At 44.2% G+C, this 121,415-nt stretch overlaps 2 protein-coding genes across 2 annotated transcripts; both read right to left on the bottom strand.

The window, feature by feature from the left end:
• Window positions 1-15,473: 15,473 nt before the first annotated feature.
• SOX7 (SRY-box transcription factor 7) lies at window positions 15,474-22,197 on the bottom strand. The gene is made up of 2 exons (XM_084886450.1): window positions 21,896-22,197; window positions 15,474-18,274 (listed from the first exon to the last, which is right to left on the bottom strand). Exons 1-2 carry the CDS (start codon window positions 22,131-22,133, stop codon window positions 17,343-17,345), a joined length of 1,170 nt encoding a protein of 389 aa, XP_084742576.1. The 5' UTR covers window positions 22,134-22,197; the 3' UTR covers window positions 15,474-17,342.
• A 19,521-nt stretch (window positions 22,198-41,718) lies between these two features.
• Window positions 41,719-120,189, bottom strand: PINX1 (PIN2 (TERF1) interacting telomerase inhibitor 1). The gene is made up of 7 exons (XM_084886458.1): window positions 120,008-120,189; window positions 116,334-116,443; window positions 114,513-114,605; window positions 112,678-112,756; window positions 108,677-108,769; window positions 102,530-102,606; window positions 41,719-43,617 (listed from the first exon to the last, which is right to left on the bottom strand). The coding sequence occupies exons 1-7, from the start codon at window positions 120,024-120,026 to the stop codon at window positions 43,138-43,140; spliced, it is 951 nt and encodes a 316-aa protein (XP_084742584.1). The 5' UTR covers window positions 120,027-120,189; the 3' UTR covers window positions 41,719-43,137.
• Window positions 120,190-121,415: the final 1,226 nt, after the last annotated feature.

Genomic DNA, 121,415 nt, shown 5'->3' with positions numbered 1-121,415 from the left:
TGGGCCTCATTCAATCAGTTGAAAGCCTGAATTAAACAAAACACTGACCTCTGTTGTGTAAGAAAAATTCCTCCTTCCTGACAGCCTTTGAAATAGGACATCAGCTCTTTTTGTTTCTACAGCAGACTCAGCCTTTAGGCTACTTGAAACAACAGCTCTAACATATTGGAATTCTCTCTCTCTCTCTCTCTCTCTCTCTCTCTCTCTCTCTCTCTCTCTCTCTCTTCTGTTTTCTTTAACTAAGTCTCATCTGGCTTCCCAAAATGACTTCCAAAATTTATTTTTTGTCTCTTGACTCTTGATTAATTTACACACAGCACATTTTCCAGATTCCTGAACTCTTCAAGATGCTGCATCAAAACCCCCAGCAGGAAACCAGGAAGGAAACTATTAAAATAATTCAAATCAAATATAATATTAGCTGTCAGTATGCAATACACAAATATTTAGTAAGTGCCTACTGTGTGCTAGCGACTATCCTGGGCCCTGAGAATACTACACCAAAGAGTAAAAAAGTCCCTGCTCATAATCTAGTGGGAGAAGAATAAATGAATAAGTATTTAAATAGTTGATGTAACAGATGTGACAGTTATATAGTTAAACACATACTGTGTGCCAGGTACTCTTCTAAGCACTTGATATGTACTAACATATTTTTATTTTCGTGACAGTCCTATGACATAGATACTATTATTACCATTCCCATTTTATAGATGAGGAAACTGATGGGCAGGGCTTAAATAACACCAGAAGGTTTGGACAGAGCACATATTTCACGTCCACATTTTATTGTTTTTCATGGGCTGGTGGCCTGGCAGTAACAGCGGCTTCCTTTCGCCAGACTAGACATCTGCAGCCCCCGCCTTCCCGCTCTCTCCCCTCCCCCGGCAGCTCCTGAGCACTGGTTTACCAGCTGCTTTGCCTGCTAGCCTGCAACTCTTTAGGAGCCAGGAGCCATTGCACCTCTATTGTGTCTGCTTAGAGACACACTGGGCTGGGCACGTTGCATGCACGTAGACTCAAGAGCATTGCCAAAGACCACCTGTTCAGCCAAGAGTGGTTGTGTTGATAGAGGAGAAATAGAGAACCATTTTTAAGGGTACTCATCCTGTGTTCTTTGCTTTGAAAGGAAGACCTTTTTTTTTTTATTACCAGACACTGGAATTCTCAACGATGGGCAAGAACTCAAGTACCCATTATTTTAGCTAGGGTTCTCAGAATGGAGCTGGGTACCAGTCCCTGGCTCTCCTCACAGAACTCGGGTACAGGGCTAACAGAAATACGGCACCCACAGGCTTACAGAGTAGCCCTATACCTCAGTGGATATTTAGTTTTGACTTCCCAGATCAACAGCTACTCCTTTGAGGAACTGTTCTCTACTCCCTGCCGCCATCAGCTGGTTGTGATGGGGGCTCCCAGCTACCTGCCTCCCTCCCTGGCCAAAGGATGAGCACATTCCCCAAGTGGACCAATCATAGTACTCCATTGTCCTTGGCCACAGTGATTGGGCCAGGCAGGCCCGGGCACATGAGTCAAGCTAGACCAATCAAAATGCTCTGTCCTCACCCCACCTCCCACCATCACCAAGTCATGGTGATTAATTCAGGAGTTTTTCTACCTACTGTTGGCAAGGTTCTCTCACTTTTGGTTTTGAGGCTGTAAGGATTCTAGTAGGTCAGAGAAGCCAGTAGCTATTTCCAGCCTGAGAGAACAACAACATACAATGGGAAGTAGGAGAGAAAAAGGCGAGATTGATTGAAAGATTGCTCTGTAATCCAATCACCCTGGAGGCAGCTCCACCCTGGCAGTGGTTGCACACACCCAGGATCTGACTGAGGTCAGCGAGACAGGCAGGGCAAGGAATGCTTCCTACATGACAGATGAGGAAACTGAGGTTCGGACAGGTGAAACGATTGCTCAAGGTCACTTTACTAAGAGGGGTGAAGCAAGGACAGAAGCAACCGGAACTTCTACCTTTTCGTTGGGAGTTCTTGTCTCATCCACTGCCTCAAAGGGCATGGTCCCTGTAGCCACGACCACCACCCTGCCCACATGTGCAATGGCTCCTGGGTATAAGCCACCTTTTCGTGTTGGACTCTGAGCGAGACCACAGCATCTGCTCTTAGATGGAAAACTACTCAGGGCCCAGGGGCCAGAACCTCTTCTCTGGGAACTTGTATGCACAAAATCAAATGGAAGGCTTGATCAACAAGAGCCAGGATTTACTAATCACCATTGGTTCCTCTTCTGAAAACTGCCCCATCTTATTCTACTTGTTCCATGGGGTCGCCAGCATAAAATGCATTCAGCCCAAAATTCTGTCAATCATCCAGGTTATTATCATAGCTCCTCACCGTGGCACTTGTACAACGTCCTCCCAATAACCCAGTGGGCTTTCTGATATTGTCAAGTCCTTTCATACCTACACCAAAGGTTGAGAAGACAGAGAAGATTGCTGGGGCTCACCTGAGGAGCCAGGTAACCCTTGTATCCTTTCTGACACCCCTTCCTGTTCCAGCATGGCTGCCAGCCGCGGCTCCCAGGCTCCTGGGTTAGAGGGAGACAGGGAGAAACTTCTCTGACCTTGATACAGTAAGACTATGCCACAGGCCTATGGACTCAGAGGCTTTTCTCGGGAGGTTGCCCTTCACAGTACAGCTGAGGAAACCGAGGTCCTGGGGACACAATCCCAGACCTGGAGTTCCCAGCCCGAATCCTCCCACTGTGCTGAGATGCCGGCCAGAGGAGAGCAGGAAGGGCTGCCTTCTCCACCTAGACCTCTGCCTTCCAAATCCCTCCCAAGTCTCTATCCCTGGGAAATGCCACCCTCTCACCTGATGTAAGCAGCTACTGAAAACTCTTCAGAAACCGAGAGTAGGAGGGAGCCCGTGAAAGGGCTGGGGCTGTCAGCACAGGCAGCGGCTCAGACTGAACCCCGCAGGGCCTCTGTGTACAGCTTTGCCTGCTCTGCATCTCTGCCTGTCCCAGCTGCACAGCCCAAGCCAGCACACCCACCGCTGCCGCGTCCACAGTGCGCAGCTCCCAGTGTTGGGAACACTGGTGGAACCACTGGAACACGTGAGGCCCGGAGGAGAATGCAGAACTAGCCCAACAAACGTCATCTCAAACATTGCACTCAGTACCTAGCAAGTATCGGGCACTTTGTTTCATTATCCTCATTTCATGGATGAGGAAACTGAGGCTGGGGGGAGTAGGGGACTTACCTATATTGTTCCTGAGCTAATAAGTAACCTGCTGGGATTCAAACCCAGGCCCATCTGACCTAACCCCACCTGGGTTCACCTTCACCCCTCAATGGGTCTTCACATGAATGTGATCCCTCCCCTCGAGGAGGTCCATTGAACCAGAGGCCAAAATCCTCCCCTTGCATCCATAGGTATGTGACTGAGGCTGGCAAGCCCATAGGCACTCAGGGACAGGGCATCACAGGAGAGGCAGACTCCTGCCCTGGAGGCATGCAGGACCCCAGGAGAGCCCAGGCCTCCAAGATAGGAGGTTCTGGAGAGAGAGAGGGGAGGGCAGGGCACCGGAGCAGACATGGTGCCCACTGGAGCGAAGGCTGGTTGCTGAGGAGGAGGGTGGATGGTAGAGTTGGTGGCAGTGGCGGAGGTAAGGCTGGCTGGTGGGGCCCAGGCCCAGGGATGTCTGTGTAGGAGGATGGGGGCTCCTGAACGCCAAGTTCACAGAGCAGCACTGCAAGGCCTGTCTTGAAGCTGCCCTGTTGTTTTTTAAATTGTGTGCTCACGGAGGGGGCGCATCCCCTCCACAAACCCGGCCTCACCACACAGGCGGGAGAAGACCCTGGAAAAGGGCCTGCAGGTGAGGTGGAGGCTTCTGAGCAGTGTTCCCAGGGAAGGAGCCACGTGACTCCCAGCGGGGCAGCGATAGGATGAAGCAGCTGGAAAAATGCTCAGTAAGGAGGGCCTGCTTTGAATTATCTGAGGAAGATGTGGGATTTCTACCCACCCTGTGAGGGGGTCTCAGGGTCTCCATCCTTCCTGCTGGAGAACCTGGGGTTCAGGGAAATGGAGTGACTCACCCTGGTCTCATGGATCCCGGCCTCTGCCCGCTGTGTGCACGCTCTGCCCTGCAGCAAGCTGGGGAGGGAGGCCCAGGAGACAGGAAGCCCACGTCCTGCACAGTCACAGTCTGGCTGCACAGAGGAGACGCACACAGGAAATACCACCCAAAAGCCCCCTGTGTGGTTCCTAGCAGAGGGAGGCAGCGCCGGGCCCAGGGCCACCCCAGGGCCTTTGCCCCTCCTTCCCAGGAAGAGAGGTTTCTGCCTTGAGCAAGACAGCACACGTCAGAGGCCGAGGCCCGCAGCCCGCGATCTGGGGCCCATTCCCAGCACTCGCAGGGCAGCTGGGCCAAGCTGCTGACTCATGGAGCAACCTCCAGACAAGTCACTTCCCTGCCGGGCACCCGGCCTGGCATTGAAAGTGGGCATCCCTGCATCCCTCACCACCCACACCCTTGCCAGAGGGTCTCCTCCCATCAGAACTGCCGGCTGCCGGTTGGGTGGGAAGGGAGGTCAGATGACATAGGAGAGTGGGAAACATCTGACCTGAAAGCTGATATTCCACGGGAAAATATAACCTGCATTTAGAAAATGAAAACAGTGCCTACTTATTTTCACAACACACACTATTGAAGAAAGCCCTGAACCCTGCTTGAGCGATGGGAACAGGCACGGAAGGGAGTTCCTGCAAGGGAGGAGGAAGGAGGGAGGTTGTACTCCCAGAAAGAGAGGACAGCTGAAGGCTGAGAACCCCTAAGAGGTGGTGATTGCATACTTGACTCGTCAGATGTGACACGCAGGTGAACTCGCTAGCAGAAGAGGAAGGTCCTGGTTGGGGCCACCCCAGCTTCTTCGGCATCCACAGGCATCCACAGGCTCCATAACATGGGGAGCAGAAAGGAACTGCCAAACAGCTACAGCAGAGCCTTCCCCGCCCACTGAGAGGCTCAATGCTGTCTCTCTCTCTCTCTCTCTCTCGCTCTCGCTCTCGCTCTCGCTCTCGCTCTCGCTCTCGCTCTCTTTCTCTCTTCCTCTCTCTCTCTCTCTCTCTCTCTCTCTCGCTCTCTCTCTCTCTCGCTCTCTTTCTCTCTTCCTCTCTCTCTCTCTCTCTCTCTCTCTCTCTCTCTCTCTATCTATCTATCTCTCTCTCTTTCTCCCTCTCTCTCTCTCTTTTTTTGTTAATCCTTACCCGAGGATATTTTTTCCCATTGAGTTTTAGAGAGAATGGAAGGGAGGGAGGGCGGAGGAGAGAAAGAGTAGGAGAGAGGGAGAAAGATTGATGTGAGAGAAACACATGCCTGGTTGCCTCTGGCACCTGCCCAACTGGGGCCAGAGCCACAGATGGAACCTGCAACCCAGGCACATGCCCTTGACCAGGAAACATACCAGTTACCCTGCAGTGCGAGGGCCAACGTTCCAACCACTGAACAACACTGGCTGGGGCTGAATTTCACTTCTTTAAAAATAGAGTTTATGAAACAATGTCGTCCCAATATTCTAAAATTAAAGCTAAAAAATATTTGTATGAGCACACAAATGCATAGAAAAAAAGCCTAGAAAGAATACAGCAAAATATTAACAGAAGGTAACCTTGCAAGGTCAGGTGACAATCTCTCTCTCTCTCTCATTGTGTCTATGTTTTTGAAAGCTTTCCGGATGTACCTATATAACAATAAATGTATTAAGAATATGATTTTAAAAATTAATTAGACCTGGAAAAGGCAACTTGCTAAAGGGCTAATTTATTTTCAAAGGGAAGTTAGCAATTTTATTACTATGGAATTAGCAGCCAGCTCCTTACTGTGAGAAAGCCTAACACTACCTGTTCATGTCAGCCCTTGTACCTGAAGGCAGCCAGAAAGTAAGGTATTTCAGGCCTTTTATATCATGCTCCACACACATATGCGTGTGTGTGTGTGTGTGTGTGTGTGTGTGTGTAAACTCTACATGCAGAACAAATTTTCTTCCTAACTGCTCTGGTAGGGACAACACTACAAATCGTCTTCATTCCTAATTGATGGCCAAGATATGGACACGGGCTAGTAGGTGATGGAATTGCCAGTGAGAATTACATTTTTCCTGGGATCATGAAAAGGCAACAGTAGGACTTTATACCTCACTATTGGTCATCCCCAGAGCTATTCCCATAATCTGAAAGCTCTTATATAAACCAGTGCCAGGTGACAGAGAGAAAAGCTGAGTCGTAGAGAAATAAAGTGGTGGGCCTGAGATCAGACACTGAGAAGAATGTGGATTGAGATGAGTATCTGTACGTGTTTGAGTACGTGTTTGAGATAAGTATCTGTTCCATCATCGAACAGATATTGTGAATACCTACTATGTGCCTGGCACAAAGCAGGTCCTATGGAATCAAAGAGAAATGAGATGCCTTTCCCAGATAAATACGTTCCCAGACTAGTGGGAGGATAGAGGCTTAAAAACAGAGAGATTGCATCAGCACCTTAGAGGTGCTATATGAGAGGGTTGTGTGAATATGCAGAAAATGGGGCCACAAACTCACCTGGGGTGGGGACTAGGGGAGAGGTGGAGGGTGTGAGGAAAGGCTTTCTGAGAGGGGAAATGTTTGAGCTGGGTCCTGAGACATAAAGTAGGAATCCACAGAGTGAAGATGTGGGGAAGAGCATTCCAGCCTAAGGGAACAGCCTATGCAAAGACACTGAGATATGGAGAAACAACTCCTATTTGGAAATTTTCTGTGCTCAGAACCTAGGGTGGGGAGTGAGTCAAGGGGAAAAGAGGCGGGCCAGGTGATTTGGGACTTGAATGTCCCTCAGAAAAGTTTGAGTTTCTCCTTATTGGCAGTACTGGGGAGAAAGGAGCCTAAGCAAAAAAAAGGTGACGTTTTCAGACCTTATGGAACCCCTAGCTAGATGGGAGGGAGAGAACCCCCAGCCCCTGCGTGACTGTGCTAAGAGCCTGGAGTGGACAGGGGTGGGAGAATGAAGTCTGAGAGCCTCTGTGGAGGCCCCAGCCTCCCTCAAGAGACCAGCTGCAACCTTCGTACCACATCCTGCCTGGCAGGGAGTGCTCCTGGGTGTCAAGTTTACGTGAGGACCTGCCGGGCTGGGCTCAGACGACAGCGGTCTCTTGCCCCATCCTGTCCGGCCCAGCACCTCATGTGGGTAAGATGGGGCAGAGCTCCAAGGAGGTGGGGCCGGGGCCTGGCTGACACATGGGGGTGGGGCCAGGCCAGGTGTCTGGGGACCGCATGTCATGGCCTAGTGACAGAGGCTGAGGCAGGAGTGGGGGATGTGGCGGGAGGTGTTCAGGACCTGCATTCGGGGGCTTCAGCTCCAGCACTGACCTGTGCAGCTCTCACTCTGCTCAGGGGGACACCCCAGCACTGCCCCGCAACACCCCACCAGTGCCACCTCCCTGGAAACCACTCCTCATCGAGGCCAGAAGCAGAGAGGAGGGACTCCTCTGTTCCTTGCGTCCTTCCACAGTCTCAGAGAACCAGGGCTAAAGGGTAGTCTAGCCCCTGAAGGCTATGGATTCTGGCCTGCTGATTTAGAGAGGCGCAGAGAAGGAAAGTGACCTGCCCAAGTGGCTGGACTAGCGCTGCAGAGTGTAAGATGAAAAGGCCTAGACCCTGAACTTCCTTTCCCACCTCTCCTAAGTCCAGGTCTCCCATGATCAGGGACCCCAGGTGAGGGAGGGCTGGCCCGCAGAGGTGGCTGGGGTGGCCCTGTGCCATCCGCAGGGCTGCAGGCAGTCTGTGGCCCAGGGAATTCCCCTTCTCCCTCTCAGCCGCCCACCAGCGACTCAGGCTCAGCTGTGGTTGTGTGGATGCTCCCCCAGGAGCAGGCTGAGGACAGCCAGCCCCTCCTTCTGGGCAGGAACGAGGGAGGGCAGGTGTGTGAACTGATCCCTATCTCTGCTCACCGGCCGGGTGACCTTACTCGGCCTCTTCCCCCCACCTGAGCATCAGCTTCCCTACCTGGAAAGGACGTGATCGCACCTCCAAATCGTACCCACGTAGCTGCCTCCCGCGGGATTGCTGTGGGGTCACATACAATGCCAGCCGGGAACGCGCCTTGTCGGTGGCAGGTAGCCCACGTTTGAAGGGCAGAGGTGCCGCCTGCTCATGTATGTGTGTGCGGCTCCGTGTCTGTCGACACCTGTGCAATGTTTCCCCAAGGCAGGCACGTGTTCCTCTGTGCCGGGTGCTAAGTCCTTCCTCTGTGCCCTTTAAAGACCAAGAGCTGGCTCCCCAGTGAGGGTGGAGGGGGCGCCTTTTCCAGCGGCTCCGGAAGCAGGTCTAGGCCTTGGGGAAGGAGGCACCCACAGTTTGAGTGAGCGTGGGGGAGAGCCATGCTGTTGTGGAAGGGGCTCCCCTGGGTGTCATGGAATCACCGTCCTGGTCGTGTCTCTGAGCAGCCCCCCTAACCTCCCTGGGCCTTCGTCCTTATTTCAGGGGTGCCACACTCCCTGACACTCCCACAAGCGGTCAAGTCCAGCACCCTCGCCCTTGATCCTGGATGCTGGGAGGGAGGAAAGCCCTCGCTCTCACAACATCACCCCTTCCGGTTACAGATGAGAAGTGAAGCCGGGAGAGGGTGGGGGTCTCACCCCTGACACATGGCCCATCCAGGCAAAGCAGAGCAGGAGCTGGGTCGGGGGGACGGAAGCGCCTGCCCTTCCCTCTGTAACCCCCAGGCATCTTACCTTCCAAGCCCAGCACCGTCTGTGCTTAGTGCCCTGGGAGAAGTGGCCAGGTGGGCGGGGGCGGGTACTTAAACTCACCGCCAGGATTCTAGGCCCGAACTGCAGGCCTGAGACCTGACAGACACATAAAAGGCTGGCGGGTGGGCGCTGCCCTCCTTGGAGACAGTTCGCTTTGGAGCCAGAGGGCTTCCGCACTCAGGGAGCTTGGGTGGCGGGGCTCCCAGACAGGCTGGGTCCCTGAAGGTGGGGACCTCAGGGTGGCTGGCCCCAGCCCGTTTCCTGCGGCCGCTGCGGGGACAGGGGCGGGGGAGGAAGGCTGGGCCTGGGCGAGCTAATCTGGAGAAGTGATTTTCCTTCTCAGCCGGCCCCTCCCTAGGCCGGGCTGTGTGCCGGGAGGTAGGCCGGCCAGGGCTCCCAGGGAGGGGCCAGCTTATCAGGCAGGAAACACTGGGCTCCGGCCACATCCTCCTCCTCCTGGTCACAGCAGCTCCCAGGGGCAGGAAAACACTCAGCAGCCGCCGCTCCTCCGCCCTCGCAGCTCCTCCTGCGTGCCTTCGGCCTCCTCCTCCTCAGCCTCCAGCGACGGGGGAGGCAGAGCGTCCAGTGTGTGGTCTCCTGCCCTGGGAGCTCGGCCCGGTGCCGGCTTCCCAGCCCCTCTGCCCCCCTGGACTGCCTGCTGCCTTTCTCTGCAGCCCGGATACAGCGCGGCGCAGGCAGAGGTGGCAGAAACACGACAGAGGGCCACTGGCTCCCAGAGATGTCCAGGTGGGCTCCTCAGGTCTCTCTGTGTCGACCTCTGGCACTCAAAAGCCACCACTTGGTCCCTGGACTGCCTGGGACCCATGCTCTGCGCCACCCATTCCCAGCCTCACCCCCTGGGCCAGCACCCACCGAGACCACCTGGGCATCAGGAAACACAAAAAGAAGCCTTATGGGAGGTCTCCTGAAGGCATGCCAAAGCACAGGGCCCCTGCCTCCCCTCCATCTGCATTCCCACAGCCCCTTCCCACTACCTGACCTCCCTGTACCTGGGCCCCTAGCTCCTGTCCACTGCTGAGACCTGTGGCCCCGCAGAGAGCAGCAGGCCCTCTTCCACGGCCCTGCCCTGGCTGTCCCCGCTGACCACCACTGCCTGCCCCACCCTGTCCCTGAGGGGTCTCGTCAGCCTCCACTACTTGCTCTCCCCATAGTCTATCTCCCTCCCCACCCCCCGCCTCCCCAGCTCTCCACCGGCTTCTGCTCTCAGCCGCTGGCTCTCAGGCGAATCCCCTGACCTCCCTGGGCCTCTGTTTCCTCTTTCATCAAATCTGGGGGGTGACAGCGTGATAACAGTAAGTTTTTCCAGCTCTAACCGCCAGTGGTTTTTTTTTTCAAGGTCACAGAGCTGGGACGGGAATCTCCTAATTCCAAGGCCCGTGTTCTTTCCAGGACAAATGGAACCCCTCTCCCGGCATGAGGGTGCCCCTCCGACAGCTGGTGGTCTTCATCAGAGCACATCGCTGTCTCCCGTTACCCTGGTTCCGCGGAGTTTAAGGCCGCCAGCTTCCCTGACAGGCGCGGCACCTGAAATGTGGAGGTTTTCCTGGATCCTCTGACTCGGTGAGAACAAACCAGCATGAAGAGATGCAGGGAGAGCAACCCAGTGCCTTTGTCCCCCTGCCCTCTTTACAGACCTCTCACCCCTGGAAGCCGCAGCCTCGCCTCTCAGGGTTTCAGCCTCACACAGGAGAGCCATCTCCCTGGTGCCCCGGGAGGCTGCAGAGCCATTCCATCCATCCTAATCTAGTGCTTTCTCCGGAATCCAGTGAAATCTTTTCCTTGTGTGAAGGTCTCCTCCCCCTTGGCCCAGATCCGTGCCACTCCACCGCCCTTCGGCTGGATGGCAGATGAGTGACTATTTGACCCAGTGATGTGAAGTGACCACACCCTACGCCCACGCGCAGAACATTCCAAAAGTGCCCGAGGAGTCCGCTCTCCCACTCCCGGTGAGGTTGCCTGCCTTTCCCTCACAGTGGGGCTCGGAGGCCTTCCTTCTCCCACATCCATACAACATTCAGCGTCTGACAGAGGGGAATGCGGACCTGAGAGAGGAACTGGAGGGGGGCCACCACCCCTACCCAGCCTCAAACATGGGCCCAGAGCAAAAGGAAAAGGAGCCTGAGCACCAGCCTTCGGGGCCAGGCGGGATGAAGGGTGTGCATCCCCACAGGTGGCCTCAAGCGGACAGGGAAGCAGATGGAAGAGAAGGGAACCGGGGGAGGCAGAAGAAAGAACCTTTAGTGGTGGAACTTGTTAGATTGGCTTACAGAGAGGAAAATCCATTTTCCCAGAGGCCTGGCAAATCAAATAGAACCCCACTGCCCAGAATGGCTAAGAGGCAGACCTCAGTAGAAGCGGGAGAATGGACTACATGACCCAAAAGGTCTCTTTCCATCCCAGTTTAGGGCCCAGATAAGAAAGCTGAGTCCTGCCGAAACCGGTTTGGCTCAATGGATAGAGCGTCGGCCTGCGGACTGAAAGGTCCCAGGTTCGATTCCGGTCAAGGGCATGTACATTGGTTGCGGGCACATCCCCAGTGGAGGGTGTGCAAGAGGCAGCTGGTCGATGTATCTCTCTCATCGACGTTTCTAACTCTCTATCCCTCTCAATTCCTCTCTGTGTAAAAATCAATAAAATATATTAAAAAAAAAAAAGAAAGAAAGAAAAAGAAAAAAAAGAAAGCTGAGTCCCTCTGTTATAGCTCTAGCCACCGTGGGGTCCTGTTTCCTCATTTCTCCCAGGCAGTCAATCCCAGCATGACAATCACATGGCTCCAGGTTTTTCACACTAGTACCTGCCTCCAGGTCTGCAAGAAATCTAAACTGTCCCAAGAAATGGACAATAGCTATCTTGTATGTGCATATAAAGCTCTACAATTCCTCAAGTTCCCACATATTCACTAACTGCCCCCTTAGGTGAAAACAGGTCCAGGGATTTACCTAAGTCCCAATCAAAATCCAGTGAGGAGGTAAGGCAGACTCTGTCCACAGGTCTGGGCTATTTCCAGATGCTGTTCTGCTGCCGCGAGAGCTCTGAGCCCCATGAATGCAGCCAGCAGCCCCGACGGAGTGCTCCAGGGATGCTGGGGAACCAAAGGTCTTGTCTTGCTAACTGACAGACTAACCCTTTCCCCCACTGATAAGTTATGCTCAGGGAATGGCGTGCCACCCACCGTGGTGTTTAGGGAAAGGAACATTCTCAATTTGCCAGGGGAAGCCAGCAATAAGCACATAATAGGTCTTCAGAAAGACAAAGCCGCCATGAGTAAAGCCACTTGAACCTGGTCAGAGGTAAGTCAGTTATAAATAGTCTTCCGGGGGTTAATTCTCCCAGCTAAGAAAGGAGTCGGTTCATTCTGGGTATTGAATGAAGTCATTTTGTGCCTCAACTACCAATTGAGACTCTTGGGAAACTTGTTCCTATGCTCAGACCCAATGATACCCTGCTGGGAATCCAGCTAACAATGGAAGCAAGAAAATGTTCTCTGCAGTGTTACTTATAATGAAAAACAATTCAGTTATCTAACGGCAAGGGGGTGGTCAAGCAAACGAAGCTACGTTAATGTACCGAAGTAGGGTGCCATTGTCACAATGACCACTATCAAGACAAATGCCAATGGATCTATATCTGCACTGTGAGCACATCAGGTCCAATTCTGAACACATCAATGCAAGACTGGGAGGTTGGTATGTAAACATAAGTAGGTTAAAAATATGTATGTCAATGGAGTGGGAAATCTTTTTCCAATTTTTTTTTCATAGTGATTTTTCTACTGGAAAGAAAACACCTTTTGCAGAAATGGTGTTTTAATGGTGTTTAATGGCATAGGAAAATGTTTATTTAATGTTAATGAAAAAATGTTTATTATAAAAAAACATATGTATATGTAGAACTAGACAAAAAAAAGAAAAAAAGATTAGATAGATGCAAAAAAAAAAAATCACCAGTAATGTCTCTAAGATGTGGACAATAGATGACTTATTTTAACCTATAATGTTATTTTTTTAAACTTTCTACAAAGACATTCTCTTTTGAGAATTAAAATACCAAAAAAATGATAGATAAATAGATAGGTAGGATGGATGGAATAGCTGAAAGATAGATGGGTGGGTGAGATGGGTAAATGAATAGATGGATAGATGATGACAGAAAGATGCATGATAGGTAGATACATACATACATACATACATATATATACATACAGCTATCTCTTTTCCTTCTTTCCATCCAAATCCCCTTCACTGGGATGAAACCAAGAGCACAACCTTCTCAAAAAGAAAAACTCGACAATTACAAATGTTACAGGTCATCTGTCCTCAGCTCTATTCTGCTGCTGAAAGGATGGAAGAGAAGATTCCCTTCTGGTGCCCTCATGCCCACCCCCGCCCTCTCTGCTCCAGGCTACACTCTAGCAGGCGAGGGTGAATAGCATGGCTGCATCACATCCAGCCTCAGCGCCCAGGGACCACACACACAAAGGCTCCAGAGTCCTGGTTTCCAGAGAGATGGGCCAGAACATTAGGAACCCAAAGGTTTCAGGTTTTCCCCACCAGGCAGAATACCTACAGGCCATTTCAAATGATTACTTTATTCATTTGTTCATTTACTTGTTGAACAGCTACTATGTGATGGGTAAATGATTCTGACGCCAGTTGTTAAGTGCCGTAAACCAGATCCGCTCAAGCCCTCCTAGCCCCCCTCCCAGCAGGGTCAGGGGCATCTGAGCTGGACTGGGACAGAGAGTAGGATGTTATTAGATAGATCATGGAAGCGAGGGTCTCCCAGGTCAGGGAAAACACGAAAGTATGGAAAAAGACAGCATTCCCAGGGAACAATAGGCTTTCTGTGCAGTCGGTACACCGTGTGGGGGAGGGTGATGGGGACCACGAGAGGCTTCTGAAAAGAAGAGGCTCTACCATATGGGCACTCACATGCGACCAAGACAGGTGTTGGGGTCCTGAAGCTTGTACAACTGGGGTGGGAGGAGGGGGGTGGGGGTGGGGGACTTTTAAAGGAAAGAACACCAAGAAATCTTCCTTTTTGCAAAGTTTATAAAAACAAATGGCCATGTGACTACATTACCAGGTGCCTCCCAGGAACCTGCAGATGCGAGGGGACAGGGAGGTTTGACCCTGGTCGGCTTCCCATGAGCCCGCCGCCATGCTCATCCTGTGAGCCGCGGGTGGCCAGCAGGCACTGAAGGATCTTAAGGAAAAGAGTGAAAGGATAACATCTACCATTTAGAAACATAACTTATAACTCTTTACAGCCATCAATTCTTATCAGGCAAGGCAACAAGTGCTCTTGTCACGGGACACCACCGTCACAGGGGGAGCTGAGGCAAAAGTGAAAGAGCGGCCCTGTCGCCTGCTCGTTTCCTGCATTCCCAGGGGCAGGGACACCGCCCCCTCTCCCGCAGTGTGTCCTGGAATGAAATACGCCCCTTTGGCACCGGCGAGGGCCAATGTCTTAGGCAGATGCTGCTGGGCCAGTGCTCCAGCCAGCTGTGACCCTGCAACCGCCACTGTCCGCCGCGGTGGGCCTGGGCGGCTTCGAGTTCAAATCAGGTCTATTTCTGGCCCTGTGATTTCCTCTCTGTTCGCTCTCTCCCTGGGCTGTGATAGGTACACATTGGACTGCGTGTACAGTAACTCCATGCCATGGTGGAGGACAAGGGCCCTCGCTGTGAGGCTGGTAGGCTGATGCCATCCACAAATGTATGCGAAAACAAGGGGTGAAACCCCAGCCACCACTGGCCATGTAGGGAGAGGGAGCTGCACAGTATCACCTCCCCACCCCGGACCCCAGTGTTCCTGGCTACATATGCAGAGGGGTGGATGGATGACAAGTGCCCACCTGGGGCTGTAGATGAGAAATGGCCCATAAAACCTTCTGTAAAGCTCGCTACACCTATAACGTGCTATTAACATAATGACTATAGATTGTGATCAACATTGAAGGAGGAACATATTGGGCTCTCTCAAGACGCACTCCTTGGCTCCGAGGGCCCTGGGGAAACACAAGACTGGCCACGACTCGAACAAGTTCCAACCGCTTCGCCACACAGAGAAGCCAGACACGGGTGACCTGCACGGACTGAGCAATCCTCCGTTTTTTCCAGGCACTTTTTGGCTGGCGTTTTAATCCCAAACCTCCCAAGTTGTTACATCCTTTAATTGCTGATCCATGTGCTCCCCTGCCTTCTCACAGCATTCCATCCAATTTCGAGAGCCCGCATGCCTTGTTATTGCCACATCAGGTAAATACATAGCGGAGAGGGCAACCCAGGTATTTTTTCAAGACTATTTCAAAAAGAAAGAAATTGTGGTAGCCTTAAGTAAGCAATCACCTGGCAGAACTTACTTCTTATCTTGATATAACACGCAGTTCTATTTTACAAGCGGGGAAGATATCCTAAGGAGAAAACTGTTCTGCCAGTAGGCTATAAATCAGTCTTTTCTTTCATCATTATTAATAACAACGCTGTTTTCAATGTGTGATACCAGCCTTTAGCTCTTCCCCATAACTCAAAAATAAAATAAGCCTACAAATAACAACTTTGTGAAATTAAAAAAAAGAAAAAGTTAATGTGGAAAACATTTGGACCAAGACTCTAAGAAGCACTGGGCATTCTATCTCTGCCTCACTCAAAAATGTTTCTTTTTTGGCACAACTTGATTTCAAATGATAGCATGGTCACGGTACAAAAAGGTTTATTTAAATTAAATATTTTAGACAAATCAATATCTACATCCGTTCCAAAGCATGTGTAGTTTTTAGCCAAAAAAAGAAAAATAAAGAAAAGAAAAAAAGAAAAAAAAGGAACAGTTTAGCTTAACGTCTGTGATCATGTTTTACAAGATTATTGACACACGTTCTGGACTGCACCAGTCAATCATATTGTCAATGGTTTACTATTTATTACCAAACATTATATACAGGAATAGCATAAAGATTAATCATATCTTATAAGCGATTTCACAATCGGACTCCTTAGAAGGAAAAAGAAAAAGATCTTTCAACAATACAAAATATAAGGTGAAACTAAGAGGAGAATATATAAAAACACTTACATATTTCATACAGGCAATAATATGCAGACATCCAAAGACCAACCATGGCCTTTTCACTCCCTGTTAGGTGTGTTCCTTCAAAGGAGGTCTGAGAGGATAGAAATGTTCTGGGGGCGGGGTCAGGGCTCAGAAACACCTTCCGAATCACAGTGGGCTTCTGTTCTTTGGGAAGTAAGCACCTGAAGGGGTAGGGGAGAAGCTGTTCTGAAGTACTGTCTGAAGATGTTACCTAAAGGACCAGCAGGGCTGGTGAGCAGGAGGGATTCCCATCCCAGCCAAGGGAATCGAGCTTGGAATTTTCAAGTCAGGGGACCTTTGTATTAGTGGCCAATTCAGGGTGGAGGAAGAGTAACGGAAAAAGAAAGCTCAGGAAAGGGAGAGAGGGAGATGGAGACAGCGGGAAGAAAGCTCCCTTTGCATTTGCTGGGGGGTGGGGGGGGACCACACTGCTGAAATTTTGCTCAAGAAACCAACACATTCAGATCGGAGGAAATTCTTTTTAGGTTCCCTGCTCTTCGGGTCAATAGGAAGAGGGAGTTGACAAAGAATTGCCAATGTCAACAAGAGTATCTGATTTAGGCCACCCAGGCATGCGTGTAAGGGTGTGCACGAGGCGTGTGCATGTCGTGTATCTCTTACACCCTGACTGTATATATCCAGGCTGTGTATACTCTCTTAAAATGTGTAACAAAAGAAAAAAGAACTTGTCTAAAAAATATATTTTTAAAAATGCAGCTTGAATACAGTCTCATTTTTAGTGACTCAGTCTATCCTAGTGGTTAATTCCCCAAATCAAGATCAGTGTGTTTTTTTTTCCCCTCAAATTGGAAGGGTTCGTTTGGACAACTAGGATCACTTTGGAAGGCAGTGCAAGTGCAGAAAGCCCTGTGTCCATGGGCTGTGCACACGAAATTATCCCAGATTACACTCAATGAGCTTCCGGGGCCCACCTTTCCTTTCCTTTGAGCCTTTCGAGAATCCTAAATCAGAAAACCCTGGAGCAGAAGGGACCTTCGCTGTTAAATCTGTCCCCCACTTTGCAGAGGGGGGTGGAGGAACAGGCTGGCAGGCGGGAGAGGCCAGTCAGAGAGTATCACCAGCCCTCTGCGGTCCCGGGTCTCTGGATCCCAGCCCAGGGCTCCCAGGTGGGGACGCTGCTGGGCTTTTATTTCTGGGGATGGGAACCGGGAGGAGAGGTCCGTGAAAATTCTACCTGGAATCAGTAGTCTTTCAAAAAACGCCCCGGCCTTATTCCAGATGTAGCCCATGACAACTCATTTGAAGGAATCTACTCAAAATGCAGGCTGCGGGGACTGGGGCCGGGGAGGAAGGGGATGGAGAAGGTCCTCGGATCTGCAGAGCCGGTTCGCTGGGGGTCCCTCCGTGGTGCCTGTGAGGCGGCAGTACAGCGCTGGACGTATGCTCAGGGCCCAGGAGGGAGATCCGGGGCGTGCTCTGTGCCCAGGGCGGAGGCAGGGCTGGGCGGCGGGCCTCTGGCTCTAGGAGACGCTGTAGCTGTTGTAATACGTGGCCGTGGCATCCGCCAGCACGGAGATGAGGCTGGTCTCTGTGGGGCCCGTAGATGTCATCTGAGAGACGGGGGTGTGCCCACTGAGAGCCACGGCCCCCGCGGCGGAGTCTGGGTGGCCGGGAGTGTTCAAATACTGGTCGAACTCATTCCGATCCATGTCCCCCAGGAGTTCCACCTGGCTCAGCTGATCCAGCGCGTCAAAGCCCGGGTGCTCGGGAGGCGGGGAGAGCTGGCCCAGGTGGGCGTGCAGGTTGGAGTGGAGAGAGTGGTAGGTGGCGGGGGAGTAATAGGCAGGGGATGGGGGGCAGCCGGGGACCGCCGGCATCATAGAGACGCCCGGGGACTGGCCCAGGGCCAGGGAGCCCAGCGGGTGGCGGCAGTGCAGAGGGCTGGGGGCGTACTCCGGGGAGTAGGGGGGCCGGGGCAGGTGCGGGATGCGGTGGGAGTGCGCGTGCTCCTCCTGGCACGGGGAGGAGAAGAAGGTCTGCTCCGGCTCCAGCGCGTCCAAGGGAGACATCTCCGGGGGCGTGGGCAGCCCGTAGGGGTAGGTGTCCGTGCTGCCCGGGGCGCCGCCGCCGCCCGCAGGCCCCTCGTGGTAGCAGCCCCGGAGGCTGGGCAGGGCGGCGCCCGGGGAGTACTCACCCCGGTCCTCTTTGTCCCCCAGCGCCCCCCGGCCGCCGCCGCCGCCGCCCCGCTTGTCGGGCAGCGCGTTCTGGTCCCGGGACAGTGAGCTCAGGAGGAAGCCAGGGTCCACGCGCTTGCAGAGGCGCTTGGCCTGCTTCTTCCTGCGCGGGCGGTACTTGTAGTTGGGGTAGTCCTGCATGTGCTGCAGCCGCAGCCGCTCCGCCTCGTCCACGTAGGGCCTCTTCTGCGACAGGGTCAGCGCCTTCCAAGACTTTCCTGCTCACACAAGTCAGAAAAGGCCCCTGTCAGTATCTAGGCTGCTCCGGGTGGCGGGTGCACCTGTCTCAGACCCTTGCCTCCAAGCACCAGGCACAGGCGAGGGCACCCTCTTCCAGCCCAGGTCCTGCGCACACAGTGAGGCCAGACCAACCTCCTCCGCCTGCGCCGGGCAACACCACTTCATGCCAACGACACACACTTCCACATCACCTCCCCTATAAAAACCATCCCACAACATGAACATGGAAAGCAGGTGGGACTCACGGCAAAAGGCCAGTGTCAGCCACAGGAGAAAAATATATAAGGACTACAGCATTGACTTGGGTTCTTTTAACCCTTGGAGAGCCGATTCTAATTATCTATGCATCTCAGTGAAGATCCTCTGCCCTCGTGGATTATTGCTGTTTCTCAGGGTGATAGTATAATATTTACTTAGTGTATAAACCTCACAGGCCTCTCCATAAGGGAGCCCAGGTAGAGTAATAATTTCTCAGATAGAATGAAATGAGAGGATCCCACTTAAGGTAACATGATTACCCCTTACACCCGAAGGTCAAATAGGACCCTGTTGTCTGAGGACCCAGTGGCCAGAATGCACATATGCATGCATACACATGTAACACATACACACACACACACACGTTCCTCCCTTTGACCCTGGCAGGGGCACCTGCACAGCCACTGACTCTCCATACAGAAGCAAACTTCCCTGGGTCTCTATTTTGCTCATTAGAAAACACATTGTGACACTACTCCACTCAAAACTCCCTCTTTTAAAAGCTTCGCACACATGGACCCCAATGCTGGTTTCACTTGTGTTTCCTACCCACCCTCCCTCACTTGTGTATTGTTTTGTAAAAGGCTATATTCGGTCTTTCTAAGTGCATTGCACATCCCTCCAGCTGCAGGTTTTCTGAAGGTCACTGCTGGACCCCTAGGCTGCTACCTCCTAGGGCAGGGGTCGGCAAACTCATTAGCCAACAGAGCCAAATATCAACAGTACAACGATTGGAATTTCTTTTCAGAGTCAAATTTTTTAAACTTAAATTTCTTCTAATGCTACTTCTTCAAAATAGACTCACCCAGGCCGTGGTATTTGTGGAAGAGCCACACTCAAGGGGCCAAAGAGCCACATTGGCTCGAGAACCACAGTTTGCCGACCACGGTCCTAGGGTGAACCCTGACTCTGATGTGTGCTGACGTTTCCGTTACTAGCCTGGAGGACAGGCCCTGTAAGGAAAGGGCACATCTCCCACCCCGAGCCCTCTGCACAGGGGGAGGAGAGCTGTGTGTGTGGCCCTCCATTGCTGGTGCCTGTGCCCTTGTGGGCTGGCTCTGCACACCAGGCCCTCCAAGAGGGTGGGAGGAGGAGGATTATTAAAGGTGTTCTGCCACTGGGATAAAAGTCTATAACTGTGCTGGCCATCATCGGGTAATCTCCTTAGCTGTCGCTTAAAAGGGCAATGTGAAAAGTGTGAGGAACTCTGGATTTGGAGCTGGTCCGCAGCTCCCAGCCTGGGCTGGGGCCACAAAGTTGTTGCAAGAGGCCCAAGATCCAGACTCACTCTCTCTCTCTCTCTCTCTCTCTCTCTCTCTCTCTCACACACACACACACACACACACACACCCTATCTGTGGAACGAGTATATAAAATGTGACTCTAGGTTCTAAGTGTACCTGGGTTGCAGTATTAATAAAATGTCACTAAATGTACAGCTGCCTTTATGCACTTCCTCATTCAAAATATACTCCGAATACTAGTGTTCCTGGTGAGGTTTTCAATGTTACAGATTAGAAAGCTGTGGGGGGAAAAAAAAAAAAAGAAAAAAAAAAGCTGGGACTCTCACATCCAGTCCCTTCCTTTCCTAGGTCAGAAAGGAAAGGGCTGGGCGAGATCCCTGGGTGGGGGGCGGGGAGGGGAGTTAAAATCCATCATGCTATGAACAGATTAGAAAGACTGTGTTTGAAAAAGCAACTACGGGTTGGTTTCCCTCCCCCTGTGCTAGGGACTGTGTGGTTAAGCAGGAAGGAATCTGTGTCTTTCCTGAAAAATGGACTGTAACCTCTGAAAGCCGAAGTGCAAGTAGGGAGCAGAGATCAGCTTACGGGAGGCATCTGTCCCCCAGGTCCCTTGGCCAGCCCTCTCCCTGGGAGCAGGCAGCCTCACTCCTGTAACACTCCCCAGACCAAGTTCTTCTCCTGTCTGTGGCCCTGGGTCTGCAACAGAAACCCCGCTCTATCCCTGCCACCAGGGCATCTGGGAACAGCATCTAGGGCCTACCAAAAAAACCTTTTAGAGGCCCACACATGGAAAAAAAAAAAAGTGTTTTCATTTCTTTAGCAATCTGAGGGCCAATATGAACTTTCAAGTTGAAGAAAACGTGTTGTTGTGTATATCAATACCTTTGTCTTTATGCCAACCAGGTAAAATACAATTTCAAACACTTTTTAAGGAGAATAGGCTCACTAAGACGTGGCTCCCTCACGAGTCCTGGGCAGGCTGACCAGGAGGCTGGGCGGTTAGAAGGCTCTTGGAAACCTCCACTCAACTAGCCGCTTTGAAAGGGCATCTAGATTGCCAGAGGGACCTTCTCTGGGGGGCCTGTGGCTTTAACCGGCAGAAAAGTGGGTGTCAGTCCTCAGTTCACAGTTGGTTCCAACCCCGAAGAAGCCCAAACAAAAAAGGGGAAAAGGGAAACTGGCGTTTTTGGTTCTGGGTCTGGTGGGGTTGGAGAGCAGGGCCAGCCTCCCACAACCACACGCTGACCCTGCTCGCAGGGCCGGGGTCTGCTCCCCTCACCAAGTGTTTCCTCCTCACCAGTTTTGAGGTTAGGGGTAAGGGCGGAGTTGAAAAGTGCTCAGCTCCAGACAGGGGAGAGAGACTAGAAAGCCTGACAGGAACTCTGCTTTTTCCGACCTGCCCTAACATCCTCTCTCCGGGCTCATCCCTGTCCCCGGTCCCACCACCCCTGCTGGGACTGCACAGCATCAACCCCCGGAGGAAGCGACCAGGCCAGGCTGCCGGACAGACAGATCCTCACCGCCGGCGCCCCGAGTGTCCGGATCAAATCAACCAAACGGCTGCCATTGAGACGTGGAGTCTCCAATGGAGTCTATTTGCATAGACTTTAATGATAAAGTTGAAGAAGGAATGCGTTCCGAAAGGTCTCTCTTCACGAATATTCGTTAATAATAGTTACCATCTCTCTCTTGGATGGTAAAGTTCAGGGGAAGATGGATTTCCCATCTTCCCTAGCAAAGGCCAGTTCCCACTCATCTCCGAGTATCTGTCCATCCCGGCCGCTCAGTACGCGCTCGGGTCTCCGCGGAGCGGCGATCCAGACCAGGACACAGCCCCACCCGGCCAGCACCCTGGGGTCCCCAACCCGCTCCTGTCCTCCCGGGCCACCCCAGGGCCAAGCTGTTTCACTTCGGGCCTCGCCGAGGTGCCCCTGCTCTGAATCCCAGGCCCGGAGCTCACACCCACGGCCGCGCAGACGCCCAGCCTCGGCGGCACCGCGCCCCCCGCGTCCCCACCCGCCGGTCCGGCCACTCTGAGCGCTCGCCCCGGCGCCCCTGCCCGCGCCCTCAGGCTCGCCGGCCCGCCAGGGCACTCACCCAGCATCTTGCTGAGCTCGGCGTTGTGCAGGTCCGGGTTCTGCACCGCCAGACGTTTCCTCTCGTCCTTGGCCCACACCATGAAGGCGTTCATGGGCCGCCGGATGCGGCTCTCCGAGCCCTTGTCCCCCGGCGGGCGGGGGGCGGCGGGCGGCGACAGCCCGTCCGACAGCTCGGCTTCCAGGGCCGGGCACTCCAGCCCCTCGGGCCACGGGTAAGTTCCCAAAAGCGAGGCCATGGCCGCACGGGGGGTCGTCTGGTTGCGCCTCGCGGGGCCGGCGTGGACCTGGCCCTCGCACGGGTCGGGGCGTCCAACTTGGCCCGCAGCCGCGGCCCGGCCCCTTATTTATCAGCTTCGGGCGGTCCCGTCCGCCAATGACTCTTGAAGGCGGCGGCTCGGCCCCTCCCTCCGTCTCGGCGCGGCCCCCTCCCTCCCTGAGTCCCCGACCTCCCCGTCCCCGCTCCGACCTGCCGCCCGGGAGCCGGAGAGGAAAGGAGGGCCGCTTCCCCGCGCCCGCCCCCAGCCCGCCCCTCCGCCTCCCTGGTCCCTCCCGGGGACACGCGCCCCGCCGCCCGGGGCCGCCTCCCGGCCCACCGCCTCCAGCTCCCGGCTCCGGCTCCGGCTCCTGGCTCCCGGCTCCCGGCTCCCGGCTCCCGGCTCCCGGCGCAGGTGTCGCAGAGCAGGGAGGCGGGCACCGCCCGCGGTCACCTCGCCCGGGAGTAGGAGCCGGAGCCGGAGCCGGTCCCCTGGCCACGGCCTCCACGGGCCAGACGCCACCAGCTCCTCCCGGGCGTGGGATCCAGCGGAGAACCGAAGCCAGCAGGTTTCCCTGGGAATGCCGGGCGCCAGAGACATTGACCATGAACCTCCCAGAGCAGCTTGGGGACCGTTCTCCAGAGAACACACGTCGTATGCAATGACCAGGGCCCCCAGCGGACTTTGGTGGCCACCAGAGGCTAACAGGGGCTGGAGTTGGATCCCGCATCGGGGTCTAGGCAGCACCCATGCGAGCCCCTCCCTCCTCCGATGTCCCGGAGGCTCTGGGAAGGCCTGCGCGCTCAGTTCTTACTCCGACTGCCACCTGATTTCTCTCTTCTTACACCCCCCTCGCCACCCCACTGTGGTCTCCTGTGCGGGGTCTCCAGCCCCCCTGTCGCTAGCTCTTCTCTCAAGGAATCCCCTCCTTGTATCTTCTCTTTTCTCCTCCCGCCAGCTCTGGAGCCCCTGAGCTCCCCTCGTCCTGACACCCACCTACCTCCCATGGGGTGACATCTCCGTGTCACCCTGCTTCCTGTGGGTAGGACTGTTCCCCCTAGTTCTTAACCTCAGCGCTGGCACACCAAATAAGTGAATGAAGAAATGAGTGAGTAAATACGGCGAGGACACACCCTACTGTATAAAACACCGCAATCACAAGGATTGACTAGATCCCGGAATTCTATCCACCAATATTTGCTATGTGTGTGCCCCGCTCCTGCGCGGCGCTCCCCAGAAGCGGCCCTGAAGGAAGGTATAGCTTTGTCATGGGAGGACTGGGGGTCGGGGTCCGGGCTTGCCTTCCGTGTCTGGGTTACCTAACTCCTGTGACTCAGGGCAAGTCGGGTATCTCTCTAAACCTCCCTTCCCGATCCTAAAAGAAGGACGATGATAATAAGACTGATCTCACAGGGCTGTTGTGAAGACTCGATGAGATAACCTATGCGAGGTTCACACTCTATACTTGATGGCAGATGCTAAGATAACTCTGGATGTAGAGCTGGTAGGTTCTAAGTCCGGGTTGAAATGCCCCAGCGCGCGGCGCGCAGGGACCGGGTTCACAGGCGCCTTGTGTGCAATACGCACTCCCCAACCGCCTCCACGGCTAAAACCCAGCAAATGGACGGAGAGATGCAACTTCTCGGTGTTTAAGTCACAATTTTAATCTCTAATAATAATAGCTGATAGCTTTCATCCGAGAACGGACTCTCCGCATAAAATGAAAAGCTATAATAATAATTTTCCTCTCCCTTCCAGCCAGGAGCCGGAAGCAGTACCGTAGGCCTCCTCCTGCTGCTCTGCCGAGTCAGGGCTGACCAGCCCAGGGCGCCGGGCACGGCGCAGAGCGAGCTGGAAAGCGGGTGCTTTGCAGCCAGAGAGCATCCTGGAGCCCGAGGTGGAGCCCGGTGGTGGGGCTGGCTGGCGCCGGGGCCGAGCAGGGCGGGGTGGGGCAGGTCTGCGGAGAGAATGTGTCCACGGTCTAGGCGGGTTTCCCTACCCCGGGAGGCCTAGGCCATTTCCCGTGTTGGACCCCTCTGCCAGAAATTCCTTTAGAAAAATCCCAGGCCGGAATGCTCTGGGAACGGCGGGGAGCGAGGGCCGCGCCCGTCCGGGGAAGGGCAGCTCTTTAGGGAATGGGAAGGGTGAGGGGTGGAGAGGGATCCGGGCAGGGGCACTGGCGCTGCAGCGGAGGACCCAGGGGAGAATTTGGTTCCCACCTTTTCTAACCCCACCGCCCTCCAGGCTGGAGACAGTGCTCCACCACAGGGTCAGAGGCCTCCAGGGGACAGCGCCCCCTTGCCGCCGCGGGCATGCCCACTCCGGCGCCAGCCCCTGGCGCCCTCCCAGCGCTGTTCCGGAGCAGGACGCGCAGGCAGTGGGGCCGCGTCCGGCACCGGGTTAGGAAGATTCGCAGACCCTGGGCAGGGCAGAGCAGTCAGGTTGGATTCCATAGACAAAAGGCAAAAATGGAGAAAACAGCGGGGGCGGGGGCAGAGACGATCCGCGTGGTGGTGGTTGTTTCCAATCGTTTAATTTCTTGCATTTCCTGCGGAGAAAGCGTTTGAACCTGGGTTTTCCAGGACTCCAGGGTTAGCAGCCCCGTTGCTAGTACCGGCGCGTCCTGGCTAGTGTGAGCTGTCCGCATGCTGGAACCCGGGCTCTTTCACTCGTTCCATTCCTTCTTCTCTGCGTTATTTTGCACCCATGCGTTGATGTACTTGGGCAACTTTATGCTAGCGTGCCCCGGTGCGGGCAGCGCTAAGGGATTCGAGGTCAAATGTGACTGACGCCTCTGGTCAGAGCAACCTTCAGACCTTCAATCCTCCGGAGCGCTGCTGAGAGCCCAAACATCCCCAAAGCTCGGGCGTGGAGGGCTGAGCGAGAGGACCAGCGCTGGCGCCTTCCAAGGCATTCCCAACGCCTGCTCCGGCCAGCGCTGGGCCCAGGACCAGCGCGACCCCTTAGTTGTTGATCCAAAGGCTCATCTGCCGAGTTCGGCGGTGTGGTGAACCCGCAGGCAGCCGAACCAAGAAGGGCAAGACTTAAGGGCTGCGGTGCTGGGTCCTGCGGGTGCTTGGACCCGCAGCGGAATGGGATGGAGATCCCCGCAGGCAAGGGAAAGCGGGTGACTGGTCTGCGCTTAACGAGCAGGGGCTCAGTGAACACCCCGCATGCAATGGACCTGTCTGAGCCTTATTCTTCAGGTGTGTATTGCTTAAATTATGCTTTTTGCTCCTCTTAAATGAGTTCCCCCCTTCCCTGCTTTCTTGCTTCCTTCCTTTCCCTCTTCTCTCCTCACCTGACCTCCTATCCAACTCTTTCCTCTTCCTCCTTCCTATCCCTTTTATTCCCATCCCTCCCACCTTTTTCTTTGGCTTCCTTCCTTCCTTCCTTCCTTCCTTCCTTCCTTCCTTCCTTCCTTCCTTCCTTCCTTCCTTCCTTTCCTTTCTCTTTCTCTCTCTCTCTCTCTCTCTCTCTCTCTCTCTCTCTCTCTCTCTCTCTCTCTCTCTCTCTCTCTCTTTCCAAATAGTGGTTTCCAGGAATATAGGATTTGAAGTCAGAAACCCCAGGTGCAAGTTGCATTTACCAGATCTCAGCTTCAGTTTCTTCCCTTGTAAATGGGGGCAATATAGGATAACTAATACAGTAGTCGTGAAAGCAGCTCGCATATTTAAAGAACTGTGAAATGGTATAAAATAATGAATGGTGGAAAATTTAAATAAAATTGACAGTCAGGTCTCCAAAACTTTCCCCTTGAAGAACTTTATTCTATTCCAAACTGAAGAATCTCAGTGATGCTAGGGCACCAGAACTTGGGGTCAGAACAAGTTCTGGGTTGGCAGAGACTCAGCTGGTGGCCCTTGTTTTTGCACATTTTTTTTTTTTATTGTCTAAAGTTTTACATATGTCTCCTTTCCACCCACTTGACCTCCCCCGCCCCCCCAGGCATTCCCACCCCGGCAAGCCCTCCCTTCCAGCGTCTGTATCCATTGGTTATGCTAATATGCATGCATACAAATCCTTTGGTTGTGCTTTTTGTCCCTCACAGCAGGCTAGAGGTGAAAATTTGAAAATTATCACTGCCATCTTCTTTGCTCACACTAACTTGTCCATACTTTATTGGCAGTCTTTGTGAAGCTCATTCTCTGGCTCATTGGAGCCTCTTCACAGCCCTCTGCAAAGTAGGCAGCCCAACTTTTAGTGTTAAGCTGTTTACCAGTGAAGGTGAGGCTGCAGCATGCAAGTGGCAGTGCAGAGACCTGAACATACATATCTATCCTTCATGCCTTTGCTTCAGGGTTCCAGGGCCATCCAGGTTCAGCTCCCAGCTCCCCACCCTCATCAGAGGCTCAGGCCAGAGAGCAGGGCTTCTAACAAGCTGCTTGTGGCTTCTCCAATCCCATCTCTCCAAGTTCCATTGGACCCACCCTCACCCAAAGAGCGCTTAAATAAGTGCAAGGGAATGTGAAGAGCAAATGGGCTAACCCTGTCGGCAATAGTTGAGGCGCATGCTGAAGAGCCAGGAAACCGGACCCAGACTTTCCAGCCACGCTATCCCTCACCCCTCACAGCTGGTCCAATAACCAGAAACCTTGACTTCCCTCCAAGAAACTTGTGTTCAGAGTCCACTCTTTTAACCCACAGAAATCTCTTCAGACATTTAGGAGAAATTAGCAAGGTCCCTAATTTAGAATAATTTGGGGGAACTCAGCCACACAGCATGGATTTACGATGTACCTATAGGCTTACCCGCATGGACTGGAAGCAGGTAGGACACATGGACAACTAGACAGAGTACAGCTTCTTAGGTTTAACAGTTTTCCTGTGGGGAACTAGGGGGAAGGAATAGGATTTTCAAATGACATTGCTCTTGAATGTGGGGAGTGTAACCTGCAGACAATATTCAAACCCTTTTGTAAGAGGGACTCATTGGTACCAAAATACTGGGGTACTGAAGCCCACATTTTCTTGGGAGTCTCCCAGATCCAATGTCCTAATTACTGCAGAATCTTCCCTCTATACATGCCTGCTCATCTATGATTAATCACAGCTCCCAATGAATGCTGGGAAGAAGCTGGGCTTGGAGCAGAGACATGAGTCTGGTCCCATTGGCCATGAGTGCAGGTACACGTTTGAGCAAGTCACTTGCCCGGTGCACAGGGTGGATAGCCTTGTGGGCCCAGGGAGGTGAAGGCTGGATGTGTGTGTACATTCTCACAGCAGCGCCAAGACAAGCTAATGCTTTTTCTGGGCTTTGTGTGTGCTTCTCCCTAGCACTGATGGCCGGGAGAACTCCATGTCAAAGACATGAATTTTCTCCCACTCCACTCTGAACAATGGCCAGTTTTCCTTCTGTAAGGAGCAAGGATTACAGCACTGAACTGATCTTTATTTAGTTGGTCAGAAGCTGAACTTTCAAATTTAGGTAGAAAAAAGAACAAATTCCAAGAAAAACTAACGGTTCAAGGGGAATGTTTCTATCTCTTTATTCTATTGCCTCGTCTTTCCAAATGCCTAAGAGGAAGAAGGGAAACTGACTAGCAAATGCCTATCAATAATATGAAATGAAAAATAAGTCTTTTCTCAGACTACCCATACACGTCTGATTTCTGGGTAAGTGGTGTCAGGCTAAGGGCTGACATTATGAAGCAGCACCGATGGAGATGTCATCGTGAACTCTGTCTTCAGCCAACCATTCTGCTGTGAGAAGCAGAGGATACTTATTTGTTCAGTGTATCAGGTTGCTTGGATAAATTTCAAAGTACCATGATTTTAAAAATTATTTTTCATTGAAGTACAGTACGCCTACAGAGCAGACATGGTGAGTACTGGCTGACATTTCATAGCCTGAACATGCCTGACACAGAATGCTACCAGTCCTATTAGTTTAGGACTCCCCAACTCAATAAATTTTAAGTTTCCTTAGGGCAAGGACTGAGTATCTATTTTAAAATATATTAATAGAAAATTTGAGGTATAGTAGGGCCAATGTATCAGAAGACTGCTGGAGAGCTAGTTATTCACACTTCCTAAGAGGGGCATATCATGCTATGGGGGCCACATGGCGAAGCACTGGGAGGGGGAAACCGTGGGCAAGAGCCTTCTGTGGCTTCCTTGGGAAGGAATGGCCACGTAGGGAAAGTAGGCTTTAGATAAACTAAATCTGAATAATTTAGGTGGACACTGGGGCATAAAGGTATCCCTCAGTGTCAGATACCTGGCCTTCATGATTGGGGCAGGTGGATGTTGGCCCCAGAGTTTGGGGTGTGGATTCGCGTGAAAAGCATACCAGCAGGTGAGTTGTTTGCTATCTATAGGAACTGGCTAGCCTGGGGAGGGGCAGTCCCTCCAGAGTCAGTGAGACCTGAGGGGGCAAAGCATCAGCATGCAGATAATAAATGACACAGTTAATATATATTCATCTCTCACACTCCAGAACCTAAAATAATGTGCTGTACATCATGGGCACTCAGTGAAAGGGGTAAGATGAAAGGAAAGAAAACGGTTGGGGCAAAAGGGATAGTGCACAGTGTGCCAGCTAGCTGGGCAACAAGAGAGCAGCCTTCAATAGCCTCATTTTCAACAAGCACTGACATGAGTGCTTACAGTAACTCATATGAAGAGACTCCACTCAACTGCTCCTGAATATATATTCAGAAAGTTGGGACATCTCAACGGTCTCTGTGAAGACCTCACTGGGAAACATGCTCCCCATTCAACATATGCACTTAGACTAGCTGTATAATTTGATCCTTGAATTTCTGCTAGAATTGGACAGTGATCCATGAAGGGATGTGTTCCAGTTATCTATTTCTGCATAATAAACTATCCAAATAATAACTATTATGCTTGATGCCTCTATAGGTCAGGAATTTGAATAGTGTACAGTGAAGGTGTCTTCTTTGTGATTTCATGTGATGTATTGGGTCGGCAACTAAGTAATTGCGGGTTTCACACATGGCTTCAGTTGAATTTTTAGGTTTGCAGACGTAGTACAAATGTAAAACACATTTTGTTATTTGATAGTTGGCTATTCAGCTGTTAATCAGTAAAAAAAGTTTTTTGATCTGTTTTGTAGTTTTCGTTTGGCGTTCGTTAAAAAATGGAAAATCAAAAGGAACATTTTCGTCATATTTTGCTTTTTTATTTCCTCAAAGGGAAAAACGCATCGCAAGCTCATAAAAAGTTATGTGCTGTTTATGGTGACGAAGCCTTAAAAGAACGGCAGTGTCAAAATTGGTTTGCCAAATTTCGTTCTGGTGATTTTTCACTCAAAGATGAAAAACGCTCTGGTCGTCCAGTTGAAGTTGATGACGCCCTAATCAAAGCAATAATCAATTCGGACTGTCACAGTACAACACGTGAGATTGCAGAGAAGCTTCATGTATCACATACATGCATTGAAAATCACTTAAAACAACTTGGCTATGTTTTAAAACTCAATACATGGGTTCCTCACGAAATTAAAGAATCACAGTTAACGCAACGCATTAGCAGCTGCGATTTGCTAAAGAAACGTAATGAAAATGATCCATTTTTAAAACGACTGATAACTGGCGATGAAAAATGGGTTGTTTACAACAATATCAAGCGGAAAAGATCGTGGAGGAGGCCAGGTGAACCAACTCAAACAACATCAAAAGCTGATATTCATCAAAAGAAGGTTTTGTTATCAGTTTGGTGGGATTACAAAGGAATTGTCTACTTTGAACTCTTACCACCCAACCGAACGATCAATTCTGATGTCTACATTGAACAACTAACGAAATTAAACAATGCAGTTGAAGAAAAGCGGCCCGAATTGACAAATCGAAAAGGTGTTGTATTCCATCATGACAATGCAAGGCCACACACATCTTTGGTCACTCGGCAAAAATTAATGGAGCTTGGTTGGGATGTTTTGCCACATCCACCATATAGTCCTGACCTTGCACCATCTGATTACTTTTTGTTTCGATCTTTACAAAACTCCTTGAATGGTAAAAATTTCAATAATGATGATGATGTCAAATCGTACCTGATTCAGTTTTTTGCTAATAAAAACCAGAAGTTTTTTGAACGTGGGATTATGATGCTGCCTGAAAGATGGCAAAAGGTCATTGATCAAAATGGGCAATACATTACAGAATAAAGTTATTTAGTTCCATGAAAAAATTGTCTTTGATTTTCTTTAAAAAATCCGCAATTACTTAGCTGCCGACCCAATATTATAGTTTTTGTCTCAATATTTCTTAATCTCCCTCATGATTTTTTCCTTTGACTTATTGACTGTTTGAGATTGTGTTAATTTCCACATATTTGTGAATTTTCTAATTTCCCTTCTGTTGATTTCTAGTTTCATTCTATTGTGATTGGAAAAAAATATTTTGTATGGTTTGTTTTTAAACATTTATTATAAACCAAAATTACAACAATATTTTTAATACTTGTTTATCTTTACAAAGAACCTTATATTTTCATATGATTCAAGTTACTCTTTCTCTCTTTCTCGTGTCCTTATATTTCAACTTGAAGGACTCCCTTTAGAATTTTTGGTAGAACAGATCCAGTGACAATGAACTCTTTGTCTGGAAATATCTTACTTTCTCCTTCAATTTTTGAAGAACAGTTTTGCCAGGTATAGTATTCTTTAGATTTAAAATGTCATGATTTAAAATATATAATATAATCCCATTGACTTCTGTCCTGCAAAGTTTCTGCTGAGAAATCTGAGTCTTATGGGAGATCTCTTACATGTGATGAGTCACTTTTCTCTGGCTTTTTTAAAAAAACCTTTCAACAGTTTGATTATACTGGTAATGTGTCTTGGTGTGTGTTTCTTTGGGCATATAATACTTGAAGTTTGTTAAGCTTCTTGGATTCATCCATCTATTTCATCAAGTTTGATAATTTTTCAGTTATTATTTCTTCAAATATTCACTCTGCTCCTTTCTTCTCCTTCTGGCACTCCTATAATGTTTATATTGATCAGCTTATGTCCTACAAGTATCTTAGACTGTTCATTTTCCTTCACTTTTTTTTTGTTTTTGGCTCTTCAGAGTTCACTGATATTTTTCTTCTGCCTATTAGAGTTTCCTGTTGAATACCTCTAGTAAAATTTCAGTTACTGTATTTTTCAGAATTTTGTTAGGCTTATTTTTATAATTTCTATCTGTTTATACTCTCATTTTTTTCCTATGTCATTATCCTAATTTCCTTTAATTCTTTTAGCTATTTGAGCATATAAAAGTTATTTAGGGTCTTTGCCTAGTAAGCCAATAATTTATTAAAGTACTAATATAGTTATGTGGCCCTTGTATCCTGTGAGCTATTTAAACTTACTTATCAGTTCAAGGACATTTTGGGGGTAGATTCCTGTGAGTTTTCTATGTAGGCAATCATCTTCAACTCAATGTTAAGAAGAAAATGCAATGGAAGTATAAGGCAAAAATAGAATGCTTTAGAAAATATATAAAAATAGCCAAAATGCACATGAAAAAGATGCTCAACATTATTAGTTATCAGGGGCAAATATAATTTAAAGCCATAATGAGATACTAGTATATATCTACTAGAATGGCTTAAATTAAAAAGATTGAGAGTACCAAGTATTGGTGAGGATGTGGAACATATAGGACTCTCATAAACTGCTTGTGAGAATGTAAAGTGGTAGCCTTTAGAAAACTGTTTGGCAGTACAAAGTTAAACAAATATTTATCATATGACCTGGACATTCCACTCCTAGGAATTTCTTCATGAGAAATGAAAGTGTATGTCCAAATAAGGACATTTATTTGAATGTTCATATGGATATTCTTGTATTAAAAGTTGAAGCTTTATGCACAAGAGTACACAGCTGTAAAAATCCAAAATGTTCATCTGATGAATAGATACACCATGATCTATCTATTGTATATAATGTAATTTATATAGTAATAAAATGAACAAACTACTAACAAATACAATAACATTGTTAAATCTCAAAAGTGCTATTCTAAGTTAAAATGATTCCATTTATATAAAATTCTGGAAATAAGAAAGCTGTAATGACAGAAAGCAGATCAGTAGTTGCCCAGGGGCCAGGGAATGGGAGGAGGGAACTGATAAGGAGCACAAGGACACTTACTGGCTGATAGAAATGTCATATATTACAATAGAGGTGGTGATTGCACAACTGTACTCACTTCTCAAAACTCATTAAATTGCACCCTTAAAATTGGTGAATTTATTGTTTATAAATTACACCTTCATTAGTCTGTTAATAATACAACATTGATTGCTAGGCACAGATCTCTTTGGGCTACATGTGCACACTGCGCTGAAATGGAGAGACATGTAGGAATGAGAGGAAATTATTTCATTTACTCACTTATTAATTCCATCAATTAGTTAAAAAATAATTCTTATTAGAGGGTAGGCAGTGGTAGGTGGTGGAGATACGGGAGAAAAATCTTCTCCAGTGATACGCTGGAAAAAAGCACACAATCATCTCCAAAGGAGCAAAACTCTGAGAGGGACACACAATCCATACCAAGAGTGGTTAGGGAGGCAGGTGGCTGCTGAATGAAATCTTGAATAATGTTTCTTCTCAACCATGTTCATATGATTCTCAGGGATAGCAAGAAGGCTCTGTAGCACAGAGGAAACAGTGTGTGCTTTGGCGTCAGAAAAATGTGGGCTCCAGTACTGGTTTGGCTACTTACTAGATGTGTAATCTTGAGAAATTTTTTTCACACTCAAAATTAGGGTAATCATAATTACCTACAGGTTGTTCTGAGAATGAGAAAACAATTGCAAAGCATCCAGCTTAATAAAGGATGACATTAATAACTGATAATGAGATAAATATATCGGTCATCCTCCCTGGTTACCATAAGCCTCTTTTTAATTGAATAAATCTAATGTGTAACATTGTGTAAGTTGAAGGTGTACAATGTGTTACTTTGACACATTTACATATTGTAATGATTGCCGATGTAGTGATATTTATCACATTAAAGTATAGTACAACATAATTATCTAAATTCATTATATTGTGCCTAAGATCTCTATGTACAAACCTTTCAACCATCCTGGTCAAACACTAGTAATAAGAAAGGGCAGGGACCCCTGAAACTCAAAGGTCACGTAGTATCACATCCAGTGGTCTTGGGGTAGAGTGGTCTTCGTAGCCTGAGTATCTCGCAGGAGTCAGCCAGGAGAAGGCTCTAGCCCAGGGACTGGGTGGGACATAAGTCATCTAGCTCCTTTGCTTCTGCCCAGGTGGTTCACCAAATCACTGCTCTGACTTTTATCTTTCTGGTTTAAACTTCTAAGGTTCCTTCCAGTTCTAAACTCCAAGATCCATGAAGCAAAACTCAAAACACTAAAGTTTAGTTCCAGGAAAGGAATTTTAAGGTCATCACTCTTGACTGCCCTCTGAAGAGCATCAAGTACTCGGGCACTAACTCCTCCAAACTCTGAATTGTCACTCATGCTCCCAGGATCAAAAAAGGGTTGTAGGTCAGGGGGAACAACCCTTCTGTCTGTCATATTATGAACTGGTGACCTTGGTGTAAGCACTGAACAACTCTGAGCCTATGTTTTCATCTATAAATGAGGAATGTAATAACAGCTCTTACAGGGTTGAGGTAAGAGCAGGGTGGCTTGTCTCAGGCTCCTCTGATTAGAAAGACCCAACCTACTGGCTTATGTGGCCAGCACACTGTTCTCCCTCTTCCAGCACAGTTGCCATCATTTGTTCATCTCAGCTTGTAGTGCCTTGCCCCATCTCAGCAGGATTTTGTAATCCCTCTAGGCTAATTTGCAACAACTTGCTTGACTAGGGCTGCCTAGGAGTCCCAGGCAAGGGCAGGATTCTGAGACCTGTCACCTGAGAAGTCTGAGTCAATGTGACCACACCCCACCCTGCCCTGGGCCTGCTCACAGGTTACCTCCTCCAGTGGGAAGCGCTAAGCCCTCCTGGGACGCTGTCTTCAGGATGACCTGACCACACCGCCCTGTTTCATTCTGGAGCTTGTCAGTCAAGAGGAAGAGCAGCTGCAGGAGTTAAGAGTTGATCAGGAGCCCTGGTGATAGCTCTGTGGGGCACTGGGAGGACGGCTGCTGCACCCCTCTGATGGGCTCCAATATTTGTAGGGAACTCACTTTTCATTTTCTCTTGTGCTTAAAGAGAGGAAAATGTACTGAGGGCCTCATCAGGTATTTTGCTAGATCCTACAGCCACCACTGGAGGGAGACTTGAAAATGGGGCCCTGAGAGGGAGTCATTGGAGATCCTGGTGGGCAAGGTGAGTCACCAACAGTGCAGGCTAGGGGAGAAATAGGGAGGAATTAATAATAGAGCCTTCAAATTGGGTGAGCAGGTCTCACATATTTTGGGTTCAGAACTTGAAGGAACCAAAGTGGGGGCTGTGGTCACAGCAGTGCACCCTGACTAGACATCCTCATCCTGGATACAATGCAGGTCTTCAAAGCCCGGTTCTTGCCTAGCTGTGGTCAGTTCATTTGCTTCTTCATTTAAGAGTCCTTCTCTACCTGCTATGTGCAAGGCATTGTCCTGGGTGCTGTAGGCATAGAGATTAACTTCACCTTCAATGGCCCCAGACTTGAATGGGGGAAATGAGACAGCCATAAGCTCTATTATCAGGGATACTTGGATAAGTCAGAAAGCTATGAAGATTCAGGAATGAGAGAGTTTGCTGCTGGGGGCCGGGTGAGGAAAAGCTGGAGAAACCGTTGATGATATCAGAGGCAGGCTTTAAAGGCCAGTAGGTAGAGAAGGCCAGCAGGAAGGAAGGGACAGTGATACACAAGAGGCACAGTCATACACTAGAGTGAGAGTGCAAGTGGGGGACGTGGGGCCCCTTAAGGCAGTGGGTACCATGGTCCAGGAAGAATTATTATGGAATTAACTAGATAAATGGAAAACAGGAGCTCTGGGGCATGACTCACCAGGCAAAGGGATCAAGAGGGAAGGAGTGCTACACTGTGGGCTCCTAAGAGCAAGGACTTAACCTAGGACACCAATGACAGTCACTTAATTAGGTTGGTTGTAAATGGCCCTAGATATTAAAGCCAGAGTGAAAGCATAGGGGTGTCCATAGCAATGACAGGTACAGAAGGTGTCCTGGAAAGGATAGTTCCTTTTCAGATCCTTTGAATGTGAGGGAGCCTCAGAATGATTAAGTGGAGATTCGGAAGGAAAGCTTGAGACTGACCAGTGGGGACAGATCTATATATATATATATATATATATATATATATATATATATATATATATATATATATATATATATATAGAGAGAGAGAGAGAGAGAGAGAGAGAGAGAGAGAGAGAGAGAGAAAACAAGTAATCACAAAACCTCTGAGTAAAATACTCAAGGACTTTGTCTCCTGCCAGCCAAGGAGTATTCAGGAAAGGACACTCAGGAGATTTAGGGGGTGCAGGGTAGGTGAAAGGAGACAGAACAGCCTGGAGTAAAGCCACTCACCTGGGGGAAGCCACATAGCTGGTGATAAGGAGGGTGAAAGCAAGACACTCCCCTTAGTGAAGGCTCTGTGGCACTCCCCTGGATTTCTCACAGCTTCACTCCCCAAGTTTTGAAGGCTGGAGTTTGCCTTCAGCAGGTTTCCATTTCTTTAACAAATGTTTAGTATTTGTTGTTCCATCTGGGTCAAACGGTGTCCCTGGTCCCTAGGCAAAGTAAGGTTTCCTATTGCTTCTATACCCAGTTCTCTCAACAGATATGCCAGTAACAGAAGGGACGGAGAGGTGAGGGGAGGGGAGGGGTTGGCGAGAGGAGCTGGGGTCTATCTTTCTCACACTCTCCACTTAAGCAAAAATATATTTTTAATTCATTCTTTGTGGAAGAATGTGCATATAATTTTGCTTATTAGTTAGAAATGTTAATAAGGGAGATCTGAGTAGGAAGTCACTCCTTAGGTTTAAGTCAAATAATGAGCTAGCAAAGAACGGCTTACAGCTTACTACCCAATTTGATTAACACGATTAGCATGAAACCCCCCCGTGTGGAGGGGGCCAGGTCCTGAGTACATTCTAGGATAAGCAAACCCATCCTAAATGACACAGGTTGATAGATCTTGAATGTGGATTAGTTACTCAGTCCTGAATTGGCCTAGGCTTAGTTCAAAGATGGGGCTCAGCAAATGGTTTTAGAACAAATAACAGCTTCTGGCATCCACGTTACCTTTCTCAAAGGAAAACAATTTCAGGAAACACAAACAGAAAGCTTAAGATGTAACAACTACAAAATCCTTCCATTGGTTAAATAATTGCACTTTTCCTTAAAAGTTTGATGCTAATGCTTACACAAAAACTCAACTCAGGTGAGAAAGAGCTCCGTGAGCATGTCTGCATTAGCCCACACACTGCAACCATCACAACACGGGCACCAGACGCAGTCCTGTGGCCACCCACCTTTTTACCTGCTGTCTCTCTGCCTTTGCCGGTCTCTTACCGGTCCCATAGGGCTTTGTGCATGCCATTTTAGTGGACTCAGTATTTCCGATCTAGATCATAAACTTTCATGCATGGAATCTAGTCATCTGTTTTATTAGGATGTGATACTAATTTGTTCATAACAACCGAGAGCTATGAAATTGCACATCAGCAGAGATCTGACCTCCCCAGCGCCAGTGCCAGCACAACAGGCTCCAAACTGCAATGATTGCAGAACCCATGAGATAAACAGGGTGACGGTGGGAAGTTCTTAGTCAAATCTAAATACAGCCGCTGCTTGCCGGTCCAGGCTGAGATCACTCAGGTAGATTGTGCCGAAACATTTCTCTGATGCCGTTTCTAAAAGAGCAGGTCCCAGCTTGCTCCTGTGGGAGTCAGCTAACAGGTGAGGGAGGAGAGAGGCAAGATCCGCACTGTGGTATAAAACCAGGGCTCATTTAGATTTTGTATTTCAGAAGTACCATTATTTTCTGCAAATTAGAAGAAACTTTTTTTTTTCCATAGACTGGCAAACAAGTTTTAAGAAGTTGAGTTACTTACCTAATTTCTCACCAACCTCTTGACCAAGTTGGGAAGGAGCATCCGTTGAGAATTTCAAATGTACAGGCTATCCGCAAGTATTTTCCACAGCTCATGTAAGTAATGCTAACCCCAGTTCATTGTAAAACTCTACCGTTTTCCAGCGGCTTCCCCTGGTTCTCTGGGAGCAGCATCAATCTAATTATAAAAACTGAAAGAGGCCCTTTTATTAAAACAGCGTTTATATGTAAAAAGGGGTTAACTAACAATAATGCTTATTTACTGGGTTGAGGATGACATGAGCTGATTTTATTTAAAGTGCTTGGAATAGGGCCAGGCACATAGGACCTCATGCAGCAATAATTAATATCTATTAAAATTAACAGAAGGGAAAGAAGGGTGCTGTAATATTTAAGAACCTCTTCATTGGCTAAATCTTTTCCGGGGTACCTACTTTCCCTATTAAAACTGAAGGATGCCAAGGAAAGCACTGAAGAATACAAATACATTTTTACCAAGTAAAATAATTAAAGGCAAGAACAGGGTTCATATGTTAACACTTCAAGAAATACCATGTCTATGAAATGCAACTTTCAAGCGTCTATATTTTATTGTTCAATGTTTCGCTTAGATCCGGAAAACTAAGTGGCCTATAAAAGAGACACTTGGAGAAAATGAACACTGCAGATTTCCAGCGAAAATTAAGCTTCATGTCCTTCAAAATAGAGGGTCACACTGTCTGCTCTTTGCTGACCAAGTACTTCTTTCTCAGGCTACCCTGAAATTCCTAAAATCATCTAGGAATTCTTTTTGCAGCCCATTAAAATAATAGAAATTACAGCCTACAGGATCTCTTTATTTAGTTGCATCTAAATAATCTTGAGATGTAAAACAGGAGGATCCAAGATGGCTGCTCGGGTATACACCTAGCCGCAGCAGCTCACAACAATTTCAAAGGAATACAACTAAAATGTAGAGTGGACATTGCCCAGAGCTACAGGTAGTCGACTGACTGAAAACTCTACAATAGGAAGGAGGGAGAAAACCAGAAGGAAAATCAGAGGAGCTGAAAAAAAGCCTAAGGTACGGAGACATGCTGCGCGCTCGCACGCACGCGCGCACGGAGAGGTCGCAGCCGGAGAGGAGGAGAGGGCTGGGTGCTGCCTGGCGTTCCCTAGCAGGAAGGAAATAGAACCCCCAGCCTGGGCTGAACCCCCGAACCGGCAGCGCTGAGCCCCAAGTTATGTGCCAGACCCTGGGGACCCAGGCTCCGGCAGGGGGAGACAATCCCGGGGGATGGCGAAATGCGGGGCCCCCGGAGTCGCGCGCACATGGCGCGCAGAGGACTGAATGTTGACTCTGATGCTGGATTACCCTAGCCGGAAGAAACAAAGCCTCCGGCGGCAGCTCTGAGCCTCAGTCCAGACCTCCCCGAACTCCAGGTCTGGGCCAGTCCCTGGGGACCCAGGCTCGGGCAGGGGGAGACGGGGCTGTGAGGTGGAGTCCTGGGAGCGCGGCGAAAGGCCGAGCCCCCGGAGTCGCGCACACTGTGCGCAGAGGACAGTCTGTTGACTCTGATCCTGGACTTCCCTAGTGGGAGGGAGAAAGAAAGCTTCAGACTGGAGGAACGCCACGAGGAGCAGGAGCCCCTGCCGGACACTGGCCAGCTGGGCGCCAGCAAGGAGCCGGGCGACGGGGCCCCCAGTGGGGGGGGTGCCCCTGAGCCTTCGACTGCTGAGCGCTGGCAACGGAGCCAAGGACGGGGGCTGCTTCCTGGGCGGCGCCGTCCCCGGCAACAGGCTGGAGCAGCGCGGGAGCCCGCGGAGAACAAAGGGGTGCCACAGGCCAACCTGCTGAGCTCCCAGGACAAGGAGGAAGAAACCAAAGAAGTTCTCAATGTGAAGAAATCAAGTGAGAGCAAATGATAGTAAAATTACTTAAGAAAGAATACAAAGAAGATCTTGAAAAATCAAAGACTAAGTCAGAACTCAACGCACCAGCCAACATTGCAACATAAATGCGTTTTGTTGTTTTTTTTAAAAAAAGAAAAAAAAAAGAAGAGAAAAAAGGGACAGAATGTTGGAACAGCGGCGACCAGGCCTAGAGTGGCCAGGCACAAGGCAGTGGCAGCTGGGCCCGGAGCAGCAGTGGCCAGGCCCCAGAACAGCAGCAGCCAGAACAAGAGCATCAACGGCCAGCACTGGAGCAGCCAGACCTGGGGCAGTGGCAGCCAGGCCTGAGGCAGAGGCGGCCAAGCCCAGGGTGGCCAGTCCAGGAACACCCAGACACGGAGTGGCTGGGCCCGGAGAAGCCCGGCCCAGAGCAGCCGGGTTGGGAGCGGCCAGGCCCAGAACAGCAGTAGACAACCACGAAGAATCCAGGCTGGGAGCGGCCAGGCCCGGAGCAGCTGGGTCTGGTGTGGCCAGGCCTGGAGCAGCGGCTGCCAGGCTAGGAGCGGCCAGGCCCGGAGCAGCAGCTGCCAGGCTGGGAGCAGCCAGGTCCGGAGCAGCCGGGTCTGGTGTGGCCAGGCCCGGAGCAGCGGCTGCCAGGCTGGGAGCGGCCAGGCCCGGAGCAGCAGCTGCCAGGCTGGGAGCGGCCAGGCCCGGAGCAGCCGGGTCTGGTGCGGCCAGGCCCGGAGCAGCGGCTGCCAGGCTGGGAGCGGCCAGGCCCAGAGCAGCGGCTGCCAGGCTGGGAGCGGCCAGGCCCGGAGCAGCCGGGTCTAGTGCGGCCAGGCCCGGAGCAGCGGCTGCCAGGCTGGGAGCGGCCAGGCCCGGAGCAGCCGGGTCTGGTGCGGCCAGGCCCGGAGCAGCGGCTGCCAGGCTGGGAGCGGCCAGGCCCGGAGCAGCCGGGTCTGGTGCGGCCAGGCCCGGAGCAGCGGCTGCCAGGCTGGGAGCGGCCAGGCCCGGAGCAGCCGGGTCTGGTGCGGCCAGGCCAGGAGCAGCGGCTGCCAGGCTGGGAGCGGCCAGGCCCGGAGCAGCAGCTGCCAGGCTGGGAGCGGCCAGGCCCGGAGCAGCCGGGTCTGGTGCGGCCAGGCCCGGAGCAGCGACTGCCAGGCTGGGAGCGGCCAGGCCCGGAGCAGCCGGGTCTTGTGCAGCCAGGCCCGGAGCAGCAGCTGCCAGGCTGGGAGCGGCCAGGCCCGGAGCAGCCGGGTCTGGTGCGGCCAGGCCAGGAGCAGCGGCTGCCAGGCTGGGAGCGGCCAGGCCCGGAGCAGCCGGGTCTGGTGCGGCCAGGCCAGGAGCAGCGGCTGCCAGGCTGGGAGCGGCCAGGCCCGGAGCAGCCGGGTCTGGTGCGGCCAGGCCAGGAGCAATGGCTGCCAGGCTGGGAGCAGCCAGGCCCGGAGCAGCGGCTGTCAGGCTGGGAGCGGCCAGGCCCGGAGCGGCCGGGACCGGAGCAACCGGTCCCAGAGCAGCCGGGTCGGGTGCGGCCAGGCCTGTAGCAGCAACAGCCAAGTCCAGAGCAACTAGGTCGGGAGCGGCAGTGACCAGACCCGGAGCAGCTGGTTGTGGAACGAACCAGAGCAACAGAGGCCAGGCCCGTAGCAGCCAGGCCCGAAACAGCTCGCTCCTCGCCTGTACCTGCCCACGGCTGCCTCTCAGACATGGCTGGAAACTTTTGCGGGAACTTGAGGGTCTGCTGAATCAAGTGATGAAGGCTTAGATCTGGATGTGTTGAGTTAGTATAGCGCTGGGGTGTTGATCTGTAAGTGCCTTGGGTGGGGCCTGGATGAGGCTGGTTGACCTATTTGGAAATGTCTTTTGTGTGAAGTGTATCATTGGGCATGTGGAGGTATTATTGATATGAGATAATGCTAAGTAACAGATTTACTATCTGAAAAGGGATTTACTATCGGGGAAAGGGAGGGAGGAAGAGACTGAACATAAACTGTGCACCTATGGATGAGGACAATGGGGGATGGGGAGGGGGCGGAGGGTGGGGTGGGAACCTGGTGGAGGGGGGAAGAAATGAGGAACCTTTGTAATAATATGAACAATAAAGATTAAAAAAAAAAAAAAAAAAAATAAATAAATAAATAAATAAATAATCTTGAGATGTTTTACTCTTGCCTTGGAATTCTCAACTCCAAGAACTTTCCTTCAGCACCTTCCTACCTGGTCCTCCTGGCCGGCCCCTTCATCTCACCCGAGGTCCGCATCTCACCTGCTTCCTCCTCCTGCACACAATTCAGTATATTTGCATGACTCTCATTTTTATTGGTAAAAAAAAAAAAAAAAAAAAAAAATTAAAGTTATAAAATAAAAGGCAAAAAAGAATATGTTATATATATTAAACATATATATTAAATATGTGATGGAGAAGAAAAAAATATTTTTTTAAAGAGTATTCCCTTTAGGTTTCATACATTCTCACTCCCTTCTGGAACTCAGTTCATTTACAAGATAGGACAAGCAGAGATAATTTGGGCATGTGATCTCTGAAGGAAAGTGACTTTAAAATCTTTGGTGTTTTAATAGACTGGACCATAGCCTGGGATTCTGAACTCGGGGGTGGGGGCATGATAAAATTTAAAAACTAGACTTCAGGCTGTGAATTTTCTTTGTGGGTAGTATGTGTGATTAAAAAAACAAACAAAACAATTCAGAATTCTTAAGAGGCCAAAACTGAACATCCTTAAAATACTTTCTCAATTTGAAGACTCTCAGGGCCATGCTTCATATCTAATGTATGATGGCCCACCCACTCTCCCCCAGAATTAAAATCAGGGCAAAAGGTCATCAGCTTGCATGTATTATCCAGGAGCAATCTATCAATCAGGTGGAAAAGAGGACTGAGCCTGCACACCCTGCCACACCCCCACAGCCACTCTGACAGGTCTGTCAGGAGCAGGCCAAGCACTAAGAATGCAACTGAAAAGAGGTTAGAAGAAAACTGGAATTAGAAATAAGGAGGGAATGTGGATGAGGGAATAAACGAATAAAGGATGGAGAAGAAAAGGAGGAAGAGATAAAGAGAACAAAGAAAGGAAGAGAGAAGAAACAGGCAGAGAAAACAATAAGGCTGGACCTCTTAATTTATAAGCATGCATTTTCTTCTTAATTCTGTATCCCAAGGAGGGCGTGAAGTTATCTGTGTAAACACACACAGGGAGACGCCTGGGTGTGGCAGAAGGCAGTATAAACACAACTGAGTCTGAGCAGGACTGAACTGAGAAGTATCTTTTACATTTATGTGCTATTAATACTTTTAAGAACATTCACAAGGTAGTTTCAATCTAATTTCCTGATCTTAGACTCCCAATCTTTTAAGCTTCTGAGGAGCTCCTGGTCATTATAAATAAGGTAGAGCCCACAATAGGAGATTTGACCCTGAGCATCATCACACGGAGAGCCTACTCTCTCTCAGGGAAGGTTCCACAGTCTCTAGTCAGCTCACTTAGACTACAGTCTTGGGAAGGAGACCTCAGAACACCAGGCTGTCACTGCTTAGTGAAGAGAGGGCATTAAAACAGTTTCCCCATCAAAACTACACCAAATCAAACCAAACCAAACCAAGTCTGATTTGGGAATGTAATAATATAATACCTACTTGGCAAAATATATGGTTGGCTATAGAACAAAAAGAATGATCTGAATCTAAACTATTGCCTCTTAATCCTTTAATTAGACTAAGTCCTTTAGAAGGAAGCACAATTCATTGTTACTGAAGGAAATAAAGAGCAAATATAGACTGTCACATACCTACACACATGTGTGCACATATACAACTTGACGTGTTCATACGAATATGAATGAACACTCACAGTGAAGGGCTCGGAGTCTACAAAGAAATTTATTTGTTCATAAGAGCCATGATTTGAAACATTAAAAAGTCCTTCTTGAAAAATGGTTTGGGGAAAATGTGGTGAGAGGGCGAGACCCAGCAATCCACGGGCATGTTAAAAGGTGTGCACACACTCTCTTGGGTGAACTCTGCTCTGACTCCAGGCCAAGACAGCATGGCAGTGCCCAAACACCTGAGTGGCTGGAAGGGTCTGGCTCCAGAGAATTTACTTGGAATCTTTCTTCTTTTTTTTCTTCTTTTTCACTGGTGTTTCGTCCACAGTAGCATCCACTGCTGCCTCAACCTGCTCTTGTAGTTTTTTCTTTGCTTTCTTTTTTTTGGGCTTTGGTGCTAAGTCCTGGTCATCATATGGCCACGTGCAGTCCTCTCCATCTTCAGCAGAAGCATCAGAATTCTTGTCCCCCCGAGGGTCTCCAAGCTGCTGCTCAGCTTGGTCTCTCTTTTTCTTGGTCTTGGGTTGGATATAATTCTCCACATTTTTATTTTTTGCCTCTTTCTTTCTTTTCTTTCCTTTTTTCCTTTCCATTTGGGTCTCTGGAAGGTCGGGCTCTGCAGCCGCAACCTGTGTCTTGTTCTTTAGCTCTGCCATCCGCTTGGCAAAGTACTCCTGGATGGTGAAGGTGCTGGTTGTCGTAATGGAGTTTTCATTCCCATCTGGAGTGGCGGGACTGGGACTGGAATCATCCTGAGGTGTGGAAAAAGATTAAAACTGGTTAAACACCAGCTGTTTACATGTCAGGGCATCCAGGAGGACTCCAGCTGGAGCCATTAGCCCTCAGCAGTTAGAGACCAGGCTGAGTACCAGGTATTCCTTGATCCCCCTCACATCCTACCCGGGTAGAAATGAACTGCAAAGCATAGAATAAAGTGGCAGACACTTTGGTTGAATACTATAGGGGATGAATAGATTGAAGATACCTTCAGAGAGTGAGCTGGAAAGTCACCTAAATGAAATTCGGAATAAACAGTACCTTAGCAACTATGTTATACATGGCGACCCCAGTCTGCCATGAAAAAGAGGAACACCGAAGTCCTCTTTGTGATCTTGTCAGATTCCAGCTCTGTTATAGATTACTCAGGTACTTGCCCTGATGTGGAAATTCAGATGCCACATTCATATATTAACCCTTCCTATCACAATGTCATCCTGGAACCTAGAGTGTTGGAAGCACCTTCTTTTTCCTCCAAAGCAAAGTGTGGGCCCCTGGCACCTGTTCCAGGAGAGAAGGCAGCAGGGCTGGGAATGCGTGCATTCCATCTTCCTCCCAGAAAGAACAAGTTAGCATGACAGCCCTTCTCCCCTCGGCTGGGGATGGGGAGAAGAGAGATGCCTCCATCACTGCTCTGACATGGACCAGGTACTCAGGTCTGTGTTAGTCTTGTTCCTAAATATGAGGAATCACTCACAACAGCTGAGGTTATGTAATGTTTACATTTTAACTTCAAATAAGTATGTTCCACTGTAAGGCTTGAGAAGAGAGAGAAAATTCATGCCTTAGTACAGTGGTCGGCAAATTCATTAGTCAACAGAGCCAAATATCAACAGTACAACAATTGAAATTTCTTTGATAGCCCAATTTTTTTTTTAAACTTCTTCTAATGCCACTTCTTTAAAAGAGACTCACCCAGGCTGTGGTATTTTGTGGAAGAGCCACACTCAAGGGGCCAAAGAGCCACATGTGGCTTGCGAGCCGAAGTTTGCCGACCACTGCCTTAGTAGGTTGGGATAAAAAAAGGAAATTTTGGTGTCACTATATAGGTTGCACTGGCTGGCAATATGATGAAAATATAGGTGTGCAAAGGCAGTTCCTTTATGGTGAAGAATATAAGGACTATGCTTTTTTAAATTTTAAATATTTTTACTGATTTTGAGAGAGAGAGAGAGAGAAAGAAAGAGAGAGAGAGAGAGAGAGAGAGAGAGAGAAACATTGATGAAAAGATGTGAGAGTAGAACACCAATTGGCTGATTCCAATAATGTCCCACACCGGGAATCAAGCCTCCAATTTGGGCATGTGTCCTAATTGGAGACCAGGAATCCAACCAGAAAGGGATGACACCCAACCAACTGACCACACCGGCCAGGGCAGGACTATGCTTTAAGAAAAGTCAATTTCTAGAATAACTTTGCCCAGAGACTTTTAAAATAACCAAGCCATTTAATAATAATGCTAAATTTAGGTTCATAATTACCCAGCTTCTTCCTTCATATTCACTTACTCACATAGGAAGAGATTGGCTGGTTGACCCTCTCATGTTGGGAGGGTGGGAAAACAGTTTTCTGAATGACTGTTTTCAAATTAGTACTGTGTAAGTTATTCCGAACTTGGTGGGAATTAATTCAACTTTATTACAAATCAGCACGTATAAATGGACCATGTATTTTCTTGATAGGGCAGAACTTAAATGTGGGCTCAGTGGAATCAAAGTAGCATCACATTTGAAATTCTGGCAGAATCAATATCATACAAATGGACAATTGTATTTTGAGTGGCCAATGCTATAGAGATCTCTCACAAAGGGTACCTTACCAACAACATCACACCTCATCTAATCAACACAAACCTTATTTTACCCAGGCCTAAAAAAACAAAGTCTGTGGTTAAAGTTTAAAATTTCAAAATGTAAAATGCAGAACGTGTGGAATAACCAACTGGGCTTTGGAAAGAAGTTTAAATGTTACCTATCGGCATTCAATTTTGGCTGGAACCCCACCAGGTAATTCTGAGAAAAATTTAAAAATAGCTGTCCCAGGAGACGAAAACAAGGTCAGTTAGTCTTTCTGCTCTTCAAATGTGGAAAGAGAGCTGAAATGCTGCGCAGCAGAATGGAAAAATCTCAGGGCTCTCTTGGTGCGAGGCAATCCCAGTTTAATGGACAAGAAAGCTCTTGCCTTTTCTCTATCAGAGCTCACAGCCACACACATACTATGAAGGAGGCCTGTTTATGTAAAATAGGTCTCATCTAGTTTCATGGGATTAAAAGAGGTTTGTCAACTCTTCTGGAGTGTATCTGTGTCTCAGGAATTCAAATTCAAGTGCTAGCCTATGGCTCCCTACCTTGCTCACCTATTAATTTCTGCTTTTCAGTTAAATCATGGGAACCAACTGCTGGTATTAATCACACTTTTCATTATTAGGAAATATAAGACAATTTTTGAGTCACTTGTTGAATTCAGAGGGCTTTTCTAATCCCAGAAAATAACCATGCTTGTAATAACTCCTCCAGTGGTAAAGACTGTAACAACCATGGGCCACTGCGCACTGGGCTTAGCAGGGCATGGAGACAAGCAAGAGAGGTGCCAGCACCGAATCCTATTTATCCCGAGTAAAGTGTAGGCAGAACAATGACTTGCTGGGGAGAGCTATTTAATGCCAGGGGCAGCCGCCCTCCCACACTGCTGCAATGTGTCTGTTTTAAGAACCATAGAAACCAAGGAGGAATAGGATGTACAAGAAAACCTGATTCTAGTAGAAGGGATGCCCAGGACTCATATTTTACAAGCTCATAATTGATGATTTTATAGATCATAAATACAGTTTTACTACCGAGATTATAATCCCTGTTTCTGTATTCTTGGCTATGAATATAAAAAATGTACACCTTCTCAAGAAAAGGAATACTTTTCATATCTGCTCTCAACTTCAAAGTGAACAAGCACTGAGAGAATCACTAGTTACTTAGCATTTTGAAACGGAGTCAACTTGCGTCTTCCCACGTTTCCATTCAACACATAACACTACCTCAAAAAAATCTGTAATACCAATATGACTTTCACTACTTTATAAACTGTGAGAATGTTCCAATTTGCTAACAGTATTCTAAAAACGAATAAAATAAATTTACAGATACCTTGAAAACTTTCAGTTCCATACAAAATACTATCAAGAAACACATGGTTAATGCATGAATCATCTTACAGTTATCTAATGAAGTCAAATCAGTAGGTTAAGTTAGGTAACTCTCAATGCCCCTTGAAGGCCTACAATGTACTCTTCTGTGAAAAGACATTTGGGTTGGCCATTGTCCTATGATTAGGAGAGAGAGAAGGGAGAGTGAGGCAAGATAAGCAGGCAGCAGGGCTGAGCTTGATTCATAGACAGCTATTACCCCAACTGTCCAGTCAGAATGCAGAAGTGATAGCAGTGAACAGAATACCCACATGGAAAAGATATTCTCCATCACCTGAACGAAAGCATATAGCCAAGAGCAGATCCAGTAATACAACTTAGAGAGCTGGATTACTGAGTCCGTTTTAAGAATTTGTTTATACAGATACTAAGACCAATAAAAATAAAAAAACTGGAGTGACTATTAACTGGAATACAAATTTATTTTAAACTTAAGTCCTGGAAATCATCCCAATACTTCTAAGAAAGACGGTAAGAAGCTGAGACTTTTAAAAAATGATAATAAATTTCCACTTTGTACTTTTGATTTGAAGATTCTCTTTTAACATACCTTGGCTGAAAAATCTCCACTGAGCCTTCACAGCCTCTAAACTTGTTTTCTCAAAGGCAGCACGTGAGGAACATGCTAATGGTGCTCTCTGGCTGGAACTGAAAGTGTGGTGGGCTAAGGAAATGCATAACCTGGCAATGTCTCCCCTGCCTTTATGCCTCCACAGTCTGAGCTTTTTCAAGTCCTGCTCGAATGTTGACAGTTGCCGCTGTTGTCTAGTACGGCACAGGCAGGCTGTGATTTGGGTACAATGAAGGATAAATAGCGAGGGCTCTCCCTGTGGAAGCCACAAGTCCCTTTGCCCCTCATCTGGGCAGGGACATGTCACATGTAACGTGCATGTCCAGGGCCAAGCAGAATACCTGAGATGAAGAAGCTTTTCAAAGAGCCTAGTGGAGGAGGGGAACTGGTGAGGAAATGAACAAAACGGTTTTTTAAATATCCCCCTAGATTTGTAATATCCACTATTCCATGTCCCCTATCATTGATTATTAAAAAGACCCAAAGGCACAGTTAGACCCCTGAAGTATTTTCCACGTATTATAGAAGCGACTCTTTGTAAAATACAAATAGAACCAGTTTCTTGTGTTATTCGAAAAAATGGTTTCACAGATTAATCTTGTCTGTTCTCAGCAAATGTCACAGTGCTCTCACTTCTTTCAGAGCTGGTGAGTATAACAATATGTGTTAAAAAATACTGACCACCGATTTTCCCTATTACAGTGAGGGCCTTAATTTCTCCCCATCAGTAAATACTCTGTCTGTGGCTTAGAGCTCAGGAGTGCCTGTTCCCACATCAGGACTCTCAGGTTTAAAGTCATAGGAGCCCTGCAAGATTGCTCCACTCATCACAAAAGGAACTACCCTCTGTGGCCACACCTCAGGGTGCTGAGAAAGCAGCTGTCATCTCTTAGACGCCTTTAACATGCCAGTCACTTATCATCATATGTCATCTCATGCGACGCTCATAGCAGCGATCTGAGAGGCATCCTCTCCTCTCCATTTCTCAGAGGTAGAAACAGACTTGCCCTTCTTCCATCACAGCACACTGACTTCCAGCCTGCAACACACAGACTCACTTGTCCCTGTTTCCCTATATAATCCAGGGACCAAGGTCCACACTCAACTTTATAAGGGCACAGTTAACTGATGCAAAAGCTTCATGTAGAAAGAAATATCTCCAGAAATAGACACTACTTTCTAAACAGAAAACTACTATTAGCTAGTTTGTAATTCATATGAATTAAATATAGCTTAAAGCCAGGTGTAAGAGTTTATACTTTGTCAAATTAGCATGTAGTTGTACCTGGCAAAGTGTGAGTGCTTTAAAGCAGGAACTAAAACCGAAGTCTATCCTTCCACCTAAGGCAGACTTCCACATATGGACAGATATCAGACAACTTCCACCTGGGCACTTCCAATACCAACAGTGATTACTTGGTGTGGCAGGCGGTCCACTCCACCATGAACTTGCTTTGTCTCAGTAATAGGCATATTCAAGTGGTTTATGGCTGTATACTGTATGAGTGTAATGTCTAGAGCCAGAGAATCCTAAAGCCTAAACCTATTTCCGGCAACTCTGAATTACCACTGGAATTGGGGTGGGGGGTGGGGGAGTTAAGGTTGGTGGGGGGGGGATGCAAAGAACACAAGACCTTGCCAAGAGAACTCCTTAAGACATCAATTATGATATATCACAATCATCTCAGGTGCCTGAAAGATGCCCCAAACTACGCATGACAACTTTTCTCAAATGTCTATACGATTATCAATCTGTTCTTTGTTTCATTTAGGTATTCTTTCCAGAGGCTTTGCAGCTCAATGAGCATCTGCTCAAGCTCTTCTGGTTTCCTCTGTGTCATTCAAATATGTGTACTGAGATGGATTAACAGTAAAATGCCCAAATAAAGTGGACTGTTATGATTCTCATTAGAATGTTGTTAGTATCTTTTGGACAGAGAATTATTTAGGGCATTTGCACCATAAATATAAAATCTTACTACTTATGTTAAGCATACCAGTCCAGGGATAGGGTTTCAAAAGCAAAACCTTTCATCTCACAGCCTTTGTCATATGTCACTGCTGATTTTAAGTGACAGTGTGATTGAAGCCTTTTGATTTCCATATTAAGATACAGAAATCATGTTGCAACAGTAATCCTTCAATGAACTTTTCTCATTGAAAGAAAAAGTAGGCACCTAGAGCTCAGGGGTAATGGATTTAGCAATTGGGGTTCTTAGCTCTGAGAGCTCTTGCTTGTGATGAGTAAATACACACCTCCACCCCAGCCAGTCTGTTGTCAGCTCCGACTGGATTAGTCTGTGAAAAATTATGAAAGCTTGGCAAGTGAGTAGTTTGAAAGAACATCTTGTGTGTGTTTCAAACTTTATAGCAGGACTGTTCTGACAAACATGAATTATGCCTTGACATACTCCTGGGATTTAGATATTACACCAATCTTTGGACAGAGATAAATTCAGGTAAAAGTGATTCCATGACTCATTAAGCTGAAGGGAGTGCTGGAAGGTTTGGGCACCAAGCCTTCGCTGATACAGAGGGCAGAATGGGCTGACGGAGTCACTAGTTATGCAGGATACAGTGCTCCTACAGCTCCTGTGTACGTAGTCAAGTGCATCACCTCCTTGAAGATCAAGTACAAAACTGTCTCCTTCAACAAGTCTGAATCCCTCCCTGTGGAATACCCTCATGTTCACTTCCAGTGACTAGTAATTAGTTACTTCTATTTTTCTGGTTTTGTATCATTTGCTTTGTAAGCATCTTCCCAAGGAAATTTTAAGTTCCTGGAGACACAATTTCTATTTCACTTATATTGGGCACATCCTCTCTAATGAGGAACAAACATATGAATGCTCAAGGGAAGCACAAGAAACACCAAGCCCAAGCAGATCAAGGCTGGGAAGCGCTCCCACTGAACCATAAGCCTTGTATTTGTTGGCATAGATTTGTCGGCACGCCAGTGAATGACTATCGGCACGTCAGTGAATGACTAGATGGGATTTGGAAGGGTAGGAAGGAAAGAGAGAGTCAACGTTCTGCAGTGTATATTCTTTGCATCCAGATAAAACCATTCCCTTCTCATCAAATGCCACTTTACCGTCTGGTGCAAGCTGCCTCTCTAACTGGGGCAAGTACATCTGAGTGCCTCTGGTGTGAAGGTCAATTACTCCCTGTGGCCTTAGCGACACAGAGGAACCAAGTCAGACAATCCATACATTTCTCCTCTGGTCTGTTATTCCAGGTTAGCATAGTCACCTTCCTAGAGATGAGCAAATTGGAAATAAGTGAGGTGCTGTGATGTATGTGAACCGCCATGGTCATTCGGGGGACTGGCTGAACAGAGCAGTAAGGCTGGACTGTTCTCGCCATGAAAAGGAAAAGCTGGAGAGCAGGGAGTTCCAGGGCAAAGGTGGGAGCTCATTCTGAGAAGGCCAACAGGTGGGTAAGAGTTCCACCAGAAGTCCCAATAGCAACTTGTTAAAGTGCAGCATACTTTATATTTGGAGCTGAAAATATGACCTGGGAAAGCTTTTGATTCTCAGCAATCATTAGATGGGTTTGCCTTCACAGGTTGAGCTAAAGCAGTGACCAACACTGTTCGTTAGAAAGCAGGGATTGTGCCACTATGGGGACATTTCTTCTCTTGCTTTCTATGGCAGCCTTTTGGTTTCCCTATGATTGAAAACATTCGGTACAAGAAGCTACTTTTGCACTCACAAAAAGTTTATTCAAGTGTGACAGCATGTGGGTTTTTTTGTTTTTTTTTCTTCCAGGTATCTATTACTCACATCTGGAGTTAGCTTTAAATACACAGTCTCAATAATAACCAGCCTTAAGAGAATTTGCCTGGGAAACACAATCACTGTTAGTGCCAGCAAGCTTCACAAGAGTTAAAAACAAATACAAAACTCCACTGATTGAAGTGGGGGTTAAGACCAAAATATAGTTAACAGAACTAGAATTATGCAGTAACTCAATTGGAAAACGCCTTCAGAAATGATGTGTGGATGTGTGTGCTTGTGGGAACAAGTCTGGGAACCCATGGCACGTAGCAGGAATTCCCAGAGGTTCTCTCTAGAGCAGGGTTGGTAAACTAGGGCCCAAAGGCCAAGTTCAGCCTGCTGGCTATCTTTGTACCCCTTGCAAACTAAGTATGGGTTTTATGTTTTTAAATGGTTGGGGTAAAAATGTTGAAAGAATATTACATGTGAAAATTACATGAATTTCAAATATCAGTGTCCATAAGTAGAGTTTTGAATTTCATCAGTAAAAATATGTGGAAATTTGTGGGGGTTTTCTCTCTAGTATTTAAGTAAACACAAAAGTGTTAAGTAAATATTTGTTGGATAAATGAATGAATATGTTTATTATGAAATATGATCTCTTTTTTGGAAATGTTTGATGTATACACACACACACACACACACACACACACACACACAGAGAGAATTGGAGGACTTTGGGTTTTGATGAAGTGTCTCTATGCCTTAATGAGCTATGCTAGTAAATGGTGGAGAGGCTGCTAACTGCTGTCTGATTTCAAGCAGCGAAAGATGACAGACAAGCACAAAGAGAATTCTCAATACCCCATAAGCACGCAGAGATACATTTCTAACAATTTGGCATTAGACCTTGGCTGGAATTTACAAACTCAAACAAATGAACAGGGCATCTCAGAGATGACAACGGAGAAGGAAAGAGTATCTTGCTTTTCACTGGACACTAGTAGAGAAATACAAGCAATGCCAAATTCCTCATATGAAGGCCAATGCTAACAAAGCTGTTCATTTTTTTTTCCACTTGCCTAGTCAGCTGGTCACATTACCACTCATTAAGAAAAGCCAACATAAACATGTTTTAAGAGGATGGTTCTCTATGGCAACAATTTCTCAAGTAATTGACATCAGAACTATTGACAAGAGTCATACAGCCTCTGGGGGAAAGAGGGGAAAGAAAAGAGAGCAGGTTTCCTGCCTCCCTGAAAGGTCCTACCACTTGGAAAGTTGCAGTGACTCATGTGACAACATTTCACAACACACTGGCCATTCTGAGATAAACGAGGCTCCTCCAAAGCCTGAAATGATCAATGTGACATGGGCACTGACTTTTGTGGATGAATCTAAAAATAATCCAAATTGACTACATTTTGTAATTCTAGGTCAACTGGTCCCTTCCTTCTCTCTGGAGACAGGATACATGGCTTTTATAAGTAATTAAAGGTTAGTACCCAAATCTCAAAAAAATAGAAACGGGCTAACAGAGAGTCTGTCTCTTCCATCTTTACTTCACAGAAAATTCCTTAAGAATCACGACAGCTCAAATTTAGGTTCCTTATAAAAGAAAACATGGCATTTTGGGATGATGTTAGAGAATCTCATATTTTGAAAGTAGGAATAGAGTATGAATCTGGAATAGTCAGGATTGTTTTTAAAAGAAAGGTATATTAATTTAGGTAAATAAAGTTACAAACAGAAAAGTCCCGTTACTCAGTTTTTGAATACTATATAAGAGTAATCTTCACATAGACTCTTTTTTAATTGGGAAGAAATCAAAGCAGTAAATAAAACCATGTGAAGGAGTAAATTTGATAGGGCAAAAAATTCTATGTTTAGAAGATATTTAAGTTAGTAGTAAGATTAAGTTAAATTTTTAACTCATTGAGTGATGTAATATAAGTAAGTTACACAACAATAAGATACTGAGATGGCTGAAGTAAAAAAGATTTGGCCATCCAGTCCTTCATTAATATCCATTGAGCAGCTACTGTTTACCTGACTGGGGCAGCGGCCCAGACACAGACTATAAAAAATAAAATAAAAATAATACATTGGGAGAATTTAGGTGGCTGTTTTTGTTGTTACTGTTGCTGTTAAAAATACGTTTTTATTGATTTTAAGAGGGGAAAGGGATAGAGAGACAGAAACTTCAATGAGAAAGCAACATCATGGATCAGCTGCCTCCTGTACACCCCCCTCACTGGGGATTGAGTCCGCAACACAGGCATGTGCCCCGGACAGGAATCGAACTGGTGACCTTGGTTCAACCACTGAGCCACAGGAGCTGGGCAGAATTTACTTTTTGAATAGACAGAAACTAGATAACTATAAAACAACTCCATTCAATGAAACCCCTCACCAATTAAATTGAGATTACAATTCCAAAGAACTAATAAAAAAACATTATTACTGCTATTAAATATATAATCGTAGTTTTACACAGCTATAATATTTTATTTTATAAGCAAGAAAGATATTAAAAGTTTAAGCTACTGCCTCCCAACCTGTCCAGAATACAAAAAGATTCCTTAAAGCAAGACCTGTCTCTTGTCTGTTGTCGCTAACAGGCTCATCCTCTGTGGAAATTTGATGCCCTATATCACAGTGCTTCTTAAACCACCAGGAAAGAAGTGCCATTTAACTTATTTTGAAAATCTACAATATATTGGGGACAAGATTTTTATAAAATACAAACTTTTTTTTAATTACTAGGAAAATAAAAATTTTAAGACATAAAACACAAATTCCAATTTATAAAAGTTTCTAAATGCTTACTATCAATTTGTGTGTGGACCATACCTTGAGTGGTACTCATATAAAATATTAGCTACTGAAGGAAAGTAAGAAAAGTGCTAAATTCAGTGTAGTAAAAGCTGACAGTGACCTGGGCATCAAAAAATCCAACTCACATCTGACAGACTGTGTGATCTTGAACAAGTTATTGGCCTTTCTGGGTCTTAAAGTGAATAATTTGCAAAACAAGGAAGTAGGACTACACAGCAATTTTTCCCCCTCCAAACATACTGTAGTTTTAGCACACCTTTCTTCAAAGGAAATCTGAAACAGAAGGCCAATATGTAACACATCAGAAATTCTGTAGTTGATGTGAGGCTGGGGGGCACCCAAAGCTCATGTCCTTGTAAGCCCTTTGAGGCATCTGTGAGAAACTCCTAGGGCTGTGTGGAATACAGTTTAAAAAAACAGCCATGTTTGAAAGGTTCATAGCAATTCTAACATTCACTGTAGCCCAGATAATTTCACAGCACTCATCAACAGGAGACTAAGATGCTTTCAACAATAAAACTGGACCTATTATATAATCACACAATTCTGAAAGCTGTCGTTAACTGTTGGAATTCCAACCATTGGCTGTCTGTCAGAACTGTCCAGTGACCAATTTCTTCTGAAAATGGTAGCAAAATATTAAGTGTGGCCTCCCCAATACTATGAAGTCATAGGTTGCAAACTGGATGCTCTCTTATCCAGGTGATAGGATGATATCAAGATTTGCTGACTCTTCTGGCTTTATCTAGTGTCTCTGAAGAGGACCAAGGCAGGAGACAGTAACATCCAAACCCACATCACCAGAGTCCCCACCACAGTCGCTGCAAATGACAGCATGAGAAAAAAAAGCATTGCTTTCTCACCATCATCCACCAGCCGTGCTCTAACCTAAAGGAAGGTAACTCTTCATTCTATTTTCATTACATCACAAGATGGAAATCTGGAAGAAAATGTTATTTTTGCTTTTCAGAGGAAAAGCAGGTCAGAGGAACAGAAGGAAAAATGAGCCAATATTTTACTCTTCTCCTCCAACACTGTGCCATCTGTGTATCAACTTCTTCTTATCATAGAAGCTCTTAAAACCATTTGCCTGGTCTGTCAACAAACAAAAAGCCAAGTCTAATCCTTTCAGGCCAAACCTATGTCCTGGCAAAAGTCTAACCAAACAGAACAGCCCAGTGACTTAGAACTCTTGGGTTGTTTTGATAGTCCCCTCATCCCCTTCTTTTTTATTCTTTTTAAATGTGTGTCTTATTACAAAGTCATGCTTGTTGATCTAGAAGACAGCATTTTTTTACTGTACTGAAACAAAACGCAATGACCCACTTTCTCCTTTTTGGTTCTTATAGAAAGTAGAGGCAGGCCCCAGAACCCTTTTTGAAGTCCTTGCTGCCAGGAGATGGTCGGTTTATGTCTCTTGTCCCAGGACAGGAAAAGGATGCACTCTCGGCACCGTGTGCTAGGGAGAGATAAGACCAGAGATTTCTGTCCTCAGTACCTTATCAGCTTTTCCTGCTACTTTCCAGAGCAGACAGCGCTATGACTGTCAATAAACTAAACTAGCTGAAGGGGGGCCGGGTGTATGAGCAGCTTGGGGATTGGAGGGAGTGATGTAGGAAGGGGTGTAAGATGAGGAAAAGAGATGAGGCTTTTAATATATCTTAAAACGGTCTGGCCCAAATAAAATTGCCTTTAAAAAGAAAACACGCTTTCTATCTCCTTTTGTTACAACTTCAGCAACAGGGATAGAAGTTTTTATAAGAACTTCCTTTCTGGTTGGAATGCACCAACACTTTCCTTGCTTTGAGCCCTGCCCATCCATAACTGCCTTGTGCTACTGGCTCCTGCGCACGTAGCACAAGACTGATGTGCTGTGGGCGCCAATCTGCTGTGGGTGCTCTGACGGGAGGCCCATAGACCACAGACTGGGCACATGTGCCTCCATTTAGAGAGCCAGTGTTTGCTGGGGTCAGGGCACTCACAATTCCATTTCCATTGCAAAGGAATGAGCAAGCTAGGAGCCACTCCTGCAAATTCACTGAGGACCTCTTCATTCTGCAACAAATCACACCTGTGAATCCAAGTTTTATACACTGTGGAAATCCTGGTCTTTTGGGAGGTGGGAAACAAAGCTGCTGAAGAATCTAGAGCCAGTGTTTCCCAACCTTCTCTCATGATGAGAATCACCTGGTGGAGTTGTTAAAACACAGATTCCTGAATCCCAACTAAGAAGTGCTAAACTAGAATTTTTGAGAACATATAGGTAAAATTGCATACCTAACTTAGTGCTCTGTATATAAAATCTGTCTTAGAGCACTAGTTAAGTATACAATTTTACCTATATGTTCCCAAAAATTCTAGTTTAGCACTTCTTAGTTGGGATTCAGGAATCTGTGTTTTAACAACTCCACCAGGTGATTCTCATCATGAGAGAAGTTTGGGAAACACTGATCTAGACTAAGTAGGTAAATTTAAAATTAGTTATGGCCTCAGTTATTTCTACTCATGTAAAGCAATATAAATTTGGAAATCTCTTAAAAACTTTTTTTATCATGAAACCTTTAAAACATATATAAGCGGAGAAAATAGTATAGTGAGACCAATGTACCTATTACCCATTACTCAGTTTCAACAACGATTAACAGATAACCATTACCAACTCTAATCTCATTCATTCACAGCAAATCAAAGATACCATATACTTTCATTATAAACTAGAGGCCCGGTCCCCTCAGCCCAGTCTGCACCCTCTCCAATGTGGGACTCCTCTGGGGATGTCCAACTGTGGGATCAGGCCTAAACCGGCAGTCAGACATCCCTCTCACAATCCAGGGATCTTGGTTCCCAATCACTCGCCTGCGGGCCCAATTGCCCCCAACTGCCATCCTCTGCCAGCTCAGTCGCCCCCAAGTGCCTTCCTCTGCCAGCCTGGTCACCCCCAACTGCCCTCTCCTGCTGGCCATCTTGTGGCGGCCATCTTGTACAAGGGCATGAGGTTCAATTTGCATATTACCTCTTTATTATATAGGATACTAGAGGCCTATGCACGAAATTCCTGCAAAGGGCTTGGCCTTTGCAGCTCTGGCTGCCTCACAGCCCATGGCCCCATGCCCCCACCCACTGGTCCATCCAGAAGGTTGTTCCAAAAAGTCATTCCATTGCCTGGTCTAATTAGCATATTAGCTCTTCATTATATAGGATTTCAGTATGCATCTCTACAAAGATAAGATTTCTAAGAAAAATCCATAACTAAAACAACATTATCACATGAAAAGATTTACATAAAATATTTCAGAGAGGAAGGGAGAGGGAGATGGAAACATCAATGATGAGAATCATTGATTGGCTGCCTCCTGCATACCCCTTACTGGGATTGAGTCTACAACCCGGGCATGTGCCCTTGACTAGAATTGAACCCAGGACTCTTCAGTCTGTAGGTTGACACTCTGAGCCAAACCAGCTAGGGCTAAGTTATTTCTTATTACAAGTTATTTGAAGCAGGTCCAAATACTGTGATTGATTGATATGTCTCATTTCTTTTGGGCAACAAGTTTCTATCTTCTCTCATTTCAATTTCCTGTTGATGAAACAAAGTCATTTGTCCTACAGAGTTCTTTCAGAATCTGGATTTTACTGAATGGATGGACTTATAAAATGGGTTAAAATGTTCCTCGTGTATGTACTGTGAAGTTTCATCTAGAAGCAGCCTTATTTTCTAATGCAGCATGTAGCTTTATGAAAAATTGGGATGCATTCATGGTTAAGTAAGCTGAAGAAATACACCTGTGCTATTCCTCCCTTTGATTTAAATGCACATTTATCATCTGAGTTGTTAAACTTCAGAATTTCCCAAACTTATTTCACTTTGAAAACATTTTTGGTATAACCACCACTAACATCCCATGGAATTCACATTCTGCTGAGCCTACTTTGAGGTTTGTGCTCACAGATATTGCCATGACCTGGATAAAATGTGCAACTTTTTTATTATTATTAAATCTTATAGTAAATCTTTGATTGACCTGGGTCTTTCTAAGTGGGTGGGTGTTTACCATAGACCACACATTTTATGCAAAAATGGCTGGTACCTGGCAGGGAAGTAAAAAGAGGACCAGCCAAGCATTCTGCTATGAACAACCAGCTTGCTAGATGACCCTGGGAGAAGAGGCTAGCTCATTCCTAGACATGCCACTATTGAAATGGAAAAATCTCTTCTCAGGCTTAGTCAGAAAAATCATTCTTCCATCTTGGATTGGAAGGTGGCAGAGAAATAACATGCCCTAAACCATGTCAAGTATGTATGGATCAAGTTTCAAGACTTCCTACTATCTAACCATATTTCCTTTTAGTATATGCAAAAGCAGGAATAGCTGCACAGTCTACCCAATCAAATAACCAAGATGAAGAAGAAAGATCTTGATATTGAGTTTTCCTTAAAAGTCTGAAAATTTCAAACAACAGAATAGTGAATAATTTAGAATATGATCAAAAGGATAAAAATGGGCCCAGCTGGTATGGCTCAGTGGTTGAGTGTCGATCTATGAACGAGGAGGTCACAGTTCGATTCCTGGTCAGGCACATGCCCAGGTTGCAGGCTCAATCCCAAATAGGGGGTGTGTAGGAAGCAGTCAATCCATGATTCTCTCTTATCATTGATGTTTCTCTTTCTCTCTTCCTCTCCCTTCCTCTCTGAAATCAATAAAAATGTGTTTTTTGTTTTGTTTTTTTTTAAAATAGGGAACATAATCAGGAACCAATGGACATATAACACAATTAAAATTTAAAAAAGCAATTTATAATAATAAAATGAAACAAACCTGACTGTGTGACCAGCTAGCTGAAAACCTACACAGAACAAAATTCCAGATGAGTTTAAAACACCATAATTTGACTATACATAACCTAATGCGATATACCTTAAGGACAAAACAAAATGGCCAACCTCTGTCCCCCCCAAAACACCCTCTTTCACTTTTTAAAAAAATAATCAAGTTATTGGTGTTATTTTGTAACTATTGTGCATATACTGGGAAATAAGCAGGTGAGTAATGTAATAATTTAATGCTTTTACTGTGAGTAAAGAAAAATATTAATGAGGGTAAGTCTTTATAGTCCTGAATTTTAATTGGCAATATGCATTTAAACTCAAATTATTTTTTAACAATAAAAAATTACAGTTCTATCCATGGAATAAGGTCTAGGAACAAAAAGCAAACTGGTGACTATAAGTAACCCTACTGCTCAGATTGTGGTCTCTAAACATCATTAACCACCAAAGAAACCAGGGAGAAATGGATTCTGAGTCTAGGACATTAAATGTAAAAGGTAAACCTGGAAAATCTTATACTAGGGAGGAAGGAGTGATCAAATACCATTTAGGGTCATATCAGAAGAATTCAGGAACTAACATCTACTGGGCAAAGATGGAAAATTTGATCCTCAATGAAGACAGTAAGTGCAACAGATTGGAACAAAGCAAATATATTTCAATCCATGAGTGACAAAAAACAGGGAAAACTCATTGGTAAATAAAGGAAACAAGTAAAATATTCATTACTTATATATTACCTCAGGGTAATCAAATAGTAGATATGTAAAAATGTCTATTCTAAATTTTATTCTAAAAATGAAGACAAAAGGAAAGAGATATAGAGAGGAAATTCATAGATTAAAAAAAAACCTTATAAAGATATGTGAACTAACTGTTTTCTATGACACTTATTTGGATTTCATTCAAACAAAGAAATTGTAAAGAAAACCAAAATTTAGGACACTTATAAAAATTGAAATTCTGAACACTTACTGATATTGATAGTATGCAATAATCATCAGTTTTTACATAATAATGGTCTTAGAGTTATACATTTAAAAATATGCTTTTAACTTTACAATATATACACTGAGTGGCCAGATTATTATGATCTCTGAATGCATAATAATCTGGCCACTTAGTGTGTGTATATTAGAGGTCTGGTGCATGAATTTGTGTATAGGTGGAGTCCAGCCGGCCTGGCCAGGGGGAGGGGACATGGGCGGTTGGCTGGCCTGCCAACTGGTCGAAATCCTGGTTGATGGGACAATTTGCCTATTAGCCTTTTATTATATAGTATGTACACTGAGTGGCCAGATTATTAAGTGTTCAGAGATCATAATAATCTGGCCACTTAGTGTATACTATGGTGTTGAAATATTTATGGATGAAATGTTATGATTTTGGGGATTTATTTAAAAGTAACACAGAGGGGAGAAGTGTGCAGGGTTAATTGCCCCTCTCAACCCACCTTTGCAGTCTAGTCACATTCTCTACTTGTTCCCCCAAAGGCCCGCAGTTTCTTCAAGGATTTGTGTCTTTGTGGATATGGTTTTCTTTTCTCCTCCTAAGGCCTTTCAACCTGGCTGACCTGCTGCTCCTTTAAGATACCACACTTGTGCCACCTTCTTTAATCTCTGCAAGCTAAATTCATCACTACGCAATATCTGTCATGTCCCAGACCTCTGGCCCTTGAGGCCTTTGCTCCAGCTGATTGTGTTCATCTCTGACTTCCCATCTAGACTGTGAGTAGACACTTTGTCTCATTTAATCATCTGTCATGCAATGATGCCATTGGACAAACATTTGAGCTGAGTAGAAAAAGGAATTGAAAGGGTCTAGAACAGAGGGACTAGATAGGAAGAAAACAATTAAAATTATATTAGTTAGAATAATAATGATGAAATAATAAGAGATTACACTGAAACAAGAAATGTTCAAGACTATCCTTAAAAAGACACTAAGTCAGCTGAGCCTGATCTCATGGTTTTAAGTCATCCTATAGCTGACTAGAAAGCCGGCTCTGTATTAGCTCACTTATAACTTCAGTTCATAGAAGGCTGATTTTTTCCATTAATTTTAAGAAAGTGGCCTCATAGTATCAGCCTATAGACCTAGGCCCTTATAAGGACAATGGAGTCAAAATAAACTGTAACCAGTAATGATAATGTCACATGCATCATGATTAATCCAATTCTGAGTAATTGGGGTACATTCAAAACCAAAATAATATAAATACCATGCTTTTGTTTGCCTAATAATGTATTTACTATCTTAACATGGAGTGATGGAATGAGTGTAAGCATGATAATCTAAAATTAAATGATCGATTTATAATAACTGAATGAGTAATGTCATTGTTTAACTTTATAAAGTATACCATAAATGTTTTTATTAAAAGATTTCTTAGGATTGTTTGTTGGAAGAAATAGAAACCCCACCAAATCTCGGTTACTGAGACATAAAATAAATTTAAGCTCTAACTAGAAAGTTATTTGGAGATCAGGCTCACAAAATGCTTCAGAGCCAGGCAAGTAAAACTTAAAACCTCCATATGACTTTAAGAGTCATAATGGAAATTATAAAAGGAATCCTGGACCAATGTCAGGGGACAAAAGTGACTGGAGGTTGGTTGTCATAATTGCTACTACTTTGCTTCAAACAACTTTTTCTGGTGCAGAAAAGATAAACTTGTCAACAGAACAGATGACAAATCAAAACCCAATCGTTTTAGCCTTGTGCTGTTCAGAGACAGGCTGTTCTAAGAAATAAAGCTCAGAGTGAACTTCTAAGGCTCAGCTGGGTTCAGATACGGACTAACATAACCTTGAAAAGTAAAGAGACTTACCATCACTCTGATACCTAATAAACAAAGAACTTATATTTTAAATCTTATGGAAGAAAAAAATATTCGGGAAATTCCTGTAAAGTTTTATTTTAAAGGTTGAGGTTTTAAATTTTTCTTTGATTATTTTAAGATGGTTCAATAGAATTACAGAAAATTACAATTTAATAACTGATAAGCATAAAAATATATTAAACTACACAGAGCTATTACTGAAATCCTACCCATTTAGAGCTAGGTTTAAACTACATATATTGTTTTATAAAAGGATTAGCCTAGCAAATGAACAAATCAGAGTACTCAGTATTTTACTTTAGAACCAAAGACTATAAAAGACAAGATTCTTAAACTCCATCCAATAGTGTTTTGATGATATATTATTCAAATGATTTAATTACAAAATAGTTTTAATTACAAAGAACTGTTAAGGCTAAGGGAAGTACTTATTTAAATTACTTAAAAGAAATGCTTTCAGGTAGCTTCAAGCAATTTAGTAATGCGAATTTATATACAAACATTTGCTGTGCTAATGACAATTAGTTTTTATCAAAGCAATCCTGTTTTGACAGCTTAAAGAATAAGGTAGGGCTGAACCTATTTTCTTCCTGTGGAATAAAGGTTCCTAAACTCCAATCTTAAAGAAGAAATGAAAGAAAATTTTGAATATGTTTACTTGTCTGAACAAACAAGTGTTAAAAGATTAATTTTTAAGGACCCAATTTATGAAGGTATGGCTGCTTGATTATGTAAAGCTACATCTACAGGGGCTGGCAAAAGTAGGCTTATCTTGTGAATATGGGAAACAGAATTTATTCTTGTATTATTGTTTATTAAGTATTGTACTATTTTCCATATGAACAACTGTAAGCCTACTTTTGCCCACCCCTGTAGCTATCTATGAGTATACACTCCCCGTGTAAGGATGAAGTAATGTATACTATAAAGGAACACAATGTCCTGTGAATAGCTTTCCTCCTTAGCTAGATAAATGTTTGCACTTGTTGCCAGGCAAACCAAATTGAGGATGGTAGGATTAGTAACCTGAAGATTCTGGGCTGGGTAGATCACTAGAAGATTAGGGATTTTGTCTGACTATCATGGCAGAACTAGGACACGGTGAACAGCAAGATGAGGCTATCCACTTTATCGCTGAAGGTGCCCAGGTTCTATGTGACATGAAATGTTGGAATGTTACTTAGGTAAAGTAGCCTCCCTAGGTCAGCTTTTCTGTTTGTAAAAATAGAAACCCCACCAAATCTAGGTTACTGAAGTCAAGAGACAATAAAGTTTAAGTACTTGTTAAAAAGGTATTTGGAGGGAGGATCCAAGATGGCTGCTCGGGTAGACATCTAACTGCAGCAGCACACAACAATTTCAATGGAATACAACTAAAATGTAGAGTGGACATTGCCCAGAGCTAAAGGTAGTCGACTGACTGAAAATTCTACAACAAGAAGGAAAGAGAAAGCCAGAAGGAAAATCAGAGGAGCTGAAAAAAAGCCTAAGGTAAGGAGACATGCTGTGCGCCCGCACGCACGTGCGCGCAGAGAGGTCGCAGCCGGAGAGGAGGAGAGGGCTGGGTGCTGCCTGGCGTTCCCTAGCAGGAAGGAAATAAAACCCCCAGCCTGGGCTGAACCCCCGAACCGGCAGCGCTGAGCCCCAGTTATGGGCCAGACCCTGGGGACCCAGGCTCCGGCAGGGGGAGACGGGGCTGTGAGGCGGAATCCCAGGGGAGCAGCGAAAAGCAGGGCCCCCGGAGTCACGCGCACATTGCACGCAGAGGACTGAATGTTGACTCTGATGCTGGATTACACTAGCTGGAAGGAATAGGGCCTCCGGCGGCGTTGAGCCTCAGTCCGGACTGCTCTGAATCCCAGTTCTGGACCAATCCCTGGGGTCCCAGGCTCAAGCAGAGGGAGATGGGGCTGTGAGGTGAGGTCCTGGGAGAGAGGCGAAAGGCCGAGCCTCCGGAGTCTCGCACATTGCTTGCAAGGGAAGGAATGTTGACTCTGATGCGGGATTGCCCTGGAGGGAAGGAAACAGGAGCCCCAGCCGTGTTGGGCCCCAGTTTCGACTGCTCTGAACCCCAGTCCTGGACCAGACCCTGGGGACCCAGGCTCGGGCAGGGGGAGACGGGGCTGTGAGGCGGAATCCCAGAGGAGTGGCGAAAAGCGGAGCCCCCAGAGTCGCGCGCACTGCGCGCAGAGGACAGTCTGTTGACTCTGATCCTAGACTCCCCTAGAGGGAAGGAGAAAAAAAAGCTCCAGACTGGAGGAATGCAACAGGGAGCAGGAGCCCCTGCCGAACACCGGCCAGCAGGGCGCCGGCAGGGAGCTGGGTGACGGGGCCCCGGGGGGGGTGGGGTGGCCCTGAGCCTTCGACCTCTGAGCGTGGGCAACGGAGCCAAGGCCAGGGGCTGCTTCCTGGGTGGCACCAACCCCGGCAACAGGCTGGAGCAGCGCGGGAACCCGCGGAGAACAAAGGGGTGCCACAGGCCAACCTGCTGAGCTCCCAGGACAAGGAGGAAGAAACCAAAGAAGTTCTCAATGTGAAGAAATCAAGTGAGAGCAAAAGATAGTAAAATTACTTAAGAAAGAATACAAAGAAGATCTTGAAAAATCAAAGACTAAGTCAGAACTCAACTCACCAGCCAACATTGCAACATAAATGCATTAAAAAAAAAAAAAAGGACAGAATGTTGGAACAGCGGTGGCCAGGCCTAGAGTGCCCAGGCACAAGGCAGTGGCAACCGGGCCCGGAGCAGCAACGGCCAGGCCCCAGAGCAGCAGCATCCAGAACCAGAGCAACAACAGCCAGCACTGGAGCAGCCAGACCTGGGGCAGTGGCAGCCAGGCCTGGAGCAGCCAGACCTGGGGCAGTGGCAGCCAGGCCTGAGGCGGAGGCAGCCAAGCCCAGGGTGGCCAGTCCAGGAACACCCAGACCCGGAGTGGCCGGGCCCGGAGAACCCGGGCCCAGAGCAGCCGGGTTGGGAGCAGCCAGGCCCAGAACAACAGTAGCCAAGCCCGGAGCATCCAGGCTGGGAGCGGCCAGACTCGGAGCGGCCGGGCCCGGGGCAGCCGGGCCCAGAGCAGCCGGGTCAGGTGTGGCGAGGCCCGGAGCAGTGGCTGCCAGGCTGGGAGCGGCCAGGCCCGAAGCAGTGGCTGCCAGGCTGGGAGTGGCCAGGCCCAGAGCAGCAGCTGCCAGGCTGGGAGCAGCCAGGCCCAGAGCAGCCGGGTCTGGTGCGGCCAGGCCCAAAGCAGCGGTTGCCAGGCTGGGAGCGGCCAGGCCCGGAGCAGCCGGGTCTGGTGCGGCCAGGCCCGGAGCAGCAGCTGCCAGGCTGGGAGCGGCCAGGCCCAGAGCAGCCGGGTCTGGTGCGGCCAAGCCCGGAGTGGCAGCTGCCAGGCTGGGAGCGGCCAGGCCCGGAGAAGCGGCTGCCAGGCGGGGAGCGGCCAGGCCCGGAGCAGCCAGGTTGGGTGCAGCCAGGCCCGGAGCAGCAGCTGCCAGGTTGGGAGCGGCCAGGCCCGGAGCAGCCGGGTCTGGTGCGGCCAGGCCCAAAGCAGCGGTTGCCAGGCTGGGAGCAGCCAGGCCCGGAGCAGCGGCTGCCAGGCTGGGAGTGGCCAGGCCCAGAGCAGCCGGGTCGGGCGCGGCCAGGCCCGGAGCAGCAGCTACCAGGCTGGGAGCGGCCAGGCCTGCAGCAGCCAGGTTGGGTGCAGCCAGGCCCGGAGCAGCAGCTGCCAGGTTGGGAGCGGCCAGGCCCGGAGCAGCAGCTGCCAGGCCGGGAGCGGCCAGGCCTGGAGCAGCCGGGTTGGGTGCGGCCAGGCCCGGAGCAGCAGCTGCCAGGTTGGGAGCGGCCAGGCCCGGAGCAGCCGGGTCTGGTGCGGCCAGGCCCAAAGCAGCAGTTGCCAGGCTGGGAGCGGCCAGGCCCGGAGCAGCGGCTGCCAGGCTGGGAGCGGCCAGGCCCAGAGCAGCAGCTGCCAGGCTGGGAGCAGCCAGGCCCAGAGCAGCCAGGTCTGGTGCGGCCAGGCCCAAAGCAGCGGTTGCCAGGCTGGGAGCGGCCAGGCCCGGAGCAGCCGGGTCTGGTGCGGCCAGGCCCGGAGCAGCAGCTGCCAGGCTGGGAGCGGCCAGGCCCAGAGCAGCCGGGTCTGGTGCGGCCAGGCCCGGAGTGGCAGCTGCCAGGCTGGGAGCGGCCAGGCCCGGAGAAGCGGCTGCCAGGCGGGGAGCGGCCAGGCCCGGAGCAGCCAGGTTGGGTGCAGCCAGGCCCGGAGCAGCAGCTGCCAGGTTGGGAGCGGCCAGGCCCGGAGCAGCCGGGTCTGGTGCGGCCAGGCCCAAAGCAGCGGTTGCCAGGCTGGGAGCAGCCAGGCCCGGAGCAGCGGCTGCCAGGCTGGGAGTGGCCAGGCCCAGAGCAGCCGGGTCGGGCGCGGCCAGGCCCGGAGCAGCAGCTACCAGGCTGGGAGCGGCCAGGCCCGGAGCAGCCAGGTTGGGTGCAGCCAGGCCCGGAGCAGCAGCTGCCAGGTTGGGAGCGGCCAGGCCCGGAGCAGCAGCTGCCAGGCCGGGAGCGGCCAGGCCTGGAGCAGCCGGGTTGGGTGCGGCCAGGCCCGGAGCAGCGGCTGCCAGGCTGGGAGCGGCCAGGCCCAGAGCAGCCGGGTCTGGTGCGGCCAGGCCCGGAGCAGCAGCTGCCAGGCTGGGAGCGGCCAGGCCCGGAGCAGCAGCTGCCAGGCTGGGAGCGGCCAGGCCCAGAGCAGCCGGGTCTGGTATGGCCAGGCCCGGAGCAGCGGCTGCCAGGCTGGGAGCGGCCAGACCTGGAGCAGCCGGGTCTGGTGCAGCCAGGCCCAAAGCAGCAGTTGCCAGGCTGGGAGTGGCCAGGCCCGGAGCAGCGGCTGCCAGGCTGGGAGCGGCCAGGCCCAGAGCAGCCGGGTCTGGTGCGGCCAGGCCCAAAGCAGCAGTTGCCAGGCTGGGAGCGGCCAGGCCCGGAGCAGTGGCTGCCAGGCTGGGAGCGGCCAGGCCCGGAGCAGCAGCTGCCAGGCTGGGAGCGGCCGGGCCCGGAACAGCCGGGCCCAGAACAGCCAGGTCAGGTGCGGCCAGGCCCGGAGCAGCAGCAGCCAAGTCCAGAGCAACTAGGTCGGGAGCGGCAGTGACCAGACCCGGAGCAGCTGGTTGTGGAACGAACCAGAGCAACAGAGGCCAGGCCCGGACAGGCAGACCCGGAACAGCTCGCTCCTCGCCTGCCCCTGCCCCACGGCTGCCTCTCAGACATGGCTGGAAACTTTTGTGGGAACTTGAGGGTCTGCTGAATCAAGTGATGAAGGCTTAGATCTGGATGTGTTGAGTTAGTATAGGGCTGGGGTGTTGATCTGTGAGTGCCTTGGGTGGGGCCTGGATGAGGCTGGTTGACCTATTTGGAAATGTCTTTTATGTGAAGTGTATCATTGGGCATGTGGAGGTATTATTGATATGAGAAAATGCTAAGTAACTGATTTACTATCTGAAAAGGGATTTACTATCGGGGAAAGGGAGGGAGGAAGAGACTGAACATAAACTGCACCTATGGATGAGGACAATGGGGGATGGGGAGGGGGCGGAGGGTGGGGTGGGAACCTGGTGGAGGGGGAAAGAAATGAGGAACCTTTGTAATAATATGACAATAAAGATTGATTTAAAAAAAATAAATAAAAAAAAAATAAAAAAAAATAAAAAGCTATTTGGAGTTCATGACTCTAGTCTTTTTTTCCTTCACATTTTCATTAATCAAAAATGCCTTGTAAATTATCATTCATCATTTGTTTGTTTCCTTGTCAATATAGTTAGAGTTATTAAAAGTAATGAATCATCTGAGTTTTCTTGATGGCCAGAAAAATCTAGTAGTTTCTCAGTTTTTGTTGTTTTCCAATAAATAACTGTAAATCTGTGACCATCTGATGAGAGAGAATAAGTTAGGTATAATTTATCAGGTACCACCATACAAAGAGCCTTAAATTTTAGGTGAATTTCTTGGGGGTAATTAAACCGATAATTAACTGCCAAGGCCAAGTCTATGAAAGGCTTCAACACCTTCTGAAGTCAACAAAAAAGTGAACAGGCCTTATGTTATCCTCTCTCCTCATTTACATAGTTTGTTCTGTGGCAACATCTTTTCTGTAACACCAAGCAGCTCATCTGTCTCTAGTAAACAGGGAACTGTAACAGTAGGATGTGGAAGTTGTGTGACTTTTCTGAGGTCAAGGGAGCCAGGATGGTGTAAGTATACACCAGGAGAAAGAATCCACTGCCAAAACCTCAGCTTGGCTGGTGCTCAGGCAGGAACCTTCAGCTCTATTCTCAGAAAATTAAGATGAGTACTGGTAAGACTTCCTTTCCACTCAATGGACAGTATATGCACACTCATTGAATGTACCTAGCTAGCAATTCACTGCCATGACTGTTAACTATTTTTCTAAATATTTCACCTGATGCTTACTTAACCTTTTTCATGGGCCCATCCATGTCTGCCAAAGTCCTTTCACTTAGTCTGGTGTCACAGACCTGCCCTTCAGAACTAAAGGGTTTGCTCCCTCAGGGGCTAGCAACTCTAAGCTCTCAGTTCCTCTCTGGGAACAAGCACCAGGCCTAGGGTCACACTCCCATTCCTGGGGGTCAGGGGGCTGGACTGGTGACTGAAATGCAGTTCCATAAAGGAATGTGAGTATATCTTCTGCCCAATCCTGCTTCCTCCCACTATTCCCCCCCTCCCAGCCAGTAACCCTGAGAGCACCTCCCAATGCACTCCCTACATGCCACACAATGTCCCTTTTACAGTCTGCTTCCTAAGGAACCTACCAGCAACAGCACTTGCACGGGGCTCCCTCCCCAGAGCTCTCAGCTGGCAGCAGACTGCATTAACCTTAGGCTCACTCTGGTCCTTAGTAACTCAGCACCTATCAGCCAATGTGTTCATTCTATTGTTTATGAGCATTTTTAAGATCCCCCTAAGTAGTTTCCCTGGTCTGAGTGAATTTTCTCTGAGGCAACAATGTGTGTGTGTGTGTGTGTGTGTGTGTGTGTGTGTGTAAGAGAAAGAGATGGTGAGGAGGCCCTGTAACAAAATGCACAATTTTAGCAACATACCTCTTACTCAATTTTCCCAATAAGCTCTATTATTTTTAACAGGATTTTTACAATATGTAACATTTAAAAAATATAGATATTTTATTGATTTTTTACAGAGAGAAAGGGTTCTAACAGAGAGTTAGAAACATGGATGAGAGAGAAACATCGATCAGCTGCCTCCAGCATACCCCCTATTGGGGATGTGCCCACAACCAAGGCACATGCCCTTAACCAGAATTGTACCTGGGACCCTTTAGTCCGCAGACCAAGCTCTATCCACTGAGCCAAACTGGTTAGGGCAAAATATAACATTTTTAATGAACACATATATTGTATTATGCAAAAATGCCTACATTTGACATTATATTTACATTTTATATTTGACATTAGTACTTCAGAATATCTTACAACATTAACTATTGTCTTTCAGATCATGTTGTAAGTTACATGAAGGCAATAACTATTTTTGTGGTAAAGAGCCATGTAAGAAAAATTAAAAAGGGGCCAGCAGGGACAGTAATTTCTGTTATAAAAAGATTCAGTGTAAGGTTTCTTTAAAAAGTGAATGCACTATGAAGAAGAAATTAAACAAAATTCAGAATCTGAAAAATTCAAGGTTTCTTTAACAATAACTAATGCAAGTAAAAAAGAGAGAAGGAATTGAAACTGTTAGGTTAAGAGTCTAAACACGTTAATTAATTGCAACATATAGATCTTGTTGGATTCTGATTCAAACACACACACTAAAAATTTATGAGACAACTGAGGAAATTTCAACACTGAGCCCTCAGGAGCCCTGATACACTAGATTTTATGAGATTAAGAAATTGTGGTTCATTTTTTAGGTGTGACAATGATACTGCGATAATCTGTTTAAGAGTCCTTATCTTTTAGAGACGTATAATGAAATGCTAATAAACAAGATAAGATAGAATAACATGATATCTAGGAATTGCTTGAATGATTGGGGAGAGTGTGGGTGGAATACGGCTGACACAAAACTGACCATGAACTGGAGTGGGTAGGTAAGGACTAGCATTAGTCTCTCTACTTTTATTACATTTTAAACTTTCCATAATAAAATGCTAATCTAATACAAAGTGAACGAATGTCTGCTACTATACCATTTTTCCTGGAGTGCACCGAGTAACCCAAGCTATTTCTACATAAGTGAAAGTGATCCTGAATTGGCCTAACTGAGGCTGACAGTTCCATTATCATAAGAAAAATCATCTTGGACTCCCACAAAAGAAACAAGGCGGAGGGGAACCCGACCAAGGCAGAAAGGTAATCCCATCTGTGCGCTGACTCAGACAGGAACCCAGAAGCTAGCAAAGCGGTGTGTTTCCCATATGAGATCATGGATTGGCCACCAGCAGCTGCTACTAATGTTAGAACAGGGTTTTTCCCTGAAGAGGTCACAATTCCTCTCACTAGCAAAACAGGAACTGAACCTAACAGGAATATTATGTAATACCAGGGAACAGAGGAGACTGGGGAAAGCAGGATGAGGGGTAAGAAGAGCTACAGGATGACAGGATGAAGGTGGAGGCGGGGAATGGAAAAGCCACTCACAGGCCCTTAAAGGGACAAAGCCCAGGACAACTTCCTGCTAGCCTCACCCATTCCAGCCAGTTCCTTCTTTCCCTCGATTACCAGACAACTTTTAGGCCAGCAGAACATGACAAGGGAATAAAAAAGATAATCTCCATAGTTAACAAGTAGAAATGAAGGGATCCTAGGTAAAGAGAAGGAAAGGGGGCCGATGAGAGGGGGTGGCATACTGGATGAGCTTCCTTTCCCTGTAGAGCCATGGTCAAGTGAGGGAATACCGCCAATCACAGGCCCACAAGCAACATGATTCACAGGCTTAGTGGCAGAGCTAAAAATCCTAGCTCCTAGTAAAGAGACAAATGTGTGCTTTTTTTTTTTTTTTTTAAAAAAAAGAACTGGTGGTCCTTAGACCATAGCCAGCCTATAGCCACACAGTGGTTTTTTGTTTTGTTTTGTTTTTGTTTGTTTGTTTGTTTTCCTTTCAATACATTTTTATTGACTTCAGAGAGGAAGGGAGAGGGACAGAGAGAGAGAGAGAGAGAAACATCAATGATCAGAATCACTGATTGGGTGCCTCCTGCACGCCCCCTAATGGGGATCCAGCCAGCAACCAGGCATGTGCCCTTGATTGGAATAGAACCCAGGATCCTTCAGTCCACAGGCCAGCTCTCTGTCCACTGAGACAAACCAGCTAGGGCAAAATGTATGTATTTTTAAAAGGTTACAGCATAGCATATACATTATGATCTTGCTTTTGACAAATCAGAAAACAGCAGACAGACACCAGTTCTACCACAACTGCACGCCTCCACATGCCAGGGTTGTAATTACGGTTATCTCTAGGTGTCTGGATCGTATTTTTTTCTTCATGCATATCTATAGATAATAATTTTTCTACGGTGAATATTTACTGCTTTCATAATTAAAAAAAAGTCATGTGAAATGAAAAAATAAAATAAAAAAGCCCTACAAGGTGGAGGCACAGTGCTCTTCTTCCAGGATTATCGCATTTGGGTCAGACTGCTGTTGTGCCCAGGCTGCAGGTGCTGGCCTTTGTGGCTGAGCTCATCACAGGAGGTGGCATTTCTCAGTTCCCTCTACCACTCCACACTGTTTCCCTCATCCTTTTCACTTCCAGAGGGTCCCAACATGTCTCTGAAGGTTATTCCTCTCATTAAACTCCACCAGCATGTGTCACGGGGATTCTAACGAGGCCGACTGAAAACGCCTTCCATCACACGGGAGTGACAGGACAAAGTGGCTAAGTGAGAATGAAGGAGGCTTATCGGGAATACACAGCTCCAGGGGAAAGGGGCTTTGGCAGATGTGGATGAGTACACAAAACAAGTAAGAATTTCACAGCAACAGGTGAAATGTGGGGGAAAAAAGTTGATAGAAATGGCAATAAAATGATAGGCAGGTGAATGGACAGTGAGTGGGAAGGAAGTGAAGATATGACTGCATGGAAAGCCCTGGGTGACACCCACTGTTTGCTAATGTTTCCTGATGAACTGGCCAGTACCCACAGATTTACTCCTCCCTTGGGATTTTGTCCCAGTGACACACACCACCATCTATTCTTGCAATTGCCTAAGCCAAGTCAGAGCCTCAGTGCTTTCATATTCAGTTGAAATGAAATGAAATCCCCAAGTCCTGAAACATCTACACTATCACCCGAATCTGTTCCTTTCTCTCCAGCTCTCTGCCACAGGATTAGCTCAGGCTGCCCATAATTCTCTGGGCAATTCTCTAGAAAACAGCCTCTTCACTGGATTGCCTAGTTCTGTCCCTCTCACCCTCATTCTTATTTTCTGATCTCCTGCAGCCAAAAGGATCTTGCTAAATTGCAAAAATAATCATGCCCCCTCTCCTAGGCTTTGAGTCTTCTCAGTTGCCCCCAATGCAGGCTGAGATTGTGGTCTAAGCTCCTAGCATGTGTCTTAATAGGGTTCTCTGGGACTACCCCTGTTAGACCCATGTCTAACACCCATCCCAAAAGTCAAAACTAATCTATAACAAGACTTTCTTTTCTTTTGATAGCAAACTGCCCCCTAGAGTATGTTATGTGAAGCGGAATCTAAAGGTTGCCCACCCTTTTTAGTGAAGCACATAAAACAAACACAAATACACCATGCAAGGGTGAACGTGTTGGTGGCAGTTGCAGGTGACCGGTCCAGTGATGTCAGTTGCTCCAGGCCCCACCTGCCACTTCCAGGGCTGAGGGAATCCATATCTCAGCACACCTGCAATTCATTCCTGGCACACTGGCTGCTAAATCCAGCCTCAAAAATAATGCCGGCTGGTGAAACTTGCCTGTCAAACTACCACTTGAATTTAGGCTTCAATGCAAAGTTGGAAACACACTATATTCTTTAAAAGGAGCTCTAGGGTATTTTTGTTTGCGGGGTTCCAGCCTCTGCCTTTGTGGCTACCTCCCACTGCATTTAGGGAATCTCCTGGCTACATATGGTTTTCTAGTAACAGTGAGTATGCAGCTAGAAGAAAGGCAAGAGTGGTGATGGCCTCACTCTAGTCCCCTCCAAGACAAAAGGGCGTGGCACTGGCCTGGGGTGCTGCTGGCGTACTTGCTGGGGATGTGGTGGAAATCCTTTTCTAGCCTGGCCACAAAGAATGTAGCTCTTGGAGGACCTGTGGCTCCCAGGATGATCAGGCTCTAATCAGAGTCGTGCAGATCCTGTACAACATGGCTCACACCTCGTCTCCTAACACCCTCCCTGGCACACTGAACCTCTCCATAGTCTTCAGCTTCATCTTTGCACACGATGCTACTCCAGCTTGAAAACCCTTCCTGTCCCTTCCCTTACAAACGCATTTGTCCTTTATGGAAGGACACCTCTTCCTGAAAGATGAGAGCCCACCTTAGGGTTCCCATGTGGCCATGTGCCCACTTCCAGTACAACGATTACCAAACTGCACTGAAATGATGGGCCATTTCTCTCCTCCACGGCACTGTGAGCTCCCTGGGAGGATGGACCATGCCTTGTCTTCCAACCACTGCTTTGACGGGTGCCTGGCACACACACAACAGATGCTCAAGAACAATTTATGTAATTAATGAATTAAATAAAGCAAATTTACAATAAAATAATCTTAATGATTGAATTCATGAAAGATTTCCAAATGGCATGCCATCTGCACCATAGGGACTCAGGCTTAATGATATTTTTAGGAACTTGAGACTAATAGTTGTATTGACGGGTGAATGGAATAGAAAACAAAAAATAATGAAAGGACAGGATTGCTTTAAGTCATGATATATGGCCCATAGAGAGCACGACTCTGAGTTAGTAAAAAAAGGTATTCTATGTAGTGTGTGCATATGAGTGTGTATACACACACATATATAGGATTGGAGAAAACTAGGTTTATTGTTGTGAGTAGACAAAACAGAGTTTATTTTTGTATTATTATTTATTAATGTATTATTTTCCATACAAACAATTATAAACCTACTTTTGCCCTACCATATATATATACACATATATATATGTAGTATGTATGTATGTATGTGTGTGTGTAATATATATATATATATATATATATATATATATATATAAATTATTTATACCATAAGGTGCAGTTGCAATATATAATATGTGTGATTAATCAAAATAAACCATTATATTATTTGATACTACCATTTACTGCCCATTTTATTTTTTATTTTATTTATTTTTTAATATATTTTATTGATTTTTTACAGAGAGGAAGAGAGCTAGAAATGTCAATGAGAGAGAAACATCGACCAGCTGCCTCTTGCACACCCCCTACCGGGCATGTGCCCGCAACCAAGGTACATGCCCTTGACCAGAATCCAACCTGTGACCTTTCAGTCCGCAGACCAACACTCTACCACTGAGCCAAACCGGCTTCGGCCTACTGCCCATTTTAGATTACTGCTCAACCTTTTCCCCATTTAGGCAACTCTCATTCCTGCAGAACACTCACAGCCATGGCATGGTCCACAGACTTTTTCCCACTTCCATGTATTTGCCATGAACTTTAAAAAAATTTTATTGATTTTTGGAGGGAGGAACGGAGAGAGAGACGAGACAAGAGAGAGAGAGAGAGAGAGAGAGAGAGAGAGAGAGAGAGAGAGAGGGATCAATTAGTTGTTCCACTTACTTATGCATTCATTGGTTGCTTCTTTTTTTTAAAATATATTTTATTGATTTTTCACAGAGAGGAAGAGAGAGGGATAGAAAGTTAGAAACATCAATGAGAGAGAATCATCGACCAGCTGCCTCTTGCACACTCCCCACTGGGGCTGTGCCCGCAACCAACGTACATGCCCTTGACCGGAATTGAACCCGGGACCTTTCAGTCCGCAGGCCGATGCTCTATCCACTGAGCCAAACCGGTGCCGGCCATTGGTTGCTTCTTGTATGTACCCTGACCAAGGATTGAACCTGTAACCTTGGTGTATCAGGACGATACTCCAACCAACTGAGCTATCCACCTAGGGCCATGCCTTTGCCAAATCAGCTCCCCAAAGAGTGTTCTTACTACAGTACTCCAGCCCTTGTCAACATCCATGGAGTGCCTACTATAGACCTTGCCCTTGAGGAACTTCTAGAAGTGAGTAATTCCTGTCCTTAATCTAAATCTAAATCTACTAATGTTTGCATTCCCTAAACAATTTTTGTTGTTGTTGTTGTTGTTGTTAATCCTCACCTAAGGATATTTTTCCATTGATTTTTTAGAGAGGGGAGAGTGCCACAGAGAGAGAAACATCAATGTGAGAGAGACACATGAATTGGTTGCCTCACACAATCACCCTGAATGGGGCCAGGGATAGAGTCTGCAACTGAAGTATGCATGCCCTTTATCAAAATTGAACCCAAGACCCTTCAGTCCATAGACCGATGCTCTATCAATTGAGCCAAACTGGCCAGAGCTTCCTAAATGATTTTAATGAACATATCATCTATATAATCCTATAGTAGAGGGTCTACAAAAAAAAAAATCTCAAACCAATTATTTATGGCACAAGAGTTCTCTAAGGGAAGAATCGTGTTCCTGAGCTCAGTTTGTTCAAATGTTTTGACCTAAACAATTATTTTCCCAAGGAAAAAGCTTCAAATGAGCTAATGCTAAAGGAAGAACACACATACATGTACAGTGAAATAAAGGCACTTGTTTTAAGTTTTACTATGAAAAGTCATTATTCTCAATAACCAAACAAAAAGAACTCTATTTTCAAAACTAAAAGTAGAGTGAGTTTACAAGTCACTTAGCCTCAGGGATCTCTGTCAAAGCAGCAGCACGATTACAGTTAATGAATGTTGTTGTAACAAATCATGATAATATGAGTCACAAAAATTTTGGCATTTCTTATTACCTATACAGATTTAACTTAAGATAAACTTAAAACAAATATTATTGCAATGAGTATCGATTAACAGATTCAAACAAGAGGCAAAACAAGTCAATTGGGGGGTATGAAGGTATGGTGGTCAGCATAGCTTTTACATAATGGGACAACTACATGCAAAGATTTAGGAGTCAGGTTTTTTTAATGTTAAAAACAGATTTGTTAATTCCTTAGCAGCTGTTATTAACATACTCCTCGTTGATTTTTCTCTTAAAAAATGAGAATGATATGGAAAGGCAATAAAGGGGATTTCTAGGAATGGGCTAGTAAGAACCAAAGTATGCATGTTCACTCATTGGTAATTTATCACCAATTAAAATGTAGACCCTATCCACACAAACACTTGCTTTAACTTACTGTTAAAGAAAACAACTTTTGTTTTCTCACAAAAAAAGCAGCTTTATTATATACAGCTATTTGTTTAAGGCTGAAACAATATTACGAAGTATAGAGGTTACTATTTCTAAACGGGTGGGAAGAAAATTTATGCCTCCAGTGAGACTTTTGGGATTGGAAACTAAAATTTGAGTGCAGAAATATGTTTAAGATGGCATTTTGTTTTTAGTGACATCATAGACAAAAAGCACTCTTCCCAAGAACAGAAATCCCATTTATCTATTGTATTTATTCAGGGAAAGCTTCCCTGCCCATGTCAGATTGGGATATTTAACATCAATGAAGAAGAGAAATGGTGATAAAGGAGGTGGAGGTTAGAAATGAACATATCACACATTTCTAAATATTTAAAAAGAGGGTAAATATTATGCCCATCTAGATAGCGGCTGGCTATTCATTTAGAAAACCAGAAAATAAAACTCAAAAACTTCTTGACTTATAAGTGCAAAATTCTCACATTAATTTACTTAACAACAACAAAAATCACTTGGGCTGGATGGAAATATCAAAGTAAGAAAATTCACCAAGCCTACATGATAAGGGTTATCTAACCTCCACTTCGGCCAAGTAAGTTCACAGAATTTCTCTGAGCTGGCTACGGACCAAGGACCTGGCTCACTCCCATGCTGTCTTTCTTAGTTGCCATGATCAATGGAGCAGAAAGGGTTCTTTCTAAAGGTGCCAAAAAACATTCTAAACAATCAATGTCACCTTAAATTAAAAAAGTCTTTACCTTGTAACTTCGTGACTTACTTGATAGTCACTGCTTAAAAGAAAAAGAAAAAAAAAAAATCAAGACTAACCATATACTATATTACTTAAATAGGTAAACTTAAAATTCAAGTAATCCCACACTTTTTAAATTAAAATCTACTTTGGGGTAGGTAATTCCAAATATTATGATAGTTACCCCAAAACAACAAAAAGGCCCTTATTCACAAACATCATTTGAATCTTCCTCATGCTGCCTAAGCGTCCTTCCCTTTCAACTGAACACAAGAAAATGGTACGACTGCTTTAAGTACTCAAGATGATTTAAGTGAAACTACTGCCCTCACAGAAGAAAGGTAAAGGTATTTTATAAAGGGTCTTGGTTGATGACTTTGGATGTCAAGTGGTAAAAGAGCTTAGAGTTTTGGAGAACTAATGGGCTCTAATGAGAATAAGACCTAATATCTGGGGTTGCAGATATTGGGGAGAAAAGCACATCCATAACTGCTGAATGCATGGACTTAGCTTGTTTGCTTGGATAAGAAAGGCTTCTAGGGAACTATGAGCAAAAACCAGGCAGCAGGACAGTCTGGGGTGAAGAGCTCACATCTTAAGTCAAAGACCCCAGGCAGGTGGAAGCACAGGTGTCCTCTGGGCCAAACGGAACTTAAAGGAATTTTGCTTTGCTTAACTTCAACCAGAAGAGAGATCTGTAAGAACCTGTCGAATTATATCATTTTTACCTTGTATTTCTGCCTCCATCATAATATTCACTTGGGCATCACATCATGTTTCAGAGAGTAGAATTGGAAAAGGAATGACAATAATCACCTATTACATTGATGACCCAGCTAGTTAGGCATGCCTTCCGCATTACTGTCCTATTTGTTTAGTTTTATTACGGTAATAATATATTTCCTTAAAACATAAAATTTTTAGGTCCCAGGAAGTCCTAGAAACTAGCTTGTTGACTTAAACTGGGTCCACAGTCAAGTAAGCAACAAGCTTTGGAGGTATATCATTACCACATAAATGGCGCTAAGAAGGATGCAGTAAATAAAACGAAAAAACTTGTGTTAGATTATGTTTAATCTGCTGTTTCCCAAATGCAATTGAACATAAGCATATGACATGACAACCATCAGCCCCCTACCCTCCTCTTTCCCCCAACATTTGTTACACCACCCTTCATTCTAGGAAACACCTTTTGGAAAACGCTGCCCTACGGCAATACTGACAGTAAGAATCAACCAGAAGAAGCAGTACCACAGCTTGAACTGAAGATGATCCAGTACCTGTCTCCCTGACCCTAGCACAGCTCCCCTGCATCAATCCGCAGCATAATAAAGCAGTATGGCAGCAAGAATGAAGCAGAGCTGAAGTCAAAAAAACTGTTTTTCTAGCACAGGTGGTGACACTTACTGGGTTTGAATCTTCAGCCAAGTTACTTCAACCTCTCTGAATCTTCCTCTTTTGATACTCCCCTTGCCTACCTCTCAAGTTTGGAGGATGAAACCATGTTGAGACTGTATTCTCTAAAAGCTCCATAAAAATAAGGCATTGTTATTGTTGCTGAACCATTTCCTGTATAACAGAAAGCTCATTTTACAGAAAAGATCTGCACGGAGCTCAAACCTGCCAAGTAGAGCTTGGACTAGTCAACAATGGTGCTCTACTAATCTCGATTACAGTTTTGAACACATGGCTATAGTTGTAAAAACAAAATAAAACTTTCTAAAGACAAAAGGGTCTAAATTCTATCTAATACTGTAATTTGGGTTGTGTTAATGAACAATTAGTTTATTCAATATAAAAAGAGAACCTCGGAATCAAAGATTTAGGGGAAAAAAAATCAGCCTGGGACCAAGGACACCTAAAACTCACTTTTATTTTTAGTACATCATGACAAAAAGCTTCCAAACCATCTTTTGGTATTTTATATTAATTTAAATGGGGGATAAAAACAACCCTGTTAGCATACTTTGTTATAGGGAAAAAAATCATAATTTCTTTAGACATTTGGTAATTAGGAAATGGTACAACAGCAACAAATGTCCTTTCAGTTTCTGAAGGAGAGAAGAGATTCGCATTAAACATAAACGTCAGAAAAATCTGTCTTCCTACTACTGTATGAAGGTATAAAGTCCTAGATAATGAGTTAAATCAAAAACAATAACTGCTACTTTACCTAATCAGAAATAAAAGCAAGCATTTTTAAGTAGAAGGAATGTAAAGTATTTACCTTGATTTTTCAGAACTAAGAACTACACTGGAAATAAAGAATAGACGGTGAGATAGAGTCCATTCTGGATTTGTCCTATTAACAGATGTGCTTCTGAGATGACCGTATGACATGGGTAGGCTTTCTTTGAATAAACTGGTCAGCCAAACTTTGGAAAACTTAACTGAACTTCTCCTAGAATACATCTGACTTGGACAAAGCTTGTTAAGTGCCCACTAAAGTGTGGGCATGCCTATGCTATTGAAATACTGAGCAAGCACAATTCTAAGCCTCAGAGTTATTTAGTTGCCTTTCACACCCTCCCAAATCTATTTGCCTTAAACATAACTGGAAACAACTCAGAATGAGGTAATGTGGCTATATATTACTTTACCAATTTTTAACTAGCATATGGTTAAAAAAGTAAATACAAAGGCATTCTTTCCCTTAATATATAAGAAAACCTAAAATGGAAATTATTAAAGAAGAGAAAAAATATAATTTCTTGTTGTCAGTCAAGTTTGCAATTAGGACTCCTGATTAATAAAAGTCAATCAGGCAATTCAAAGTTGTATTGGTGGGAATTTAGGTAAAGTAACCTGATTAAATCAAAATTTTTCCATATCTTTATCAATTGTTTTTGTAACTCTCTCAAAAGGGAAAAGCCACCCAATCTTTTTAACTTCAGAAGAGATGAATTCTTATCAGCCTAAATGGAGGCCTGCTGCATGAAATTTGTACACTCTGTGGCACCGGGGGGGGGGGGGGGGGGGGGGGGGAGTGTGCGTCCCTCAGCCCAGCCTGTGCCCTCTCACACTCTGGAGCCCTTGGGGGATGTCCAACTGCCACCACCACCGCTGCGCTGCTGCACTCACCAGCCGTGAGCCCGGCTTCTGGCTGAATGATGCTCCCCCTGTGAAAACTCACTGACCACCAGGGGGCAGCTCCTGCATTGAGAGTCTGCCCCCTGGTGATCAGTGTGTGTCATAGTGACTGGTCGTTCTGCCATTCAGTCGATTTGCATATTAGCCTTTTATTATATAGGATGGCCTAGTTAGTGTTTCTAAAACTGCATATCACAGTTCCCTGAAGGACTGTTAAAAACACCTATTTCTAGCCCAGCCAGCTTGGCTCAGTGATTGAGCATCAACCTATGAACCAGGTCATGGTTCAATTCCTGTTCAGGCCATATGCCTGGGTTTGGAGCTGTATTCCCAATGTGGGACATGCAGGAGGCAGCTGATCAATGATTCTCTCTCACCACTGATGTTTCTATCTCTCTCTCCCTCTCTTTTCTTCATCTCTGGAATAAATAAAAATATATTTTAAAAACAAATAAAACAAACAAATACAAAAGCACCTATTTCTAGGGTCTACCTTGAGTATAAAATACGTATTTTTAACAAGCTCACCAGGACATGACTCTGCTGCCTGCAAAGAACTGGAGGCAGTGATTAAATTTCTGCTCAGGAGCTCCTCCTAGTGTCAGCTTTTCAGAAATTACTGTTTTCCCAAATTTGCAAAAGAATCAATTCTTCTAGAACAACCATCATCACCCAAATCTTCAGTATAGTGGTCAAAGAAAAGGCTATCTGCTTGCTCTGATGGGAAAAACCCTTCTTCTCCTCTTAGCTATGTGGTTAGTTTAATTATTATGTTTGAGTTATATATTTTGCCTACATATTTTCTGTTCTCTCTCATTAAGTCCCTTTTGTCACATGAATTATCCCCAAACACACTTTTACAGAAAAGAAATGATAGATGAGGACCATTCCAACTTTCTTACAAAACTGATAAACGTAGCAATGATATTTTAAAATTTCAATAAAATACAACATTTAGAGAAAGGTATTCTATTTTTAAAAATTTTAGTTCAGTGCATTTGGAATCTATTCTACTATATTTGCACAGAAGAAAAAGGCTACAGAAAATGGTAGGCTCAGTTAAGTATATGGTAAAGTTGCACTCACATTTTATGCTATTAACTGTATTTGAATAGGATATCAATGAATGATAGTCTTAGTAAAACTGACACCACTTTAAAAGGTGTGTTCATGTCTGAAGTGTTTCAGTGTGGCTGCTTTTACATTACAAGATGAACAGTCTTCTCTAGGCCTGTTAGAGATGAACAAACAGGTCTGCTTCTATTTCATTTTCTCCAGCTTGGCTCATTCACTGTACTCAGCCTTCTACAGCGGCCATAAAGAGACCCCAGTTCATTCCCACCACCTTTGATAGGGTCTGAAATGTGCAAAGTGAGTGGCCTAAACTGAAGCAGCATGCAGGGAACAGCACAGCCCAATGGGTACCAACCCCAAAGCTGTCTAAGACAAACCAATGCTTCGCTCTCGGCTGGGGTGCAGTGGACAAAACATGGCATCTGAGTGAGGGGGCATAGCATATGAGCCAGCAGCCATCGGCCACAAAATAAGAGCAAGCTGTCAGGGAATCAGAAACAAGTGTTTAAGGATTATGGATTTGAACCTAGATCTGAGGAATTTTATTAGGAACGGTAGGCTTTTCCCAAGTTAGGGTGATTTCCAAAGAAGCTGAATAGGGAACGTGTCCTAAGTTAGTTCTTGCTGAACTACTCGTCTGTAGCTGACTCCCAAGGCTCAGAAAAGTTAAAGTCCTACCTGAGGACCAAGTCAAGACTGAGACCCAGGCCTGCAAAAAGCCTTTACTCTTCCTACTACTGTATACCCATTTTACATTTGTAACTTCTGTTCTTTAAAATGTTTGTCCTTCTTGGTTTTGTTTTAAATTAATTTTTTTTTTCTTTCTACACTCATTAGGGCTTATTCGACACTGCATGTGTTTAAACGCACCTGTCCAATTCAAGGGTGATCCTGTTGCTAAACTGCACTGATGCAATCAGAAGTTAGCGCAGGGTTTTATACAATGTCAGTGATAATTATTTTGTGGTTCTTTTACTGTAAGTGCTGTTATGACTAAATTGGGTTTCTCAAGGTCATGGTTAACTAAAACAAAACAATGGAATTTATCTACATGATCTGGTTGAGGATAAAGTACAAATTCTTAATGTTACACCAGCCTAAAAAAAAAAAAAAAAAGAAAAAAAAAAAAGTCTACCACTCTCCTCTCTTTGCTTTTCCATAGCCTCAGAGCCTTCAACTAAAGCACTTGTCCAGGACAATTACTTACAGGACCCATGTAACTAAGTATGTGGATGATAAGTCTGGCCCAACTCTCCTTTCTGCACAAGCAGACTCTAAGGCACATAAGAAGTCACCAACTTGCTAGATCTTTAGCGTAGGTCTCTTCAGATCTACATTTTATTATCACAAACTCAGCAAGATAGAAACAAAAATATTTTATGTGCATACTGCTACTAAAAAATGGAATCCTAGAATATATAAAACTTTAAGTGAATTCTCCTTGGTATGACATCACACCTCATCCTGCAAAGAGAGAAAGTGGAAATAAAGAAAAAAATGGGATGGATTTCCATTGATGTCTTGCATAATTGCACCTCAAACTCTATTTCTCATATATATTAAAGTAATAAAAGTGAATATGATCCAAGTATTTGCTGGACTAACTCCCTATCATTTCAAAGATCATGACACTCTTTACACTTGCTATATGACTTAAGGAATCTGAAAGTGGTTTCACACATCTTATTTCATCCATATTTTCCAGATGAGGAGGTATGGTCAGGTAAGTGGTATGGTGCCTTCATCAAGAAGTTCAAGATTGGAATTCTCTCAGCCAAGCCCTGTGGTGGTCAAGCTCAACCTCTATGGATTTCTAGTTTCCTTTTCTGGAGAGAAAGTCAAGAACTTCAAAGAAATATATATATAAAAGGCTAATATGCTAAGTGTCCGCCTGTGTATCCAACCGGTTGCTATGAAGTACACTAACCACCAGGGGACAGATGCTCAATGCAGGAAATGCGAAACTGCAGTGACTTGGCAGTGGCATTTCTTGGGTAACATGCCCCAAAACCAGGGAAGAGGGAGCCTGACTCCTCACGGGGCCATGTGATTCCAACTTTAGCTGTGGGTTATGTTTTTGCTGGGGCACTGTTGGCCCGAATCTGGTTTACTGAACACTTGCATTTGCATTGTACATCCTGTACGACAGCAAATTTACAGAGTGTCTTTACGCACTCCAGGACCCCTCAGAGGACATTGGAGAGCCGGTTGCTGCCTGATCCCCACAGGCCAAGCCGAGGGACCCCACCTCCTAGAGGGAGCCCATTCGCTTTGCTGTGGCGCAGCCCCAGGTATGGCTAGCCAGGGAGGGACCATGGGAAGTTGGCTCCAGGACGTGTTCAGCTCATCTTGCCCAGTCTCACCCCGCTGGCCACCTTCTAATTATTTTCTTTTAATGTGCATAAATCTGTGCACTGGATCACTAGTGTACAAATAAAAAGAAAGCTTAGGAGATAGAGGAACCAGATTTAGAATAAACAAGATTATCCTTGAAACAAGTCCCATAACATACATCTCCGAGGAACTCCCTCCTCCTAAACATACAAAATAATTTCAGGAAGATCATTAAGCTTGTATCTATTTTTTAAAATATATATATATTTTTTTTTATTGATTTTTTTTACAGAGGGGAGGAGAGAGGGATAGAGAGCTAGAAACGTCGATGAGAGAGAAACATCGACCAGCTGCCTCTTGCACACCTCCAGAGGGGATGTGCCCGCAACCAATGTACATGCCCTTGACCGGAATCGAACCTGGGACCTTTCAGCCCACAGACCGACGCTCTACCACTGAGCCAAACCGGTTTCGGCTAAGCTTGTATCTATATATCTGTATTTTCTGGGAATGGAAGTCACTACTTCTAGAGACTTGATTAGCTTTAGGTTCAACTTTTAAAAAATATATATATATTTTATTGATTTTTTTACAGAAAGGAAGAGAGAGGGATAGAGTTAGAAACATCGATGAGAGAGAGTCATCAATCAGCTGCCTCTTGCAAGCCCCCTACTGGGGATGTACCTGCAACCAAGGTACATGCCCTTGACCAGAATCAAACCGGAGACCCTTCAGTCCGCAGGCCAATGCTCTATCCACTGAGCCAAACCGGTTTTGGCTAGGTTCAACTTTTTATAGCAAGGATACTTCATAGGTTCATACTGCATGTGTTAGGTATACACAAGGTCTGACTGTTCTACATTTAGCATTACTAAGATCAATCCATGAGACAGTAGGTTCTTTATTAACACTGAAAAATATTTTCTCCTGTTGAAATGTATTTCCATAGATTACTATGAAAGAAAAATTTAATATATTTTTATTGATTTCAGAGAGAGAGAGAGAAAAATACCAATTATTAGAGAGAATCATTGATAGGCTGCCTCCTGCACACTCCCATGCAACTGGGGCATGTGCCTTTAGCGGGAATCGGACCATGACTTTCTGAATCATAGGTTGATGCTCAACCACTGAACCATACCCTCAGGTAAAAATATTTTTAAGTAATTCTTAAAAAGTGGATGATGTATATGGTTATTAGTAGTAACCAGAAATTTAAGAATTCTTATATATAGTTGTTAATCAAGAAGCCAGGAAATTAACCTGCAATTAAAACAATACACTTGATTCTCCTGAGCATTAAAAACAATCTATCTATCCATTCAATTCTACCAAATAACTCACAGTTACCTAGTTTCTTAGTGAGCAATTATTAAAGGTACTGAGCCATGCAGGGCCTATGACATAAAGTCATGGCCCCTGTCTTATGGGTAGAGTAGTAAGACAAACGCTACTAAAAGGATAATAAAAGAGGTAACATGCTAAGGCTGCACACAGTGATAGCAAATTCAAGCAAATGCAGAGTTTGGTGAAGGGAAAGGCTGCGGTGAGGAACTTTCATGAAGATGTTACTATAATGCAGGCTCCCCAGGGGCAGTGATTCTTGTCTGTTTAGTTCCCTGCTACATCACTAGTGTCTAGAACAGTTCCTTGCACAGAGGCACTCAGTAAAAAATCTGCTGAATACATGAATGAGCCAAGACTTTTTTAATCAATGTTTGTTTGGTTGAACAACTGTGCATTCCTTCTCTTCTTTCCTCAATGAAGGGAAGTAGGACTTGAGCTGCATTGGAAAGACTCAAGACAGCGAGAGTGGATGAGGTGAAGACAGTGAAAATGGAGGCAATGTTGCAGGGAAGCAACTGTGAGACAAAGATGCCTGGAGTGGCTGAGGTACATGGATCAGTGGTAGGAACATCGGGAACAGATGTGAGGTGGTGAGAGTCTAGTACACTGGGCTAAAGGGGTGTGCATTTGTTAGATGTAGGGGACTACTGAAGGGGGGCAGAATACTAGGAGGGTGTTTAAGAAAGTAGATAATAATAGGACACTCTTAAAAAAGGGGAAAACTGGAGTCAGGATGATCAGTGAGGAGAGTAATTCAGGGGTAAGACAATTGGCAGTAATAATAATCAGGATATTCGTAAAAATTGAAAAGCAGGATGAATGCTGTAGATATTAAAAATATAAAATCAATAGGAGTTGGTGATAGCCTGACTGGATAAGACAGTCAAAGGAAAGAAAATTTAAAGATCATAGTCAAGTTCATTATCCAACTACACTGGGTAAATAAGAAACACAATGAGGAAAAGTTTACTTAGTGTTGTTACTCTTTCTCCCTACTACTCTGGGTATGGGTTTAATCATCCTTCTCACAGAAATTTAGCCCATCAATACTTCAATCTGAAACTCAGGACCAAAGAGGTTAAGGCTTGGCTCAAGGTCAAAAAGTAGTTAGTTACCAATAGATCTAAGACTGAAATGGAGATATTTCTGCCACTCAGTAAATTATTCTTTCCACTTCAACATCATAACTAATTTCCACTGATCTTTCCCAACAGTGCAATTATAATGTCTATGAAAGGCAAACCTGCAGTGGGTGAGGCCTGTCTCTCCTGGCAGAGCACCTTGCATTCTTTCTACGGGAGAGAAAAATGGGAGCCAGGGCAAGACATGACCTACGGCATCCTGCAATGGGTGCTGGGAGAAAACCAACAACAGATGAAGCTTGCTGGCTATAGGAATTACAGCTGAAAGGCTTCCTTATCAGGGTAATAACAACAATGCAATTCTGTAGTCTCAGAGCATTTTCTGCAATCCACTCACATATTTCTATAGGATAAATTAAGACTTGCATATTTCCATGGCATTTTAGACAACTGTGGCACTTGGCAAATTACTTGTGCTTAACTCCTAGAAAGAATATATAGGCTAAGGGAAAGGAAGAATAAAGACAAGTAAGTACCACTTTCTTCATGTAAAGTGGGGGGAGGGGGTTCCAGTCTTATTCAGGCTCATGTTCCAGAGATATGCATAGGAAATATATAGTTATGAGGAGGCGGAGGGGAAAGAGAAAATATGCATGTAGAAGGGGAGGTCCACTAGAGGTTATTTAAAATTTAGATGATTTCTAGGACAATCCTGTATAAATACACCTTATAAAGAAGTAAATTGGGCAAGTTCTTGTTTAAAATGGAAATAATGCTAGGGCCAGAATTGGAAAACAACAGCTCCCCCCACCTCCAAGATTTTTGAAATAAAATAGTTTACATTGTGGAATTGATGGACGGTGGATAAAGAAGTTGTTAAATTTTCAAACAAATATTTCTTTTGATGTGAAAGGATTTTATCTTAGTGCTCCATCTAAAATAAACATTTGTGAGGAGACAAAAGGGTTAATCTCTGGAAAGACTGAACTTGAGAGGCTCTGCTGGGTAAGATCTAAGTTGCAGCTAGAGGGCAGGATGAGATGCTGCCTGAGAACAAGGAAGCCAGAACAGGCCAGGGTATATGTGTAAGGTCCTCCCTTACCAGATCTAGGCCATGTTCCCCAAGCAAGAGTGCCTTTCTGGAGAATCTGAACCCCACTGCAGAACAGACCTGCAAGTTCTGACATCTGGGATGTGACCCAAGGAAAGGCCAACTCACCATGAACGGCTACAGCAAAACTCACCAGATGAGCAGTGCTGCTGATACAAACAGCTTCCAAACAGCTGTTCAATGACTGACTCTTAAATCCCAAAGAAAAAAAGGAGCTCGGGGAAAAAAGACAGAAAACAACTATAAATCTCATATCATAATTCATTCAGAGACAAAGGAATATATTGTATTCATAAAACAAGAACAAGATGCTATTTTAAAATAAGAATTAGATGATGAAAAATGACTCTTGGAAATTAAAAATATGAGAGCAAAATAAAAAATTTTAATAGAAAGTTTAGAAGATAAACTCAAGAAAATTTCCCCCAAAGCAAAATAAAGATACAAAACAATAGAAGAACATATTTTAAAGATCTATGAATCCAAGAAGTCTACCACGTAACTAATTTCTTCCAGAGAAAACAGAGAGGGTAAAATTATCAAAGAATGAATAAAAGGTAATTTTTCCAGAACTGACAAAAGGACATGAATCTTCACATCAGAAGGTCTATCAAGTGTCTGGTGAATAAAAACTCATCCAACTCACATTTCCATAAGATTTTACAAATTCAAAGATAAAAAGATCCTAAAAAATTCTGACGATAAGACAAAGAAAACAGACATGTATAAAGGATTGAAGAATAGCAACAACCGATATCAGAAGACACTAGAGTAGTATCTTCAAAATTCTAAAAGAAAATAATTTCCAACCCAGAATTCCTTACACAGTCTATCGTGATATTAGGATAGAGATTTCAGACCTGCACCCGCTTCTCAGAAAGCTGCTGAAGATGTGAAGGGACATAGGATTCAGGACAGGAGGTAACCGAAGCAGGTGGAAGACAGTTTCTAGGATGCTAGAGCAAACCAACAGCCAGTCCAGGGTGAGCAGGAAGAAGGGGGTCCTAGGAGGGTGGTCTCCTAGGGAAAGGCTGATAAGACAGAGTATTGATATGTTTGACACTGCAGCAAGTTTTATATTGAGGCTAGTAGAGGGCATGGGGAAAATTACATAGATACACCTTTTGTTCTTCAGCAGAAAACAATACAAACTTGCAAAAGGTGCATCGGGCCTCTAGTAATTATATAAACACCAAATTAACTAATAATCCTACCTAATAAAAGAGTAATATGCAAATTAACCATCACTCTGTTCCACCAGCCACGCCCACCAGCCCATCAGAGAGAGTATGCAAATGAACCCCAACCAAGATTGCTGTGGCCACAGAGAGCAGGAGGGAGGCTCGGGTTTCTATGGCAACGGAAGAAGCCAAGTTTTCTGCCTGCGCTTGCAGGCCTAAGCCTCCATTAAAGGCTACAAGATTTCAATTATAGAAGGTAAACAAATCCAAACAGAAACGAGTGCCACAGAGCGAACAGGAGGCTTGGCTCCGCTCCAGGTTACAAAGTTTCAATTGTAGAAAGTAAATATATCCTAGATACCAGGGCCTCTGCCACAGGCCCCTAGCTCAGGCCGCCCCATGCCCCAAGGGAACCCCCACCCTTCAGGGCAAACCAGCTGGTCCCCAGCCGGACACCCTTCAGGGCAAACCAGCTGGTCCCCAGCCGTGCACCAGGCCTCTATCCTATCTAATAAAAAAGTAATATGCAGATTGACCATCACCCCAACAAGCAATATGGCTATCCCCATGTGGACCCAAGATGGCCACCACAAGATGGTCAGCAGGGGAGGGCAGTAGGGAGGCACCAGACATGCAAGGGAGGGCAGTTGAAGGCGATCAACCCTGAAGGGAGAGCAGTTAGGGGTGACCAGGCTGGCAGAGGAGGGAAGTTGGGGGCAAATGGGCTGGCAGGGGAGCAGTTAGACATCAATCAGGCTGGCATGGGAGTAGTTAGGGGGTGATCAGGCTGGCAGGCAGAAGCCGTTAGGGGCAATCAGGAAAAGGCCGGTGAGCAACTGTGAGCCAGTAGTCCTGGCTTGTCAGAGGGATGTCTGACTGACCACCAGGATCGGGCCTAAACGGGCAGTCAGACATCCCTCGAGGGGTCCCAGATTGGAGAGGGTGCAGGCTGGGCTGAGGGACATCGCTCCCCTGCCCTTGTGCACAAATTTTGTGCACCGGGCCTCTAGTTGTAATATATCAGCATTTAGAGTGGTAAAAAGCCTAAATCCTAATCTCCCAAAAGAAGTGCAGAAAATGTTAAACATTAACACATCAAGAAAGTCCACATAAGATAGTGAAATAAGTCAGACAGAAAAAGTTAAGGACCATATGATTTCACTCATATGTGGGCTATAAAACTGAAAGCAACAAATGAATAAAAAAAAACAAAAAAAACAAAAAAAAAAAAACAACTCAAAAGATACAGACAACAGTATGGTGGTTATCAGAGGGAAGGATGAATAGTAAAGGGTAAAGGAGGTCAGATATATATGGCAGGAGATAGTCTGACTTTGTGTGGTGGGCACTTATGTAATATAGTGATAATGTATCATAGAACTGTATACTTGAAATCTATATAATCTTATTAAGCAATGTCATCCCAATAAATTTAACTATAAAAGGAAAATTAATAAAGATAAATGTCATGTAATTTAAAAAGAACAGCCGGTGCTATAGGGAGCAAGTTTGGGAAGTGAAGAAGTTAGGGGCATAATTGAAGAATGCCATTTTTTGTGCTCTTTAGTGCAGTTCAATTTTAAAAATATATGTGAATTTATTATTTTGATTAAAAATTAATAATGAATATTTAAAAAGTAATTAGTCCTGGCTGGTGTTGCTCAGTGGTTAAGAGTGTTGGCTCACACACCAAAGGGTCACAGTTCAATTCCTTGTCAAGGGCACATATCTGGGTTGCAGGTTCCATCCCTTGGTTAGGTACATGCAGAAGGCAACAAATCAGTGTGTCTCTCTCACATTGATTTCTCTCTCTCTCTCTCTCTCTCTCTCTCTCTCTCTCTCTCTCTCTCTCTCTCTTTCTCTCTCTCCCCCTTCCTTCCCCCCTCTCCCTTCCTCTCTCCCTCCCAAACATTCTTTCTAGAGATCAATGGAAAAAATATCCTCTGGTGAAGATTAACAACAACAAATATATATCTATATCTATATCTATATCTATATCTATATATATATATATATATTGTATATATATGGCATAATATGCTAATTAGATAGGATGGCCTTCTGGACAAAGCCAGGGTGCAAGAGAAGCCTGGATTCCAGGTGCCTGCCAGCATTTAGAGGGAAGTCTGGGTCCCGGGTGCCAGAGGGAAGCCAGTGCCAGCAGCCGAGGAAAGGAAGGCCTACTCTTGCATAAATTTCAGGCCTCTAATATATATATATATATATATATATATCAGGCCTCTAATATATATAATAGGCCTGATTATATATATATATATATATATATATATATATATATATATATATGTAGTAGAAAGTAATCATATGTGCCAAGCACTGTTCCAAATGCTTTACATATGATATCATTTAATTTTCACAATAACCCTATTGGGTGACACTATTATTACCCCCCTTTTAAAGATGAGGAAATTAAAGCACACAACTTGCCTAGAATCTTATTACTAGAAACTGATGGGACCGATTCAAACTCAGGCAGTGTGGACCAAAATCTAGAGTTTTTAACTTTAAAGGAAGCCAGGAATAATTAATACTTTTATAAATCATTTTGGAAATAGTTATTTGAATTCACTTATTGATAAACCTAGATAATCAAAAGCAATCAAACTAACAGACAAGAAAAGTATAGAAAGCATTTATTTTTTCCCATCTATTTTTTTATCAACAACAAAAACGCAGACTAAACAGCAAGAGCAGCAGAAAAGAAAAAGTTGGAAAAAAATTGCAGTCACACAAACTAGAGTTAAAAAATGACTAAGTTTCCTTGATATATGAATTTGTTGGAAAACCATTTATCAACAGCCTGTTTCTCTCTAGCAGAGTCCCTCAAGCCAAGAGCCATGTCATTCCCCTTTGACTGATTAATTAGCCAATCAGGGGACATTTTTCATTGTGAGGCATGATGGTTTATTCCAGCTAATGTTTGGTCTCTAATGGCGACATATTAAAGCCAACTCGGCTATTTTAGCCCTGTGGAGTGACCAAAAGGAAAGGATAGAAGATAAATCAAAAGAGCTCCCTTCAGTTTCCCTTCAGTCCTTAACAAAACCCCCAAGGAGCAAATGGCTGGAGGAAAGAGCCTCTACCAATAAGGAGAAGAAACAAAGAAAAGAAAGGTAGGAATGCCTTCAAGCCAAGGGGATCCTTTCCTGTTTCTGAAGAGCAATAATTTATCCTCTGTTGATTAACAGGCCACTGATAGAACAGGCACCAAAAAGTCAATATCCAGCTTTTCTTCCTTTTATCAAAAGCTGTGCTCAATAGAAAATCTAGCTCTGCAATGCTTCTTACTCACTTGAATGATTTCACCTGCACTCTGAATTAGAAGAGGCCAGCCAGTAACCCGATCTCAGACACTATTTACACACTCATATCCCTCTAGCCGGGCAGTGGCCCAAATGCACAAATTCTCTAAGCTTCTTGTCCATCCGCATGCATTTGACAGCTACCAAAGCACAGAGGTAGAAGTTCAAATCAAGTTCCTATAGAGGATAGATATGACTATTTACATATCCATCAGATGAAAAGCACATATTAAATATAGTCAGTGCTGCCAAGCACACTCAACAAGATGGTTCTAAGCAGCTCATCTTTGCTGGGCAATTTCCACCCTTAAGCACATAAAACTAGCCAGCTTCCTCACCTTCAAGTAAGCCAAAGATTACCAGCTAGCATTCTGTGCCAGATGAGACCACAAACACTATTCACTTGTCCTGGAGAAAATGTAGCACCAACATCACCATCGTTATTATTTATGAATCTTGGATACTTTCAGACAGGATATCAGTCCCCCTGATTCCTTGTTTTCTTAAAGTCAGACTAACACATTTACAGTTATACACCTGGACCCTACTGGCATTTGAATTTGAGACCCAGGATAAGCTGTTGCTCATGTCACATCTTCTTTTCTATGACTGATCCATCCAGAGACTCCTGCCCATTGGGCCAAATCAATTAACAATTTCTCTCTGTAAATTTTCCTCACATCCCCAGGAAGAATTAATGGCTCCCTGGCCTGGTATTCCCATAGTGTTTAATGCATCCTCCCATAACTGAATTCAATTTACAAAAGTGTCACTGAGAATCTACTGGATGCCAGGCATGGTTCTTGGTGCTACAAGAGTACAAAAATTCCTGTTTTACTCTGAGGAAGAAGGAAATAAGTAAACTACTCAGTAAATCAGATGGTGATAACTGCTATGTTGGAAAAAAAAAAAAAAAGAGGTGTAAGAATGACAGGGTTTTTGTTGTTATTTCTTGCATTTTCAAATACAAATAGGGTAATCAAGGAAGAATGACTGAGATGACAAAAGTGTGAGAGAGGTAGGGGGTGAGCAATTCCATGTAGAGGGGCTACCAAGTAAAGAAGCTGAGGTGGGAGCAACCCTGAAGTGCTGGAGGAATGGCAAGGAAGCCAGTGTCACTAGAGCAGAGTGAGTGGGCAACCTCAAAACAAAAGATGAGCAAGGGCAGTAACTGTGTGTGTGTGTGTGTGTGTGTGTGTGTGTGTGTGTGTGTGAGGGGGGAGGAGGGGGGGAGGAGAGGTGTGTGATGGGGGAGGGGAAGAGCAGGAGAGGATCATGCAGTACTGTAGGCCACTGTAAGGATCTGCCCTTTACTCTGAGTGTGACAAGGACACTTGGGAGAGTTTTGAACAAAGCAGTGACATGATCTCAATTACAATTTCAAAAGATAACTTAAGCTGCTATGGGAAAAATACACTGTTAAGACTCTCATAGAGAACTGATTACATTATGTTCAATATGTTTATATTTCTATCTCCTCTAGCAGAGGACCATGACATCCTTGAAGGGGCCAAGTACTATTGTCTTTATAGTTTTAGCAATTAGAGTAATAACTGGGACACGTTGGGTACTCAATAAATACAGAATAGTTAACTTTGGAAGTTTTCCCTGCTTTTCCATTATTAAATAAGTACCAACAAACTATACTTATTGTGGAAGAGAAGAAGAAAACAGAACTGTATGTAACCCATAAGTATTTTTTTATGTCTGGCTTAAAGGCTGTTACTAGAAGTGAAGATCATCCTAGGTACAAAGAATCACCCTGGTTCTAACTATTTACTATTTTGTCTTAGTTTTCATATTTCCAAGGATGTTATGTTGTTCAGATGGATTTCAGTGGTGCCTCCTGAATAGACTGTCCCTCAATTCTCCTAGTTGGCATTTGATTCCACTGGTGTTTCCAAAAGTTAAACTTTCTATAACCTCTCCAAGTAATTTGTACTACTTCCTTCTTAAATGGGAACATTCTTTATAACTAGCTTAAATTCTGAAGCTCACATTAAAATCTGCTTTTCCTTCCTATTGATATTTAAATTAGACTAAGAAGAAATCAGAAATAATCCTACTTGGGTACAGGGACATAAAGTAGGGGCATGATCCTAAAAGGTCTTTCTGTCCTTGGGATCTTACTACCTTTACACAAACAGACTCTAAAGGTACTAAAACACTATAAATATTTTGGGAATATGGATGGATAGTATAAATTTTATTAAGTTCAGAACCATCATCTCCATGGATACTCAATAAATGATGATGATAAAGGGCCTCTATCTCCGTTTTCTTTTATTTTTTAAAAGCAATTAGTTCTTTATGCTCTAAAATGCCTCAACTCACATAATCTTCAAACTACTCATGGCCTCAAATGCAGGCTTATCAAACTCTAAAGTGCCTATTCTCAATTATAGTCCACTGACTGAGCCTCCTTGTAGAAGAAACTAGAGAAATAGAACATTTCACTAGATGGCATCATTTCTTCATTCTACTGGTTAAGATGGTTCTACTATGTTCACCATCAATGTATAATCAGAGAAACATAGGATGAGGGATCCTACAGAGACATTTCAGTGATCTAAATGCCAAACTACCCAAAAATGTAGCAGCATAAAACGTTAACAATCATTTCACTATTACTCATTATTTCTGTGGGTCAGCAAGTCAAAGAAGAGATTGGCTGGGCAGTTCTGGCTAATAGTCTCACTTACATGGCTGTGGTCAAAACGTGGTTAGAGCTGGCCTGGCAGGGGGCTGGCCAGCCACCTCTCTCTCTTTATAACTCTCTGAATCTCTGTCTCTCTAGATGCACTACCTTGGGCATTCTTACAGCTTGGGGGCTCAAGGCAGCTGAACTGCTTACTCAAAGGCTGAAGGTTTCAAGAGCAAGCATTTTAGCTAATAAGGCCCCAGTAGTCACACAACATGCTCACCACTAGATTCTACTGGCTATAGCAAGTCATTCACCTCCCCAGATGGAAGGGGAAAGAAAGGACTGGGCTCCACCTACTGAGGATGATGTGGCAAGGTTCAAGCAAGAAGAGTATGTGAAAAGGGAGATATCACTGAGGCCATCTTTGGAAAACAGAATCTACTACTAGAACACAGAATTCAACTCTCTCATCTTATAGATAAGAAAACTGAGTTTACAGCTAAAATAAAAATATCCAAAAATATCATTTCACTTTAATACTCAGAATTTCTAATAACTCTTTTAAGCCTTAATTCACTAAGACAATTTGCTATTTTACCTCAAGGTTATTTGATATCTTGTTTGAATACACCAAAAACTTTTCACATTCATCTGAATAAAAAGCATAGATAATGCAAAACTTCAGGTCAAGTAGCATTTCAGGTGTATTTCAAGTGTTCTCTTTACTCCAGAACCAAGGAATCTTAGAGTTGGAAGGACTCATGCATTTAGTTCAGACTCCTACCTCTAACCACAAAGTACTTTTTATCGCTGGCCAGCTTTATCAACCCACGCTGCTTTCTTTCTCGGAGTAGAAATCTTTCTATGAATATCACCCGTTAGCACTAGTTCTTCCTTATGAAACATACCAAACAAATCTGTTCCTTTTCTAGAGGACCACTGAAGCATCCAACATTCAAAGTCAGGACCTCTCTGTAGTGAGGCATAATTTCCCAACTGCCCATCTGCTAGTTCCTATGCATCACATTCTTTCCAATATGTCCCTAATGGCATTCTCTGAATGCACTCTTTTAAAATAGGGCACCGAGTCACAACAGAACAGTTCAAATATAGTCACCAGTGCAGAAAACAAGCAAAAAGCCCGTTGCTTTCAGCATGTAGGCACAACCATCTAAAGCAGCCCAAGGCTGCACTCAGGATAACTGACATTCTACATATTTTGGTTGAACTTGGGGTCAGGTTACATGCCCTAGCCTCTAATTTAATACTCATCTTGCTGCTGCCAAATTAGGTTTTCCCAGAATTAAATGAGACTTTATACATTGTTATAAAATTTCATCTACTTAGTTTTGGCTAAATGTCCCTGCTTAGATTATTTTGAACCTTGGTTTTGTTATCAATGGTCAAGTGATGACCAGTATTACTGAAATCATCAATGATGACAAACAATAAACTTTAGACATTAAATATATTATTTGGCCTGGTGGTGAACTTAGCTTAAATTTATCTATAACTAAAAGTTCTCCACTAGAATGTTAGCCAATACTAGGCTGGAAAATCTGCCCAACTCTTGAATGCTGACGCCCAGGTCTGGGATGAGGAGGAGAAGGCAAAGTGATAGGAGTTGCAGGAATGGGAGAAGTTCAAATTCAAGAGTCTATATCCCATAAGCCATTTACAAAACTCAACCCAATTCATAAATATACATCATTAACATGAAAACTCGGAAATAAGGAGAAATAATAATGTTCAATTCAAAAACATTTCAAGTAAAAATGAAAAGGTCTCTTCTTTCTCCCAATGATCTTCCTCTATGATCTGCTTAGGGCAGCTTATAGTATACTATAAGAATGGTCCAAAATACCCCATGAATTCAACAAACCTAAAAAGAAGGATCTGTTTAAAGTTCATGTTCAGACTTGATGATCAGTAAGAAGTGAAAAAGAAAGGGGATTCATGATAATTGACAATAAAGAGACACAAAGCAAAAAAAAAAAAAAGTCATGCTTTGGTTCAAAAAGCAAAAGCCATCAGGAGACTTCAAGGAAGTCATCATTAATTGGGTATCCTGGGAGAATATAATTCTCACTAGGTTTTTAATTCAATCAGGCAAAGAGACCGACAATTATTTTGCCAAGAAACTATGTCAGAAAAATGATGTTTGGAGAAACAAAGTAGAAATGCTGGTAATAACATTGTAATTCCTTGATATGGTTCAGGAGTATTTTCTCTAGTGATAAGACTGAATCAGGAAACAAGCTGGATAGAGGAAGGAAACTGGTAAGGTGGGGGAGGGGGAAAATGAGGGAATTAAAAAAAAAAAAAAGGAACATCAGGAAGTTCAACCAGATAGGAACTAATGGAATTTGTTTTTCAATGTCTCTGATTCCAACTTGCAAACCAAATGAGAAAAGAAAGACACACACACACACACACACACACACACACACACACACACACACACTGGCCAGCACAAGTACCTGCTGCAAGTCTCTAGGGGCCCTAGTAATTTCAATTCAATATAATTGATCATTTCTTTGTCTCTGTAGAAAGTGCATACACCTCTAATTTAGGTGCACTCCAATCCAGAGTTACTGTCTTCTGATTAATATAGTACAAAAATCGTGGGGGAAAGGACTTGAAAATTAAAAATGTATGAAAATATATAACCAGCCATTCCCACACTGAAGAGTTATATTAGAAGTTTAATTGATAGTTTGTGATGGTCCTTCACTGTATAGGCCAGTAGTTCTGAACAGCCAGATCTGGCTAGGGAAGCAGAGCTCCAGGCAGCCTTGTGGCTTAAGGGAACACCACGTGCCAATAAAGTGAAGCCTTTAACTTCTGTAACCGTGGAAAACAGTCAAGCCCATGAAAAATTATTCTAGAGGGAAGTGCAATGTCTGAAAGCTCATTTCTGGCAAATGGGATTGACTTTTAAAAACATAAAATGGCATAGCACACATTCATAATAAAAAATTCTCAAAAATCTGTGTGCTTAGCATAGAATTGGAAATTAGCTGAATATTTCTAGTCTCAAAAGAAGATAAGTTGTTTACTGATCAAAGTATTTAATTTTGAAACTATAGAAACCAGAGTAGCAATTCAGTCCATTTAAAAGAAGAGAAGAACAATGAGACTTCAATTTACTGAATCCCTACCATGCACCCAGCACTGAATTTATCACATGCTGGGGACCCAGAAATGAGTACAACACAGATCCTCCCTCTCTAAGTGGTTCACATGTGATAGGTGAAAAAAATCCACCTATAAAAATATAGCAGATAGATTTCTCCATCAGACGCATGCAAATGAGAGGATAGAAAGTGTCATTTAAAATTCATAAACATGTCCAAAAAAAAAAATTAAAAATAAAATAAAATAAAATAAAATTCATAAACATGTCCTAGACATTGTAGTAAAGGTTTAGCGTGGATTGTTTTATTTTGATGTTATTTTATTTTATTTCCATATGTTATATGGAAAATTAAGGATTTAGATTCTTGGCTTGGCACAGTTTGACTACATAATACAAGGCTTACTCCTATTACCTTAACAAAGGAAATTTTCGTTTGAAGTGATTTTTTTATTTTATTTTAACTAGGAAGAGATTTTTATGCATAGTTCTGGACTTTAAAGCTCTTTTTCGGATCAAGGACTCCTATGAAAATCTGATAAAAGCATTGAACTTTATATACATACATGCACACATGCCCACACACATCTTCATGCAATTTAAAGGAACTCACCAACCTCACTAAGTAAGTGCACCCTGAGGTACTGCCCAAGGAGCTTTCCTATACTGACGTGTTACAGATGACAAAACTATCACATAATGATGATACCACTTTAAATTTATCACTTTACAGTTTGATACATTTCCAAAATTACTAAAGTAAATGACTTACGAGGTTTGGAATTTTCAAAGACATCAAATGAGCTGCTTTCTACAAGGCTTGCTCTAAAGACCCATAGATAAAAGACATAAAATCCAGCATGAATAACAGTGGAGGTAGGTCATGGAAACTATAATCAGCCCTTAAAACCTGTGTATTGATCATTATTGATATGAGCAGACTCAGCATCAAACTGAGAGAGATCAGACTGTTCACACATATTCTACTTCAAATGGACATTTCTGTTGGCACGGTGGCAGCTGGGGTAAGGGATGGAAGTGACTATGAGGGAGATCTCTGCAAGGATCCACAGTGTGATAAAGTGGCACAGAACTATGCACACACATTGTACCAATGTGAATTTGTGGTTTTCATCTGCATTGTAGTTATGCCAGATGTAACCACTGGGATAACTGGGTGAAGAGCAGAACCTCTGAACCTCTGTATATCTTTGCAACTTCCTGTGTGTCCATAATTATTTCAAAATTAAAAGCTTAAAGAAAACCCTCATGTTATTAATCAAGAGCTGGAGATATTTTTTAATAAAATATATTCAGATCATTCATTTCATTTGAGACCAGAAAATGCACAAGTAACATAGTGGCTATGCCACAGAAACTCACACTAGCTCTTTCTGAATTCAGCCTACACCTCCAATGACAAAGTAAAATCGTTCCCAAAGCTGGCCCAGGCATTTGTAACACGCCCTAAACCCACACCTGTTCAACTCTGCCTGAAGGCAAGGCGGAAGTTTTAAAAGACAAACATTATTTTCAGCAAAATGAGAATAACAGCCAATCATTTCCCCCACAAAGTTATGATAAAGTATTAACTACTTGTTTCTGACAAAATCTAAAGGAAAACTAAGCACAACTAAATCATTTAGGTGTAGATTTTAAAAATGCAATAAAAGTTCATTGTCAATAGCAGTGTTGTGCTAGAGGGAAAGGACTCTGTGGATTTAAATCCCATTGTGCCACTTCAGAGCTCTGTAACAAATACTTCTGAACCTCGATATGCCGACTTCATAGGATTGTTAGAAGGATTAAATGAGATACTATCATAAATGCCTAGCATAATGTCTGGCACACAGATGATGGATAAACTTGTAATTCTGTTACTTAACAGTCAGGGGGTGTAGAAATTACTAAGTATGGGTTATTGTGAGAGACACATGTTTGCCCTAAGCGAGACATGGTCAATGTCCAAGATTCTTTAAATCTAGATGCAAGGACTGCAGCAATGTCAGCACCTTATCCAGAGCACCAGAGAGGTCTTTCTGCTTTAACCTTCAATCTGCATGGCTTCTGAGATCCTTCAGGTATGTGACCTGCAGCAGCACCTTTGCCTTGGCAATGCCAAACATAGTTCAGGCCAATGTTGCTACGGGGGTCAAAGGAGTAAAAACAAAGCAATACTCTTCCCAACTGTGAACAGGAGCCAAAAGAGGTTGTATTTTCAAACAGATCTGATCAAAGGCCTTCCGCCTTTGGCGATAAGGGCTGTTGTAACTAACAGGTAAGGTTTCTTAGCAACAGTTTATTCAGGTGTGCCTCAATAAAAGCAAACTCCATATATGAAAATCTTGGTATATGTAAAATTTAAAAGAAGCTCTGACTTTCAGTTTGTTGTTTGAAAATGTAACTAGACTTAAAGACACTTTATCTTATCTATACCTACAGGAATATGTCAAATGTAAAATACTGCAGCGACTCGCCTACTCAGTGAGGTGCCTGCAGCAAGCTCCACCAGTACCACCACCACCACCATCATCATCACCTGGGAACTCCCAGAGAAGCAGAATTCTGGGTCCCACCCACCCTCACGAACCAGAATTTGCAGGTTAACAAAAGCTCCAGATTTATGTACGCATTAAGACTTGAGAAGCCCTGTCCTAGGTAATACTCGTGACCCTCAAGCCAGAAGTCCACAGATACAGAGTGGGGCAAAAGAAGGTTTAGAGCTGTGAGTATGCGAAAGTTTATTCTTGTATTATTTATTTATTAACTAATGTATTATTTTTCCTATGAACAGCTGTAAAGCTACTTTTACCCACCCTGTATAGTTACACATAGTGGTTCTCAATCCTTACTCCTTATTACACATTAGAATAATCATCTTGATCATCTGGGTAGGCTTTTTCTTTTTTTAATTAAAAATTTCTTCTTCTTTTTTTAATACTTATGCATGGACCCTAACCTAAGATTTGGATTTGACTGGCATGGGATGGAACGCTGGCATTAGCTTTTTTTTTAAAAGCTCCTAGGTGATTTGAGTGCAACTGTTGCTGAGAACCACAGCTATAGATCAAGAACTGGGCTGGGACATAAACCAACCCTGCAGACACTTAGGATCCCAGAAGGATTTCTCAGAAGAAAACATCAAACTGGAATGAAAACTGAGATGTACCTGGATGTAAATCCTGCACAAAACACAGTGTGTCTTTTCTACACCAACTGCACCCACATAAATTTTCCCTGGGTTAGTCGTGGGCAATTATTTCTGAAGCTCCTCAAATACAGGCTCATTTTAACATGATCACAAATGACCACACCACCAAAGAGTCAAGTAACACCAAACTGTTGAGAACCTCATGGCACCTAACACCAGTAAGTCCTCCAGTAGATGTCCTAAAACCTTTCTTGTGCTTACCAAATAAATTCTTTTCACATTCTACCAAAAGCCCAAAGGTAATATCTCCTTCCCTGACCTGTTCAACTGTAAAATTGCACAGGGTGAGCTGGAGAAGAGGAGGGCTGGAGTAGTAGGGGTTGGCAGCAGGGAGAAAAGGGAGGATCAAGGGATCCAAGAACGCAAGGATTTGGAAGAGCCTGTGCAGCAGGAATGCTAGTCTGAGAGTGGGGACAGAAAGGTTAGCATAGGGGCTCCAGGGTGGGACGTGGGGCTAAAGCAAAGGTGCAGGATGTGGTCATGGAGGAGCTGATAGGACAGAGCAGAGGTGAGTTTCCTTGGCCATCCTGAATTACTGACGATGGTCAAAGGAGGGGTTCGAGAGGAAGACTGAGATAAGACAGATGCAGTCTTTAATGAACAGGAAGAGGGACTAATCCAGGTCACACATTAACCAAGAGGTGTGACCAGAAGCAGGTTGTCTGATGACCTCGGCTTTTTCCAGCAGCCTCTTGAGAATGAAGCATCCAGCATGACCTGATATCAGAACACCTCCTCCCTAAAAACCCACCTGCCTTTGGCATGACTCAGCCGACCTACAGGCACCACCCCTCGGCAAGCTGTGTGACCTAGGTTTCCTTTCTGGGGCCTGCTTCCTCTGTCCTCACTGCTAAAGGTATAAGGTCAGAAAAGTGCTAAAAGACTAAAAATGTAGTCCCAAAATTTCTAATAACTGGTCATTCCAAAGTCTGAAAATAATATTAAGAAACAAATAACTATCATCCAGGAGAAATTTGTCAGTCTGGAGAAATATGAGAAATAAATGAAACAAGACTTTTTTATTTTATAGTCACCAAGGGCCTTGGCTAAGAACCAATCCTATATAATAAAAGGCTAATATGCAAATCAACCAAATGGCAGAATGACCAGTCACTATGATGAGCACTGACCGCCAGGGGGCAGATGCTCAACACAGGAGCTACCCCCTAGTGATCAGTGTGCCCCCACAGGGGAAGCGCAACTCAGCCAGAAGCCACGCTCATGGCTGGAAAGCGAGGTGGCAGTGGTGGGAGTCTCTACCACCTACATGGCAGCACTAAGGCTGTCTGACTCTAGGGAGCAGGCCTAAGCTGGCAGTGGACATCCCCCAAGGGCTCCCAGACTGGAAGAGGGCACAAAACCGGTTGAGGGATCCCCAAGTTCATTAATTTCGTGTACTGGGCTTCTAGTATAGGAATATGTCATACTAGATCAGCCAAGTAATAGCAATAGCAACCATATACTCCAGACTTTTGTAGACAACATCAATTTTAAATATTGTAATCCCATTATCTCTAAAAAAATTTATATTTTAAGAATTCTAATATTAACATCCCAACTACATCCAGGGCTGTTTCTCACAGCTGAAACTGGTCCCCCAAAAATGTTGTGCTATATGGCACAACCTAATTTAATAGGGTTAGGAGTTATAGATTCATCCAGTTTAAAGTATAGTTCAGTCACCCTATTCTTATCTTCTAATTCTGAAACAAACAGTATTATGCAGCGGAAAAAATACTGCATCTAAATCCCTTTCAGACTCAATGCTGATCCAACACCATTTCAAAATCTTTTAAAATGGAACAGACCAGAACTGTAGTTCACATGTGATGTTCTTCCTCCCCAGGCCATATTTCCAAATAGAGAGATGCAGTGTGAGCAAAGCAAACAAAATCACTGCATGCGACCTCTCTCTCCTGCAGACGGGAGAGATATACTTTCCCCTTGAATAAATCAGCCATAGGATTCATCCCTGAGTTTAGTCTAGTGCTCATACAACAACAATAAAACCCAGATAACACACATTCCTTTTAGAGATTACTTATAAAACATACTGTCTACCAATTGTTAAGGAGGCTCACATTTAGCCTTTGTTAGAAGCCTCTAAAAGGTGTTGTGGTTTTTTTTTTGGTAACTTTGTCTTAAAACTACTATTTATAATAAACAGTTCAAAATCAAACTGGAAATAGAACATATCAGCTATATGGTAGCTTAATACCTCAGGAGTCTTCTTACTCTGTCTTTTCCCAAAAACGCAGTCCAGATCTGTGCTGCTCCGGGATGATAGGTCCTTCCCTGGAAAAACAACACGGTGCCTTTAAGTCACACCAATCTTTCTACCAGACAGAGCACAAACGTGAGCTGTGGAACTTCTGAAAGCAAAATGAGTTTTTAAAAAGAAACCATTCTGTAAACTACTGACTTCCATCTCCCCTGCACAGATGACAATTCTTTCATTAACTAATAACATAAAATTTTAAAATAACTTAAAATCAAATAAATGTTTGAGAATTGGGACTGCTGACATTCTCTTAATGGTGGAAATAACTAAGAGCGTGGGACTGAGAGGAGAACTAAATTCTAAAGCCAGCTCCACTGCTGGCACACCTTCAAGGTGCTATTTCTGTGTCTGGATCCCTCATGTATAAAATAGTTCTTATTGACTTCAAGGAGACACGAGCTACTTATATAGGATCATGAAATGCAGATTAGAAAATGTAGCTGAATAGAGATCTTCAAAACCGTACATGCACATATGAATAAGAACACACTGCATTTGACATGCAGGAGCTCAATAGTTACTGAATAACTGAACATTTAAAAAGAATAAATGCAAATAAAAAGTCTGGATGAGGGTGAAAGAGTTTGCTATACCACCTTTAAATAATAGGATAAACAATAAAAGCAGGAAATGAAATGGCTTCTCACAAAATGTGGCCAAATGATTCTTCTTAAAATCGCTAAACTCTAACTTAACTTCAAACCACAAACCAAGTAATTTAAAATTCACTTTTTGGAATTTCCACTTCTACCAAAAATACTCTGTGAGCAGTCAACCAAATCTATTCCCATTTGTCAAGTTCAGGTAAATGCCTTTTAAAATGTAACTGCTTGCAAGTAAGTCTTAAGGTTCTGGGGGAGTAGGCTCTGGGTTAGACACAGGAATTTTCAATTTGAGTTGGAAGCCCGAGTTCCACTGTCAGACTCACTTGTTGGTTTCCTGTAGCAAAACTGACTTGGCACAGTAATGTCATGACCCAGAAGGTTCTGGTTCACTGACTATCACTGGGGCATTCAAATATGATATTGCTCAGTGACTCCATGAAATTAAAAAAACAAAACACCCTTCGATTAATGCAAAGCCAGGTGCCAAAACCAGTTTCATAGGCAGCAATTTCAACGGTCCAGTCAGTACGACCTGTTCCCATCCGGAAGAACATGCTCCTCTGTGGTTCTACGCTGCTCTCTCCTTTCCTGCTGAGCCAGAGAGGAAGGCTTCCTGGTTCTAAGAGATTATTTAGTAGAACCCAGACAAAACACCCCAAAGGAAACAAACTTTAGAACAAAACGAAGCACATCCAGATAGGAACTCAGAAAATTAACCAGAAGAGGGGGGAATAAAATCGGCCGTGGAGGTGAGAGGTGGACAAACCCTCAGTAGGTCTAGAGATCTATTCTTATCTTTGCCATAGCATAAGCACAGCAGATTCAGGGTGGCAGTTTCTATTTCAGGAAAAGGAGTTGTCCTTAGTTCAAAATATGTGCTGGTCATCTATTGTAAACTATCTTCTGAATTGGAACAGATACTTGAAAAAAAATGCAAATAAAGATCTCCTTTTAAAGCAATGCAACTAAGGAATGCTGGAAGGATTCGGGAAAAGAGGGTACATGCAAGATTACAATTTTAAAACAAGATGAAACAGTATGGCCCCACAGAGATGAAAAGCAAATCTCAAAATGGAAGGGAAAAGTGCCCGGCTGGGAGAGACAGTGAGCTGTACCAATGAAGGTGCAAGTATTTCTACAGTGTTGGTGATTGGTTCTTGTATCAGACATTTTTATCCTTTAGCAAAGTTCACTTAAGAAAATGTAGAAACCAGGATTGTTACAGGCTTTGCTCTGGACTTGATCTGGAAAACAAAACACAGAGAAGAATTAAGGGTCAAAGGCCGAGGGAAGGAACTTTAAGGTAGATAAAAATGGAAGTTGGAAGCAATATTGAAATAGTTATTAGTTAATAGTCCTGATTGAATAGTTATAAATAATATAAATTTATGGCCACCTTTAAATAAAATATACATATTTAAAAAAATATATTTTTATTGATTTCAGAAAGGAAGGGAGAGGGAATGAGAGATAGAAACACCAATGATGAGAGAGAATCACTGACTGGCTGCCTCCTGCACACCCCACACCGGGGATCGAACCTGTAACCCGGGCATGTGCCCTGATCAGGAATCGAACTGTGATCTCCTGGATCACAGGCTGATGTTCAACCACTAAACTACACCACCCGAGCAAAATATTCATATTAAAAAAAGAGTTTAAAAGCTTCTAGGTCTCAGTTCTGAATGACAGTCAAATCACAGGAAATATTGCTGCTAAGCTTAGATCTTAGAGAAAATGGTAATCAGAAATTGAATAGACTAGGAAATATGTTATCTGTCTGGATTTGGTTCACATATCTATCAATCTTCAATTGGCCATAAAGTTTCAAGAACCAGGAAACAGAGCTTCCAGTGGCCAAGATGATGTAACAGAGGTCCATGAAAGGATGAGCCGATGAAAAAGCACTTTATGATCATTTTAGCTGTTTTCCTAATAATCATGAGTATCAGGTTTTCCAATCTTATCAGAGTAATAAGTTGGAAGGGAGGAATGTTACTGCTATTGGTAGATACACGTACAACATCAAGAAGTTCACATGGGAAGCAAAGGACACCATGAAAAAAAAAAAAACCAAACACCTAAAACTTAAGAATCACAGAGATTTGGAGCCTTTCAGTTTAAGGGCAGAAGTCACATAGAACCCAAGTTCTAAAGAGAAAATTGTATTATAGCACTGTATTATAACTGAGGTGCAAAAAACCTGAGTTTTACTACTCAGAGCAAAGGGGCAAGGGTAAAGAATGCAGGTTTGAGAAATAGGTTGATTATAATAAAAAATTAAAGGGCATGTAGGTAGCTTCACTTGCTTAGTAAATTCATATGAATTTCCCAATCAAGAAGACTAAAACAAACAATATTATATTTTGGATTTTTTTGGTGGTTTTTAAATGAAAACACCTGAGACTGACAAGCCTAGGACAGAGATTATGGAAACTTCCCTGAAAGGATAATGTCAGAAACCAGGAAATAGGAAAGAATCAGAGCAGAAGGTGAATGAATAAGAGAGTCAGAATTCTTTGAGATGGTGCTACCTTATATTTAAACGTAAAAAAATCAGAAGAGGAAACGTAAGGCCCATTACCAGCAGAGTCCAATTGGAGGAGGAGAGGAGGAGTTAACCATGCTAGATGAACCAGTTTGTGTTTCCAGACTAGCAAAACAGCTACCAGGACCTGTGCAGTATGTGCAGTTTCCTTATCTAAAAAGCAAAAATCCACAAATACTACAGATAGTCACAGGGATAAGAACTCTGAGTAAATTACCATGATAAAGTTGTACTCTATATTTTAATAAGCAACTTTTTATCCACCCATTGCACAACGAGGGGGGGTGGGGAGGGGTGTGAATAAAGCAATGCTTTCTCAACAACTGCTCATTGTGTATAAAAAATGGTTTTATAAAAATTGATATTTCCCTATTTATAAATTTTCCTCTCTGCAGATATGTCATTAACAAACTATTTTCAAATTAAAAGAAACCATGCTGAAGTTAGGCTTTTAAATAAATATGGAAGAAATTAACTTTTTAAATTATTTAATAAATTATTTCAAATTAAAATTATAAACTTGGGACTAGAGAAAGAAAAAATGTATCAAAACTAAAATGGTTGTCAATACTGATGCAACAGCAAATTTTATAATGCTATTTGCTACTGTAATCTTACTAAAATAAAACCTTTATCTTCACTCTTCACACTTAGCTAAATAAAATGCCACTTTTCCATGTTTTAATTTCCTGGACCACAGACAAAGCTACAATACGAATCATCTTCATCCAATCAATCAATTACTTTCATTATGAGCATAACCACAGGCTAAAATCCTTATTATCCATAATGCTGAACAATCAAAAGTTCCATACAATGGGGTCATTACTAGTAAGTCATAAAACAGAACCTATTTTAAATATATAATAATGTCTTAAAAATCTTTCTTTACTTTACAAAAGAGGAAACTGAGTCTGAAAGAAGGAAGGTGGTTAAGGAATTTGTCTGAGAGAGTGACAGCCAGCACCAGGTTCCTGTGACCTAAGACAGCCTACCTTAGAGGAAACAGTTTATCATTCATATCCAGTGACAATAGTGTCTCTACAAGAACAAATTTATTTTAGGCAAATAAAGAACTTTAAAATAATCTTTCCCTGTATATTGTTAAGATGGATAGGAAAAAGTTGTCTTCTTCACTACTTGGATTTCTGCATCCTTCTCCCATCTTTCTACTTATTCCCAATCTGCATTTCTGTGTTCTCACTCAGTCTCCTCTACTTTCTCACAATATACCTGGAACTCTCTTCCCTGCATACCATTGTCCCCGCCTCCCCAAGCAAGGCTAATAAGGAGGCACACCTCATCTTAAAAGAGAAAGAATGAAGGCACAACACACCACAAAGGTTCACAGGGTCACCTGGCAAGGGAGTGGCTTAACCAGAAATAGAGAAATAGAAAGCAGATACTCCGGGCACCCATTAGATTAAAGCAGATTAATGAGGTTTATCCTGGCTTCAGCAAATGCTTCAGATGAACTCATGCATGTAGTTGGATACTAAAAGAAAATTAGAAGATTTTATTTGCAAAAGTGAAAGCTTAAAAGGATGCCATACCGTCCAAAAGATACAGGCACACTTTTAATGACACAAATTTGCTCAGTACTCTTCTGCTGTATCTCTTTTTTTCCTATAGGGTCTAATGAGAAAAGGAGGGACATTTAAGGGCTTGGGCATGAACTGACCTTCAGCCTCTCCTCAAAAGGACTGAAGTGTCAGCAAGGCCTGTCTTCTAGTAGGTCGGGGTAGAGAGAAACCCTGATCGGAAGCCATAGAGAAAAACCACAGAGGTTCTAGCGTGAGAGAAAGAGGGATGACAGGAAGAGCCATACAAACCACACCCACTGGGACGGGCCGGAATGAAGCACCAGTGTCTCCTTGTACACATTCCTGAAGCTAGTCAGCTCTCCACTCCATTCAGCTCTGCCATGGGCTCTCATTTACAACAATCTCATTCCTATCTTTTGGGGTCCTGTGCCCCAGTGAGAACCACCATTAGTAGTTTAAATAGGTGGGAATTTCAGCTCCCACTGCTATTCAGGCAGGTTCTAGGAATTGGGGAATTCCCAGTCATATCAACAAGACTGAAGCAAAGAGATGGGTGTGTATATCCAATTTCCCATAAAAGAACCATCAAATTGTGACTGGATATTACAACATATATTATCATCATATTTAATACTTTAAGTATATTATGCAGTAAATAGGCTTCTCTGCCTGGAAAGTGCACTTAATGCAGAATACTGTTTTCTGGAAAAACATTTGGGGAGTAGATGAACTCTCAAAATTGTTTCTTACAATACACGACCGCCACCTAGTGGTTAAAGAGGACAACTGCATGCACAATTGACTACTGGGGAGTGGGGAGGTGTGATGGAGGAAGAAAGGATTTACCACCCAGTTCTCAAACATGTTTTCTAACACTATCTTTGCAATGACAAAGGGATGCCCACGTTAACACTCCATGAAATGAAAAAAAGATGTGGGATCAACTGGGAAGTGAGATTTCTCATACTGGAGATCTCATTACAGAACCTAATTCTCTAAATTGAAAAATGTTAGGGACTATTCAACACCAGCATTAAACTCTGAAAAACAAGAAATGTAACTAAAAATGTTGAGCAATTAATTAAAATTATTTCCTGGCCTAGCCATTTAAAAATCCCTTTTTACCTCTAAATAGCAAGTTGACTTCCAGCTTTGCCCCACCTCAGAGCTAATGAATCTGATGCACCCTAACCAGATCCCCAGTAGACTAACAATAAATACTGAAACTTGAGCACCGCGTTAGACCCACCCAGGCAGCTTATCCATAATTCCCCATTTTGAATGGAAACAAGACACAATGTTGGCAAAGAGCTAAAACTGCTTTAAGAAACCCATTGGGAACACAGAGATATCAATAACAAATAAATAAAGAAATTATTAATTTTACCTTTTGTGAATTTCTTATAATGAACACGGTTTTTGGAAACTTTGGACTTTTCCTCAAGGCTGAAAGATTTCTTCTCCTTGTTGTCTGAGGAGTCTTAAAAATAAAAAAAAATAAAAAAAGCATTACATTAAACTCTCTGTAATCCATTCTCCTGTGTTCTCTTACAGTGACATGGTCTTATTTAAATAAAATCTTTGGAAACTCTATCACTTATTATTGAATTCTAACCAAATGATTAGAAATTCACCTTAAACTGTATACTATGAATCAAGCAAGGCTATTTTCCAGAAATGTTTAGTCTTTGAGGAAATGACTAAAATCTATATCCCAAAGTACATAATAGCCTTATTCATAATAGTGAAATACTGGATATAACCCAAAGTTCCTCCAATGGGTGAATGGCTGAGCAAATTCTGGGATACCCTTATTTTGGAATATTACACCGCGATAAAGAGCAATAAGCTATTTGATACACACAGCATCTTGGATGAACCTCAACGGCAATATGGTTAGTGAAAAAGGTCAATCTACATACAATATGATTAAATTTATATAACATTCTTGAAATGTAGGGTGTTAGAGGTCAGAGGGGTGGAAGGTGGGTTTGAATACAGAGGCAGCATGAGACAGCTCTTTTGTAGTGATGAAACAACCCTCTACCTTGATTGTGGCAGTGGCCATATGAATCTATACATGTGCTAAAACTGCACAGAAACACACACACACTGGGTTAAAATGAGGCACATCTAGGAGGGGGCTACAATGGGGTTCAAATACAGGCAGATACAAGTGAGTGTGCATTCTTAACCACTACACTGTGTCCCTGGCAGAGCTGCTCTCCCATTTTGGAGGATGTAAGAATTACTGGGATTCTATCTTCTCCATCTTCCCAATACACAGATTTCCCAAAGCATATCTGGGCAAGGACAGACCTCTGGGGAATCGGCTTCTATTTGTCCACATGCACTCTTCCCTAAAACTGCTCTGATTCGGAGTGGATGCATCAGTTTGCTTCTCCTACACTTCTCCCACATGTCCTCCACCCAGTTTACAAAAGAAAGGCAAAGATAAATAGGAACAAGCCAAAGTACTAATATCAGGGAAGCATCCTTTAATCTAGGGGTGTCGAACTCAATCAGAAAAGGGGCCAAAATCTAAAATCCAGCCTAAATCGCAGGCCGAATGGTTTACTGAACAGTCATAAACTGACAATGTCATAAACTGACAGCGGAGTGCAGTGATGACAGTGCGGTGCAGGCCACATTGCAAGGCCTGGCGGGCTGGATTTGGCCCGAGGGCCTTGTGTTTGACATATGTGCTTTAATCAAAGCAGCGAAAACAGCCCATCCCCACACACCAATCTATCTCACTGAGAGAGACACTTCCAAAAAGATTTTACTGTCCCATTAATTACTTATAAAAATTTATAACATAATTCCTGGTTTTAGCAATTATAATCTACTAAAATAACAACTTAAGCCAAAGGAAAAATATACTTAAAGCCTTGAGGTTATTAGAAATAAATCAAAAAAGGTATATGCATTTGTTTTGTGGCAGAGAAGTATGATAGGATGAAGAATTTTTAAAAGTTTAAGCAAAAAATATCCTAAATAGTAAAGAGGTAATATGCAAATTAACTCTCACACCCTCACAAGATGGCTTCCTACTACCAGGCCAGCTGGGGGGTTAGTGAGGGACGACCAAATGACTGAACAAGCAGGGCTTGTGTGGGACAACCAGGTTGGCAGTGGAGCTGTGAGAGGGGACCAGGCCGGCAGGGGAGGCATTTGGGGGCAACCAGGCCAGCAGTAGGAACAGGCGGGCAGGCAGGTGTGTGATTAAGAGCCAGCAGTCCAGGATTGTGAGAAGGATGTCCTACTGCCTATTTAGGCCTGATCCAGGGAATCCAGGGGATTGGACCTAAACTGGCAGTCGAACATCCCCCAAGGGGTCCCGGACTGGAGCGAATGCAGGCTGGGCTGAGGGGACCCCGCACCCCAGGCATGAATTTTGTGCACCAGGCCTCTAGTGGTAACATAAAATACTATGGGGTATATACAACCAAAACATTATTTCAGAAGAAAAGGAACTATGAAATATAGTATTTCTGACTATTAAGGACTTGTTTATATATTTCTAAATAGATGACAATATCAAATTGCTCTGGTATTTACCTACTGAATATATTTGGGACTAACGTAATGGGTGTTTTTTTTATTGCCTATATTTCCCAATAGGACAGAAATTACAATTTGCAACAATTTGAAGCTATGATTAAAAACATTATAGATGTTGATATAAAAATGTGAGCTAGGGTGTATAGCTTTTCAAAATTCCCTTAGAGGATATGTGAGCAAAATAATTTGAAGATCCCTGTCCTAAACCACACCTTTGTGGATGGCAGGTTATCAGCATACCAGTTTAAAATCATAAGGAACAACCCTAACCAGTTTAGCTCAGTGGATAGGCATCATCCTGCGGACTCAAGCGTTCCAGGTTCGATTCCAGTCAAGGACATGTGCTTGGTTGCTTGCACATACCCAGTAGGGAGTGTGAGAAGCAGCTGATCGATGTTTCTCTCTCATCAATGTTTCTAACTCTCTATCCTTCTCCCTTCCTCTCTGTAAAAAAAATCAATAAAACATATTAAAAAAATCATAAGGAACAAAATATCTGATGGAAGTAACAAACATTTCCTAAAACCATGAAATTAAGTCTACGAAAAGGCTAAGCTGAGTCAAATAGAGAGTAACTAAGATAACTTTTTTAAAATAAAATTTTAAAGAATACGTATATTGATCTTTCTGTCCCACAAGAAGATAAGAGTTATTTCTAGAATGTTTGCAAGATCCTATGAAGAGGACAGTATGGAATTTCTGTTTAACTGAAAGGCAACTTGTATGGATTTGGTAAGTAATCTTAAGGAAGTAAAAATATTTATTATAAAAAAAGATGTTTTTGGGTTATATTGTATCATCTACTTTTCAGCTTTAATACAGTTAATTTCAGCTTTACTCTGACCAAAAATTCACTTGAATAAAGATACGTATTTATGAAAGGTGACCTGGCAGAAAAATAATCTATTAGCTCTCCAGGTCCACTCCTTAAACAGGGTTTTTCTTAAAGGAATATTCCAAAGACTTTTCAATACTAGCAGTTGAAGGCCTACTAGTTTGAACTGAGTTAAATAAGAAGCAGGCCAGCAAAGCTCAGTCCCTGCCCTCTAGTGGTCTCGAAGTGGAACTTAACCTACAGATTGGTAACTCTCCTGCAGCCAATGATTCAAGATATTGATATTTCTATGTCTTAGTCAGAAAAAAAAAAGAAAAAAAAAAGAAAAGAAAAAAAAGAATCAGCCTGCAAAGGTGAACCTGTGGATGGGACTGCCCAAGGACTAGGCGCCACTGCTTGGAACCTGTCATGCATTTACTACCTTCCTGACAAATAATAGAGTTTTTTGGGTCACTTTAAACATTTCACCGACGGAACTTTGATAATACATCAAGGATAAATCTCAGAAGTACATTGAGAAAAATAAGGCAGACAGATATTAATACATTAATACATTAAAAGATAAAAGTTTAATTAAGTAGAATCAAAACACACACACACACAAACACACACACACACACACACACATGCTTTTCTATTAAGCCTTTGCTGGCTGCTAATTTATGGTTTCAATTGATATTTCTTGCTTTGTATTTTTAAAATGTTTTCAGTCACATTCAAGGAACCCTGGAAAGATCATTTTACTATTTGGGGTTGTAAACTGAGTGGATTTATCTTGCCATCTCAAACTCTTAAGTCAGAAATGTTGCCGTTTTACACGCAATGAAAGCACTATCAAAATATACACAGGAAAGACTGTTTCTAATTGCTTCAATAAATCACCTTTTGGGTATGTGATGCTTAGAGTAAACATATTTGGTAAGAATGTTTTAATTTGAGAGGTTATATCTTATAAATCTAATGGGTAACAAGGCAAAGATTTCCCATACCTGGTGTTTCTGGTCCATGACAAGTGTTCAGTTCAGCCAGAAGCTGGTTAAAATCATCCTGATGAGCAATCCAGTTGTCCTGAAACAAACAAAAAAAAAATCATTAGAGGAAAAGTCTATATTTTACCTACCTGGGTTGATAAGAGATATTTTGGAATCAAGAAAATCTGATGATTAACGTGAATTTTTAAATGTTTCACCAAGATATTTGTAAATTTGAAAGATATAATGCAAATTTGAAATGAAATGTATTTATTTTAGTATTAAAAATGGGCTCCTTGGAAACATTCAGTCCTGATTTCAAATGTGCATAACTTATAGTCAATTTATAGTCAAATAATCAGCAGGCAACCTATATACTAAATATTCAAAGAAAGCAAAATAAAATTTTTTTCACGAAGTTTAAATCACATAAGTAAAGGAAAAATGCAATCATGAACTTGGGGACTCCCTTCTTTGCTCATTTGAACTTTAAATATTTTGCCCAATTCTATTTGCTGGCATGGACCCCATTTTACAAAATAACCCTGGAGAATGGAGGAGAAAGGACTCCAAGTTCCATGAACCAATCAGCACCCACATGTAAGGTGACAAGCCAGTGAGTTCATTGTAACAAAGAGAACCTGGCTTTAAGAGAAAATGAACATTTCCAAAACCATCTAAACCAGTGGGAAGCAAGGTATCAATGGAGGAATTTGCCTCATACACACTATTTTAAGACTGCTTAAAGTTAAGTGATATTAAATAGGTTTACTGGGCAATGCTTCTTGTAAAAATTTAAGTACATCTGTATATCTCTCAACAACTACCTTCAAAATCAACTTTATATAAACTCCCTCTATAGACTTTTAAAATTTTAGTTGTTAGTCCAAAAAATTTAGCTGATCTAGTCTACTACTCAATGCTGCTAAACTAATCAAAGTAATTCAGTTTACTTAATGAAATTCTCCAGATTTTCTACCAGATTCTGTTGGTTGTAAAAATTTAAGAATATTGAAAATGATAAAAGACTTAAAAAATAATTAAGAACAAAGATTTCAGGTTAGACTTGTCTAAAGAAGTAATACTGAAAATAAAAAGTATGATGACTGGATAGGCCAGTGGTTGGCAAACTCATTAGTCAACAGAGCCAAATATCAACAGTACAATGATTGAAATTTCTTTTGAGAGCCGAAAATCAACTTCTGTGCATGGGCCACGAAGTTTCAATCGTACTGTACATGCATATCCGCACATGGTATTTTGTGGAAGAGCCACAGTCAAGGGGCCAAAGAGCCACATGTGGCTCGCAAGCCGGTTTGCCAACCACTGGGATAGACCATTAATTTTTAACTACAGTGTCACATTTACAAAGTGTCAGTGTTTAAGAGGAAATGTGAATAAATTTAACTGCTATCAACTAACAGTCAGAAACAGAGAATGGTACAGGAAAAGAGTACCACTTTCTTGCAGGAGAATCTTTTAATTTCTTTTTGAAACTAAATGTCAGCAACTTTTAATAATATAAGCTAATATTAAAACACAGGTAAAAGTAAAACTTCTTGTCTGTCCTGAAATGAGTATTTCTATAAAAAGTATACGTTTTGCAAAGTTTAGCCATAAAACTAGTTTGCATCTCTTACCCATATGCAAGTACAGAACCCCGTGAAGACAATAAGGCAGAGAGAGCAGGCAGGACACATGATAAAGAACCAGCTCAGCCATGGGCGTACTTAACCAAAACAAGGAGGATACACACTTGAATAGTTAAAAACTGATCAATCTGATCGGCTTAAAATGTATATATTAAAGTCAATTATGCAAGAAAAATCTCCAGCAGGCACACTGTTGCTCACTTCATTATTGATCGTGGCTCCAAGTCCCAGGTTGTTATTTTTAACTTGAACTTTAATATGTTCTGTGGCTCCTTGTTCTTGAGCCCCTAAACCCTGTGGAGATTAAACACAAAAAGAGTTAGCTTTTTAAATCAGATATATGATTATCTCTATCTTCCCTCACCCACCATGCCATTCATTACTAAACATCTAGGAGCAGGGCACTACCTGTGCCCTCAAAAAGAAGACAGTGCAATGGATTCTCATAAGATATGGCTATTATCCCAAAAAAAATGCACTTAAAATAATGAATACTAACTCTTCAACCTGAGACCTAATTTAAGGACCAGGGAAACACTATGGAGAACATGCTTTATTTAATGCTCCAAATCAGAGTTCTGCCACAAAAATATTAGAAGCCCATCGGAAGTCTTATGAGTCTGTGACTCTGCCCATTAACTAATTATACAGAACAACACCGAGAAGAGGAGAGAAATGGATACCAGGTCCCTGTATCAACACTCCTTGGTAAGGCGTCCCAGAGAGCATGGTACACTGCAGAACTAAAAGGCACCAGCAGGCTAGCTTCAGCTCAGTGAATGAAGAGGAAATAAGATGATATGAAGGGCTAGAGCTCACAGACCTTCGAAATTATGGTAGAAATTTGGATCTTATCCTTTAAAACAGTGGGAAACCACTGAACTTTTAAGCAACTGAATGACATGATCTAATTTCTGTATTTTAAAAGCTCATTCTGGCTGTCGGATGGCCCCGAGGAGGAAAAGAAAGGAGGCAGGGAAGCAGGAGACAGGGTGGGATGGTGATCAGAGCAAGCAGTGTCGGTGACTGGACCAGGAGGATGCCCTGGAGAGAGGAATAATGACTGGGGCACTGAAGTGAGAGATGCAGGAACCAAGTCTGACTCCTAGGTTTCTTGCTTGAATAAATAAGTGCCATTTGCGAAAATGGGGAAAGTTGGGAAGAAAAAGATCTGGGAGATCAAGTGTTTCCTAATAAAAGATATAAACTTGAGATGCCTACTGCAGTGGAAATGTCAAGCAGGCTGACTCATTTATAAACCTGGGCTCAGAGGACAGATCTGGGCTAGATACAGAAAAGTTAACAGCTAGATAACATCAGTTTTTAGAGAATTCAAGCATAGGCTGGCATAAGTGAGCTCACCTGAGCAGAGTACAGAAAAGGACCCGGGGCTCCACAGCTCAGTAGTCTGGAGGAGGAAGAGGCAGCCACCACCGACTGGAGTGGCTGGTGAGGTAGAAGCAGGGGGAGGGGGAGGGTGGGACTGAGATTGAGAGAGAAAGAAAGCAGTACTGTGGGAGTCAACACAGAAGTGTTTCAAGAAGGAAGTAGTCAAATATGTCCAATGCTGCTAAGGGATTAATTAACGTGAGGACAAAGGAGGGCCCACTGGATTTGGCAATAAGATCATGAAAGACCTTGACAAGGCCATTTGAGTGTAGAGAGATCAGTAGAAGTCCTATTTGAGTCAGGAATAACTGGAATGTGAAAAACAGTAGAAAATGTGTAGTCTAGTTATGAAGGGAAATAAAGTATTACTCTTAGCAACATAAAACTCTGATGGTTAAGTATATTCGAAATGTAACTAATTAAAAGATGCTAATAATACAGTTTAAATGATAAAAAGAGCTAACATTTATGTTCAATTCTAACTTTATCATCACTAGATCACTATAGTTTTTCTCCAAAATCACTTATTGATCCAAAACATAAATTTTTCTCAGTCTCCTAAGAAAAATGCATTCTCCTGACTTGTAATCTCTCTGCATAGATCTGATATTTTTATGTTCTTCTCCGAAATACCTTTCCTTTAGACCACCCCATCTTCTCCAGCATCCTCTGGCCAAACTTGGAATCATCGTTACTCCACCTGGTATTTCTTGGATCCAAAGCCCACTTCTGCTTCCGCCGACCTGAAAATGACAAAGTATCTCCTTAGCAACTTACCTTTCAAACCTGGGAAATACCACACAAATATTCACATACCTAATACATACACACATACTTGCATAAAATGTAACATACATTATGTTTTATTAGATACAGGTACCAGATTCAGCATCAGATTGGGTCGTTACCCTGATTTCCCCAATAACTGTATACTCCCAACATACAAACTGACCTTCTAAGACAAAAAAGAAGATATTCACTCCAAAGGTCACAAATCGAAATACCTAGACATACCATCAGTTGGGCCTTCCACAGTCAGCTAAAGGCAACAATCTATGATGCACCAGCAGCAGCCGGGGTCACTGCCTCTTTTGTTGCCATACGTGCCGAATGCTCCCCACGTTACATTCCATTTTCACGATACTCAGTGAAGGTAGATATTCTTATCTCCATAGATGAGAAAATCTGAGGCTTAGAGACAGAAATGTGCCTCATGTCCCCAAGCAAAATCCAGGGCCTTTATACAAACAAAGTTCCCACTGACATCATCAACTGGGCCCTCCACAGAGGTGATCTACAGATACTAACGATACCTTCCTTCCCTTCTCACTGAAATGCTCCAAAGTCATATGATTCCATATGACTATAAATTTCTACAATAGGCACTCAATAAATATGTGAATGAATGAGGGGAGGGGAAAAGGATGGGAGGAGAGCCTTTTAAAAAAAATATATTTTATTGAGTTTTTACAAAGAGGAAGGGAGAGGGTAGAGAGTTAGAAACATCAATGAGAGAGAAACATCGATCAGCTGCCTCCTGCACACCCACTACTAGGGATGTGCCTGCAACCAAGGTACATGCCCTTGACCAGAATCTAACCTGGGACCCTTCAGTCAGCAGGCCGACGCTCTATGCACGGAGTCAAATTGGTCAGGGCTTGTTTCATAGTCTTGCATACAAGGCTGGCCCTTGGCTGGGAATTCGGGTTTCTGGAAGCTTCCTACCATTCTCAAAAATGAGTGTTCACTATGTCTAACTGTTTACACAAACAATATGGTTTATGCCAAATACCTGCACCCCTTCAGAGAGTCTGGAATTTTGATACATGCCAGGCAGAGGTTGATTAGGTGACCAGCCCCCAGTAAATACCCTGGGCACTAAGTCTTTTAAATCAGATGGATTTAATTGATATCTTCAGAGCATTTCACCCCAATGCAGCAGACTATATATTCTTTTCGAGAACATATGGAACATTTTCTAGGATAGATCACATTAGGACACAAAACAAGTCTCAATAAATTTAAGAAGACTGAAATTGTATCAACATCTTCAATCACAATGGTGTGAAATTAGAAATCAATTACAAGAAAATAACTGAACAACACATGGAAGTTAAATAAAAGGTTACTAAAAAATGAATGGGTCAACAATGTGATCAAGGGGAAAAAATCAAGTTAACTTAAGACAAATGAAAATAAAGACATAACAACCCAAAACCTATGGGACACAGTGACAGCAGTCCTAAAAGGGAAATTCATAGCCATACAGATCTACCTCAAGAAACAAGAAAAATCTCAAGTAAACAATGTAACTTTATACCTAAAGGAACTAGAAAAATAACAATAAATTGCCCAACCAGTGTGGCTCAGTGGTTGAGCATTGACCTATGAACCAGGAGGTCATAGTTTGATTCCAGGACAAGGCACATGCCCAGGTTGTGGGCTCAATCCCCAGTAGAAGGCGTGCAAGAGGCAGCCAACCAATGATTCAGTCTCATCATTAATGTTTCTATTTTTCTCTCCCTCTCCTTTTCTCTCAGAAATCAATAAAAATATTTTTTAAAAAGAAAAATAATAAGTAAAGCCCAAAGTGAATACAAATAATAAAAATTAGAGTGGAAATAGATGATGTAGAGACTTAAAAAAAGCAAAGATCAATAAAACCAAAAGCTGTTTCTTTGAAAAGATAAACAATATTGACAAAACTTTACCCAGACACATCAAGGTAAAAAGAGAGCACCCTAAGACCGGTTTGGCTCAATGGATAGAGCGTCGGCTTGGGGACTGAAAGAGAGCACCCAAATAAAATAAAAAATTAAAGAGGAGAAATAACTGACACCAAAGAAATTACAAAGAATAAGAAAACATATGATCATAAGAAAACATTATGAACAACTATATGCCAACAAATTGGACAATATGGACAAAGTGGATAAATATCTAGAAACATGCAATCTTTCAAATGGACTCAGGAAGAACATGTGGAGGTATGGTGTGGAGAGAACTGAAAATATTCCCTTAAAAATTATGCAATTGTAATTAGTGATGTCTACAGATAGACTTTACACCTGTATACCACTTCATACTTCGAACTATTTCCACATTCACCATCTCATTGATTTTTTAAGACAACCTAGTGACAAAGTTAATAAATGAAGTTTTTAAATACCACAAAGAAACTAATCACGGAAAGAGATACAAATGAATTAGCAGAGCCAGGGCCAAGTCCCCTATTACCTACTGAATTAAGCACATACCAAAGAATATTAAAACCAGAAGAGACCTCAGAGATCTAGGCTCTAAGCCGGCCATCTAAAACATATTAAATTCTTTGAGTCCTATTTCGAAGTAGTAGAAAACTGCTAGTCCTAGTCGCAGCAACGTAAAGATAGAGACAGCTAGGTCAATTTTGTCCCATTTCTAGCTCACTGACTTAGGGTGGGGTGAATAATTTTCCTCTGAACCTTAATTCCTGTTCCTGTGAACTGGAGTGGAGCCTAATCCACTTGGTTTTGTGCTCACAGCCCTCCATCCCCTAAGTTAAAAGAAAGCTGACAGCATTTATTTCACAAAAATCTCAGAGTAGTTGCTGTTGGTCTATTAAGTAAAGCATTTCAGATCTAGGCTCACTACGTACTTTCAAAGTTATGCCCACAGCACCACTGCCCTCTGGTGGCAGGTAACCGTAGCTGCAGGTGCCATTCAGAAGTTCCGCAGCCGCTCCAGGAAGGAAATTAATGAATTTCACAAAGTGACAGTAAGTGGCAAAGGCAAACAGAGGCAGGATGAGGCATCTCTGTAACACTCGTGGAAGAGTGCTAATTCCAGCAAAGTTAAAACCGCCAAAGTCTTATACCGCCTTAAAAAAAAAAAAAAAAGGCTACTGCCTGCCTTTGATGCTTCTAATCTGCTTGCTTTTCAATTTCTGGGTTACATACAAGGTCGAGAAAGGGACGTCGAAGTCGAAGGAGATTCTGCCGGCTTAACCTCTTTGTAACCCGAGGAAGCTGAGGTTCAGGGAAGTGAAAAGGGCCAGTTCGGGACCCCACGATCCGTGTCCTGGTGCTCATTCAAACCCCCGCACGCGTGCCCAGCTCTGAGGGTGACCCCCGCGGTCTCTCTCACTAGCAGACCCGCAGCTCTAACATGTGGAGGAGGTTGGGCTGGCAAGTCTCCGCGGCGGGCAGGGCGAACCGAACCCGGCTTCCCAGCGACTCGCAGACCCTGCTACCGGGTCGGGTCCGGCATGTGTGTCACCTGGACCTCTCCCCTCGCGCCCAGGCCGGGCCTCCGTGCCCAACACTCACGCTCAGCCAGCATCGACATGTCGCAGAGCCTGTGCCGACGCGGGCGTCCGGGCCGGAGCAACTGGAGTCGCGGGGCAGCCTGATAGCGGAGAAGTTGGGACAAAACGACCCGACGCGTGATCGGAGACCGGCGGCGGCGAGGGCGCGCTCTGGTGACGTCAGCGAAGCGCGACAGGCTTCTCCACCACGCGGAGGCGAGTGGGCGGGGCGCGGAGTGGGCGGGGCGGGGCGGGGCGGGGCGGGGCGCTAGGTGGGGAGAGGTCAGAGATCTATGGATGTAACCAGATGTCCAGAGGAGTATCGATTCCTGCCATTTCCTGTACTAAATGGTTGGATATACGTAAAGCCTTCATAAGAGCGTTTGGCAGCTCATCATTAATTACTACATATCAGGCATGATGCATTCTGGAAATAAGAAGTGAACTCAGCCCTCAAGTAGCTCACAATCTATTGGGGAAAAGAAAATGTAAGTAGCCGAAACCGGTTTGGCTCAGTGAATAGAGCGTTGGTCTGCGGACTCAAAGGTCCCAGGTTTGATTCCGGTGAAGGGCATGTGCCTTGGTTACGGGTGTGCAAGAGGCAGCTGTTCAATGATTCTCTCTTATTGATGTTTCTAACTAACTCTCTATCCCTCTCTTCCTCTCTGTAGAAAAATCAATGGAATATATTTTTAAAAAGAAAATGTAAATAATAGTCCCAAGTACCCTCAGCATTATTTAAAAGACGGTGTGGACACAGAGTTGGAGAAACGTGTTTGGAGGGGAGGACTGCACGGTGGTGTCCCGTCTCTTAATGTCCTACCTCTGGAGAGAGAGAGAGAGAGAGAGAGAGAGAGAGAGAGAGAGAGAGAGAGAGAGAGAGAGAGAGAGAGAGAGAGAGAGAGAGAGCAAATAACTAATGTTCTCTCTTTAAATAACATGATGCCTTCAACAAGACAAAGCTGTTGTTTTTTCCTCCATTACAACGTGCACTCTGGAACTTAACTTTTTATCATATTCCTCTCTCTGTCCATACCAGCACCTTGCCTGTGAATTTTAACTAAAGTGGCTCCAGAGGCGTTCCAATGAGATTCTGATAGTGAGAGTCTCAGACAGTAAGGATATGTTTTGGGGCAGGTAACTCTTCAGTGAGCTTTGGGTGACAATACAGATATAAGTGGAACACAGAGAAAGCAGCCAGGTGCTGAGAGAGGCTAGGTAAAGACTAGATTCCTGTTCTAGATGAACTCACCTTTGACTACGAATCTAGACAAACAAGGTAAACCTCTCTGGCTTTATGAAACTCAGAAAAAAATAATCACAAAAGAATAATAGTTGCTGCTATCGGCAAGTACCCAGGAACTGAGAGGGATAAAGAGACTCAAACCCCATGGAATTTTCAGTCAAAGCAGGTAAATTTTGACAGAGGG

Source organism: Pipistrellus hanaki, assembly GCF_964339955.1.
Source record: "Pipistrellus hanaki genome assembly, chromosome: 5".
Classification (NCBI taxonomy): domain Eukaryota; kingdom Metazoa; phylum Chordata; class Mammalia; order Chiroptera; family Vespertilionidae; genus Pipistrellus; species Pipistrellus hanaki.
This window is presented reverse-complemented; position numbering and strand designations above follow the sequence as displayed.

Excerpts from the sequence above, each read along its gene's own strand:
- SOX7 (XM_084886450.1), bottom strand. The coding sequence starts at position 22,133 with ATGGCCTCGCTTTTGGGAACTTACCCGTGGCCCGAGGGGCTGGAGTGC. Across the intron at positions 18,275-21,895 it reads CGAGCTCAGCAAGATGCTGG|GAAAGTCTTGGAAGGCGCTG; the intron begins GTGAGTGCCCTG and ends TTGTGTGAGCAG.
- PINX1 (XM_084886458.1), bottom strand. Across the intron at positions 114,606-116,333 it reads TGGGGTGGTCTAAAGGAAAG|GGTTTAGGGGCTCAAGAACA; the intron begins GTATTTCGGAGA and ends TAATCTCCACAG. Across the intron at positions 43,618-102,529 it reads AGAGTAAGAAGACTCCTGAG|GATGATTCCAGTCCCAGTCC; the intron begins GTATTAAGCTAC and ends TCCACACCTCAG.